Source organism: Suricata suricatta, chromosome 10 (assembly GCF_006229205.1).
Source record: "Suricata suricatta isolate VVHF042 chromosome 10, meerkat_22Aug2017_6uvM2_HiC, whole genome shotgun sequence".
NCBI lineage: Eukaryota > Metazoa > Chordata > Mammalia > Carnivora > Herpestidae > Suricata > Suricata suricatta.
The window spans coordinates 94,660,750-94,765,409 of record NC_043709.1 but is presented as its reverse complement, the minus strand read 5'-3'; the positions used below and the strand labels follow the sequence as shown (position 1 = coordinate 94,765,409).

At 35.5% G+C, this 104,660-nt stretch overlaps 2 protein-coding genes across 2 annotated transcripts; one reads left to right on the top strand and one right to left on the bottom strand.

Moving 5' to 3' along the window:
• Positions 1-6,145: 6,145 nt before the first annotated feature.
• Positions 6,146-27,861, bottom strand: LOC115304598 (NKG2-F type II integral membrane protein-like). Its single transcript, XM_029954827.1, has 6 exons — positions 27,663-27,861; positions 27,175-27,252; positions 26,641-26,694; positions 25,971-26,119; positions 6,529-6,632; positions 6,146-6,291 (listed from the first exon to the last, which is right to left on the bottom strand). The coding sequence occupies exons 1-6, from the start codon at positions 27,847-27,849 to the stop codon at positions 6,162-6,164; spliced, it is 702 nt and encodes a 233-aa protein (XP_029810687.1). The 5' UTR covers positions 27,850-27,861; the 3' UTR covers positions 6,146-6,161.
• A 90-nt stretch (positions 27,862-27,951) lies between these two features.
• On the top strand, positions 27,952-99,507 carry LOC115305308 (C-type lectin domain family 1 member B-like). The gene is made up of 11 exons (XM_029955548.1): positions 27,952-28,002; positions 84,337-84,382; positions 84,944-85,087; positions 85,304-85,379; positions 86,727-86,814; positions 87,373-87,468; positions 88,620-88,706; positions 95,100-95,213; positions 95,836-95,987; positions 98,896-99,002; positions 99,375-99,507. Exons 5-11 carry the CDS (start codon positions 86,745-86,747, stop codon positions 99,505-99,507), a joined length of 759 nt encoding a protein of 252 aa, XP_029811408.1. The 5' UTR covers positions 27,952-28,002; positions 84,337-84,382; positions 84,944-85,087; positions 85,304-85,379; positions 86,727-86,744.
• Positions 99,508-104,660: the final 5,153 nt, after the last annotated feature.

Genomic DNA, 104,660 nt, shown 5'->3' with positions numbered 1-104,660 from the left:
TTTGCTCAAGATGCTGTGGGCTGCTGGAAATGAGCCGGGAGCTCCCACCATCTAAGCGCGCGCCCAGGCCTCCACCTGCCACCGACTCTTTGTTGAGGGTCCCGTCGGTGTGCGCCTTATTTTTTCCCTGTGGGGACCCGGGATTCGTGCAGTCCGTGCAGGGGGCGAGGTGTGCCATGGAAATGCGGTCTGTGGTCCCGTTCCCAAAACCAAGTTCGAATTGCTCGCACCTGGTGCAGTAGCCGCTCAGGCCGCTTCCCCAGCGCAGCCGCTTCTCACAGCCACAGAAGCCTCTGATTCCCCGCGGAGATGGCTTAGGGCTGGAGGCTATTCCTTCTCTTGCGCCCCGCTGCCCAGCAGTTATCTATGGAGTGGGTTTCTGTCTCCAAGCGCAGCCAAGCGTTCTATACCTCTTCCCCAGAGACAGTTCTATGAGCGTGTTCCGACTCTGTCTCTTCCCTTTGTCTCTCGGGCGCTGCACGCTTGCGCCACGTTGGGCTGGGGATCTTACCTCCCCTGCCCGTCCCAGGCTGGCCTGTCCTCGGATCTCCCCCATTCGCCCCTACTCACTCAGATATCCTTGAGGTTCTATTCCTTCTGGAGTTCGTATTTTCTCCTTCTGCTCTCGCAGATGAATGTAATATCCTTCTCAGTTCGAAAAACGGTGCGGAGGGAGTTTACAGAGCTCCTTTTCTCTCTGCCATCTTGGCTCCACCCCCCCTTTAATGTTTATTTATATTTGAGACAGAGAAAGAAAGAGAGAGAGAGAGAGAGAGAGAGGGAGGGAGCGAGCACAGGGGGAGTAAAGGCAGCGAGAGAGGGAGACACAGAATCCAAAGCAGGCTCCAGGCTCTGAGCTGTCAGTACAGAGCCTGACTCAGAGCTTGAACTCACAAACTGTGAAATCATGACCTGAGCCGAAGTCAGACACTTAACCAACTGGTCCATATATATATATATATATATATATATATATATATATATATATATATATATTACAGTACACATTTTTAACTTTTCGTCTTGTTAGAATTAATTTGGTACAATTTAAGCAATCTTATACCAAACAGGTATATTGATCACTTCCCCTACCCATTAGGGTAAAATTGTTATAATATTACATATTACAGTCATTGTAAACACTGGAAGACCATTGCAAACTATGCTTTGAACAGTCATGCATACTGCAAAGAAATTAACAGAAGATTGTTTTTCATATTTACCCAGATATTTATAATGTTCCATGCCTTTCTTACTTTTCCAAATACCCAGCTTTCATCTGCTACTATTATCCTTAAGCTTGAAGAATTCTCTTCCTTTAGCATTTCATGCAATGCAGACCTGATAGTGATGGAGGTTCCAAAATGGATGTTTGAAATGTCTTAATCTACCTACATTTTGGAAGACTATTAATGATAGCGAGCTCCTGACTGGCAGATTTTTATTCTTAAGGTGGATATTCTATTATCATGTTAATTTCATTATTTCTAATGAATTTCAGGGCATATTAAATGGACATATTATTCTCTTATGCTCTCACGATTTTCATCTTATCTCTTTCAGAAGTATGACTACTATGCGCCCACTAGTGATTAAGCTCTTAATTATCTTATTTGGGGTTTTCTGGGCTTCCCGAGTTTAACTTGCTGTTTTTCGACAAATTTGAAATAGGTTCGGCCTTTATTTCTTCAAATCTGTTCTGCCAAATGTTTCCTTCTCCCGTAAGATCTTAAATACATGAGTCATAAGTTTTGATGTTATCATATTGTTTTCTCTTTAAAAATTATTTTTTGTTCCCCTCTCAGATTGGATTATTATTCTTACCCAACCAGAGTATTGAAGGGCACACAAGCTAGATTATTACATGTTGCCTTGGGAGGAACAACAAAAAATACTGGTTGTAATTAAGGAAAGAACGTCATAGAAATGTAAGGCAGGGCAATACTTTTTTAGTGCTAATGTCTGATTTTATCCCCAACTTGACGCTCATTAATTACGAGGAAACAAAATTTTCAGGTTAGTAAATTTGATCTGTGGGCTCATGCAGCAGACACAGCCCAATCCTCCTGTATTCTCCTTAGAACTGGCTGCCTGCAAAGAATAGACTTTCTGTTCTGTTCCAACAATGGTAAATTTTAAAAGGGTACCATCTTCCTCTGAATTTAGTGCTGAAATGAGTACTGTTTAACCCTGGGAGCCAGAATAAAAAGCCCATTATATTCAACACCTAATGTATATTCTCAGAAAGTGAAACACAGGGAAAACTACCACCTCGGTCTTTATAGCCCTGACTTTTCCATAACTCTTCCTCCTAATATTGGGTGATAAATAAGTAGATAAAGAGATAGGTCACCAGTGGTTTTGGTGGATCCCGTAACCCAAGCTCACTTTACCAAGTATTTCTCATGTCTTATGATGGGTACATAAAAAATTTTAGGCATCTTATTATGCATGTGTTTAGATATGTATTTTGGGAGAAAGTTGGGAGGTATTCCATATCAGAATGTATTAAGCAGCTTCTCTGTTACTTTTCTCCACTCTCCATGGTAAAAGATGCATATGTGTGGATGGGACACTAACATTGGGAGGAAAAAGGCATTTCAGTTTCTTCTTTCCCTGGGACCCTGTAGGTTCCCCAAATCTAGGATCTGAACAGGTTTGCTTTCCAAGCCTTGACTGTGCTTTTCAAAATGTCTTCAATTCCAAAAGAGACAGTTTGAGGTGTTTTTATTGGGTGAGGAGACTGGGGCTCTTGACCAATGAGACAGAACAGTAATGGCAAACTGACTTCAGAAATGGAAATACATATCTGGAAAAAAAATTACTCCTTCTTAGTGTCTATATATGATATGTATTGAATTTCTCAAAACCCATTTTGTTAATGTTTTATTATTTATTTTTGAGAGAAAGAGAGACAGAGCACAAGCAAGGAAGAGGCAGAGAAAAGGAGAGACACAGAATCGAAACAGGCTCCAGGCTCTCAGCTATTGGCACAGAGCCTGTGTGGGGCTCGAACTCATGAACCACGAAGTCATGACCTGCGCCAAAGTCAGACACCCAGCTAGCTGAGCTACTCAGGTGCGCCTCTCAAAAACCATTTTTTAAGAGGGAGTATCTTTGATATATATGTTCAAATTCCTAAGTCAGATTACATTTCTGATACCCACCTAAACAAATATATTGTAACAACAGAACTTTGTTTGGATGAGTGGAAGGAAGAAGACAGTTTTAGAGCTTGAGTTTTCTTGGAAATTAGCCTTTATGAAATATTTGGAAAAGCAAAATATAAAGAGATCACATATAGGAAGAACTTAATGTGACAAGGCTATATTTTAAGGATATTTAGGCATTATATAACTTATTCCTCAGGTCAGTCCTTTGAGGTGGTTCCATATACAGTTACCATGTCAGGTGACGGAACAGAAGCATCAAGTTTTTAAGTAAAAATGACTGAGATTTAGTGAATAGTTATGTGTCAAAAGATGCTCTTCAAATAATCTTCAAGCAACTCTATAAATAAGTTACTACTTGCATCTTATTTTATGGGAGAGGAAAGTGAGACAGATCAGTTACACAGCCGAGTTACAGAGCCAAAAGTATGCATTCACAATTCCATTGAACTGACCTGGTTTCATTGTTGAAGTTTTTAAACTTTATGCCTTACTGCTTGTTCCACATTTGTAAGGTGATCAAGGCCCCTGGTGAAAACATCTGCATGGGGATGTTTACCACTGTGCAAAACCACCTTGCAAGAATTTTTGGTAGATAGGAAAGAAAAACCCAGATGGAAGTTACATAAGTCCTAAATTGTTTTTGTATTTCTCATGTTTATTTTTTACAAACAAAGATATCTATCTCATGAAACACAATGAGAAAAACATTCGTATGGTTGTTATGGTAAATTGGGTTATTTTTCAGTGAACCTACATTTCCTCTACATGACCACTGTGAAAACAGTGTATTTTGCAAACAATTAATGACAAGTTTGGCCATACGACTGGTTTTCACAATATATTGTGAGTGGGAAAGTGACAGTATCTGAGGTCAGAGTCGGGCATTAAGATTAAGAAGCACATTTCTGCCAGCCCCTCTAATAGCTGCTAATCTCTGCTTGAAAAGGTCATATACCAAATAGCCCACTGTTCTAAGAATAAAAAATACAAAAAGCATATGAGTTAAATCTGTGGTTTACAGTCAAGACCATGCAACCCAAACCTCATCAACTGAAACACAGCCAGGCCACAAACAAGTGAAGAATATTTATATGCCAGTGCAATTTGCATTGTTCATAACACGGCTCTAGCAATTAGTACATCTGCCATTTACATATTATATGAAATCAATTTAGAATATTCTTCAGTTTCCTCTATATGAAGATAAGAAATAAATATAAAGAACATAAAGAACATGTTTCTATTCAAAGAGATAAATGTATATGAAATATGAATTTATTTTGCAAATAATAATTGAGTTTAAACTCTTTTACTAGAATTAGGATAGAAAAATCTCTGAATCATTTTCAGATTACTAAAGCTTGTCCTGAATTCTGACAATAACTAGCTGCTTTACCCTCACAAATATCTGCACATCTTAAAACCTTGTTTTCTTCATTATTTACCATTTTATTTTTCACATCAAGTATTTTTCTAAACTTGGTAATAAATAGCGACAGAAGTGAGGCCATAGAGAGTTTAATACAGTAAGAGTTCTTCCAGTCTATCTGAAATCCAGGTGAGGAAAACAAAGGACCAGAAAAAGTACCAAAGGACACTGGTTATTACTCAGTGAAAAACCAGTCTATCAAAAAGGGAACCTAATCTTTGATACTGTTGCACTAAAGCAGATTCGGAAGCTACAGTTTGGTTCTATTCTCTGAGGAAGTGGGCAGACCTGAACGGCTCCTACATAGCAACCCTGTGGTTGTTGCCTGATAACCCTCAGTGCCTGTTAGAGCTTAGTGCTCCCAGCTCCAAATTTATCCCTGGGTGCTCTGTTCTCAGATAATGGATCTGGATCTTAACAACTTGTCTCCCTTGTCAGCGCATTGTCAGTAAAAGACAGTGGAGAGACAGTGCAGCAGAAAGGGCTCTTCTTCCTGGTTTCATGGTGTTTTCGCTCCTTTGGCCAATACGGCTCAGTTGCCAGTTGCACGCTTGCAGGAAGTCCTGTGTAGTCAGCCTCCACAAGTGTCTGTGGTCAGTGCCAGTGAAAGTTTTCTCTCCTCCAGCCTCCACCTGCTAACACTCTGGCAGGGGGTCCTTCCTGCCTGCCAGTCTCTGCTTGAGATTCATCCTCGCCACGTTCAGTCTCTGCACCCTGGAGCTGCTCTGCCGCAGGCCGATCCAGTGCGCATGTGTGTCAGCAAGCTGTGTGTCCCCACATTGTCTTCAAAGACATCTAAATCCCATGGTCGGAGAGTGGACCTGGCTTCCCAGTGACCCCTCCTTTGGGTACTCTCCTTTAACCCTAAAGTATTCTTATAATTTTGTTTCATCCCCTCATGCTAGGCTTTCCCATATAGTTAATAATCCTTTATATCTAACTTCTCCTAGATTCTGTCTCCTAACTCAACACTGACTGATAATCTTGCCACCCTGGGTTATTCAATCTTCATATGCAGCCCCTTTTAGGGCTAGAACAAATCAATTAATTTGGAAATAAGAGTGGGTTTGTTCACTTTACTAAAGGCTTTATAATAACAGTGCTTGATATTATCACTTATAATTCATATATAGTTTATTTTAATCAATAGCCACAGTTTAAAAAAATGGATGATATGTTCCTGAGTATATATTTTTTACATTAATATAAATAAAGATTTTAAAAAGCTTATTAATATAAATAGAGACTTTAAAAAGTTTAGCCCTACTAAGGGTAAAACTTAGGTACCCTTTAGACTTTGGGTGATTACAATGTATCGATGCAGATTAATCCTTGGTAACAAATTCTAGGGAGTGAGGTTGATGGTGAAAGTGGCCATGCACAGGTGCATGCCAGAGGGTTATGGGAAATCTCTGTACCATTCTCCTAATTTTGTTGTGAATCCAAAACTGTTATAAAAATAAAATCTTAAAAAAAAAGAATTCTAAGAAAATAATCATATGGTTTGAAGAAATGAGAAATATGTTCTTTATAGACGGTGAAGCGGCATTATACCAAATTTAGGTATGTTGAAGTGCCTGGTGCTTACAAACATATGTTTTAATTTCTAAGCAAGATTCAAGATAAATTTTTTTGGCATGAGCATAAAAAAATGGACAATTGTTGTCCTTCTCTGTAGACACTGACAACCTGAAATATAGAACATAATATCTAGTTAATATTGGTAATATGTAATTTAAAATCTTAGTGAACAAGCAATTCATTTGGACTCATAGTTACATTTCTAAATCTGAACATTTTCCATATTAATTTTCTATGGAAACACTTCATCGATTGTGTTTATAAAGTTGTTCCATTAAAGCTGTTTTTCTTTTTATATGACAAATTCTCTGAGGCATAAAATAAAGGAGTTGTCAAGACACTTACTGTTTGGAAAAGAATGTTAATCCTTTGGGCAACGCCCATGAATTATCATTGCTTCTTGGGGAAACTCGACACCATGAAGAATAAATGAAGAAGTTCAACATATACTACAAGAAAACAAATTTTATTAGAAGACACATAAAAGCTCTTATACTCATTTGAATTTTGTAGTAACCGATACAATCAATTCTTTGTTACTTTGTAGATTCTTTCAAATTGTAATACAATGCTACACACTGAATACATTATATCTTAGTAGGATTAAGTGAAGAAGAAAAACTGATATGGGCAAGAATTTTGGGTTCTAATAATTGACCTTAGGTAAATAATAACTCGTAAAATATTTATTATTTTAAAAACTCCTAGAGATTCAAGTAAGAAGAACGTTTGTAATCTTGCCTAGGTCTGTTCCCATGCCTCTCCACCTACCAACCCTAGCGCAGTGATCCAAAAAAATTATAGTTTTACCTCTCTCTCTGCCCCTCCCCCAATTTTCTGTGCTCTCTCTCTCTCTCTCCCTCTCTCTTCCTCTCACACACACACAAAATAAATAAATAAACTTTTTGAAAAACTGGACTAAACGAAGGGCACATGGGTGGTTAGGTCAGTTAAGCCTCTGACCTTAGCTCAGGTCATGATCTCACAGTTTGTGAGTTCGAGCCCCGCCTCAGGCTCTGTGCTGACAGCTTGGGGCCTGGAGCCGCTTCAGATTCTGTGTCTCCTCTCTCTGCCTCTCCTCTGCTGATGCTCTGTCTCTCTCTCTCTCTCAAAAATAAATAAATATTAAAATTTTTAATAAAAATTTTAAATAAAATTTTCTAATAAATTTAAAAAAATGGATTAAACACATAAACATAAAATATAAAACTATCAAATTCTTTGGAGAAAACATGGGGGATAAGTAAATAAAATTTTATTTGGCAATGACTTCTTGGATATAATACCAAAAGCACACACTACAAAGGAAAAGACCATTGTAGAAAAATGGGCTACATCAAATTAAAACATATCTGTGCATCAAAGGACATTATCCACAGAATGAAAGACAGAGTGGAAAAATGCTTGCTAATCATCTATCAAAACAAAGGTTTATATCCAAAATATATAAGGAATACTATATCACTAATAAAAACAAAAACCCAAATAAGAAATGGGCAAAGGAATTGAATGGACATTTGAAAGCATATAAATGGTCAAAAAGCATATGAAAAGATGTTCAATATAACTAATAGCAGAGAAATTCAAAGCAAAACCACAATGAGATATCACCTCATACTTATTAGAATGGATACTATTTGGGACAAAACAAGAGTGTCAGTGAAGAGATGGAAAAACTAGGACCCTGGCACATTGTCAGTGGGAAAGTAAATTGGTCAGTCATTATGAAAAAGAGTATGGAGCTCCCTCAAAAATTTAAAAATAGAATTGTCATATGAATCAGCAATCCCACGAGTAGGAAATTTTCTAAAAGAATTGAAACCAAGATCTCAAAGAGACATCTGCACACTCATATTACAGCAGCATTATTCACAAAAGCCAACTGGTAGAAGCAGCCCAAATGTCCACCGATGGATGAATGGAGAAAGAAAGCACAGTATACACATAACAGTGTAATATTATTCAGGCTTAAAAAGGAAGGAAATCCTATCACCTGCTACAACATGGATGAAACTCCAGGATATTATGCTAAGTGAAATAAGCCAGTCACACACACAGACGAATATGATTCCACTTACGTGAAGTATCTAAAGCAGTCGAACGGATAGAAACAGCAAGTAGAATAGTAATTGCTCAGAGTTCGGGGGAAAGTGGAGAAGGCCATTCTGTTCATTGAGTATGGAGTTTCAGTTTTTCAAGGTGAAAGTTCTAGAGATCTGTTGGACAATGCTGTGAATATAGTTAGCACTCGAGAACTGTATGCCTAGTGTTGGTTAAGATGCATGAAATTGTTAAAATGTAGTGGATAAGATGTGAGATGTTGTGTGATTCCAACTACATGATATCCTGGAGAAAATAAAACTATGGAAACAGTAAAAAGATGAGGGGCTGCCAGGGTTTAGCAAGAAGGGCAGGATTAATGGGTGGGAAACAGAGGATTTTTAGGTCAGTGAAACTATATTATATAAATATACAATGATGACATATGTCTTTATGCATTTCTCCAAACTCATAAAATGTACATAATCAAGAGTATACACCTAAATTAAATTATGATCTTTCAGTGATAAAGATGTCTCATGTTCTTGCATCAGCTGTAGCAAATGTACCTCTCTGATAAGAGATATTAATAATAGGAGAGTCTATGCATGTGTAGACAGTAGGGGAATATGGGAAACCTGTGTGCCTTATCTCAGTTTTGATATGAACCTAAAAGTGCTCTCAGAAATAGTTTATTTTTAAATAAATGGGTAATATGAGAAATTTTCTACTATTTTTTCTCACAATTAAAAAATAAAAAGCAAACAAACAAAAAGAGGGCATCTTAAAAGCAACAAGAGAAAAACTACTCATTACATTCAATTACAACTAATAATATGATTAATAGAGAAGTTCTCACCAGAAACTATGAAGAATAAAAACACAGAAGGTGAAAACCAAAGAGCTGAAAGAACTGAAGAAAACAAAAAACAAAACACAAACCAAAACCCCTCAAAAAAAAAAAAAAAAGACCCACAACAAAGTAAAACATAACAAAGAAATCTTGTCACACACAAGTTCCCAATTCAGCAAAACAGTCTTTCAAAAAAGGAGGTGCATGAGGAGCTAACACTTTCTTCTTAGCAGATCTGTTCTCCAAAAATGTTTTTCAAGCTAAGAGGAAATGACAAGAGATGGTGTCCACAAGAAGGAATAAAGATCAATAGAAATGATAAATATGTGTGTAAATTTAAGAGTCTCTGTGTGTGTTTGCTTCTCTTAATTTTTTAAAAGATAAGATTATTTAAAGCCAGCATTATAACACTGCTTGGTTGGGTCTATACCAACCTAGTGCTGGTAACTGAGCAAGCACATCAAAGAGGAAAGAAAACCTTATTTGTTGATTTTTGTGGTGAAAAGTCACTGTGAATGGTTCAAGTCACCAATGTGAAATCATGAACATAGTGTTGAAAAGGATATGCATAATTAGTGTTCAGAAACCAATATTGCCTGGCTTCAGCACAGTTTTAGAAATACACACAGGTTTCCCCTCCAGTCTGAAAGTAGAGCACTTTAATGAAATCATTTGCAAACTGAAATGGCATAGATTGAATAAATTATTATCATTAATGTTTATGCAAAATTTTTAAGCATTCTCAGACTGCCACCTAGGGCACCATCCCTAGACCACTACACCCTGCCTCCAGGCCCAAGCATCACTGGACCTTGTAATCCCAGAATCTGTCACTGGTGCACTTGTTTCACCAGCCAGAGTCACGGTGATTATGCACTGAGATTATCACAGTATCCATGTGATATCGGCACGTCTCCACCCTAGACATCAGTCCCATAGTGACAGCAAGTGAAACTGTGCCCAGGACCCTACACTGTGAAAGTTCCATTTGCACTTGATCCGAGCACTATAGCCCCAATACTGCTTTGAGGGGTTTGAGTGCCAGCGTACCAAGAAGGGTGACCTCAGCTAAACCTCCTCCCATGCACAAGCCAGGAGAGAGTAGAATGGTTTTTTTTTCTTTTTTCTTTTTTTTTAACTGCAGTATAGTCAACATACTATAGCGTTTTATTAGTTTCAGGTACATAATAAAGTGATTCAACATCTCTAAACGTTACTCATTGCTCATCACAGTAAGATTAGTCTTAGTCCCCTTTACTTATTTCACCCATCCCCCTGTCCACTTCCCTTCTAGTAACCATCAGTTTGTTCTCCATAGTTAAGAGTCTGTTTTTTGTTTGTGTCTTTTTTCTTGATTCATTTGTTTTTTTCTTAAATTCCACACATATATGAGATCATGTGGTCTTTGTCTTTCTCTGCCTGTCTGATTTTACTTAGCATTATACTCTTTATATCCATCAAAGTTATTTCAAATAACAAAATTCATTACTTTTTATGCCTGAGAAATATTCCATTTCAATGAACATATTGCCATGGTGTCTATATCTTTTCAAATTAGTGTTTTTACATTCTTTGGATAAATATTCAGTAGTGGAATTTTGGATCATAATTTTTAAATTTTTTAAGGAATATCAACACTGTTTCCACAGTAGGCTGCATCAGTCTACATTCACATTTGTGCACAAGAGTTTCTTTTTCTCCACATCTTTGCCAACAATTGCTGTTTCTTGTGTTTTTTATTTTAGCCATTTTGATAGATATGAGGTGATATCTCATTGTAGCTGTGATTTACATTTCCCTGATGATCAATAATGTCGAACATCTTTTCATGTGTCTGTTGGTCTTCCTTATTTCTTCTTTGGAGAAATGTCTGTTCATTTCTTCTGCCCATATTTTGATTGGAGTATTTGGGTTTTTGTTTTTTTGTTTTTTGTTTTTGTTTTTGTTTTTGTTTTTGTTTTTTTTAATGCTGAGTTGTATATGTTCTTTATATATTTTGAATACTAACCAACCCTTTATTGGAATGTCATTTGCAAATATCTTCTCCCACTACAGTATGCTGTGTTTTAATTTGGTTGTTTCCTTTGTAATGCAGAAGTTTTTAAATTTATTTTGATGTAATCCAAATAGTTTACTGTGCTTCAAGTGACATATCTACAAAAATGATGCTGTGGGCAATATCAGTGAAATTACTGCCTCTGCTCTTTTATGGTTTCAGGTCTCACATGTAGGTCCTCAATCCAATTTGAGTTTATTTTTCTGTATGGTGCAAAAAAGTGGTCCAGCTTCATTGTTTTGCATGTAGCTGTCCAGTTTTCCCAGCACTATTTGTTTAAAAGATTCTTTTTCCCATTGCATATTCTTGACTCTTTTGTCAAAGATTAATGGACCATATATTTCTGAATTTATTTCTGGGCTCTCTACTCTGTTCCATTGATCTCTGTGTCTATCTTTGTGCCAGTAGCATACTGTTTTGATTTTGACAGCTTTGTAGTGTATCTTGAAATTGGGATTGTGATACTTCCAGTGATGCTCTTCTTTTTCAAGACTGCTTTGACTATTGGGCATCTTTTATGGTTCCATATAAATTTTAGGATTATTTGTTCTGGTTCTGTGAAAACTGCTCTTGGTATTTTGATAATATGCACAATTTAACAATATTTGTTCTTCCATAGAATGACTTTTCATTTGTTTGTGTCATCTTCCCTTTCTTTCATCAATGATTTATAGTTTCAGAGTTCCTAACTAGTTGGAAGCCTTTTTTTCTTTGTGTTGCCTGATTTCTATGGCTGGATTTCCAGTACTACATTGAATAAGATTGTGAGTGGACATCCTTTTCTTATTCCTGACCTTAGGGGAAAAGCTTTCAGTTTTTCACCATTGAGGATGATACCAGCTGTGGATTTTCATATATGGCCTTTATTATGTTGAGAGATGTTCCCCCTAAATAGCCTTGGTTGAGAATTTTTAACAAAAATGAATGTTGTATTTTGTCAAATTATTTTTCTCCAACTATTAAAATGACAAAATGGGTTTTATTTTTTTCTCTTGTTAATGTAACGTATCACATTGATTGATTTACAAATATTGACTATTTGCAGCCCCGGAATAAATTCCACTTGATTAATGTGAATAATTTTTTAGTATATTGTTGAATCTAGTTTGCTAATGATTTATTGAGGATTTTTGCATCTATGTCTATCAGAGATAGTAGCCTATGGTTCTATTTTTTTTCTAGTGTCATTATCTGGTTTTGGTATCAGGGTAATGCTAGTCTTATAGAATGAATGTAGAAGCTCTCCTTCCACTTCTATTTTTTGAAATAGAGAAGAATAAGAACTCTTTAAGTGTTTGGCAAATTCACCTGTGAAATCATCTGGTCCTGGAAGTTTTTTGTTACTGTTTCATTGCAGGTAATCAGTCTGTTCAACTTTTCTATTTCTTTCTGTTCAGTTTTGGGATGTTATATGTTTCTAGGAATTTCTTTTAGGTTGTCCAGTTTGTTGTAATACAATTTTTCATGATCTTCTTTACAATCCTTTGTATTTCTGTATCAAATAAATAAAATTTGATTTCTCTCTCTCTCTGTCTCTCAATGAATCTGGTTAGAAGATTATCAATTTTCTTGGTCTTTTCAAAAGACTGGGTCTGGGTTTCATTGATCTGGTCTATTGTTTGTTTGTTTACCTTCCATATCATTTATTTCTGCTCTAATCTTTATTATTTACACTCTTCTGCTGGCTTTTCCTTTGTGTTTCTTTACTTACTCCTTTCTTTACTTACTCCTTTAGGTATAATGTTTGATTGTTTATTTAGGATTGTTCTTCTTCTTCATGTAGACCTGTATTGTTATAAACGTTCCTGTTAAACAGTTTTTGCTGCATCTCAAAGAATTTGCACCGTTGCATTTTCAGTTTCATTTGCCTCCATTATTTTTTATTTCCTCTTAGATTTCTTCATTGTGCCATTTACTGTTTAGTAGCATGAAATTTAACATTCATGTATTTGTGTTCATTCCAGATTTTTCCTTGTGGTTGGTTTCTAATTTCATAGTATTGTGGTCAGAAAAGATGCCTGGTATGATTTCAATGTTTTCCAATTTGCTGAGACTTACTTTGTGGCCTACGCTGGAGAATGGGAAAAACTGAGAGCTTTCCACCTAAAGTCAGAAACACAAGAGGGATGTCCACTATCACCACCAGTGTTCAACATAGTGTTGGAAGTTCTAGCCTCAGTAATCAGACAGCAAAAAGAAATAAAAGCCATCCAAATCAGCAAGGAAGAAGTCAAACCTTCACTCTTCATAGACAACAAGATACTCTATGTTGAAAATCCCAAGACTCCACCAAAAACCTGCTAGAACAGATTCAGGAATTCAGCAATGTCTCAGGATATAAAACCAATGTACAGAAATTGGTTGCACTTCTATACACTAATAATGAAGTAGTAGAAAGAGAAATCAAGGAATCGACCCCATTTACAATTGCACCACAAACCATAAAATATCTAGGAATAGCTGTAACCAAAGAGGTGAAAGATCTTTATGCTGAAAACTATAGAAAGCTTATAAAATAAATTGAAGAAGACACAAATAAATGGAAAAATAGTCCATGCTCATGGTTTAGAAGAACAAATATTGTTAAAATGTCAATAATACCCAAAGAAATCTACAAATTTAGTGGAATTCCTAACAAAATAACACCAACATTCTTTACAGAACTAGAACAAACGGTTCTAAAACTTGTATGGAACCACAAAAGACCCTGAGTAGCCAAAGTGATCTTGTAAAAGAAAATGAAAGCTGGAGGCGTCACAATTCCACACTTCAGGCTGTATTACAAAGCTGTAATCATCAAGACGGTATGGCACTGGCACAAAAACAGACATATATATCAATGGAACAGAATAGAAAACCCAGAAATGGACCCACAAATGTTTGGCCAACTAATCTTTGACAAAACAGGAAAGAGTATCCAATGGAAAAAAGACAGTCTCTTCAGCAAATAGTGTTGGGAGAACCGGACATTGACATGCAGAAGAATAAACCTGGACCATTTTCTTACACCATACATAAAAATAAGCACAAAATGGATGAAAGAACTAAATATAAGGCAAGAAAACATCAAAACCTTGCAGGAGAAAACAGACAGCAACTTCTTTGACTTCACCCACAGCAACTTTCTACTATACATGTCTCCAGAGGTAAGGGAAACAAAAGCAAAAATGAACTATTGGGACCTACTCAAAATAAAACCTACTGCACAGCAAAGGAAACCACCAACAAAATTAAAAGGCAACAGATAGAATAGGAGAATATATTTGCAAATGACATATCAGATAAAGGGCTAGTATCCAAAATCTATAAAGAACTTACCAAATTCACCACCCCCGAAAAACAAGTAATCTAGTGAAGAAATGGACAAAAGACAAGAACAGACACTTCTCCAAAGAAAACATCCAGATGGACAACAGATACATGGAAAGATGCTCAACATCACTCATCATCAGGGGAATACAAATCAAAACCACAATACGATATCACCTCACACTTGTCAGAATGGCTAGAATTAACAACTCAGCAAACGACAGATGTCGAGTATGCAAAGAAAGAACACTTTGGCACTGCTGTTGGGAATGCAAACTGGCCAGACACTCAGGAAAACAGTATAGAATTTCTCAGAAAAACAAAAAATAGAGATACCCTATGACCCAGCAATTTCACTCGTAGGTATTTATCCAAAGGATATAAAAATGAGGATTCAAAGGGGAACATGCACCCCAATGTTTATAGCAACACTGTCAACAGTAGTCAAATTATGGAAAGAGCCCAAATGTCCCTCAACTGACAATGGATAAAAAAGATGTGATATACAGATATATATATATATATTACTCAGTGATCAAAAAGAATAAAATCTTGCCATTTGCAACAATGTTCATAGAGCTAGAGTGTATTATGTTGAGCAAAATAAGTGAAAGAAAGATATATGATTTCACTCATCTGTAGAATTTAAGAAACACAACAAATGAACATACGAGAAGGGAAGGAAAAATAAGATAAAAACAGAAGGGGAAGCAAACCTTAAGAGACTCTTAAATACAGAGAACACACTGACGGTTGCTGGAGGGGTGCTGGGCAGGGTGATGGACATTAAGGAGGGCACTTGTTGAGATGAGCACTGAGTGTTATATGGAAGTAGTGAATTCTACTCTTGAAACCATTATTACACTAAAAGTTAACTAACTTGTATTGAAATAAAATTTAAAAAACAATAAATAAATTTCCAAGTGTTAAGCCAGGTTGATTATAAGAACTGGTTTTTGAAGCCAAATGTTATAGGGATTTATCTTCACTGAATATGTTCCCCATGCCTGGGGTGCTTTGTGGGAGGGTCTTTTTATTTCCTCTCTCCACACCCATGGCATCCCTTCCTCTCATGCATGGTCCTGAGGATCTTCTTACCTCATGACTGATTCTTTGGACTTCCTACCCTCTGGATGTGGCCTCTTTTCTACATTCAGCTGTCCAGAGTCTGCTCTATATGTCTTTGGGTCATTTTCTAGGTTATTTACATTGATGTGGGTGTTATCTAGTTTTGTCCATGAGATGAGATTAGCTTAAGGTCTTCCTACTCTGCCTCTTCCCCAGAATTTAAGATACTATTTTCAAAGTGATCAAAGGCAAAAAGTAACTGTCAACCAAGAATATCTTATTCAGCAAAGCTTTCATTCAAAAATAAAGGAGAGATCAAGAATTTACCACCATCCCAGGGGATAGTGGATTGGATTAATTTCTACTCTGGCCATAGGTGACAGTCACAGGATTATAACAACATGTCTAGAATATGTCACCAAAAGCACAGGCACCAAAAATTAAATAAAAAGTGAGACTACATTGAAATAAAGAGCTTTTGCACAGCAAAGGGAACAATCAATAAGTCGAAAAGACAACATATTGAATGGAAGAATATAATTGCAAACCATACATCTGACTATTTTCCAAAATATATAAATAACTCTTTCAACAGTATAGCTAAAAAGAAACTAATCCAATTTTAAAAATGGCATACAGATCTGAGTAGACACTTTTCTGAAGACGTAGAAATGGCCAGTAGGTACATGAAAAGGTGCTCAACATATGATTCATCAGGGAACTACAAATTGATGAGCATAAAGCAATGGGATAATCACTTCACATCTGTTCAGATGGCTTTTATCAAAAAGAGAAAAGATAACTAATACTGGTAGAATGTGAAGAACAGGAAAACTTTTGGTGAGAATGTAAATTGGTGTAGCCAAAGACTCTTGGGACAAAAGAGCTGCTGGGTACCATTTCCCTCCCCCTGACCCTCAGCAGAGGCACAAAGACACCTGCTGAGGGCAGCTAACCCAGACCCTGGTTGTTTAGCCTTATTTGTTCCAAATCCTATGCCTCTCTGCTCTAGTAAAACTGCCCTTTTGGATCAAACCTGCATCAGTCCTAGCGCAGCAAGAATATCCTCCAGAAGACCAGCACAGATCCTTGCCATATCAGGTCACTATCATTTGAAGTTTTAAAAGTCATAAGGTTTGGGGACACCTGGGTGGCTCAGTTGGTTAAGTGCCAACTTCAGCTCAGGTCACAATCTCACAGTTTGTGGGTTTGAGCCCTGCATCAGGCTCTGTTCTGACAGCTGAGAGCCTAGAGCCTGCTTCAGATGCTGTGTCTTCCTCTCTCTCTGCCCCTCCCCCACTCACACTCTGTTTCTCCCTGTATCTCAAAAATAAATAAACATTAAAAAACTTTTTAAGTCATAAGGATTGGCTGTGACCGAGCACGAAGTGTATTACACTGATCCAGGCAGGCAAGCAACCTGGAGACAGACAATGTGAAAATAGTGATCTGAAATACACATGGGATGCATGATGAATATTCACTTTTCTGGGAGGCCTTCCTTGAGAGCAGCAAACAGACCCCCCCCTTGGGGGACAAAGGAGATGACTGGTGCCATTTCCCTCCCTGCTCCCAGCATAAACTAAATTCAGTAAACAGCACAGTGCCAACACTGGCTGCCTAACCTACTTACACCAAGTCCCACCCATTGCACTCTGCTGATACTGCTTTTATTGGGCAAGTGTGCCTACAGACCAGTGCAGTGGACTCTTTCCCCAAAAGACCAGCAACCCCTGCACCACACACACACACACACACCACATCTACATAGAGTTTGCATAGAGTTTTTCAAATATTCAGTACTAGTGGGAATAACATCAGGACTCATTTAACAAGCAAAGAAAAAGCACACCAAGTTAATACTCACAACATGCTGGCCAAATTCCAAACAGTGCCCACTGTAGGCAAGGAGAAACTCTGCAAATAACTGACCTGAGGGATAGAACAGCCAAAACACAGCAGCAGAAAGCAAGAAGCTTACACCAGAAACAATTCCTGAAGTGTCAGGCCCTGGACATTATATAACCTCTTATTCATAATACCATTACTTTCAGGAACAGTTAACATAACGGGATTTTTTAACACAGAAAAGAGGAAAGAGACCTAGAAAAAATGTCAAACTGGAGGAAATCACCCAAAAGAAAGAAGAAGAAAAGGTCATGGCCAGAGACATATTTGAAATAGATATAAGGAATATGCCTAATGCAAAATTTAAAGGAATAATCATGAGGATACTTGCTGACCTTGGAAAGCATGAAGGACATCAGGGAGACACCACAGTGATAAGAGAGCTAAAAAACCATCAGGCAGACATTTAAAATGCAATAACTGAGATATGAAAGATGATTGATTGTAATGACTAAAAGGATGGAAGAAACAGAGGAATGAATAAGTGGTATAGAAGATAAAATTGTGAAAACAATGTAGCTGAACAAAAGAGGAAAAGAATGATGAATCATGAGACTAGGCTTGGGGGAAAATGATTTTATCAAATGAAGTAAATTTGTATCATCGGAGTCCCAGAAGGAGAAGAGGGACAAAATGTGACAAAAGTTTTATTTAAGGAAATTATAGCTGAAAGCTTCCCTAATCTGTGGAAGGAAACAGACAGGCACGGAGAACTCTCATCAATCAACAAAAGCAGGCCACACCAAGACATAGTTTAATTAAATTTGTAAAATATAGTTATAAACAAAATATCCTAAAGGTAAAAGACAAAAGAAGTCCCTAGCTTACAAGGTAAGACAAATATGGTTAGCAGCAGCTCTCTCCACAGAAACTTGGTAGCCAAGAAGTGAGTGGCATGATATATTTAATGTGCTAAATGAAAAAAAAATATGCAGTCAAAAATATTCTATCGAGCAAGGCTATCATTCAGAATAGAAGAATAGATAAAGAGTTTCTCAGACAGAAAACAAACAAACAAAAAACTAAAGGAGTTCATGATCACTAAACCAGACTTGTAAAAAATATTACAGGTGATTTTTTGAGTGAGGGGAAAAAAGAGACCAAAAGCAACAAAAACTAGAAAGAAACAGAGAAATCTCCAGAAACAACAACAAAATTAGTGATAAAATGAAACTAAATACATATCTATCAATAATTAATTTGAATGTAAATGAACTAAATGCTCCAATCAAAAGACATAGAGTGTCAGAAAGAAAAAAAAGACCCATCTGTATGCTGTCTACAAGAGACTCATTTTAGACCTAATGACACCTACAAATTGAATGCAGAGATATTTATCATGCAAATAGAAGTCATACTTATATCAACAAAATGATATTTTAAACCAAAGATTGTAACAACCTCTGAAGAAGGGCACTATATCGTAATGAAGGGGATTATCCAACAAGAAGTTCTAACGACTATAAATATTGATGTCCCCAACATGAAAGCATCCAAATACATAAGGCAATTAATGATAAACATAAAAGAATTCACTGAAAATAATACAATAATAGCATATGACTTTGTACTCCCCCTCCTTACAGCAATGGACAGATCATCAAAGCAGAAAATCAACAAGGAAACAGTGTCCTTGAATGGCACTCTGGACTGGATGGACTTCACAGATACATTAAGAACATTTCATCCTAAAGCAGCAGTATATACATTCTCTTCATTGAACATGGTATATTCTCTAGAATAGACTACATACTATGTCATAAATGAGGTCTCAACAAGTACAGGAAGATTGAGATGATACCATATATATAATCTGAACAACACTATGAAAGTTGAAGTCAAACGCAAGAAAAAAAAACTTGGAAAGGCCACAAATACTTGGAAGTTAAATGACACGCTACTAAAGAATGAATGCATTAGTCAGGAAGTGAAGGATAAATTAAAAAAAAACAATACATGAAAATGAATGAAAAGGAAAACACAATGATCCAAAACCTTTGCAATGAAGCAAAAGTGGTCCTAGGAGGGAAGTATAGAGCAATACAGGTCTACATCAAGAAACGAGAATAATCTCAATTAAAAAACCTCACCTTACACCTAAGAAGCTAGAAAAAAAAAGTAAAAACTAGCAGAAGAATAGAAATAATAAAGATTAAAGCAGAAATGAATGATATAGAAACAAACAAATCCCCAAACAAACTAAAGTTCAGGGCTAGATGGCTTCACTGGGGAATTCTATCAAACATTTAAAGAGTTGATACCTATTTTTCCTAAATTATCCAAAAAACAGAAATGGAAGGAACACTTCCAAACTCATTCTATGGGGCCAGCATTACCCTGATTCTAAAGATAAAGACCCTACCAATAGAGAGAACTATGGACCAATATCCTAGATGAACATGAACGCAAAATTTCTCAACAAACTACTAGTCTATTGAACCCAACAGTACATTAAAAGAATCATTCACCATGATCAGGTAAGATGTATTCCTTAACTACAATGGTGGTACATTATTTTTAAATCAATAAGTGTGACACAGAACATTAATAAAAGAAAGGATAGGAAACTTATGATCCTCTCAATAGATGCAGAAAAAACATTTGACAAAGTACAACATCCAGCCATGATGACTCAACATGATAACCCTCAACAAAGGAGGGATAGAGGGAACATGCCTCAACATAATAAAGGCCATATAGGAAAAACCCACAGCTAACATAATCGTCAATGGGGAAAAACTGAGAGCTCTTCCTCTACAGGTAGGAATAAGACAGGGATGTCCACTCTCACCATTGTTATTTAACATAGGACTGGAAGTCCTAGTCTCAGCAATCAGATAACAAAAAGAAATAAAAAGCACCCAGATCAGCAAGAAATAAGTCAGATTTTCACTATGTCTAGGTGAGATTATACCCTTTACAGAAAACCCAAAAGATTCCAACAAAAAATTGCTTGAACTAGTATACAAATTCAGCAAGTTGCAGAATACAAAATCAATGAACAGAATTCTGTTGCGCTTCAATACACCAAAACTAAAGCATCAGAAAAAGACATTAAAGAATCAATTCCATTAAAAATTGCACCCCAAACCATAAAATACTTAGGAATAAATCTAACCAACCAGGTGAAAGATCTGTACTTAAATAACTATGAAACACTAATGAAAGAAATTAGAAGGTGACACAAATAAATGAAAAAAAACATTCCATGATCGTGGATTGGAAGAAAAGATATCTTTAAAATGTCTAAACTGTCTAAAGCAATCTATAGATTTAATGTAATCCCTATAAAAATACCAATGCTGTTTTTCAAAGATGTAAAACAAACAATCTTAAAATTTGTATTCAACCACAAAACCCCTGCCTGAATAGCCAAATCAATCTTGAAAAAGAAAAACAAAGCTGGAGGCATCACAATTTTGGTCTTTAAGATGTATTACAAAGTTGTAGTGATCAAGACAGTATGGTATTGGCACAAAAATAGATCAATAGAAAAAAATAGAAAATTCAGAAATGACCCACAACTATATGGTCAACTAATCTTTGATAAAGCAGGAAAATCTATCCAATGGAAAGAAGATGGTGTTGGGAAAAACGGACAGAAACATGCAAAGAAATGAAACAGGATTGGTTTCTTACACCATACAAAAAATAAATTCGAAATGGATAGAAGGTCTGAATGTGAGACAGGAAACTGTCAAAATCCTAGAGAAGAACACAGTCAATAACCTCTTTCATGTCGGTCATAGCAACTTCACATTAGATATATCTCCTGAGGTATAGGAAACAAAATAAAAAATGAACTATTTTATCTTCATCAAGATAAAAAGCTTCTGGATAGAGAAAGAAGCAATCAACAATACTAAAAGTCAATCTTCGATCTGAGAGAAGATATTTGCAAATGATATCTGATAAAGGCTGAATATCCAAAATCTATAGAGAACGTATAAAACTAAACACCCCCAAAAAATAATCAAGTGAAAAAGTGGGCAGAAGACATGAATAGGCATTTTTCCATAAAAGACATGCAGATGGCTAGCTAATAGATATGTGAAAAAAATGTTCAACATCATTGATAATCAGGAAATATTACAACGAGGTATCAGCTCACACCAGGCAGAATGGCTAAAATGAACCACACAGGAAACAACAGGTGTTAGCATGGATATGGAGAAAGGGCAACCCTGTGGTACTGTTGGTGGGAATGCAAACTGGTGCAGCCACTCGGGAAAACAATATGGAGGTTCCTGAAAAAGTTAAAAATAAAACTACCCTATGATCCAGCAATTGCATCTCTAAGTATTTACCCAAAGGTTAAAAAATACGGATATGAAAGTATACATGTACCCCCCCAATGTTTATAGCAGCACTATCAGCAATAGCCCAGCTATGGAAAGAGCCCAAATGTCTATTGACTGATGAATGGATAAACAAGAGGTGTTACATGTATACAATGGAATACTACTCCAAAAAAAAAAAAGATATTTTGCCATTTGTAATGTGGATGGAGCTACAGAGTACTATGCTAAGATAAATAAGTCATACAGAGAAAGACAATTACCATATAATGTATGCTTTTACTCATATGTGGAATTTAAGAAACAAAACAGATGAATCTAGGGGAGAAAAAAGAGAGACAAACTAGAAAATAGACTGAAATTTAGAGAACAAACTGATAATTACTGGATGGGGGTTGGGTGGGCAGGTAGATTAAATGAGCGATGGGTACTAAGGAGGGTACTTGTAATGGCGCTGCGTATTATATGTAAATGATGAATCACTAAATTCTACATCTGAATCTAATATTACACTATATGTTAACTTACTGTAATTTAATAAATTGGAAAAACAAATGATATGACTTCTCTGTTGCAGAAGGCATTCAATAAAACTAATATTGTTATTTTGAAAATAAAACTCTTAAAAAAAATAAATGGAAATAACCATGGAAAGATCTAGGATAGTCAAGACAACTAAGCAGAATTAATATATATGTATTTTTTTAAAAAGGATAGTTTTTAAACAGGAAATTGGAATAAAAATACATAACTAGGTTAATGAAACAGATTAGAATGTGAAAATTTATACCCACACATATAGGGAATGCAGATTTCAACAAAGATGCATAATCATTCACTGGAGAAAGTATAGGTTTTTCAACAAATGCTGTGGAAATATCTGACTATCAAATAATAATTATATACCCTAAACTCCATACAAAAATCCTCCAAATTGATTGTTAACCTAAGTGTAAACCATATAATTCTTTAAGTTTTAGATAGACTTTTTAGATAGAACTCCAGAAACATGATCCAAAGAAGAATAAATTGATGAAATGTACTTCATCAAAATAAATTTCTGCTTTTTGAAGATAAAGCCAAATCACAAACTTGAAGGAAATAACTTCCAATCATATATCCAATAAAAGACTTGCAGACTGGATACATAAAGAATTCTCAAAATGCAATAAGAAAAGTTAAATATGGGGCACCTGGGTGGCTCAGTCGGTTAAGTGTCCAACTTCAGCTCAGGTCATGATCTAGCGGTTCGTGGGTTCGAGCCCCGTGTCAGTCTCTGTGCTGACAGCTAGCTCAGAGCCTGGAGCCTGTCTTCAGATTCTGTGTCTCCCTCTCTCTATGACCCTCCCCTGCTCATGCTGTCTCCCTCTCTCTCTCTCTCAAAAATAAATAAAACATTAAAAAATTAATCTAAAAAAGAAAAGGAAAAGTTAAATATAATCAAATATGTCACTAACTACATCACCAAGAAACATATATGGATAGCAAATGAATATAGAAAAAGATGCTCAAAATTGTTTGTCTTGGGAATATTCAAATTAAAACGACCACAGACCAGACCTCCTGTTTTGGAAAAATTTAGAGGATAGACTTTTCCTCATTCATCCCACTAAATTAATAGCTCTATAATAAGACAACATAAGAAGATTCAGAAAGGTAATGAGAAAGCTGACAGATCTCAGCATGCAAGAGTTGAGGAAGGGACATGGTGGTGAGCTCCCTGGAATTTCTCTTTACCTCACCCATCTCAGACTGGCTCTCGAGAGGCTAGCAAACTGCAGACACCAACAGGTACAAGCAAAAGTCCCCAGAATGTTTTTTCTTTCCAGCCAAAATATTGGGGAAAAGGCGTACTGAAAAGACAAAAAATTTTTTGATACCAACTGCATTATTCCAATCCAAAACCACTGACGATCCAATAAAAATATAACTCAGAAGTGCAGGGGAAATCAAGAGATCCTTCAATAAAGAAAAACTAAGAAAATGTATTACCACCAGACCCACTCCGAAAGAACTGCTAAAGGGAATTATCTAAACAGAAGTTAAATGATTAAAGGAGTCCTGGATCATCAGGAAGTAAGAGGGAACCAAAGAAAGATTAAAACTATCATTAGTCTTAATGGACTTTCCTTCATCTCTTGTGTTTTCTAAATTGTTTGATATTTGAAGCAAAATTATAACATCCATTGATTCTCAATGTAAATAGAGAAATATTTAAGACAATTCTATTGTAAATAGTACACAGTAAAGGGACATAAAGAAAAGTAAGGCTCTACATTTTACTTAAGATGCTGTGGGTTGTGATAGACTGTAGTTGTGAGACATATATACATATATAATTATATAAAGATATATAATAGATTACTATCTTATAAAGAATGCTAGTGCTTATATACTTACATATATTACTTTATATATCAAAATTAAATGCAAAGAAAATATCTACTTTGCTATAAATTTTATTCAGTTTGGTAATGATGCAGAAAAGTATAACCTTCACTTTTATCTCATAGCATCACAAATACAGCATTGCAAAAACTAAATTCCCAAATGGATAATAAATCCTAATTAACAGTTAATTAATTAATTAATTAATTAAATTCTAGAAAGTAATATAAGAGATTATATTCATAAACTAACTTATGAAGTGGGTCCAAAACAAGTGTGGTAGGGTACCTTCCTAAAGAAAGAAAGGAAAGAAAATAGAACAACTCAAGGCAACCTTGCTATTTGATATGTGACAATATCCCTCACAACCTGTAACATGAGACGACTTTAATCAGACTGCATGTTTGTGTGTTACCATATATGGGAGACAAAGAAGTAAAAAATATATTAAAAACACCATGCCACATGGTGTTCGGGGCTCAGTTCTTTGGGCGCAAACCCAACTGAGTGGTGCTGGCTGGAAGAAAGTTTCTTCCTGGAAAGAAAAGCCTCCATGTCACTACTCTCTGTGTGAGAATCCTGCTACATGAGCACCAATGCCCAAAATGATAAATTGAGTTATAGTAACATTAATAAATTTTGGTCATTAAAAGACTCCACTACGAAAGTAAACATGCAAGTCACAAGAGTCACAAAGCCATTTGCATCTTAAAAACTAAAATAAAGAGCTCATATTTAAAATATGACAAGGACTTCTCATCAGAGAAAAGAAGACACCCTGTAGGAGAAATGGGCAAGAAACACACACGAGCACTTCTCATTAACAAAAAAGAGACAATTCTAATGAGTTACAGCCCAGAAAACAGCACTGTTATAAAACAACCAGAGCTTATATTAATTTTGTCAGACTACTGTGTTTTGGATCAAGAACCTATTTGGTACAATGTGTATTTACACAATAAACTAGAAAAAGGTTAGAATAATGTAATAAATTGAAATACACACATACCTATGAGAGTGCAATTTCATTCTAATGTTTGGAGGAAAATGTGTTATGATTATACATAAATACAATGATAGTGTTATATTTCTACATTATTATTTTATTAAGATAAATATAATATTTACATGCCTAACTATAATATGTTATATACTATGTAGTTATGCTTCATATATATCATTACAAATATAATATGTAAAAAAGATATAGTAAAGGCTTTTCTTTTTTTAAAGTTTTATTTTATGTAATCCATATACACAATGTAAGGACTTAACAACCCCCAAATCAAGATTTGCATGAGTCAACCTGACCTGACTGAGTCAACCAGGTGCCCCAAAAAAGGCTTTTCATAAAATAATTCTTTATAATGTCCACACCCCATATTAAAAGTAAACTAAAGTTGTATCTGAGAATAGGTTTTAAAATGTCATGTTCATATAAGACAGCAGTGAAAATTCACAAACTATAGACAATTGCAATCGTATAGATGGATTACAAATATATAAGTGAAGGAAAACACACATAAAAATGCATACTGCATGATTCCTTTGATATAAAGTCCAAAAATATTTCATAATATTGAAATTGGCAGGGCTGACAAAGGCTTGATGTGTGTGGTAAAATTAAATAGTAAAGTTTATTTCAGGCAAAGGAGCATTTATAGAAGCACAATTTTCCATGAAAAGCAAGAGGAAATTATCAAGTATACATAAAAATATAAAAATATAAAAATATCATAGTCAAACTAGGTAATATTAACAGACTTTAAAATAAACTATAAATATATACAAAACTATGAATGAACTCTACAAATATTATATTAACTGACAAGCTATTAATAAAGTCAGGAAACATTTAAAATCTTACCATTTCTTCTTCATCATCTATGTAGAGCAGATTAGAGTTTTTAGAAGCACAGGACGTCAAACTCTCATTCCATGGTTTTCTTTCAGTGCTAATGTAATAGCAATTGTTGGAATAGGTGAACCACTCTTTTGGACAACCACAGTGATTTGCTGGAGAAAGATTATGGGATATTATCCAGAAGCACTTTGTATATTAACAAATTCCCATTAATTTACATAGTCATATGCAGATACACATGTGTACATATTAATGCACACTCACAGGATGGTATAATAAAAGAATATGCTCACACACACGCAGAGAATGGTCAGCCTCTCCTTCCTTAATTTATGTGTCCATAGAAAGCAAACACACAAAAATATCCATCTCAGCATGTCCTGAGATAACTGAACCAAGCCACTGTTTTAGAATAACAAAGTGATATATCTCTTATCATGTTATACCAGATAGAAATTTGAGGAACTCGGTAACACTGGACATGCTAATTTTAAATGAGTACCTCTTCATATTGTTGCCTGAGAAGTGATACGCTCCTATAATCATTATTTCTAAACTATTATTCCCAGTTTTGTGATTAATTTTCCTCCAAAAACTCCAGTATCATTGTTGCCCAGCCAAAAGTAGAGATAAAATAGAAACTATGTTAATATTAGAATTTATCACTTTGTACCTTTCTGGATCTTCGTTGTGAGGGACAAATTTTTCTGCTCCGGTATTTCAATAGCTGAAAAAATGAAAGGAATCCTCATTAAATTTAATATTGAACTAAATACGTTGTAATGACTTGAGTTTCTTAATTTAAAACTTTCTGTATTGTTTAGAATTAGAAAGCTCTGTAATGAAATTTATTTTACGAAGCAATATTAATAAAGTAATGAAGATTTGGGAGAAAATATTTCAAAAGCCTACACAACCAAACCTCACCATTTCTTCAGTACTTCATTTAATTAATCTCAAGAATTAATTTGTATTTCTCAATGATATTTCTCCTAGATCACCTCTTTGAGTAAAGAAATCTAAATATATGTGTAATGCTCTCTACAATTATTCTTAATTTATATTTTTGACAAATTCAGATAACTATTGCACATTTAGAGCACATATGCATCAAAATGAAAATTCTATTTCATAATAGTAGGAGATATTTTGAGGCTCTGACAATCATTAAAATGAAAAATTCCCAAATAGTCATTCAAACACTTACAGGTAACAACTACTATTGTTACTACAGTGGATATCAAGACAAGGCAGATGATTCCCAGGATCCTAGCAATGAGCTTCCCTGGAAATAATAGTAAATATTAAGAAGAGAAATGAAAACACTGAGAAAGGATGGAGGGGAAATAATCATTTAGGAAAGTTACATATAAAAGAACCACAGATGCATAGGGAGTCACAAATAAACTTGGACCCAAAGCTCCCTATCTACCATCATAATCTTCTCTCAGAATATACTAATGCATTTTCAGTAAAGGTAAATCTCCATGAGTGATTGGTCAAAGACTACAAATTACAATAGCTGAGTAAAGTTAGTCCTCAGATTTCAATTAGAATGCCATTATTCAACTTCAAGCTCTGATCTTCACAAATGAAAATATGTGAGATCATTCCCTACTCATTCTCTAGACCCCTGCACCCTAACTGCACATCTTAGAACAGTTAGTTACACTGTGTGTATGTTAAATTTTTTACCTTTGCAGTGATAGTTTTTGTCATTCCCTTGAAGATCCTGAGAAGCATTTTGAAGATTTAATTCTGCATAGATTATTTCCTGCTCAGTTACTGAAATGGAACTTTTAGTGCCCTTAGTTTTCATTTGCTGTCCCTTTGAATCTTTCATCAGATTAAGTTCTGCATAAGTACCTGCTTGGTTATTCATGTCTGCAGCTGAGGAAGGTCAGGCACAGTGCTGTCTGAAACCGCACTGAAGGTCTTGATAAAGAGGGTGTGTAATGTATTGACAACATTATGAGTACAGTGACACTGGGTGGAGTGCGGAGCGAGTGATACCGCTCATTTGCAGTTGAACAAGGTAAAATCTGGTATTAATTTCCTTAGAGCTTTAAAGAAGTGTGTCATGATAAAGTAAATGGTTTTTACTAGGATATGCTATGTTTCAGATACAGTATTGGGTGGAAAAACGTAAAGCAATAGATTAGTGAAGGAGAAAGGAATGTTTTTATTTAATATAAGGCCAGATTCCACAGAAACATTTCAACTCTGTTAGAATAATTGGGTTAAAATTAAAATGCTGTATTAGAAAGAAATGTTGCACCAATTTTGGGGATGATTTTTAAATCCATTATTGGTTAAAAGTTGAGTGTTCTACTTAAGGAATACTAGTTTTAGCACATATAAGAATATTCTGTAATAAATTACTTTTATTTGGTGACATTTATTCAAAGGTTATGTGCCATTATCAAATGATCTTTTATTTTGAGTTATTGTGGAGAAATTATTAAATTTTAAAAGAAAAATTGTATATGTTCAAAAATGTTACATGACACACTAAACTTATCCAAAACTTGAACACTATTGAAAATAAAATGACAAAAGTAATTTTTGAGAATGGACTTAACACCAGAAATAGACATTAATTGTGATATATGAAACCATAAGATGCTAAAATTATGAAAGTATAAATCATTTATGGAAGAACTGTTGGTGCAAACTTTCAGAAAGATTTATGAATGTCAAAAGTTGTGAGAGTGGTTTTAGTTGTGTAAGCAATTGTAATAAATGGAAATAAATGTAAATTAATAATTCAGCCAATGAGCTCTGCTGTCAGTGAGATCTGAACTTCTGGCTCTCAAACTTACAAAGTATGACCTTTAAAAAGTTACTTTGTGTCTAGCTACATAGTTTATTAATCTAAAATTGGAGCAAGCATATGTAGAAATATTATGCATATGAAGCACTTACTATTCAATCTGGCTTTTATAAACTCTCAATATTAATTATTTTAATTATTTTAACACCATAGTCACATTATAACTACTGATTCCTATTTGTTAGATCATGTAATGTAACTCATTACACAGTAATGTTTTTCAGTATGGATTCTTTTTTTTTTTTTTTGGCTGAGATTTGGTCAATTTTTAAAAGGTCTTTTGGTTGTTTATAGATAAGTTTAAATTAGCATTTTACAGAAGGTACCTCATCCTGCTTTTTATGAAACACCAAACTGCTTTCATTTATCTAAGTAAGTGTGCAATGTTTGACCCTCATGATTTGATGAATTCATTTGAAGAATCTATTTTTAAAGGCTGATGTAAATATCAACTCATACATGTAATTATATCTATACTGATGACAAAACCAAAATTAACTGCTTCTTGTCATGATGCTTATGGGATTTCACTTCACATTATATTGATTTACAAACCCAATTATATGTGCATGTGTATATACTTGATTACTTCTCCACAGGCAAGATTTTAAATATTTTAAGAAATTCTCCAGCATATTTCATATTCTTTCTTGTTCGTGACCCTGAATTCTTTGAATACAGATATCAATGTTCTCCCTGACTTCATTGTATATCAGCTTGCTCAGGTGTATCCCACCAGCATTTCTAATCTCCCACTCTCTGGGGTGACTAGTAAGGAGACAGGGCCATAGTAACACATACCTTCTGTTGCCAGAAAGTCATGCATCTTCCAGTGGGTCCAGGTTACTCTTGTAAACAGACAATATCTGTGATCTTCACAGACTGCCAGCCTTGTGAGACCTAAAAATTAGACAATAATGGAAAAAGTAGATTTCTTATCAATGTGTCATTTAAAATATGAACAGGAAATTCTTACCCTTGGGCTATTTTGAAGCCCATTTATATTATCACACACCTCCGGAACCTAGAGACTTGCAGCTTAAGTGCATCATTGAGTGTGTCCGTGGCTAAATGCTCCTGAGAAATTTTTTTGTTCCATAAGATATTGGGATCAGACACTTGACCACCGGGCTATTAACTTGCTATCATCTGAATCACAAATACTGAGAATTTAGGCCTTGCAAGAAATATCTTAGATGTTAAGGTTTTAGACAAAGTTGCTAAATATTACATACTTCTTTCTTTTATGCCTTTGCTATGTCATTTCTTTTATACTAATAATATTCTAAAATCATCATATCCATAACAAGTATTTAATGATGCTTGACACTAATTCTGAAGATTTATGATACATTCAGCTTTCCTGTGACTGTCACAAAGTCATTAATTTCCAAACTTATCTTCTCAATTTTTCTGCCTTAGTTTTTATTTAATTTTTTAAATGTTTTATTTATTTTTGATACAGAGAGAGACAGAGCATGAGAGGGGGAGGGTCAGAGAGAGAAGGAGACACAGAACCGAAAGCAGGCTCCAGGCTCTGAGCTAGCTGTCTGCACAGAGACTGACGCAGGGCTCGAACCCACGAATGTGAAATCTGACCTGAGCTGAAGTCAGAGGCTTAATCAACTGAGCCACCCAGGCGCCCCATGCCTTAGTTTTTAAGATACCTGCATTCAATTTTATCATTCATAAGTGAGTTATTTAGCTTTGCTGAAAATAAGAAATTTCTGGAAAGGAGAAAATATCAAACAATATTGAACAATAACACCATGGCAGAAATTAAAATATTAAACAATTATTCATACTATTCATTGATTCATCCTCCCTTGATAACTAGTTGTCTGTATTTTAAACAATATACTTGTTCTCAATGACAAAAGCCCAAGCCTAAGTACATAGAGGCAAAATGAAAGTAATTTTTAAAATTTTCACTTACCTCAAAATATTTGGGAGGGCAGAAAAAGTACTTTTAAAAAAATGTTTATTTTTGAGCGAGAGATAGAGAAAGCACGTGCAGGGTAGAGACGAAGGAGAAGGAGAAAGAGAACACCAAGCAGGTTCCGTGTTGTCAGCACCAAGCCAGACGTGGGGCTGGAACTCATGAAATGTGACATCGTGACCTGAGCTGAAATTGAGTTCGCCGCCTAACCAACTGAGCCACTCACATGCCCCAAAAAAGTACTTTTAAAATGTAATGTCAAGGATTTTTGCATGTATGCTTCTATTGGTCTGTAGTTTTTCTTCTTTGTGACATTGGGTGATAATTTTATTTTTAATGATGCAAAGTTGACATCCAATACTATATGAGTTTCAGTGTACAACATAGTGAGTTTACCTTTTTATACAGTATGAAATGTTCACCATTATAAATCTTGGTACCATTTGTCACCATACTGTTATAAAAATATTATTGACTATATTCCCTATGCTGTAATTAATATCTTTGTGACTTATTTTTTAAGGGTTTATTTAAATTCCAGTTAACATACTGTGTACTATTAGTTTTGGGTGTACAATATAGTGATTCAACACTTCCATGCAATACCCAGTGCTCATCCCAACAAGTGCTCTCCTTAATCCCCATATCTATTTAACTCATCCTCATACACACCTCCCCTCTGGTAACCATCAGTTTGTTCCCCACAGTTAAGAGTCTGTTTCTTGCTTCCCCATAATACACTCTTGCTCCATCTACACTGTTGTAAATAGTAAGATATCATTCTTTTTGGTTAAGTAATATTCCAGTGTGTGTGTGTGTGTGTGTATGTACTCAACCATCTGAACCACCAATGAGCTTATCATAAAGAAAAGATGAAAGGGGACACCTGTGTGGCTCAGTCAGTTAAGTCTCCGACTTTAGCTCAGGTCATGATCTCACATTCGTGGGTTCAAGCTCGCATTGGGCTCTGTGCTGACAGCTCAGAGCCTGGAGCCTGTCTTCAGATTCTGTGTCTCTCTGTCTCTGTCCCTCCCCCTCTCATGCTCTGTCTCTCTCTGTCTCAAAAATAAATAAAACATTAAAAAAGAAAAGAAAATATAAAGGACATAAATAAATAAAATCGCAAATGAGAAAGGAGAAATAAAGATCAACAGCACAGAAATACAATTGTAAGAGAATACTATGAAAAATTATACACCAACAAATCAGACAACCTGGAAGAAATGGATGAATTCCTAAAAACATAAAAACTACTAGAACTGAATCAGGAAGAAATAGGAAACTTGAACAGATGGATAACCAGCAACAAAAATCATCAGTAATGAAAAACTCCCAGCAAACAAAACTCCAGGGCCAGATGGATTTACAGGTGAACTCTATCAAATATTTAAAGAGGAGTTAATTCCTATTCTCAAACTAGAAGACCTTTCTTCCCTCCTTCCTTCCTTCCTCTTTCGTTTCTTTCTTTCTTTCTTTCTTTCTTTCTTTCTTTCTTTCTTTCTTTCTTTCTTTCTTTCTTTCTTTCTTTCTTTCTTTCTCTTTCTTTCTTTCTTTCTTTCTTTCTCTTTCTTTCTTTCTCTTTCTTTCTCTTTCTTTTCTTCCCTTCTTTCTTTCTTTCTTTCTTTCTTTCTTTCTTTCTTTCTTTCTTTCTTTCTTTTTCTTTCTTTCTTTTTCTTTCTTTCTTCTTTTTGTTCCTTTCTTTCTGTCTGTCAGTCTGTCAGTCTGACTGTCTTTCTCTGTTTCTTTCAACACAAACCCCACCGGAATTGAGACCCTGAAGAACTCTCAGGTCGGAAGATATGGTGTGGGCAGGGATTTGGGCTGGTCTTAGGGGAGGGGCCCACCACTCTGGGACTGGCATAAGCTTGACTGAAAAGCCCAGTCCTGCTAGGATGCAGGGGTGATTGGTTTGGTGTAAACAAGTTAGGCATCCAGTGTTTTCACTGCAATGCTTCCTGCAGGTGGGTCTGTGTTTATGCTAGATACAGGGGACAGAAATGGCATAAGCTATCTCCTTTTTTCCAAGAGAGGCATTTCAGTGAACATGTCTCAGGGATGTGCTCCCATAAGAGTGAATAATCGTCCCCCTTGTGTGTCCCAGGTATCCTTCAGATTGGTATTTCCATGCGATCTGCCCCCATGTTGTTTGCTTGTCTTCTCTCCAGGAGCAGGGCAGTGTCTTCAGCACTCGATCCTAATCAAGCTCACTGACCCTTAAAACTCCAAACATTAAGTCCTGTAGTTGGAAAAATTAATGAAATTCAGTCCCTCTTGTTTTCCAAGCCACTGGCTTTGAGGAAAGGTTCTCTTTGCGCTCCGGTGTGGTGCTCACTCTCACCCTTATCCATGGCCATGACTCCCTTCCCTCCATAGCACTCATAATCTATTTCTCCCCTAAACCACATCTCTGCGCTTCCTTCTTTCTTTGATGTGTCTTCTCCCTTTAGTTGTTGAGGTTGTTCTATCTGGTTTCAGGTCAGTTGCTGGGATATGTGGGATGATTTGATAGTTATCTAGTTGTGTTTTGGGAACAAGAAGCCTAAGGGCCTCTTAGTCTGCCACCAACTTCCTCCTTCCTCCTGTGACTTATTTATTTTTAACTGAGTGTTTGTACCACTTAATTCCTTTCACTTATATCACCCATCATTCCTACCCCCTTTCCTGTGGCAGCTACCACTTTGGTCTCTATATGTATGAATTGGTTTCTGGTTTCTGTTTTTGTTTTGTTTTGTTTGTTTTGTTTTGTTTTGCTTTTTCTGTTCCACATGTAAGTGAAATGAAATCAAACAGTGTTTGTCTTTCTTGGTCTGACATATTTTACTAAGCATAAAACATACTAGGCCTATTCATGTTGTCAAAAATGACAAAAATTTATTCTTCTTTTATGGCTGAGTAATAATCCAGTGTGCGTGTGCACGTGCGTGTGTGTGTGTGTGTGTACATTCTTTATCCACTCATCTGTCAGTAGACACTTGGGTTGCATCCATATCCTAGGTATTGTAAATAATGCTGCAATAAAAATAGGGTACCTACAACTCTTCAACTCTTTTCTTCAGATAAATAGGCAGCAGATGTGGAATTTTTACTTTTTTTTTTTTTTTTTTTTTGCCATACAACAACAAACCTTTATTTTTCTCTCAAGTCTGTGGAACATCTGGGTAGTTGACTTGGGTGATTTTGTCCGTGTGGGCTCATGCATCTGCAGTGAGCTGGCAGTTCAGTTCTGCTTCATGTGTTTCTCATCCTCCAGTAGGTTATTCTAGGCTTGTTCTCATGGTGGAAGCAGGAGTCCAAGAGATAATGGAAGTATGCAAGGCCTCTTGGGGCCTAGGCTTGCAACCAACACAATATTATTTCTGGTATATTCTATTGGCTACAGCAAATCACAAAGCAAATTCATATTCAAAGGGTAGGGAGTTGAGAGGAATTGGTGAAAAGCATATTGGAAAGAACATGGATCAGGGAGGGGTAGAGAATTGATGCCTGTTTTAGCAACCAGTATGCCCAAGGATTTTACATTTTGAAAAATAGAAGGTTGCCACTTGATAACACTGATGAATTCTGGTTTTCAAGAGAGTGGCCACCTGGAAATAGGATTTAAAAATTTTTTTATTTTATTTATTTTTTTATGTTTTTTATTTATTTTTGAGAGATAGAGAGAGACAGCTCTAGCAAGGGAGGCTCAGAGAGAGAGGGAGATACAGAATCAGAATCAGGCTCCAAGCTCTGAGCTAGCTGTCAGCACAGAACCCGACATGGGGCTCAAACCCATGAACTGTGAGATCATGACCTGAGCCAAAGTCGGACGCTTACCGACTGATCCACCCAGGCACCCCTGGAAATAGGATTTTAACTAATAAAATATTTCTTGGAATTTTTACTTTTAATTTTTTGAGTAACCTCCACATTCTTTTCTATTCTGGCTACACCAGTTTTCATTCCTACCAGCAGCACATCAGGTGTCTTTGTCTACCACCTCATCAACACTTGTTACTTATTGTCATTGTGATTCTTGCTATTTTGACAAGTGTGAGGGGGTATCTCATTGTGGCTTTGAATTGCATTTCCCTGATGATTAGAGATGTGGAGTATCTTTTCATGTATCCGTTGACCACTATACGTCTACTTTGAAAGACTGTCTACTCAGTTTCTCTGCCCATTTTTTGATTGAAGTGTTTTTTTTGCTGGGGGGGGGGAGGGATTGAGTTGTAAGAAATCTTTATATATTTTGGATATTAATCCGTTGTCAATATATCGTTTGCAAGTATCATGTGCAATTCAGTAAGTTGAACTTTGTTGTTTATTTTCTTTTTGCCATGTGAAAGATTTTTTTGTTACCCTTGCCTAAGAATACATATCCAAAAAATAGTTTAAGGCTTATGTTCAAAAATTTACTTTCTGTATTTTCCTTTCTTGTGTTTTATGGCTTCAAGTCTTTCATTAGGTTTTGAATTTATTTTTATATATAGTGGGAAAAAGTTGTCCAGATTCTTTTTGTTTATTTGCATGTAGTTGCCCAATTTTTTCAACACCATTTATTGAAGATTGTCTTTACCCCTTGTTTATTTTTGCAACCGTTGTGGTTTTAATTTACCATATAAGTGCCTCTTTAGTTTTGGATGTTCCATTGATTTAAATGCCTATTGTTTTGCCAGTACCATATTATTTTGATTAGTTAACTTTTTAGTATAGTTTGAGATGTAAGGGGATGATATTTCCAGTTTTGTTTTTCTTTCTAAAGATGGCTTTGGGCATTCAGAGTCTTGGTAGTTCTAGACAATTTTAGGATAATTTATTCTAGTTCTTTGAAAACTCCTATTGGCATTTTAATAAAGATCGCATTGTATCTGTAGGTTGTTTTGGGTAGCATGGATGTAGTCACAATATTAATTCATCCTGCCGTAAACACAGTTCATCTTCCCACTTATGTCATCTTCTAATTGCTTTTATCAATGTCTTATTTCAGATACAGGACTTTCATATCCTTCATTAAATTTATTCCTAGGTATTTTATTCTTGTATATGTAATTGTACATGGCAATTTTTTCTTAATTTTGTTTTTAGATAATTTGTTATTAGTATATAGAAGTGCAACAGATTTCTACATTTAAATTTTGTATCCGGCAACTTAGTTGATTTCATTTATTTTTATTGAATATCATTGAAATAATATTTATTATTTCACTTATTATTTATAGCTTTTTAGTAGAGTCTTTAGATTTTTTCTATCTACAGTATCATGCCATCTGCAGATGGTGACAGTTTTACTTTTTCCTTATCAATTTGGATGTCTTTTACTTCTTTGTCTTTTCAGATTATTGTGGCTAGAACCTACAGTACTGTGTTGAATAAAAAATGGTAAAAAGAGACATTTTGTCTTTATCTTGGTCTTAAAGCAAAAGCTTCTGGCTTTTCACTGTTGAGAATGATGTTAGTTGTGGGTTTGTAATATGTGTCCTTTATTACGTGGATGTACATTCCCTCTCTACACACTTTCTCGGGAGATTTTATCATAAACAGATGTTGAATTTTGTCAAGTGCTTTTTTTAGATCATATGATTATATGACTTTAATCTTTCATGTAGTTAATGTGGCGTATCAAGTTGATTGATTTGCAATTATTGGACCATCCTTGAATATATGTAATAAATCCCACTCGATCATGGTGTGTGATCCTTTCAATGCATTGTTTAATTATATTTGCTAATATGCTGATGAGGATTTTTGCATGTTCACTGGGAATATGAGCACATTATATTTTTGAATTTGGTGTCCTTATCTGGTTTTGATATCAGGAAGCTGTTGGCCACATAGAATGAAATTGGAAGCTTTCCTTTGTTTTCAATTTTAGAACAGATTTGAGAAGAATAGGTATTAATTCTTCTTTAAAAGTTTGGTAGAATTCACCTGTTCAACCATCTGGTCCTAGATATGTGTTTCCTGGGAGTCGTTTAATTACTGATTCCATTTCTTTACTATTAATTTATGTCTACTTCTGCTAGGTTATCTAGTTTGTTGGTGTATAATTGTTCACACTAAGTCCCTCATGATATTCTGTATTCCTCACGTGTCTGTTGTAATTTATCTCTTTCATTTCTGAATGTATTTATTTGGGCCCTCACTCTTTTTTTCTTGATGTTCATTTCCTGATAATTCTAGCTAAAGATTTTCCTATTTTCTATATTTTTCCAAAAAAGTAGCTCTTAATTTCCTCGATCATCTCTATGGTGTTTATAGTCTATATTTCAATTATTTCCACACTCATCTTTTTCATGTATTTCTTTTTCATAAATTTCTAATATGTTTAGTAGGTATGTGTGTATATACACATATATAGATTCCTTTTTCTAATTCCATTGATATAAAGACAGTTTATTTTAGATTTTTTTCTTATTTATTGAGATAGGCCTTTACCAATGTTAACTTTACTCTTTAAGTTGATTTAGATGTGTCCCAGAGATTTTGAAACGTTATGATTTAATTTTCATTTTTCACTAGGAATTTTTTATTTTCTCAGTGATTTCTTCATTGATCTATTCTTTTATCTAAATAAAAGCATATAGCATGTTGTTTAGTCTCCAGATGTTTGAGTTTTATCAAATTTTTGCTTGTAATTGATTTCTAGAATCACACTCTTGTGCTCAGAAAAGATGCATGATATGATTTCAGTCTTCTTTAGTTTAATGAGACTTTTTCTGTGACCTAATATGAAATCTATTCTGCAAAGTGTTCCATGTGCACTTAGAATGTGTACTCTACTGATATGGGATGTAATATTCTGTACATATGTCTTAAGTTCATCTAGTCTAATGTGCCTTCATTTCCTTATTGATTTACTGTTTTGATTATCCACCTATTGATTCAAGTGAAGTGTTAAAGTCTCCTACTATAACTTCATTACTGTCAATTTCTCTCCTTTGTCTCTTAATGTTTGCTTTATTTGTTTAGATGCTCCTATGTTGTCTGCATGTATATTTACAATTGCTCTATCCTCCTGTTGGATTTTGCCTTTTATCATTATGTAATGCCCTTCTTCATTTCTTATTACAGTTTTGTCTTAAAATCTATTTTGTATATATAAACACTGCTACCCTGCTTTTCTTTTTATTTCCATGTGCAATGGGGTATCTTTTTCCATGTTTTCTCTGTCAGTCAGTATGTGCCTTTAGGTCTGAAGTGAGTTTCTTGTAGAGGGCATATAGATGTTTTGTTTCGTATCCAGTCACCATTCAGTCCTTTGATTGAAGTATTTAGTCCATTTACATTTAAAGTAATTATTGATAGGTATGAACTTACTGCCACTTTCTTAATTGTTTTCTGGTTGTTTTTGTACTTTTTTCTATGTTCCTTTCTGGGCTTTTTGCTTGTTTTTTTCCCTTGTTTGTTTTTTGGCTTGAGGTTGTTTTGTGTTTTCCTTTCTTCTCTTGTGTATTGATGACTTTCTTTAGTGTTATGTTCCAACTCCTTTCTGTATTTTGTGTGTGACTATAGTAAGTTTTTGGTTTGTGCTTCTCATAAGGTTCATAGATATAATACGCTATGTATATAATAGTCTATTTTAAGTTAATAGTTGCTTAGGTTCCAACACACTCTGTAAGCATTACATTTTACTACCCCCTCACCATATTTTGTGCTTTTGACACACTATATTACTTCTTTTTTACACATTGTATCATTCAACCAATTATGTATAGTTGATATTTTCACTTTGGTCTTTTGATCTTTATATTAGCTTTATAAGGGGTCAATCCATGACCTTTAAGATATGTTTGCTTTTTGCCAGTGAGATTTCTTCTTTTATAACTTTCACACTTCTATTTATGACTTTTTCTTTTCTTAAAAAAAAGTTTCTTTAACATTCTTGTAAGTCCAGTTTAGATGTCATGAGCTCCTTTAACTTTTGTTTGTCTGTGAAACCTTTTATCTCTCAAATCTGAAGAACCTTGCCTGTTGGAATATTCTTGGCTTAGGCTTTTCCTTTTCAACACTTTAAATATGTAATGCCACTTCTTTCTGGCCTATAAAGTTTCTGCTGATAATCCAGCTGACAGTTTTATGGTGCTTCTACTGTATATAAATAGTTAACTTCGTCTTTGAGCTTTTAAGATTTTCTGTGTTTAATTTTTGCCATTTTAGTTAGTAGGGGTCTTGTTGTGGACCACTTTGCATTCATCTTGTTTGGAGTTGTCTGTGCTTCCTAGGCCCAGATGTCTATTTGCCTCCCCAAGTCAGTATAGTTTTCTGCTATTATTTATTAAAATAAATGTTTTCCTTTTTCTATTTTCTTCTTCTGAGGTTCTTTCAATGCAAATATTAGTAAGCTTGATATTTTCCAGAGTTCTCTTAATTACTCTCATTTTTAAAAATTCTTCTGCTTCTAGGATTTCCACTACCTTATCTTCCAGATCACTGATCCCTTCTTCTACATCACCTAATTTTCTGCTGATTCCTTCTCATGTATTTTTAAGTTTCAGTTATCATACTCTTCAGGTGTGATTGATTTTTTTATGTTCCATTTCTTTGTTGAAATTCCACAGTGCTCATCTTTTCTTTTCCTGAGCTTGGTGAGCATCTCTTTCGTTATTACTTTGAACTTTTTATCAGGCAGATTGTTTATCTCCCTTTCATTTTTATCTTTTTCTGAGATTTTGTCTTGTTCTTTCATTTGAAACATATTCCTCAGTCTCCTGACTGTTTTACCTGAATCTATGTATTTCTTTCTTTCTTTTCTTTTTAGTTTTTTTTAATGCTTATTTATTTTTGAAGAAGAGAGAGAGGAACAGAGAATGAGTGGGGGAAGTGTAGAGAGAGACACACACACACAGAATCCGAAGCAGGCTCCAGGCTCTGAGCTGTCAGCACAGAGCCAGACGCAGGGCTGGAACTCATTGACTGTGAGATCATGACCTGAGCCAAAATCAGAGGGTTAAGCCTCTGAGCCACCTAGGTGCCCCTCTCTGTATTTCTTTCTATGTATAAGTAAATTAGCTAGTCTCCTCGTGTTGAAGGAGTGGTCTTATTAAAAGACCACTGTGGGGCACATAAAGTGCAATTCCTACTGGTCATGAAAATCAAGTGCTCCTGAGGTGTCTCCTGTATGGTCTGCACTTTTCTGTTGTACCTTGGCCACAATTACTGTGAACACACTGTGGGGGGCTGGTCTCCACTCTGGATGTGAAGCCCTGCTCCAAATGCTGTGGGCACACTAGTGGGAAGACCTTTCTCCTTTATGGCTGGCTGAGAGGACTGGGTAAGGATGCTGAGAAACTACTATTGGATGGAACAAGCCCCAGTATGGTTGGCTGTGTGGCTTGGCCACAGATGTTACAGGCACACTGGTGGGCAGGAGATAGTCCCCAAAAGTTTCTTTTGAGGGGCTCCAGTCCTGGAGAGGTCACCCACTGGTTGTGGCAGGATGGGAGCCAGTTTGGTTGGGATACTGCTCACATCTGAGGCCATCCACTGGGTTTGGTGGGCAGAAGCCATTTGCAGGGGGACCAGACTTAGCCAAAGCTGCCTACTGGGTGTGAAAGGATGAGAACCACTTTTTTAGAGCCACTTGTTGTAAAATGTAGGGCACTGTAAAAGAATTTTAAGGCATATTAAATTAACAAGTTCTTATAAAGGAAAGTTAAAGAAATATTTATTATGACATAAAAAAGTAAAAAGTAGAATTCAAAGAAATGATAGTGTTATCCCAAGTGATAAATATAGTATACTTAACACTTAATTGTATCTCTGTGTTTACACATAGAGATAAAACATATAAATAAAATTTATATATTAACTAAAATATGTTAATATAAATTGAATAATTTTCATTTTAATTTTAATAATATTTATGTAATGGCTGTTTTAATGAGATACTTCTTCAACAAAAGCAAAAAGAATGATAAAAATATACACATAAGTAAAGCCACAAGAAAAATATTCTAGCTAATGTACTGTCATAATATGTCAAGAACGATTATTGAAAATGATGAAGCACATTTTATAATAACAGATTGAGTATTCCAACATTTAGCAATGTTTTGTAAAATCTATATGCTGCAAGAAACAAGAACACAAAAGCAGAGTGCCCAGGTGGTTCAGCTGATTGAGCATCTGACTCTTGATATGCCTCAGGTCATGATCCCGGGGTCAGAGGATTGAGCCCCACATCACACTCCATTCTGAGCATGGAGTCTGCTTAAGATTCTCTCTCCCTTTCTCTCTCTGTCTCCCCCTGCCCTCTCTCCTCTTGTGCTCTCTCTCTAAAATGAAAATAAGTTTAAATATTAAAAAAATAAGATTAAAAAGTCATAAAAAAACACAAAAGCAAAAATTAGGTGAAATTAAATCCAAAGGAAGTAGAAGAAGGAAAACAATACATAGTACAAAGTCGTGACAAAGAACAAAACTGCAGTAGAGAGGATCAAAAAGGGCGAAGGTATTCTCATTGAAAAGACTTAATAACATTGACAACTGCTGAAGACAAACATTTTATATCTAGATAAAATTTGAGAATTCCATTATGATTCTTACATATTAAACAGATAATAGATATTAAACAGATAATAAAGCCATAGTATGAATGCATTTTAAGGCCTGTGTGAAATAGAAAATTCCTAGAAAATGCAAATTACCAAAATGTAGTACAAAAAAAGAAACCTGGGCAAACCTAATATGCACCATATGTTTATTGTGGCATCATTTACAATAGCCTAGATATGGGAGCAGCACAGAAGTCTACAATAGCTGAATAGATAAATAAGATGCCATATATATATAATCTTGCAATTTACAGCAACATGAATAGACCTAGAGCGTATTATGCTAAGTGAAATAGGTCAGAGTAAGACAAACACCATACATTTTACTTATATATGGAATCTAAAATAAAACAATTGTAAAAACAAAAAATCAGAAATGAACAGAACAGAGGCACCTGGGTGACTCAGTCAGTTAAGTATCTGACTCCAGCTCAGGTCATGATCTCACAGTTAGTGAGTTCAAGCCCTGCATCAGGCTCTGTGTTGACAGCTTGGAGCCTGGTGCCAGCTTCTGCTTCTGTGTCTCCCTCTTTCTGTCTCTCCCTCCACCATTTCTCTCTTTCTCTCTCTGTCTCTCCCCCTCTCTCTCTCCCCCTCTCTCTCTTTCTCAAAGGTAAATAAACGTTAAAATTAAAAAAAGCAAAAATAAGACAAGCTGGTAGTGGCTTGGGAGGGTGTGTGGAGAGGACAAAATAGGTAAAAAAGATTAAGAGGTATGAAAATCCCAGTTACAAAATAAGTCACAGGGATGAAAAGCACAACATAGAGAATCTAGTCAATAATATTGCAATAACTTTTGTTGTGCGTGCGCGGGCACACAGAAGCAAGGACGTGAGGATAAGGAAATGAGGAAAAGAAGAGAGATAGTCAAAGGATGGGGACAGGAGGAGCAACAGGAGCGGTGCCCATATTGCCACTTTATTCCTCACAAGCAAGTAGTTTTATACAGACAGCCACAGCTGTAAACAATCCCCGAAGACTGCCAAAGCTTGAAGCACAATCAACATTTCAACTCAAGAAGCATGAAGGTCATTTGTACAATTAACATCTTAACTCAGGTAATCTATACTCTGGTTTCTCTTCAGATCGCATAAATCTTTCACCCTTTTAACTCAAGTAATCTAATCCTAGAGAAACTGGGGGCAGCTGCAAGAGTTGTAAGGGCACAAGAAATTTTGCTCAACCGCTCTCTCCCTACTGGCTCCTTGCTGCTGCTTCCCACAAAATTTGTATGGTGACAGAGAATAACTACACTTATCATGGTGAGCATTGAGTAATATACAGAATTGTCAAATCATTCTATTATACATCTGAAACTAATATATGTCAACTATAATAATTATATGTATATATATGTGTATATAATATATGTATATATATATGTACATATATATAACAGTACTTTTACACAAAGAAAGTTCAAGATTTACCTATGGATATGAAGTCTTTCAGGCACCAGAGGAAAAGATTTACTTCCCAATATAGCCTTGATAACAAAACATGATTATCAATGAAAACTCAGTCTAATCTCTTTGTGAATAGGTGAGGAAAAAATTCTTATATACAGTATTATATTTCACAAGATAAATTTTTGTCATTGTGCTTTCCTTGTACTTCATGTAAAAATAGTGAATATTCATTGTGATGATTTCTTTAGCTCATGTGTTAATTAGATTTATATTACTAAATTTGAAACTATATAAGAATCTTCAAATTTTTGGTTACTGACTTCTATTTTAAGTAAACTTTAGTTAGAGAATTGTCTCTGAAACTGGTAGTGGTATTTTCTATTTAAATGTGGCTACTTTAAAATGATATATGCACTCATTTAATAAAACAATAGAGAATGATCCTTGTGGCTTTATTTTGGAAGTGTAAGATTAGTTTAACATTTGAAATAATAATTTAATTTAATTTATAAATACCATACAGAGAAAATATTTATCATTTCAATTGATGGAAAAATAATAAAAATGTAACTGATTATAAAATCTATTAGAAAAATAGGAATATTATGGAATTGCTTTAACATAAGAAAAGTATGATTTAAAAAAAAACCTTAAAACAAACTTCATACTTAATGCTTAAAGATACAATATTGAAATCTTTGCCCCTATGGATGGAGACGATTGTTTAGAAAGCTTACACACAAGAAAGCCCACATGCAAAGGACATCATATATATAAACTTGGACCCCAAACCCATATCTACCATTGTAATCTTCTCTTAAAATATGCCATTGCATAATACTCCATGAGATGTTCGTAAAGACTAGAAAGTACAAAAATACCTGGACAAAGTTAGTCTTCAGATTTCAATCAGAGTACTGTATTCCAACTTTAAGCTCTGATCCTCTCAAATGAAACATATGTGAACTTACGCTTTCCCCATAACTCTGCACCCCAACTGTACATCCTAGAATATTTACACTTGTGTCTATTTCATGGTTTACCTTTGCAGTGGTAGTTCTTATTCCCTTGAAGATCCTGAGAAGCATTTATTTCTGCATAGGTTACTTCCTGTTAGTTACTGAAATGGAACTTTTAGTACCCTTAGATTTTATTTGCTGCCTCTTTGAGTATTTAGCCACATTCCATTCTGCATAGGTTACTCTTTGATTATTCATCTCTACAGCTGACCAAATTAGGGACTGTTGTCTAAGATAAGAGTACTTAACAATAAATGGCACCTCTAATGCAGAGATACCTAGTTCTACAAAACTGAGTGCGGTGGCAGATGAGAATTAGTGTTCATTTTGCAACCAAAAAATCTAAAGATCTCGTTCTAAATTTCTTAAAGCTTTAAACAAGTGCCTCACGGTAGAATGAATTTTTAAAAATATATTCTACCTTTGTCCATAGATCATTGGTTGGAACAAGGAAAAGTGATAAATTAGAATAAAGAAATTCATAAGCAATAGAGTCCTCAGTAATTTAAAATGAGATTTCACAGAAATAATTTAACACCATCAGAATGTCTGTATTAATGCTCTAAAAAAAGGGGGAACAGAAAATTTGGTATACATATTAATTTCTTGCACTAAATAACATCTGTTTAGAGTCTTACATTTATTTAGTAAAGAAGTTACTAATTAAGTCACATTTATTTAGTGGTCTTCACTTATGTACCAAATGGTCTTTTATTTTGAATAGTTGAGGAGTTCCAAGAAATCATTAACTATTTAGTCTGGCGCCTTAGCCCACTCGGCCATCCTGACAACAATCATTAACTATTTAAAGAAATATTTTATGTGTTGGGAAATATTACATGATGTATTAAACTTATCCATAACCTAAAAAATACTGAAAATAAAACAACAAAAATATTTTAAACACTTATCTTACAAGTAATTAATAATTGATTTAATGGTGATGATATGAACTCTAAAAAGAAAAAGAAAAAGAAATATAGGTTACTTATGGAAGAACACTGTTGGTTCAAAATTCTAGAAAGATACTATGATTATCCAGGTTAGTAAAGGTTACTTTAGATGTACAGTTGATCCTTGAACAACATCGGTTTATGGTGCCAACCGGCCCCCATGCAATTAAGAATCCAGTCAAAAGGCGCACCTGGGTGGATCAGTCAGTTAAGTGTCCAACTCTTGATTTCAGCTCAGGTCATGATCTCATGGCTCATGGGTTGGAGCCCTGCACTGGGCTAGGCACTGACAGTGCAGGGCTTCCTTAGGATTCTCTCTCTCCCTCTCTCTCTGCCCCTCCCTTGTTTGTATGTGAACATGTTCTCTTTCTCTCTCTCTCTCTCAGAATAAATAAAAAATCTTTAAAAAAATTCCAGTCAACATTTGTATTTGGTATAATTTTGAACTCCTCAACAAATCAACTACTGTTGACCAAAAGGCTTACTGTTACCATGAACAGTCAATTAACACATATTTTGTGTATTAGATGTATTATATATTATATTCTTACAATTAAGTAGCTAGAGAAAGATATTATTAAGAAAATCACAAGGAAGAAAAAATACACTTACAATGCTGTATTGTAAAAAAAATTGTGTGTAAGTGGACATACCTAGTTCAAACCTATATTGTCTAACTAGAGTCAACTATACAAAGACTGTAATAATCCAGATAATATAATTTAAGAATTTAACCAATGGGCTCTCAGTCAAAGAGATCTGGAATTAATTCTGACCTTGAAACATATAATGTGTGACCTTTGAAAAGTTACTTAGTATCTAGCATCCTAGGTTGCTAATCGAAAATAGTAATAAGAATGTGTAAGATATAATGCTTGTAACACTGAACACTCATGCTGGCATTTATAAGCTCTCTATAAGTATTAGTTATTTTAATTATTAGTTACAATTTCCAGGTTCATATCATATCATATTAGTTCCTATAAAATAATTTTTTATAAAAGTTTAGTTTTATTAGAGGCTCAGAATTAGCACCCTGTCTTTTCTGTTGGTCATAAGTAGTTATTTTTTTAGTTTATTGTCAAATTGGTTTCCATATAACACCCAGTGCTCTTCCCCACAAGTGCCCTCCACCATCACCACCACCTCTTTCCTCCCCCCCTTCCCCTTCAACTCTCAGTTCATTTTCAGTATTCAATAGTCTCTCAGGTTTTGCAGCCCTCTCTCTCCCCAACTCTCTTTCCCTCTTCCCCTCCCCATGGTCCTCCATCAGGTTTCTCCTGTTCTCCTGTTAGACCTATGAGTGCAAACATATGGTTTCTGGTATATATATATATATATATACCACATCTTCTTGATCCACTCATCAGGGGATGGACATGGACATTTAGGCTCTTTCCATGTTTTGGCTATTATTGACAGTGCTGCTAAGAACATTGGGGTACATGTGCCCCTATGCATCAGCACTTCTATATCCCTTGGGTAAATCCCTAGCAGTGCTATTGATGGGTCAGAGGTGAGTTCTATTGATAGTTTTTTGAGGAACCTCCATACTGTTTTCCAGAGTGGCTGTTGGGAGCTATTTGAACTTACCAGCAGAGTGAAAATTCCTGGTGAGGGTACGGCAAGTTTGCATGGGTCTCTTGCCCCCAGATAGCTCCCAAAATCTACCCTCTTGAAACTTTTCATTTCTGCTTGGGCACCAAACCTCAGAGTGCTTTGATGATTAGTGTCAGGAGCGACCTGTCCCCCTGCCCTGCCCTGAGGCATGATTGCACCTGGTCAGGGAAAAGATGAGTAAACTAGATACACCCTAATGCAACGTATAATTTTCCCCTAAGCAATTAACTGATAATTGACTACCTTCTGGGCCTGAACGCCTTTATGAAAGTCACCACTGCAATAAAATGTATCAATCATCTTTGGGACTGTGAGAGCAGGTATTATCACTCCTGAGAACCTGTTTTTCTGGGAACTTTCTTTTAGGGTTATAATCAGCCTAATGACCCTTACTCATTAAAAAAACTGACCTTTACTAAACAATGCTGTTTGCCTCTTGGTTAAAGGTCACTTCCTAAAGGCTAGACCTGAGGTTTTGTAAAAATACCTATGACACCATGAGTGCCTGTAGCTAAGTTATTTATGACAATCAGAATTGTAACTTCTGCAGAACCCATGTCCTAGAAAATCGTAAAACTTATCTATGAGAAATCATTTAATGCTCTTTCTGGTTCTTGTACCTTTTGCCATAAATAAAGCTTGAGAACCAGACAGGGCAGAGATGCCTGCCAGAATGGTAGAGATACCTGCCAGGTGGGCAGGGGTACCTGTCTGGTGATCAGAATGAAACTCAAGGCTCTCTCACTCTCTCTGGCCTACACCATCATCCTTCAGGGGAATCCTGGACCTGCTGGAGCTGGACTCTGGCAAGTGGCTGCACCAGTTTATATTCCCATCAACAGTGTAGGAAGGAGCCTGTCTCTCCACACCCTCTCCAGCATCTATAGTCTCTTGATTTGTTCATTTTAGCCACTCTGACTGGTGTGAGGAGGTATCTGAGTGTGGTTTTGATTTGTACTTTCCTGATGATGAGTGATGTTGAGCATGATTTCATGTGCCTGTAGGCCATCTGGATGTCCTCTTTGAAGAAGTGTCTGTTTATGTCTTCTGTCCATTTCTTCACTGGGTTATTTGTTTTTTGGGTGTGGAGTTTGGTGAGTTGCTTGTAGATTTTGGATACTGGCCCTTTATCTGATATGTCATTTGCAACTATCTTTTCCCATTCTGTCAGTTGCCTATTCGTTTTCTTGATTGTATCCTTTGCAGTGCAGAAGCTTTTTAGCTTGATGAGGTCCCAAGAGTTCATTTTTGCTTTCATTTCCCTTGCCATCAAAATTGTACCAGCGTTCTTCTCAAAGCTAGAATAAGGTATCCTCAAATTGGTATGGAACCACAAAAGACCCCGAATAGCCAAAGTAATATGGAAGAAGAAAACCAAAACAGGAGGCATCATGATCCCAGACTTTAGCCTCTGCTACAAAGCTGTCATCATCAAGACAGTATGGTATTGGCACAAAAACAGACACATAGACCCATGGAGTAGAAAAGAGAACCCAGAACTGGGCCCACAAATGTACGTTCCAATTAATTTTTGACAAAGCAGAAAAGAGTATCTAATGGAAAAAAGACTGCCTCTTTAGCAGGTTGTGCTGGGAGAACTGGACAGCAACATGGAGAAGAATGAAACTAGACCACTTTCTTACACCATACACAAAAATGAACTCAAAATGGCTGAAGGACCTGACTGTAAGACAAGAAACCATCAAAACCCTTGAGGAGAAAGTAGGAAACAACCTCCTTGACCACAATCGCAGCAATTTCCTACTCGACACTTCCCCAAAGGCAAATGAAATGAAAGCAAAAATGAACTCTTGGGACCTCATCAAGATATAAAGGTTCTGCATTGCAAAGGATACAATCAAGAAAACTAATGGGCAACCGACAGAATGGGAAAAGATAGTTGCAAATGACATATCAGATGAAGGGTTAGTATCCAAAATCTACAAGGAACTCACCAAACTCCACACCCAAAAAACAAATAACCCAGTGAAGAAATGGGCAGAAAACATGAACAGACCCTTCTCCAAAAAGGACTTCCAGATGGCCTACAGGCACATGAAACGATGCTCAACATCATTCATCATCAGGGAAACACAAATCGCAACCACACTGAGATACCACCTCACACCAGTCAGAGTGGCTAAAATGAACAAATCAGGAGACTATAGATGCTGACAAGGGTGTGGAGAGACGAGCACCCTCCTACACTGTTGATGGGAATGTAAACTGGTACAGCCGCTCTGGAAAACAGTGTGGAGGTTCCTCAAAAAACTATCCATAGAACTCCCTTATGACCCAGCAATAGCATTGCTGGGGATTCACCCAAGGGATACAGAAGTGCTGATGCATAGAAGCACATGTACCCCAATGTTCATAGCAGCAATGCCAACAATAGCCAAAACATGGAAAGAGCCTAAATGTCCATCCCCTGATGAGTGGATCAAGAAGATGTGAGATGTGTATATATATATATATATACACACACACACATACATACATACATACACAATGGAGTATTACATGGCAATGAGAAAGAATGAAATCTGGCCATTTGTAGCAAAGTGGAGGGACCTCGAGGGTGTCATGCTAAGTGAAATAAGTCAGGCAGAGAAGGACAGAAACCATATGTTTGCACTTAGAGGTCTAACAGGAAAACAGGAGAAACCTAATGGAGGACCAGGGGGAGGGGAAGAGGGAAAGAGAGTTGTGGAGAGAGAGTGACGCAAAACTTGAGAGACTATTGAATACTGAAAACGAACTGAGGGTTGAAGGGGAAGGGGAGGAGAGGTGGTGGTGATGGAGGAGGGCACCTGTGGGGAAGAGGACCGGGTGTTATATGGAAACTAATTTGACAATAAACTACTTAAAAATAAATAAATAAATGACATCTGAGGAGGTGAAACAAAAACAAAAAAAAAAGCATAGTTAGAGAATCACAGCCATCTAAGAAAAACTAAAAAAAGTCTGTTTAGCTATCAAAGCAAAAGGAACAGAACACTTATTGGCTATAACTTTATTGAAAATTATTTCAGGAATCAAAAACTACAGTTAAGTCTTCAAACTTCAGAGCCACATTCTTAGTTCTTATTTTTATTCTTCTAAGTTGATATAATCTTCACCATCTAATTTGGATGTTTTCTATTTTATTGGTCCATTGTTTTTCTGAAGTCAATTTTTGTATAGCCTAAGATTGTCAAAGAAGTAGTACTTGAAACATTTTACAAAAGCCTCATTCAGTATGGATTACATGATAAAGTATCCAGATGTAAGGGATACATAAAGGGATATTTATGTAAGGGACATAAAAAGAAGAAACTAAGAAGAGTTTAATGATGGGAAGAACTCAAGTTGTGTCCTTTGATATGATAAGTATAAATAAAATCTAAGAAGTGAAAATTTATTGAGGTTAGAAGTTATTCAACATTGTATGTTTTCAGAGAAACTTTACATGAAGACAAAAAGTGAATTTAATAAATATTTAAGAACATTGATACTGAAAGAGAATAAAAAATGTTCTGAGGAAGAAGCTTGTAGCCATCAACTCTATTATTTAGATGATGAAATTTCTGTAATAATACATGAATAACGATGTGAAGAAGGGAGAATTGAGGCACTTTTTTCTATGTTTCCTCCTAAACTTGTAAATTTTTTATTCATTGTCTAATTTTTGCTTGTTAGGATATTTAAATCAGTTTAGAGTGTTGTATTACAGTTTTCTTATGTTTCATCTTTGTGTTTATGGGAGAATTTTCATCAGCTTAAGTGTTTGAATTCTTATTTTCTGTGTTCTTCCTGTAATATCTGAATATATGAGACATACTTTTTATAGAGTGAAGTGGTTGTTGGTTGATTTGTTGGGTTCCTAGGTCAAGAGTGGCCTCTTCTGTCAAGAGAATGCAGTGCAATACCTTCAATGAGTGGGTTTTGGAAAGAGTAAAGGATTTTTGTGTTTTGTTAATGTTTATTTTTGAAAGAGAGAGAGAGACAGAGCATAAGCAGGGGAAGGGCAGAGAGAGAGAGAGAGAGAGAGAGAGAGAGAGAGAGAGAGAACCTGAAGCAGGCTCTTGCTGACAGCTCAGAGTTTGACACAGCGATCAAACCAACGGACAGCAAGATCATGACCTGAGCCGAAGTCAGACACTTAACCAGCTGAGTCATCCAGGTGTTTCTAGTTTTCTTAAATGTCATTTTGTCTAACCTATCATAACACTTTCCCCACTTCACATGTATGTATCTGCTTCTTTTTTGATTAAGCTAATGAGGGTTACAAAATGCATTTTTATTACCAACAACCGTTGATGATTTTTCTCTACCCAAACAAGCATTCAGCTCACTGCTTTTATGTTCAACTTCAGTTAATTTTCTAGAATAGAATCTAGGAGGTGGTAAAGAATCCCTTTTACTTATAATAACATTTGATGGAATCCCATCTCATCTGAATTCAAATACAGTGATTGAAGCAGGTATTATTTCTCCATTGTTGCAAAATGTAAGAAAAAAACTCTAAAAATTTGGTCCCTGTCCAGCATTTATTTCAGTGACAGAATAACAAAAACACTTTCCAATATTACCAAGCAGAGGGTTTAAAGTTACACATTGATCTTGTTGTCTGTTATTACTTCTTCAGTCTTGACCAGAAAGTGTCATCCAAGCAATATGTATTTTATCCAATATCTAGTCCTCCATTATTTCTCTATATCCATTGTTATATAGTCTTTTTAAATGTTTAAAGAAAGATTAAAAACTGCACTATTGTAAGATTCGTATCAAGATTCTTATCATTGTTATAATAGCACCCTATGTCACTGTCTGTTCCTTCACAATATTTTCCCGGTGCCTCAGAAACTATATTTCTGAGCAGTCTTTTCCCTACCCCCTAACTGTGGTTTTGCTTTCTATGGTTTCAATTATCCATGGTCAAGTGCAGTCTGGAAGCCGATGACCCTCCATCTGACATTGTCAGAAGTAGCCTAACACAGTCACAGTGCCTACGTCTCTCACCTCACTTCATCACATAGGTATTTTCCCATCTCACGTCAATACAAGAAGAAGGACGGGGAGTGCCTGGGTGGCTCAGTTGCTTAAGTGTCCAACTCTCAGTTTCAGCCCAGGTCATGATTTCAGGGTCATGAGATCTAGCCCTTCATCAGATTTGACGTTGAGCTTGGAGCCTGCTTGGAATTCTCTCTCTACCTCTCTCTCTCTGCCTCTCCCATACTCATGCTTTCTCTCTCTCTCAAAATAAGCAAATACACACACACACACACACAATGAAAATGAAAAACGGATGAGTACACTACAAGATACTTTGAGAAAGACCACATTCACATAACTTTTATTATAGTATACCTTTATAGTTTTTCTATTTTATTATTATTGTAATTAATCTCTTAGTGTATCTAATTTATAAATTGAACTTAATTAGTGGTATTATATATATATATATATATATATAGAAAAAACAATATACATAATATTTTTTACTTATTCCCCGCAGATAAGGGGATGCACGATTTTGAAATCTTCATTATTTTTTATGGATGTACAAGACATATTTAGATGGTAAGAGTATTAACTCATAGCCATGATGGAACTTATAAATATATCTTTCAGTTTCTCTTTGTCTTCCTTTCTTAAAATTTAATTTTTGCCAGAGTTTAATTACAAACCAGTACAAATTTCCTGCAAATTTTTTGCTTTAAAAAGTCTTTCACATTTTTTTTTGCTTTAAAAAAGGCTTTTATTTTGCTTTAAAAAGTCCTTCACATTCTGATTCAGTTACTACATTTTCATTATCTTTCTCAGTTTATATTTCTCATTTTATCTTCGTTTTTGGTATATTTTGGAATATAGTGTGAAGAGAATATGTATCTATAATTTTCCAAAGTATCCAATTATTATGAAACAAACTGTCTTTTCTTAGATATTTTAAGTGTCACTTGAAAAAGAGAGGAAAACAAACCACAAAAGACTCTTAAATAGAGAACAAAGCGAGGGTTGATGGATGGAGATGGGTGGGAGATGGACTAGATGGGTGATGGGTACTAAGAAGGGCTCTTGTGATGATCACTGGGTGTTGTGATGAACCAACTGCATTCTACTCCTGAAACCAATATTGCACTATATGTTAACTAAAATTTAAATTAAAAAATAAATTTTAGGGGCATCTGGGTAGCTCAGTTGGTTGGGCATCTGACTTCAGCTCAGGTCATGATCTCGCAGTTCATGGGTTCAAGCCCCGCCTCGGGCTCTGTGCTGACAGCTAGCTCAGAGCCTGGAGCCTTCTTCAGATTCTGTGTCTCCCTCTCTCTCTGACCCTCCCCTGCTCTCGCTGTCTTTCCCTGTCTCTCAAAAATAAATTAAAAACATTAAAAATTTTTTTTGAAAATAAATAAATTAAAAAAACAGAAAAGAAAAGAAACAAAACAGAAATGACACTTGAATGAGAACAACTATATTCATACTTTTATAAATTTATGTGTTGTTTTAAACCATGACAGTAAAAGTCTTCACTCAATCAGTCAAATTATCACTTATTTTTAACAAAAAGTTTTCTTACTTATTTCACTTTCATCCAGATGGACTCAAAACCAAACTCCTAACTGGTTTCTATTAAATGAATATTTAAGGAATAAAAGTCTAGTGCTGGAATTTGTTGACATAAAGCCCTTATCTTCTTCACTTTTGGGCAGCATGATAAAAAGTGTTTAGTAAAGGTTCGCTAACTACATAATTAAGATGGGCTCACTAAATCAGCAAGAGACTACATGAAAAAGCAAAATAACACTTCTCAATGCATTTTTTCATGATTCCTCACATTCTGCTATGGCTATACATAAGCAATTATCAGAAGACTTCTTGAGTGATAAAAAATATTTCAATCACTTTGATGCAACACTAGTTAAGAGTAAGGTAAATATTCCCAGCCCTCATTAAACTAAAGTCTATGAAAACTACTTCATAGCCCCTACACGAGTCTTCATCCACCAATAACTACCCCTGTCTCTCTAGCTTTTGATTTTTCCTATTTATCTTCATTGAAAGCTCAAATAAGAATAAAAAATGTTTCTTACATATTAAACATTCACGTTCAATGAAATAATTTTAATTATTCAGTCTGTTTTCTCACCAGAACCATAAGTTTTAGGATTTTTTATCTGTTAGCACAGAACAGGAATGTTCTAGGGTTCAGAGAAAGAAAATAAAAATGATAAAAGAAAGATAAAGAGTTTAGCATCATTGAGACATCTTCAAATTGTTCAAAACAAAGAGGTAATTAAATATAGTGTTATGTTTACATTATAATAAGTATTAGATAGAAGGAATATAGTGGGGAAAGCATAATAATGTCAGACAATAAATTTAATTTTAACCACCTTGACTCAGCATTTAAAGCCAGACATGTTCCAAGCTCTTAGATGATGCTAATGGTGGATGCATGATAGATGATAGATAAGTGGATACAAAGATAATAGATAAATGATAGATGATAGATAGATAGATAGAATGGTATGGATTTTCCTTGGCAAATGATATGCCAAAATACGGAGAATTTTACTGTCCCACAGAACCCACTACTACCATTTTAATTGCAATTTCACATTGAGATTAGCCATTTTTGAAGAATCTTCTATGTCCATAAAAGTGTTTCTTAGTTTAAGCGTGTGTCCAGTTCTCACAGCACTAGGCTTTTTTCCATTCCCTTTTTCTTGACTGAGAGCCCTCAATCAATATTTTTGAGGAAGAAACTGAGAAGATCCCTGAAGTTTTGTTACTTCTTTAGTGATACTCAGCTAGTTCAGTATGATAGCCTCAGTTCCCAGACACCCTCCATATTTCCCTGTAAAACAAAGGTAAACAAAATGGAGTCTGAGAGGATCAACTCATTGACTTGGGTGGTTTTTTTGAAGTTATAATCTTCTAGTTTCCATGAGTTTACCTTCCATATATATTCTTAGGTCCTTAAAGCAGAGGCCAAATATACAACATGTCTTATAAAACTGTTTCTTGAGTTTATTTTAATATAACTGGGTTTATAAAATCCTTGGGCAATTTGACTATGTCCTAATTTCATGGCATTTGTGCATTAATTTTTTTTTTGCTATCTCTCTTTCAAATGCAATCAAGAACTGATTTTACTGTGTGAATTGCAACTATGATCTTTGCTGTAAGAGAAAAATGAAAAACAGAAAAGGAAGCTATATATTTGGCTTAATAATGTAGGAGTAAATAAGACAATTTTAATCATCTATAAGATACCATTATAGGCATTGAGTTAAACCAAGGTCTCACACATATTCATTTAATATTTCTTCAATTAAACAAAAGCAAGCACAACTCCAGAATTGGTGACTAATGTGACCATGCCATTACAACTATTCTTTCTGGAAAATTCCAAGGGGAGACAAACTACTAAATGTTGCAAATGTTTTTCAGTTAAAGTATTTAGTCAGCATGCAACTATAATTTCCACATAAAATAGCCATTTTTTGTTCACATACCTTACCATGTCGTCAATATTGTCTCTTACCAAAGCCTTAAAACTATTTAAGCCCTGAACTATCTCACAATAGAAAAACAAAGACACCACTGTGACCATATTGGTTTAGAAGTCTGCTGACTAGAGAGGATGTTGGGTGACCAATAAGTCAATCTGCCCCAAACCCGTCATCTTCTCAAGGTATTGCCCAATGAATCTCTCCTTACAGGTAAACATCTTGAAAAAAAACTTATCTAAACTTCCTTTCTCCATCTCATAAGCCACTGCAACCTAACTTTTGTTCTTTTTAAAAACATTTTTTGAGTATAGTTGATATAACGCTACATTAGTGCCAGGTATATGACAGAGTGATCCCACGAGTCTACATAGTATGCTGTGCTCACCATAAGCGCAGCCACCATCTGTCACCATGTGGTGGTGTTACAATACCATCTTCCTTATGCCGTGCCTTTCATCCCTGTAACTTGTTCATTCCCTACTCGGAAGCTTGTATCTCCCACTCTCCTTACCTCATATTGCTCATCCTCCCTCTGTCCGCCATCAGACATTTTGTTTATTTATTCTGTTATGTTTTGTTTTGTTTTGTTTTTTGTTTTTTCTAGATTCTACATATCAGTGAAACCATACCTCTCACTCAGTCTGACTTACTTCCCCTAGAAGCCATTAAAAAATGAAATCATGCCACTTGCAACAACATGGATAGAACTTTTGTTCTTCTACCATTTCATTAAAACTACTAAAGCCAAGATCACAAATCATACCCCTGTGGCCAAATCTAATGGATATTCTTTAGTATTCAGCATATTTATCATTCCATCACTCTTGAAATACTGTATTCCAAAAGTTCCTAAGATATCAATTTTTCTCATTCTTTTCTTTTACAAAACTATATAACAGTACATTCTTCTGTGGCTCCATTTATCCATATGCCTCATTTCAATATTGCTGGTGCTTGGAAATGGTGCTAGATCTTCTTTTCTAGAAGGACCCTCCTTTACTAATCCTTACTAGTAAAAGGAGATTGTCAGCTATATTTTGCTGACTTTGTATTTTTGTATTGTATATAAATTGCATTGTACCTCCACACTTCATCAGCAAAATAGCTATCGGTTGCACAAGCAGATAGCCAAGTGTGATCTCAACATCTTGTCACGGAGAAATGAAAGTGATATATTGTAGTAGAGTGGCTTTCATTCTGGTTTCCAACTGATTAACACATGATTGCTTTTCACTCCATTCCAAATGTGCAAACTATGTAAATATAGACAAAATGATGTTTTGATGCTCACAAAATTTTCACACCCACTCTTCCACTCTTTGCTGTGTTCTGTTTTCAATAAAACTGCTGTTGAATGGTTTTTTAATGGCAATAAGAAAAGTAGATTATAATTTATTTACCAAAAAGTTTAATATAATTCTGGCTGGGACTAGAGACATGAAATGCTGAAGAGAAAATGTCTTTTGATTTACTGTTACGTCAGGGTAAGTCCCTCAAAATCTCCCAAGGTCCCTTCTTCGATCTTTTCCACAGAGAGTTTTGGAACAACAAAGCACTGTGGTAGGGCCAGGGAAGAACTACACCATCATATGCTCTCTTACTTCCGTGCTATTCACTGTGTGTGTGTGTGTGTGTGTGTGTGTGTGTGTGTGTGTGTGTGCGTTTACTTTCTCTCTGATCCATTCACAGGCTGAGAGGCATTAACAGCAACAAGATTCTGAATTTGTAGAAGAGGACTTTTCAGTAGTGGTTTTTTTCCCCTCATTTGCTTCTATTTCACTTGGGAGTATATTTTAGAAGCTATTTTTATAGCTAAACGTAAAGTTCAATTGCAGAACTAATTTTATGAGAATTTTTGTTTAAGCTATATTTGCTCTATTGTTGATTGTTCACATGAGTTAAAAAGAGAAGTTTATAAAACAGAAGGGTCTGAGTATTCTATTCTCACTAAACCAAGTGACTATGATTTTAGAGCATGTTATCAGCTGGATATTTCAGATATATCAGATTTATTATACCTAAAATTTGTCATTCTGGACTCCCAGAAACTTTTTCTTCCTCCTGTGTTCCCCACTGAGTGGAGCCATCAGCCAACCAGATGTCCAGTTATACCACTGGACTTAATCTATAACTCAAAACACCTGATTCAAATAGACAAAAAAGAGAGCCCCTCTTTATTCCATCTCCTTTCCGTCAAAAGTTGAGTGATTACTTACTGAGTATTCCTTTCTATGTGCTGTTTTCTTTATTGAAAGTTTCTTATGCATAACATTGACTTCTGGCCAATTCTAATTCAATCCTTCAGATTTGAGTTCTTTATTCTGTCATGAATGCTATGTTGTGCCCTGATCCGCCCTTCAGGAATGTTGATGCATCACAGCTCTGAGATTTCCACCCAGAAGCATTGCCCTCAGCTAAAGACATCTGCATCACCCAGGGTCACTACCCTTCCTACTGGACAGCTGCATCCCATGTCTGGGAGATACGAGAGAGATCAAGGCTTGGCATTCACCCCCACTGGGGATTATTCTGAAGGACCTTCTGAGCTTCAGAGATTCCCATGATGTTGGCTAAAGCTTGAAGTTGATTGTGAGTTCACTACAGCTCATTGGGTCCAATACTATCCTTTCCCACAAAGTGCTGGTCCCAAGAGCATTTTCGATACAATCACCTCTGTCTCAGACACCATTTCTCTTGGAAACTGACTTGCAACATATTCAAAAAGCAACTTGAGATGTCTTTCTAGAAACCCATTGGGATTGCTCTCCTGGTTCTCCCTTAAATCTAAGTTGTGTCCCTTACATATACATTTTTTAGTGTTTATTCACTTATTTTGAGAGAGAGAGAAAGAAAGTGAGCAGGGGAGGGGCAAAGAGAGATGGAGGCAGACTCCCAAGCAGGCTCTACACCACACCATCAGCACGGAGCCTGATGCAAGGCTCAAACCCAAGAACCGTGAGATCATGACCTGAGCCAAAATCAAGAGTCAGATGCTTCACCATTCCAAGGTGCCCCTGGGAAGTAATATATTTGTTTTAGTTTTTAAAATTCACATCCAACTTAGTTAACATTAGTGCAATAATTATTTCAGGAGCAGAATCCAGTGATTCATCCCCTACTTGTAACACCCAGGTCTCACCCCAACAAGTGTCTTCCTCAGTGTCCCTTGCCCATTTAGCCCCATTCCCCCACCACTACAACCCCTCCAGCAACCCTCAGCTTGTTCTCTATATTTGAGTCTCTTATGTTTTGTCCCTGTCCCTGTTTTGTATTAATTCTGTTTCCCTTATGTTCATGTGTTTTGCATCTTAAATTCCACATAAGAGTGAAGTCATATGATATTTGTCTTTCTTGGACTTATTTCACTGTCATCCCATCCACAGTGTTGCAATCGCAAGATTTCATTCTTTTAATTGCTGAGTAATACTCCATTGCATATATACACCACATATCCTTTATCCATTCATCTGTTGATGGACATTGGGTAATATATTTTAAATGGAAGTGATTGCATGTATGTGATGGGAGCATTAACAGCATAAAAACTTGAAACAGTTTGAGGAGTAGTCAGGAGTTGATCCAGAGTCTACTCACGAGTAATCTTTTTATTTGTTTATGTATTTATTTATGTGTTTATGTATTTATTTATTTATTTATTTTGAGATAGAGAGAGCAGCACGTACACAAGCAGGATTGGAAAGAACTGAGTTTTATTTAAGTATTAAGATATTCAGGATCATGTGGCGCTTTTCATCCTACCCAGATTTGTCTTGCAATGCTTATCTTTAAATTTTGTTATTATTATTTTTTTGAAGTTTAGAGAGAGAGAGTGAGTGAGCAAGGGAGGAGGCAGAGGAAGAAAAAAGAATTTTAAGCAGGCTCCACCCTCAGCACAGAGCCCAATGCAAGGCTCGATCCCACAACCCTTAGCCAAAATCAAGAGTAGGGTACTCAACTGACTGAGCCACCCAGGCACCCCCAAAAGTAATCTTTGACAGAAAATAGTCTTTTCACTAAGAGGAAAAGCAAGCATTGAAGATAAAAGTGAACTTGATATTAAAATCTACTAGGAAGACTTCTGAAAGAAATTTGGGAAATAGGTGATTTCAGAGATTTATTTTATTTTTTTAATTTTATGCCTTTTATTAATACTGATACACCTCTGTATCTTTACATCCTTTTTATGTTATGTGTTAAATCACTTAATACTTATATTTTCCACTGTATTTGTTCTAAAAGTTTATTTCCACAGGGTCACAACTATAAATGAATAAATAGACTTAAAATATAATAAGTAGTCATGACAAATAATATGCTTATTACTTCATTTATATAATTTTCATGAAATAAAACAGGTTCTGAATTTCTAACTTTTCGGTGCTACTCTGATATTTCTGCTAAAACTCTAGACTTTGTCTTCTTCTGTCATAGAGTCATTTAACAGTTTCTGCTATGAGAAAAAAAAAGAGTACAAATAACATGAAAAAATGGTAGAACAAAGACAAGCAGACCTTGAATGTGGAATATTCTTGAGATATGAGCCTCAAAGCTTGTGTCATAACTTTCCTCTTCTGACTTTTAGCAGACAGCCTTCTCACACAAGCATGAAGAAGACATGGTGCAGTTAGCAGTACCCAGAGTGTGTGCATTTACATACACACATTTTCCCTGGAAATCCAGACTTGGCTCTGGTAAACCCCTGAGAAATTTAGAAAACACGGGTCACTGGCCATACTCAGTATGTGTGAACTAAATATCATTACTGAAGAACTACTATATGAAATTCATCATATGTAGTGCTGTCAAGAACTCAAGGCAGTAAAGACACTCTCCCTCTTGAATGAAGAATGCATGCATTTACAGAATAGATAAGATAGGCACGATGTGATAATTATTTACAAGTAGGAAAATACACACAAGTTTAAAAAGAAAGAATGATCTGGCTGGAAAACTATGACAATAGCATGAAAGAACATATGACCTGGGATATAAAATTATGTTTTAAAACAGATCAGCATGATGGAAACCATTCAACTATGCATGTACAGCTGCAGTTGGAGGAAGGATATTTTGCTTGCAAATACATTATATTAGAAAGTCAGCCAATATTAATAATAAAATTTAGAATGTATATATGTACATTCACGTGTGTGTATAATATGTCAGGATGCTTCCCTCTGCTTTAATGTGTACTTCAATTTATAAAATCACCACTGACATAAATGCCAACCAGCAGATGCCATGTAATACTCTGGTTGAATTTAGTTTTTAACTAAAGCTCTAGGGCATTTTAGGTCATTGTCAATAAAACCACCTTTCTCAACTCTGCAGTAAAATTGATTGTCTAGTACTGTCTGGAAAAAAGTAAAGTCTATCTACTGAAATATTAGATGAATAATACATTCCTCTTCAAAATGCCAATGCAATTAGAAAAAATAAAGAATTCTGAACTCTTTGGGAAAAATAAATTGCCAAAATATTTTATACATCCTTCCAATCATTAATTAACATACATATTGAGTATTCTAGGTATCAACATTGTACAAGACTTGAAGTAGAGGAGAACATTCAAGTCACAAAATTCTAATAATTATAAAGATCAAACAAGCCATCCCATGTCAGCCTTAGTCTGGTTACTAAAATTATTAAAACATGTTTTTGTTGTAATCATGTTTACAAAATTCATTGTTCTCCAGAAGATTAATGAAATTTATTGTGATTGTGGGAACATGATTAACCTCTATAAAGAGATCATTATCACATAAGAAACCTGATATAATAATATCAAAGTCTTCATTAAAAAAACAACATACTTAGGCCAACTTTGAGACGGAGGTATTAAATCCGTTTATCTTTTATAATTTTTCACTTGAAAATGACATTGCTTATAAGGCAACCTTATTTGGGCACTTATAATAAAAATACATCAGAGATATATCTGGCCTTTCTGAATACTTCAAAATGAAAGAATGTTATTTCAAAGAAAATATGGTGTTTCATTTGGCAAAGGAAGAACAATAAAATTCATTTTTAAAATCAGAAAAAGTAATAAAAACTGAGGCACCTGGGTGGCTCAGTCAGTTAAGCATCTGACTCTTCACTTGGGCTCAGGGCATGCTCTCACGGTTCATGAGTTCAAGCCCTGCATCAGGCTCTGTGCTGACAGCTTAGGAACTGGAGCCTGCTTCCCATTCTGTGTCTGCCTCATTTTCCCTTCCTCCACCCACTCACATTCTGTCTCCCTCTCTCTTTTAAAATAAACATTAAAAAAATAAAAAGTAATAAATAAAATTATCAACCATGAAAATAAGCATAGCCTCATAATTTGGAGCAATAGTACAGGCAAGATGGAAAAATATTTGAGATTGTTTACACATTAAAATATTTACTATGAAATATTTAAATGACATATTAAATGAGTTAAAATTTTTAAATATTACATTTTAGTGTATGAAAAATATGACCTTAAATTCAGCGATGAAAAAATAATGAATCATTTAAACAGTACTCTGACAATTGGTTACCTTGCTGAAATATACATATTAGGAACAGATATAATTATAATTATATGTGGACACATATATACATTCTTCAGCTTTCTCCATTATATGTCAAAACAAATTTCAAATAGATAAAGATAATCTCTGTATGCCTAAATGTTAACATCTTGGACACATGTTAAAGGCAAATAAACTTAGATGGCAAATTACTAAAGGGAAGAACTGGTAAGATGTCTGAAAGAGAAGTTAGACACTTAATATATAAGAAACCATTCCAGAAACTAAAAAATAAATATGATACAATGGTCAAAAGTATTGTTATAGGTTATAGGAAAAATGGTCTCACTAAACATCAGAAGAATATAACTTATACTATACAATATAACATATAATATGTACATATTTTTTCATAGCTATCTAATGTAATGTTTCTGGATCTTGATTGACCATTATGTGCTTAAAACCATAAAAGGACTCAAATTATTTGGCCAAGGAGTGACAATTCTATACTTCTTCCCATAAGAGCAACATAGAGGTCCTAAAGTTTGCATATAATAGTATTCTTCTCCATATTACTTTTCTTATATAAAATTGTAGTTAATCAGATTCTATAATAAGAGAGACATATTTACATTATTTATAAAATACTTAAGTGAATTTATGATTTATAGAATTGCTGACAGTGTAATATGAAATAACAAAAGCAAGGGGAAAAAGGTCTCAATTCTGTCCCTGGTCATCTTTATTTCCTCAAGGTCTTTCGCCAAGAGCCATTGAGAAAGAAAAAGGGAACTGAGTTATATATTGGAAACTTACAGCCCAGGAGAAGGAGAGGAGCCATCCGCCCACAGCCATTCATTATCTTCTTCCCTGTAAGACAGGCCAAGCCAAGTAGGACCTACTGCAATTAATTCCATGATATTCTGCATGGAAGCAAAAAATATATAAAGTTATTAATACTAAAAGCTCATTAGAGATGTAAAATAGGAATTTGTGTCAAGTGAGAAGTAAAGAATCATAAAAAGAAAAATACTTCAGTCTATATATGTCCACGGATAAGGGAAACATCAAAAAAAGAAGTATTTCAGTTCTGCAGTGTCTGTGCTTTTCACAAACCAGGAATTACATACACACACACAAAAAAGAAAAGACTGCTAATAGAAAATTTTACATTCAAGAGGTCACCTCACAGCAAAAATGAATTACTTCTCTTAACTGAACAAAAATGAGGATTCCTACTTTGGGGGATTGGGTACAGATAGAAGTAAACATGTATACAAATGATATGTAAGAAGGTGACAACTGCCATAAAAGAAATTAGAGCAGGGGACCACAGTGAGATATCATCTCATACCTGTCAGAATAGCTAAAATCAAAAACACAAGAAACAAGTGTTGGGGAGGATGTGGAGGAAAAGGAGCCCTCCTGCACTGGTGGTGGGGATGCAACTGGTGCAGCCATTGTAGAGGATGGTGCGGAGGTTCCTCAAAACATTAAAAATAGAACTATCCTAAGACCCAGTAATTGTACTACTGGCTATTTACTCAAAGAATACAAAAACACTAATTTGAAAAGATATGTGTACCTCTATTTTTATTGCAGCATTATTTACAATAGCCAAGAATTGGAAGCAGTCTAAGTGTCCATCAATAAATGAATACATAAAGAAGATGTGGTATGTATGTATAAGGGAATGTTATTCAGCCACAAAAGAGTAAAATCTTGATATTTGCAACATGGATGGATCTAGAGGGCATAATTTTAAGTAAAATAAGGCTGTAAGAGAAAGGCAAACACCATATGATTTCCAATATATGTGGAATTTAATATGCAAAACAAATGAACAAAGAAAAAAAACCCAGACAAACCAAAAAACAAACTCAATTACAAAGAACAAACTGGTGGTTACTAGAGGAGAGGGATGGGGAGATGGGTGAAAGAGGTGATGCGGATTAAAGAGGCACACTTATCAGAAAATAAAGGATGATTTCCTTAATTCAGTCACTGGATTAAATAGAATAAGGTTAATTTGGGGAAAAAAGGTAATTTATCATGATGACCACTGATGAATATATAAAATTGTTGAATCACTATGTTGTACACTGAAACTACTATAACACTGTTTGTTAACTATACTGCAGTTAAAATAAGTAGTGGAAAGGAAAGGAAAGGAAAAAGGGAAGTAAGGGGAGGGAAGGGAAGGGCAAGGGAGGGGAGGAAGAGGAGGGAAGGGAAGGGAAGAGAAGGGAAGGGAAGGGAAAGGAAACTAAGAAAAATTAAAGCAGTGTCAGGACTAGGAGTACAGAGAAGGGCTTCTGTGGGAGATTGAGGGTAGACGCTGATGTATAAGTTGCAATTTTAAATGGTGTTGTGGCAGGTCATTGAGAAGGTGATAACTGAATGAATGCATACTTCAAGGAGGTGAAGTAGTCCATGGTTACATGAGAAAAGAACATTGCATGCAGAGAGAACAGCAAATGAAATGTTTCTCCAGGAAAGAAAGGTTTGCTGAAGTGGAGCACACCAGGAAAAGAGGAATGAAAAACAAAGCAAGAGAGTATTCCTTTCTCTGTTTTCAGAGACACAGGTCAACACTTCCTTTGACGGGTGCCTACTATATTCACATCCCAGAAGTAAAGAAGAAAATACAATCTCACCTTTAATCTATTCCCGTCTGTCTTTAAAAATGCAGCATTCAAAGAGACACAAAGATCAGAACAGTTTAACCAAGAAACCGTTTCCATGGTTTGATGGTAGCAGTGGTCATTGTATTGAACCCACTGTTTCAGAGGAGATCCACACCTGTCTCCTAAAAAAGAAAATGTTTTTTATTAAAAATTCAAGTTAGTTAACATACAGTGTAGTCTTTACTTCAGGAATAGAGCCCAGTGATTCATCTCTTACATATGACACTCAGTGCTCATCCCAACAAGTGCCCTCCTTAATGCCCATCACCCATTTAGCACATCCTCTCACCCACCTCCCCTCCAACAACTCTCAGTTTGTTCTCTGTATTTAAGAGTCTCTTATGGTTTGCCTCCCTCTCTGTTTTTATCTTATTTTTCCTTCCCTTCCCCTATGTTTATCAGGTCAGTTTCTCAAATTCCATGTGAGTGAAATCATATGATATCTGTCTCTCTTTCATGACTTATTTTGCTTAGCATAATACCCTCTAGTTTCATCCACATTGTTGCAAATAACAAGATTTCATTCTTTTTCATTGCCCTTTACAATGAAACATATATATATATATACACACACACACATCTACATACACATATACAAACACATATCTCACATCTCACATATATATAGCCATATATATGTGCCTATGTATATTTATGTACACGCATACATACACATATCTCACATCTTCTTTATTTATTCACCAGCCAATGGACATTTGGGGTCTTTCCATAACTTGGACTCCTTAGTAGCACTGCTACGAACGTTGAGCGCGTGTGCCCAGGAAAGAAAATACTGACACCTCAGAACCCACAGACTGCCAGAGCCTGCGTCTCACCTCTCCCTTTTAAAATACATAAGACTGTTATTAAGAATCATTATCAACTCGGAATTTTTTCACTCCCAAATTACCTTGTTTCTGATTTAGTTCATGTAAAGCCTCAATGAGAGACCCCCTCTGGCTTTGCAGCCACTCTAGGGTTTCTACATGGGGCAATAAGACTTAATAATATACGAGAATAGACATTACATCAGATATAGTCAAAATAATGAAATTATAATCATGAAAATCACCAAGTCATAATAATGAAATTATCAAGTGGCAAATCAGATCAATGATCTCGGTCAGCTCTCCTCTTCTCAGAATTACTTTATCTTCAGCTGAAATAATCAGTTGCTCAGAAACCAGTCTTTTAAAGTGCACAACTTAGTGATCACGATCAATAATACTACACATAAATTCAAAGCTCCTAAGGCACTAGATCTTAATTGTTCTCAATAAAAATTGAGATGATAATTATGTGACATGATATGCTACTTTAGCAATCATATTGCAATACATAAATGCATTGCGCCAACATGTCATATACCTCAAACATGCACAGTGTTATATGTTAAGCATATCTCTTTTTTTGTTTGTTTGTTTTTTGTTTGTTTTTTAAGAGATCAGCACTTAATGATAACTTTATTTTTTTTCTTTTTTTAATGAGAATTATGTCTACTTTATTTTTTTAACGTATGCAATTATTTTCCATCATGTACAATACAGTAGTTGCAATGACACTCCAAACAGAAAAGCAAAGTAAAAAATCAAAACCCCCACTTCTATTTCATGTAATTAGACTTATACAGAAATTAGAAGGTTAAGTACCAACTAGTTAATCACCTAATTTCACAGCTATCTGAAGGGGCAATCGTTATATAGCAGCTTATCTATGATACATTCAAGATACATGATACAATTTATTACTTGCCCATAAGCTACAACACAGCCTGCTTAATACCTTTCCTTAAATTCCACCTCTATACTACAATATGCTTGAGGTCCATGCCAAAAAGTAGCTACCTTTTATGTAGGAAATGGATGATTAAGTCTTTGGTGCTGTAAAAGCAACTTCATTTCACCACCCCCACCACCAAGCATATCTCAATAAAAAAAGAAAAAGAAAGAAACCAGTCTTTTAACACAACCTATCACTAATGGACTCCCAAATGGTTGATTTAATTATTCAATAGAGATTAGAAACTATGACAATTCCAGGACTTTCCAGATATTTAAATTCTTCCATGTCTATGCTCCCTGAACATCTTGCACATATCCCTATGCACACCTGGACACTTTGATTTATTTTTGGTTTGTACGCTTTCTCCTGAGCCTCCCAATGGTAGGGTTCATACTGATCACTAGCCTAGTGGCTGGCTTTTAGTGTGCATTGAATAAATGTGGGTGAATAAGTGAGTGAATGAGCTAATTCATTAATATCAGAAGCTGTGTCTCATAAATATATGACACACTCAGTTTCAGAAGATGATGTGAAGAACTCAGAGGAAAGAAGCCATCAAAACAGCCATGCTGTTGTGTTAGAGAGCTCCTCCTACATTATGCAACCAGCCATTTTAGGATTGCAACAAGAAGAACGATCTAGCATTCCGTAAAGAGAGTGTATTCTCGCTCTCATATTACCTTTATTTTGGCCAAGAATATTTTGGACATGAAGAAATTTCTCTGCTTTGCTTTGAAAAGACTCAATCAATTCATTAAGGCTCTTCATCTTGGTCTCTGATGTCGAAACAGTTTGAAAGTCTAAGAACAAGAATATATATAAACCACATTCTTAATTATGAAACAATGGTATATTCAATTATAAGATATAATTTTTATAGTTTTCTCCTTAATAAAGTTCTCCATAAATAATTTCCAAGACTTTAAAAAGAAATATGACTAAATACACTTTCATTTATCCACTAGTATTTCTAAAGTCCAAGCCTAAATCTAAAAAATCAACCCAATTTCCTTATAACTTTAAATACATGTTCCTATTAATAGAAAAATATACACTTCAAAACAGACAACAAAAACAATAAACATTTTTTAATAAATCTTTTGGGGTCATGACTGGTTGATTGAACATGTAGAATTTCACAGTCTGCTCCAAATTATAGAATTTTGAGTTTCAGGCTGATGTTATCAAAGAGAAACACTTTTAAATCACCAGTTGTAAATAATGTTAGTAGTAATAAAAAACATTCTGCTGATCTAATTTAGGCTGCTGGAGACTTTGACAATTTGAGCAAATTATAAAAGAAGTTATTTTCTGTTTTCAAAGTAAATGCAGTTGTAAATTCATTGAGCCTGTTTCTTAGCAAGTTGTACTTTTCAAATAATAATAATAATACTATAACCATTGCTATCAATATCTCTACAGTAATTGCAATAATATCACCTCCTTGAAAAATATGTGCAATTATGGAGAGCTCACAAAGTTAAATTATTTTATGTGGTAAAACGTTGTGCTAATTTCATCATTTTTGCCTGTTCTTTTTTTACTATGGCATTAAAACATTCACCAAAAACTATTATCTGAAAACAGTTTAAAAAATATGATTATCTGAGCAATCTTTTCCCCTAATTAATCAGACTTACACTGATAACCAAAGAATCCACATAACACCAAAAGCAGCAAGCTGAAGATTCCCAGGACCACAGGAATGATTCCATACAGATCAAAGGGAATAGAAGAAGCTAAGAAACAGAGTGAATGACAGTCAGAGGTATTCTGAGCCCCTCTTGTTTGAAAGGCTAATACCATTACTATCCATTTGCTATTGCTCTTACAGGGTCCCAAAGTTTCTGAGACATACTGTCCAGTGTATGAGTTACTGTGGATTTTTCAGCTGAATGAGAAGAGAACAAAAAGCTGTTTAAGAGGATACCCAGAAACCAGTTATCATAGCAAACCTGACGACCATCCTTTTAAAGGGTCTGTTTGTAACCCTTGGCTGGGTTCTGGGAACCTAGATTTCAAGAGGATTTCCACAACAGTTGTTGATATATTCCTGAACTCATGATGAACTCCTTCTTTCCTTCTGAAAGTCTGGAATTTTGTGAAATGCCAGCCAGAGGTCATCAATGTAATCAGCCCCAATAACGACCGTGAACACCCATTCTCTATTGAGTCTCCTGGGAGGGCAACATTTGGCTCACATTGTCACAACTTGCTGGGGAATTCATGTGACCCATGTGACTCTACTGAGAAAAGACCCTTGTAATCTTGGGCCTAGTGGCCCCCATTCTTCATTCCAGGTACATTTTCCCTTTGCTGTTTGTGCTTGGTATCCTTCCATTGTCATAAATCTTAGCTATAAGTATGAGTGTCTATGTGAGTTCTCCCAGCCAGTCATCAAACCTGAGCATGGTCTTGGCTTGGTCATGGCCAGATGAAAATTTTACATACAGGTATTAAATACTCTTAAATAACAGGTATAAAGTTTCAGTTCAGATGATCTTATCCTCATTAATATAATCAGATGGGAGAAATGCTTAATTATTTTAAATCTCTCTTATTATTAAAATAGAATTCTTTTTGTGATCTTTCTGACTAGTGGTATATTCTTCTCAGAAAGAATTACTTTATAATAAATCTAGGGAAATATTTCAACTGGATGATATTTGGTTTTAGACCACACAACATCTATAATCTCTTCAGTTTCACAACAATAATATGCTACATCGCCACATTTTAGAAACCAAACTTGCAGCCATCATGGTTTACAGTCTTTCCTTGACATATTTATTTCCTTCTGAACTAACACATAGATTCTAGCTTTTTTAAAAATGGTTTTTATACTTCTGAAGAATTGCACTTCTGAAATAAGGTGAAATGTTGCCATCAAAGAGAATGGTTATGTTAATAACTAACTTCCAAATCACTTCCCCTTTAACTTTCAGAATAATGTAATGTAATGGTGGTTATTGACCAGAGGCATTTGTAAATGTCTGGAGACACTCTTGGTGTCATAACTGAGGGGCAGGGGCTACTGAGGGGCCATGCTTCTGGTATCTAGTGAGTAGAAGCCAGAGATGTTAGTAAACACCCTACAATCACTGGACCATCCCCCACAACAAAAAGTCATTTAGCCCAATCTGTCAGTGGTGTTGAAGCTGAGAGAGCCTGCTCTATTAGTGTTTCATTATGATGCAATCATATAGCAGGTTCTACCTTTCTTGTCTTTTAAAAATTTCCTCAAGTTTGAATCATGATCACGTTTTAAATTTTGCATTTTGATCATGTTGAAATTTCTCTAATTCGTGCCAGGAAATGTCCAAATTTGGACAAATGGCTTCTTTTATCTTTGAATGTTCTCCTTAATGTATGAAATTTTCAAACTTCTTTGTGAGAAAACATGCTTTTAATTTGTTTCTCTATACATTTTGAAAACATTTGAATCTCCATATTTTCTCTAAATTGTAAAATTTTAAAATAGTAACATCTAGAGAAAAGTAAAATCAGGTGAAGTACCTTATGATAACAAAGAGAAAACATAAATCCATAAAATCTGGTGTATATACTGTACCATTCATGTTAGTAGACTCAGGATTTGGGTCCCATTCATCCTCTGGAGGAGGAGGAGGAGGAAGAGGAAGGTCCAAGTCCACAATTGTCTCTGTCTGCTCTGTGATTTCTTTTAACATAAAAAATACATAATTAATTATTTTCTAATTTATGTAAATTTTATTTAGTTAACTTACAATGCAATATTGGTTTCAGGAGTAGGATCAGTGGTTCATCACTTACAAACACCCAGTGCTCATCACAACAGTACCCTTCTTAATACCCATCACCCATCCAGCCTATCTCCCACCCACCAGTAATCTATGATCTTGTAAAGCAAATGAGATTAGGACCTAATTTAAGAGATTTGTTACTATTTTCAAAACATGTTAGAAAAATGATTATAGTAGTAGTGGAATCAGAGACATTCAAATCACATTTCCATCCAACAGCCCACTCAGCTAAAACTATTTACATGATTGATCACACTTAAGGCTGAACCAGGAAACACATTGTTATTTCTGTTAATTGCATTTAAAAGCATCCTTGCAGTATACCCGAAAAATATTAAAGAAAATATAAGGTCTGTATGCACCTATTATAATCATAACTGTCAGTAATGATAGACAAAGATAATTAAAATTTTATTTTCATTAAAATTTTGAATAAAAAAGAAAGATACCTGGAAGCGGCTGAGAGTCTGCAGCACTGGACATTATGAAGGCTTCTGGATGATTCCTTCAGCCCAGTGGTGAAAGGGAGCCCACAAAGATGGTGGCAGGTGAATGAAGAGATTGGCTCCGCTGCTATCCTCCTAGAGTTGATGAAAGGTACAGACCTACCTACCCTAAGCAGGGCAGCTACCTACAGTTGTATGATACTAACTAACTTTGGTAAAAACCACAGAGGAAATGTGAAAGCAACTGGATATATTTCTAATAGTTTTGCAAAAATAAAAATTGTTCCTATTAACAAGCCTTTTAATAGCATCTGGTTTGTGCAAGGAATACTCTGAAAATAAGTTAGGAAACGTCACTGCCATAAAAAAAATTGTAAATAAGTAGTCCCCAGTGAAAATTTTCATGAGAATTAAGTATTACTGAAGGAAGACATAGGTACATGGAGCTAAGGGTCTAGACAGCCAGAGGAATAAGAAGAAAATATTGGAAATAACAGATATCTGTTAAAGATAGATTAAATGACACCCTATAATAAATGGCTATTGAAGATTTAGGCCACATAATAAAAATCTATAGATCTAGATATTGACTATTTGGCTTCAGGTTTTTTGGTACCAACCCCCTCCACTAATTTTTTTCAAGTAAAACGTTCTATTCATAGAAATAAAATTGGGTAGCCAGTAACAAGCCACTGTGTGCTATTAATTGAACTCAGATGAAAAACACAAATATTTGTACTGAATAGAAATAGATATGGTACATAAATAAAAATAGGTATAAGACTCTTTCTCATCATTGGTGTTCTGACCTCATAAAAACGAGTGTATATTTAGGTCAGTCTGGTTGAAACCACATAAGATACTTTAGACACAGGAGGTTGTCATGTTTTCCATTCTTCTATGTCCAACTCAGAATGGTCTTACAAGTAATCTTAAAAATATATTGCATTTTATTTTTTAGCATATGAAATTCAAGGTTGGTTGGCTAATGAGAATATTATAACATTACTGTTTTCACTCAAAGGTCTCAGTAACTTTCGGGATGGAGAGAGTTGAGACTTAATCAAAAGATATCATACATTAACTTTTTGCCTGTATTGTAATCATTTTTATTTTGTTTACTTTCTGACTCTAAATATAAAAAATTGATTGTATTGCGTTGGATCAGGATTCAGATAAGTATAAGTGGAGAAAAGGAAAAACTATTAATCATTAATATTTGAATATCACTTATAATATGCAAATATGAAAAAATAACATATAGGCAGATATAATATTCCATTCATGGATCCATTCATTCTGTTAGAATGAAATAAATGTAACTATACTGTAGGCATTTGATATCATTAATCACCTCTCCACATGAGTAGTTATATAATCATGCATTTTAAAGAAAGTACTCTGGGGCACCTGGGTGGCTCAGTCGGTTAAGCATCCGGCTTCGGCTCAGGTGAGATCTCACGGTTCGTGAGTTCGAGCCCTGCATCGGGCTCTGTGCTGACAGCTAGCTCAGAGCCTGGAGCCTGTTTCAGATTCTGTATCTCCCTCTCTCTCTGACCCTCCCCTGCTCCAGCTGTCTCTCTCTGTCTCTCAAAAATAAAAAAAGCATAAAAAATGTATTAAAAAAATAAAATAAAGAAAGAAAGTACTCTTGGGGCTCCTGACCAATTAAGAGTCTGACTTTAGCTCAGGTCATGATCTCGAGAATCATGAGTTCAAGCCCCAGGTCAGGCTCTGTGCTGACAGCTTGGAGCTTGGAGCCTGTATGTGTGTCTCTCTCTGCTCCTCCCCTGCTTGTATTCTGTCTCTCTGTCTCTCAAAAATAAATAAACATTAAATTTTTTTAATAAAGAAAGAATTATTTAAAGAATAAACCAAAAGAAGGTTTAAAAACAAAAATCAAGTTGCAGACTAAGGGGCAGTTACATAGCATAGGAAAGGTAAAAGTGGAAGGAAAATGAGGAGCAACAAGAGGAAGAGAAGGCGAGGATGAAGAAAAAGAAGAAATAATATGAGTAAATATATTTATTTAATTCATATGAACATAAGTAATTACACTGGTGATCATAGGCAAGTGGGACTATAAGGGAGGGGAAAAACTTAGCTTCATTATTTAGCTTCACATTATAAACATGTAATACATTTATCATGTTTTTAAAGAAATTCTAATAGAGATAGGGAAGTAAAAGCAGAATCATTTAGTACAAAGAAAAAAATTCATGCTATGGGCAGACTTTATCTTAGAGGACACCCACAGCAGTATTATATCCAAAGACCAGAAATATCAAAAACAATGTGTGTGCATAAATGAGGGATTGGTTAATTCCCTATTAATATAATGAAATACAATCAATATAATCACTATATTGAAATCTACTTTATGTCACAGACAAATGTTCATGTAGAGAAATTAACTGAATAAAATGACGATGCCAAACTAAAAAGTGTCTCCACCACAGGGCAAAATACCAACAATGTGAAAAGACAAAGTATGAAAGAGGAGAAAATATTTTCAAATCACAGATCTGATAAGGAGTTAATATCCAAAATATATAAAGAACTCATACAATTCAATAACTAACCAATCCAATTAAAATATAGGCAGAGAAAACCAGATAGACATTTTTTCCAAAGAACACATACAAATGGCCAACAGGTACATGCAAGTGTTCTCATCATCATTAATCATTTGGAAAATGGAAATCATAACCATTATAATTCCTCAACCCTGACTATGGCTATTATCAAAGAGGGGAGAGACAACAAATGTTGGCCAGGGTGTTGAGAAAAGGAACTCTTTTGCACTGTTAGAATATAAATTGATGTAGCCATTATGGAAAACAGTATGGACGTTCTGTTACATTTAAGAGTGTCTACAAATAAGGGTGCCTGGGTGGCTCAGTTGGTTGAGCATTCAACTGTTGATTTTTGGCTCAGGTCACGATCCTAAGGTCATGAGATTAAGACCTGCATTGAGCTCCATGCTGAGCATGGAACCTGTTTCAGAATCTCTCTTGCTCGGTCTCTCTCTCTCTCTCTCTGTCTCACTCCCTTTGCCCCTCTTCCCCACTAACTCTCTGTGTGTGTGTGTATGTATGTATATATATATATATGTGTGTGTGTGTGTGTGTGTGTGTGTATACACACACAGTATACAATATATTATACATTGTAAATGATATATATATATATAAAAGTTGAAAATAAAAAATGTGAAGCAAAAGCATATAAGGATAGAAAAGAATGGAAGAATATACTTTAAGATGTTGCTAAGAGAAGCCACTAGGCAGTACATCATGCCTGTTGCTTATTTTCTCTGTAGTCTAATCATTTTTATTTTAATATTTTATAAGAAACATGCTTTACATTTGTAAGAACATACAACAAAAATATTTAAATTATTAAAGAAAATAGAAATCAGTATATCATTTCTTCATCGTCCTTCATTTTCATATCAGCACACGCACTATTTTCCAATTTTTTTTCTCTTAGTACATTTTTCTCTTTTCATTCTGAAATCATAGCTGCATACCAAATGTGTTTTTATTCTCTAATTACCTTTTGCCTAAGTTCAGTTAAGGGTGTCATCTGTAGGAGCCCATTGTTTTAGTTATGCACAGTCCTAAACATACAGAATTGCTTCACTTTCTGATTGGGAATCTAAGGGGTACCTGACTAAATTGAATTGAATTGAATTGAAAAAATATACAATATAATGGAAAAAAGTGAATAATTTTTGAAAACATGTACTGGAGTCAATATAGTTAAATCCTCATCCAAGTTTTGTAGCTTTGATATATCAGTATTTCAGTCAGTTGCCATTTGCCAAGCTTCCCCATCTAGAATATGATAAATTAAAATAAATTATCCTCTGATCCATAGTCAGACACATTATCCATTGCCCTACTGGCCTGAACCTAAATTAAAAAAACATAAAAAGAGAGGGAAGCAAACCATAAGAGACTCTTAAATATAGAGAACAAACTGAGGGTTGCTGGAAGGGAGGTGAGTGGGGGGATGGGCTAATTGAGGGATGGGCATTAAGGAGGACACTTGTTGGGATGAGCACTGGGGGTCATATGTAAGTGATGAATCATTAAATTCTACTCCTGAAAACAATACTACACTGTATGTTAACTAATCTGAATTTAAATAAAATGTTGGAAGAAAAAAATAGAATAAATGATCCAACACATGCTCTTAAAGGTAAGGATATGTGGTCCTTCTGAAGCCACTTAACTTTAAATTATTTTTTTACTCCAGCCAGACCTACAGTGAACTCTGAATTTGAATAATTATGAATTATTTCTCTCAAAACTTTCTAGGATGACTAGAAATCTTGCTTTTTGTTGTGATGAATTTCTTGACTAACTTTTGTAATCAGGGTAATTCTTTGAGCAAAACTTGTCTTGACCCTGGAATGACACCCTTTCATTATATTTTACAAAACAAAATATTAGTAACATAAAATTAAGGTCAGATTTCTTTTTTTTTTGCAATATTTACTAGATATTAAAGGAATTTTCTCTTTTTATAAGTTAATTTATTTTGAGAGAGGGTATGCACAAGTGACCAGGGGATGGGCAGTGAGAGAGGAAGAGCAAGAATCCCAAGCAGGCTCTGAGCTGTCAGCATAGAGCCTTAGGCAGGGCTCAATCTCAAGAACTATGATCGACCGTAAACAAGTCAGTTGCCTAAGCAACAGAGCCACCTAAGTGCCCTGAAATGAATTTTCTATATATAATATTTTCAAGTAAATATTCTGAATTATAAACCAGGAGAGGACAAAGATGATAATTCCCCACAGATCTTTATATAACACTTGTCATACGTGCTTATGTTGTAAATACACCTCTTAAGGGCAAAGCCTATAACATTTCCCCTAATCTCTATAGTGACTAGCATAGCATCAGTATAGGGTTTTCAAATTTAGCAAATAAAAATGCAGACTACTTAAATTTGAATTTTAGATAAATGAAAAAGTTGTCAGAGGAATATTTACATTATAAAAATTTTCATTATTTATCTGAAATAGCACTTTAATTGGGCTTCCTGTATTTTATCTGGCATTCCTACCCTAATCCTGATAGGATGCTTACAATGCACTATTTAATGCTGATAAAAATGGAACAAATGAATTGAAATTACTGCTTCTTTTTAATGAGTTGCACCTCCTTTTGATACAAGACTTATTTGCCAGGGCTCTGTAATTGCTTACGATATAAGGAATGTGAAATTATAGTACAGCTGAATAAAAATAGGAAGAATTTCAGCCTTATTTTCACCCTAAGATTAAAAAATGCTATCACATTTACTTAAAATCTCCACCAATGCGTTTCAATGTGTGACCATATCTTACACAGCCTCCAGTCCATCTGAAAAGCCTCTGTGGGATAAAAAGAATGCTTTCTATTTTGAGGAAAATACAAAAAAAATCCACTATATTATCTATTAGTGATGTCTAAAATTCTAGTAGATCAAAAAATGTATAATTATCTAACTTTCCTCTAATTTACATTTTCTTTCTCTTATGCTCAATAAAATACAGCAATACATAAAATAAAATACAGCAAATGCTTCATAGATAGTTTAGGAATGTATAAATGACTAAGAATAGATTAAAAACGCACAAAAAATGAAGAAATTAACAGGAGTTTTGAGATGCTTTCCTTGATAAAATCTATTGCTCCCAAACACATAAAATTATATGATATATGTTTTACAAAAGATGTCACTTGGGAATACATAGTAAGTTGTCTCTCTTGCCTACCTCCTCACCTCCACCCTGCACCTACCATTGAAACCAAGCCCCGCAGGGTTAATGAGGTTAAAAGTGTCTCCAGCAAGAAGCCCACTGACCCCCTTCTTCACTGGACTGTTAACCCTAACTTTTAGAGGCAAACACCACAATGCACTCCCGCTGGCCCAAACCAGTTTGAGCCTGACCACCCGCTCACACCTGCACAGAGCAGGTAGACCACAGAGTGTTCGCAGCTACTTGCACCTCATTATAATGTTAAAAGCTTTACCCAAAGAGAAACAAAAGCTTCATTAAAACAACATAGAATGTATGTATAAGCATGTTTTTACTTACCCGGGGCAATCTTATGCTTGCCTTTACGAGGGATGATGGCAGAATTCCCCCATTTTGAATATTCATTCTAACTCTAAATTTAAAAAAAAAATAACAAAACAAAAAACCCACTCACTCCCACATGGGGAGTCACAATCTGGGAAGGTAAGTCCCCATGATCTCCTTATTTGCTGCAAATAATGTTTCCTTTATAAAACACCTCCACCTGGAGAGACCTGTAGTCTCTCCTTGTGATTCAGTGAGGAGCAAACTCACTCAGTTCAGCTACACCATCAGTTATTTCTCTGTCTAAATCAGAAACCTAGGAAGATTTTGTACATATCAGTCTCAAAATTCAGTTAATAAAAATGCCAACTACAGGAACCTCCCGCTATTTCATGTGACAATCCAGTCCTTATGATAATAATCTATAAATGATGAAATATCGAAGGGAATTCAGACTAGATTACTTTAATCTTTTAAGTGAAAGTAGTATACTTATACGATATACGTATAAATATATAGATAGATAATGAAACTCGTTACATTGCATGCAATTATGTTTCTCATTGGTTTTTCCTACTAGATTTTCAGATTCTTGAGGAAACAGATTTTTCACCTTTGACAGTTAAGCATAAAATTTAGCAACATGGATAGACTTGCTGCCTGCCACAGATTTCCTATAGCACCTTCTGGAGCTCCCTTTCAGGAATGAAGACGTTATTCAGGATGCAGCAGGTACAGGTATCTGAGAGAAAGGTGCACACAGGTGTGATCCTATCAGGAAATGGGCTTCTCTGAGGGGAATCATCTCACCCAAGTTTAAGTTCTCTTCCTGGCGACAATTCCAATGCCAATGTTTTGTTACTGTTTTTCTACCTGACCATTATATTTAAATCATTTTTTCATGTTTTACCACAGAGAATGTGGTCTATGAAACAGACCTAAGGTTAGTTCTAAAAGAGAAAGTTTGCATTCTAAAAAATAAACAAAAAACAAAAACAACAACTAAACACAAAAAACACACAAAAAAACCACACACATTAAGAAACAAAAAAAAAACAAAAGAAAAACATGGGAAATAGGTAAAAGCATATTCAATGATTCACATCATACTTTATTAGATATTTTATATACTGACTTAAGAAAAGGACATTTGGCCTTTAGTTTTATTTAATGTCATTAATAAGAAATAAAGTATAATTTCCATTGTCCATGAAGGGACCAAGAGGCCAGCCCAATTCTCCTATAAATACATCAGAGAAGTTTTTTTTTTTAAGGTTTTAATAGTAAAGTTAATATCTAAGGATAATTTAACTGAAAATATTATAGAAATTACTAATCAATATCAGATAAATGTTACTTTTTCTTCTGGATATTTAGAACCATTTTTTGTTGTTGTTGTTCTTGTAATCTTTTATTACTACAATTATCCTAGATTTTTTCCCCAAGAACATTGCATTTATTTTTTTTAATAGCTTATTGTCAGATTGGTTTTCATACAACACCCAGTTCATTTTCAGTATTCAATAGTCTCTCAGGTTTTGCATCCCTCTCTCTCCCCAACTCTGTTTCCCTCTTCCCCTCCCCCTGGTTCTCCATTAGGTTTCTCCTGTTCTTCTGTTAGACCTATGAGTGCAAACATATGGTATCTGTCCTTCTCTGCCTGACTTATTTCACTTAGCATGACACCATCGAGGTCCATCCATTTTGCTACAAATGGCCATATTTCATTCTTTCTCATTGCCATGTAATACTCCATTGTATATATATACCACATCTTCCTACATTTTAAATAAATTGTTAAGATAATTTTACAGTTTATTGGAAAGCTAATATTACACAACCTTATAACCCTCATCATTTCACAAGGTAAACAACAGGGGAATAGCTTCAAGATTTCTTCGTCTTAGATGTTACTATAGTTAAGAGTGGTTCTACATTAACACACTCCTATAGGAGTGCCTGGGTGGCTCAGCAGGTTAAACGTCTGACTTAAGCTCAAGTCGTGATCTCACAGTTCGTGGGTTCGAGCCCTGCATCGGGTTCTGTGCTGACAGCTAGCTCAGAACTGGAGACTATCTTCAGATTCTGTATCTCCCTCTCTCTCTGACCCTCCCCTGCTAGCACTGTCTCTCTCTCTTTTCTCTCAAAAATAATTTTAAAACATTAAGATAATTAAAAAAAACACATTCCTATAATCAACAAATGTGTCTTAGATTGCCATCTACATCTTGGTAGTAGCATGTAAAATGGATTTTATTCTGTAAATTAGTTAATAGGCATGTAGATTTTGCAGAATTCCATAAAATAAAAGCAAAAAAAGGAGGGGGTTATAGACCAATTCATCGAATGTATCCTTGGAGAAGGAAACACAAGGGTTATGGAAATGGACATGGAGAAAGAAGAGATGAAACCACAATACTCAGATTCTCAGCCCAACCAATATAGAGATAATTCAGTTCTGCTCAAATAGTTACTAGCTCCCATGTAAGACAAGCTATGGGATATTTTAATTTATCAGTAAAAATAGCCATCTTTATACAGTATTAAGTCAATTCAACTTAATCTCCTTCAACCATTTAAAAATTTAAAAGTAGGATGCATTTCAAGATAATGCTTCACTTCAAATCTACCTTAATAAATTACAAATGCGCTCTTAATTTGCATGTTTATGCTCCCTATGTGTCATTTAAAAGCATTTAAAATATTTAATAATGGTAAGTAGACTAAACATGTTGAAATTAATATACTTAGACCACTGTCACTGATTTTTTTGTAGTATAACCAGGAAAAGGCAGTTCAAACCTTCAATTTTGAATGAGTGATACAAAAATGTGTCAAGGCTATGTTTGAAATTAGTCCATATTGTACTATAAAAATATCTAAAATGTTTTAACATATACCTAGTGCCAATTTTTTTCTTTACTTTATCAGCAGAATATTTAAACATCCAATTAGGTATTTTGACTATCATATTTTTGGTTTGCTTCTACTGAGGTAAAGTATGAGACAGATGATTCAGCTTTCCAAAATTAAAAGAGATTTTAACAGACCATGTTGCTATTTTCTCCAGTGAAACCATAAGAAGACAGTATCTCTAATAAAGTAGTACACCAGTGTTGAAGAAGAAAGTAGTGGAGCATCAAATCACTTTAGTAAAGACACATACATGAACTTTCAACTTCAAAATGATATTTCTGAGAAAAACAAATTTATAACAATTTAGGGATACCTATTTTTGAAGAGAAGAAACTAAATTAATTTGGTAAATCATTTTCTGAAATGCCCTGCAAGGTTTTAATTCATAAAATGTATACAAAATAGGGTACTAACTAGGTATGTATGTATTAAATATAATAATTCCGATTTTGCTATCTCTACAAAGCACTGTACATACACAAGATCAATAAAATACAAATGACACGGTCTCTGAGGACACTTCACCTATTATTGGCATTTTAACCGTAAATTTAATCTCAAAATTATGTCGATATAACTTATGTCCTTTTTGTGTGTTTCACTCATTCTTAAAAAGTATGATTTGTTAAACAAGGACTCCAAACAAATCTGTATCATTTAGGTTACATGTAACACACTAGAGTTGCTATAATATGAATTCCTCCTACACACATACATATACATACATATCAAAACAGCCTTGTACAAATTTTTGAGTTTACTATTTCTCAAGTTTCAGTGCTTAGAAAATAACAACAAAGTAGTGGACTACATTGCCTAGCTATTTTCCTCTCATATTATAGCTCAGAGCCTGGAACCTGCTTCAGATTCTGTGTCTCTCTCTCTGTCCCTCCCCTGCTCGCATTCTGTCTCTCTCTGTCTCAACAATAAATAAATGTCAAAAAAATTCTAAAGACCCAATATAGTAAATGTCAATTTCCCCCAATTTAATCTATAACTCAACACAATCCCAGTAAAAATGGCAGCAATGTGTTTTTGTAGGCATGGACAATCTGATTCTAAAGATCATATGGAAATGCAAAGGAACTAGAAGAACCAAATCAATTTTGAAACAAGAACAATGTTGGAAAGTATACATTACCTAATGTCAGACTTATTATAAAGCTATATTCAAAAGAGTGTGGTATTGACAACAGATTATGTTTAAAATGTATATAAACGGTGGCTGTTGGGAGACAAGTTCTACCCTGTCAGAGACAAGTTACAGATTAGCAACAAGGGAAGGTGACAGTGAATCCTAGCCACTAGATCAGAATCAGGGACATAAGTATGTACTCATGTTTAGCTTAGTATATACACAGATGGATGGTACATAAATGTGTGTGTGTGTGTGTGTGTGTGTGTATACATTGTTTAGTATATCATGTAGCTCTGTCAGCTTAAAGACAGGAAGAAGTGAAACCCCACCAGCAGCACACAGGTCCAGCGCCAGATACTGGATTCTAAAGTTTATTCATCTGTGAAAGGAACTAGAGCTCCTTGGAGAAATGATTAATTCTAAGAATGGGGCAGAAAAAATACAAGGTAAGCTCCGAACGTTTTGTAATGCCAGAAAGTAATAAAGTGCTTAAATACACACACACACACACACACACACACACACACACACACCCTGGGAGGCTCATTCGGTTAAGGATGTGACTCTTGATTTCAGCTCAGGTCATGATCTCGAAGCCTTGAGATCAAGCCCCATATTGGGCTCTGTGCTGGGTGTGGAGCCTGTTTGATATTTTCTCTCTCTTTTTCTCTCTCTCTCTTTCTCACTTGCTCTCTCTCTCCCTCTGCTCTTCTCCTCAACTCATGCAGTCTTTTCTCTCTTTTCCTCTCTCTCTCTCAAAGAAAAAGAGGGGGAGCACCTGGGTGGCTCAGTCGGTTACACGTCTGACTTGGGCTCAGGTCATGATCTCACAGTTTGTGAGTTCAAGCCACGCATCGGGCTCTCTGCTGTCAGCACAGAGCCCGCCTTGGATCCTTTGTCCCCCCCACTCTCTCTCTCTCTCTCTCTCTCTGCCCCTCCACTGCACGTTCTCTCTCTACTTCTCTCTCAAAATAAATAGATGAAAACTTGAAAAAAAAACTTTTTTTAAAAAAAAGAAAAGATTGGGACATATTAAAGGCACACACAAAGGCGGCAACCAAAAAACACTCCGATGTCCAAAACTTGAACAATTAAACCAACAAAATAAATAAAGCAGCATTCAATCATAACTGAAGTCAAAAATTAATATCCATGAGCCCATGCTATTATAAATGATTTAATAGAGAAAAGAGGAATAAATGGGAGAAAGATAAATCTTCATGGAAACATTTCAAATACTCCTTTTCAAGAGGTTTAACCTCTCCCAGAGTAGACAGGACTTGATAACCTTTTACAAAGGAAAAGTGGAAAATGGTAACTTCACAAGGGAAACACCTGGCAAACCCTAAATTACTCAAGCAGTAAGGGTAATATCCTCAGTGATGTCATGTGGATAACATGTATCAGTGATGAGATTTGATTTCTCCTTTGAAACAGCCATTCTAGAAACCCATAACTCCAGGTTACACAAGAAAAAAACATCAGAAAAACTACAACTGAGAGATATTTATATACAACCTAACCACAAGAAAAGATGGCAAGTGTCACAGATCAAAGTAGACATAGTGACTAAATGTCATGATGTATCTTCAACTGAATATTTTTTTTAAGTTTTTAGAGTTTATTTATTTTTAGAGAGAGAGACAGAGTGTGAACAGGGGAGGAGCAGAGAGAGGGGGTGACACAGAATCCAAAGGAGGCTCCACCAGGCTCCAAATTGTCAGCACTAAGCCCGATGCGGGGCTTGAACCTACAAACCACAAGATCATGATCTGAGCCGAAGTCAGAGCCCAACTGACTGAACCATCCAGACACCCCCTCAATTGAATCTTTAAAACCCAAAAGGATATTAATGGAAGAAGTGATGAAATTCTAATACAATCTGGAGATTCCTTATTAGCAATGTATCAATGTTGAGTATTTGGGGTTTTGACTGAGGTGACATAAGATGACACTATGGAATTAGGTGAGAACTGTAAGGAAACTGTACTATATCTGCACCTTTTCTGTAAATCTAATTAACATAAAAGAAGCAACTGATTTATTATTTTTTTAATAGTTTATTGTCAAATTGGTTTCCATAAAACACCCAGTGCTCTTCCCCACAAGTGCCCTCCTCCATTACCACCACCTCCCTTCCCCTTCTTCCCCTCCCCCTTCAGCCCTCAGTTCGGTTTCAGATTCAGTAATCTCTCATGATTTGCGTCCCTCTCTCTCCCCAGCTCTCTTTCCCCCTTCCTCTCCCTATGGTCCTCTGTTAGGTTTCTCCTGTTAGACCTATGAGTGCAAACATACGGTATCTGACCTTCTCTGCCTGACTAGCTTAGCATGACACCCTTGAGGTCCATTCATTTTGCATGAAGAAACAACTGATTTAAAAAAATACACTTAAGGAATACTCTACTGCAACAACATGTAACATTTAGCCCTGCTAATCATTTGAAGAAAACAGAAGATATAAAATCTATCAATAATTTTGCAAAAGGTCATAACAAAGATCTTACTGTTTGCCTAATATTTAAGTGTTTTATTGAGTGGTTATTGTCTTGTTAAAAGTTTGTTTTCACTCTACTTACAGAGTGAAAAACACTTCTTTCTTCAAAAAGCAAATATTTACAATGAATGGCAACAACTAATTAGCTCATGTTATTCAAATACTAAATAAAACAAAAGTAAAATAAGCTTGCAGTGTAGTTAGGGTATAAAGGGAAGTCAAAAAATATAAAACTGATTCTTAATTTTTATAATCAGAGAAATAAAGCATAAAGATATTTTGAAAATTGTAGTATCACTGATTAATTTTAAGAATAAGTATGCTGCATAGAGGACAAATATTTTGTTCCCAATATTTACACTCTTAACAGGCTCCTCTTTTCCATATTTTAAATGTTGATTTCTTTGAGCCTGTTTTTTTGGTTCTTGATGCTATTCAACAGCTATCCAGGGCTTACCTGAAATAATAGGTTTTTGAATAGATGTAAGTTTAGGATTGTTTTGTGTTTATCTACAGGTATACTATTTTTGAAATGCAGACAGAAAGGAATACCAACAAAAAGTTAACGATGCCTGTTCGTTTTATTATTACCTAATAATAAAAAGTGTGATTTGGTTTTTAGAAACTTCATATTATTTCAAGATTAAGTGTGATAACATCTGCAAAGTGTTTAGCGTAGTGCTGACTTCTTATAAAGTGTTCAAATTTGTAAGGTGGAACATAATCATTGTGAAGACTAAGAGAGCAATGTTGAATATGAAAGATTAAAGAATTAGTGGGGGCTTAGTCGCTTAAGCATCTGACTCTTGTTTTAGGCACCGGGCATGATCTCATGTTTTGTGAGTTTGAGGCTCAGCATGGAAGCTGCTTAGGACTCTCTGTCCCTCCCCTGCTCATGCTTTCTCTCTGTCTCTCTGTCTCTCTCTCTTTCTCAAAATAAATCAATAAAACTAAAAAAAAAAAAAAAAGAATCTGTGAAATTTTTAGAAATAATGGGGCACATGTGCTGGGTGATGAAAATAATTATTACCATTATCATTGGTTAAAAAAGATAAAATGCTATAAAAAGGTATAGTAATGAAAAGAAAAAATCAAGAAATGGGGCAGAGAATTGATTTTTTATCAAGAGGAAAAGTAGCAAAGAAGAATGGAAAAATTTGATGGGCTTACAAATATGAGCAACTAACGCCTAAGCAAATAACTTCAGGGTCTAATATTCCAGTCACAACGGTGTTGAGTGCTGAGCTTGCCAGAAGGCTGTTGTGGTGACGTCTTTAGCAATCAGTGAGAGCAGGAGAAACATGAGAAAAGGCTGTTTGAAAGCCAAAAGGAACATATAGGCCAACTAGAAATAGGATTACTCTTTCCCAGGCTGCCCCATTTATCCTCTGATTGGGCCCATTCTGTTTGAACACTTCTGTAAACCCTTGTTTTTAATATCAATACAGGTTCCCCATTACACCATTTCTCCCGATAGGAACTCAAAAGAAGACATTCGCAGACGTCCCACTCCCAAATGTTTTTCTGTTTGGATGAAACCCACCAGTGAAATAGATCCCTTTACTGTGTTTTTCTATGATTACTGAACACAAAAACAGATAAAACTTTTTCAATCTTCTTCTAGTGAGTTGGAATCCATAGATTTCACCTGCATTGTCACCCTTTACTTATTGTGCCATAGGAAATGTTGACTCAGACTACAAAGGATGGAGCTAACGTATTTCTGTTCTTTATAATAACAGACTCGAGGGGAAGGGCACCAGAAATCAGTAAGACATGAAAATTAGTGTAAGTATACTCTATGTTTATGCTCGAATGAACTTAAAAGCAGACTGCAAAGATACCATGATATGGGGGGGGGGGTAAGGCATGAAAAGATAGAACAATTGAATTTAGATATATTTTAAAGGAATTAGGGATAGAGTGGCTCTCAATTTACCTTAAGACTTGAGAATTTATTATTCAAAATCTCTTTCAAATAAATGTGAGGACTGATGGGTTACTAGTGTTCATGGAACTTCACTTAATTGATACTATACTAGTTTGGAAAGTAGAGTTCAGTGTCTCATTAAGTACAGTTTCTATTTAGAACCCCAAAGATTTGTGCCTGTTATGGAGGTATATTTAGAAACTAAGTATTTGTTGGTGATGGTCTAGTGGTGATGGTGGTCTTTTTTTTTTTTTTTTTAACATGCCGTGTTTGGATTCTGTGCAAAATGGGCATGGCCCTTTAAATTATTTTGCCCTTTCATCTTTGTTGAAAAAAACCCTCCTATTTCCATAATTAAAGATGCAGATGAGAAGCCAGAAGTTCAAATATGAACTCTGTTCTCACATTTTCACATGTAGCTGACAACACTGAAGCCTATTGGGTAACAAGAGCAGAGAACATATAGAGCCCAGAAGAAGCTCTTCCATCTGCGCCCCCCGGAGATCGCCTCTTCGGTTTGGATCAGATTCCAGTGCCAGCAGCAGCTCACCGCACCAACGCAGGTATCACCAACTCTATCCATTGCTCTCAGCACGTCTCACTGCCACTAGTGCCACTTGATTGTGTATACAGATCATGAGGAATAAAAATTTCTAAAAAGCAGCCCAGCAAATCTAGCTTTGCAGACAGACAAGCCAACCAGCTCAGATTTTATAATTATTTTGCAAGGTGACTATCTCCTGTAATTTTTCATGGTTTACCATTGAATACAACTATAGTTTTCTAGGCAAATATTTCAGGATATCTCTTGGATTAACCACGTGAGTTGAAGAGCAAAAGATCACATCAGTGAAGGTAAGATATGAATAATTAATTATTCAATTAATGTTTCTCTATTTCATATCCACGTCTAGTCTTTGCTTATTTATGTGATATGGCTTCTGCATTCTGATATACTCCAGACTTGGTAAATATATTTAGAGACATTTTAAATGCTTTTCTCTATGAGCATAATTTCTTGGGAAAAGTTATCAGGTTGGAAATGATTAAATATCATCACGTGAATACTATAAACATACAGAGACCTGTATCTTTCCAATTATATTATAAAAGATAACAATAGAGCATAATTCTCTGAAAAATTAAAATATAGAAAAGTGTTTGATGGTACACTGGCAAACCAGTTAGCATAAGAAATTTTATTAAAGTTTTCATGGACTCAAAATTTTAGTTCATATACATTTCTTTGTTTGATTTTAAAATACTTGAAATAGGGTTGCCTCGGTGGCTCAGTCGGTTAAACATCCGACTTCAGCTCAGGTCATGATCTTGTGGTTCATGGGTTCGAGCCCTATGTCGGGCTCTGTGCTGGCAGCACAGAGCTTGGAGTGTGCTTAGATTCTGTCTCCCTCTCTCTCTGTCCCTCCCTCACTCATGCTCTGACTCTCTCAAAAATAAATAACCATAAAAAATAAAATAAAATACTTGAAACAAATTAATTCCTCAAAAATTTGCAAGGAGAATTGGCTGCTTTTAGCTTATGCCTCCCAGTATTATGGAAATAAGTCAACACTGGATTATAGCTAAACCAAATTGTCCTAATTGTAGGGTATTCATTTTTAACATCATGTTGGAAGAGATGACAGTAATCCTTTAGGAGACTGTGGGAAGCTAGTTGCCTTTGAGTCATAAAACAGAAAGAGTAAAGATAAATCAGAAAGCGATAGATCAGGAAAGATCATGAAGAAGAACTTTTAGAATACCCTATTATATAATGTTATCTTTACAATACAAATGACTCATACAAATTTTCTGTGTATTATTCTGGGTAGGGACAATTTTTAAGTGTAGTGTAAATATTTCAAGGATCATAACATTGTTGATCTTTTAAAATTAATTTAATACCACATTTGGAAAACCACAGGTGGGAAACAAAATAACAATTGCTAAGCATCTAAAGATAGATGCAAGTAAATGAATAAATGAATAAATAAATATGAACAAAGAGAGATGCTGATAACCGATAAAAGAAAATAATCTGAAGCAAAAAGCTTTCTTGGGACAAAATTACAAAGGTAAAATCACACATTAGCACTGAAATGGCACCAAATAATAATTTCAGTGGTCTAGAGGAAACTCAGGAAGGGCAGAACCTCAAAACTTACTTTAAAAACAACTGTCAGTTTTTTTTGCGTCTTTTAGAATTGTATCTTCTCAGAGATGAATGAAACACATGTAACATATTCGGATATCAAACATCCTCCTTCTAAAAAGCTGAAGCCAAAAAAAGGTGAGTATTTTCCCCCAATCCTTAATGAATTCTTTTTTTATGAATCCTTTTGGCATTTTTTAATTATAAAAAAATAAAATAAGTTTATTTATTTTTATTTTGACAGAGACAGGGTGAGTAAGGTAGGAGTAGAGAGACAGGGTAGGAGAGAATCCCAAGCAGGATCCACACTGTCAGTGTAGAGCCCAATGCAGGGCTCGAACTCACCAAACTGTGAGATCGTGACCTGAGCCAAAACCGAGAGTTGGATGTTTCATCGACTGAGCCCCCCAGGCGCCCCTTACTGAATTTTGATATTATTTTTTGTTCCTTGTTAAACATTTTTTTCTAAAGAAGTTTATTATGATTTAGCACATCACACATTATGTCTAAATTATCTATCATTTAAAAGATTTACCTAATGGATGTTACCTAGTAGGTGGAAAACAATTCCATAGATCTCCTTTATTTGGGAAACATCTTATCCAGTCAACTGTCCTCACGCATAATTAACTTGCATGCTTTCTTAGAAATAATATAAATATGAAATGGTAACCACATCTCTGTTTTAATTTTCAGAGATAAAAGAGAAGGCAGTTTACTCAAAAGTGACAACTTGTACTTCAAACTCCAATCAGACAAAGATACTAAAAACAGAACCTTCTACAGAAAAAGGTAAAGTTTACATTGAGGACCTAGCTTCCCTGTTCTCCCATTGTTTAGCTGATGCATAGGTGATTCAAGTAACATGAAACAAAAGCTACTGTTCCAAGTAAGAGTTCGCTTATCCAGGTTCACAAGATTGCTTAAACTGTATCTTATAATCTAAAGAAAAAGTTGTATTGGAAAAGAAATATCTATGGTTAGTATAGTTCAGAGAACTAAAGTCATCAGGGTCCTTTAGTCATACATTTATAACTGAGGCAAGTATGGAAATTATTTCTTTTCAGTTTGTTTGGAAACAACTAAATCTCCTGGTATCACTACTGACTCATTCTATGATGTTTTAAGATCACTTCTCGGCCTTTTGGCTAAGATCAAGTGTATGATGCTTTAAGAAATAACACTTGATTAGCATTATTTGATTCATGTATGATGACAATTTCTTCTTTTTAAAGTATTTACTTATTTTTGAGAGAGAGAGAGTGCAAGCTGGGGAGGGGCAGAGAGAGGGAGACACAGAATCCGAAGCAGGCTTCAGGCTCGTCAGCACAGAGCTGCACACAGGGCTCAAACTCACAGACCATGAAATCATGACCTGAGTTGAAGTCAGAGGCTTAACCAACTGAACCACCCAGGTGCCCCTTTAATTTCTTCTATGTAATGGCTATGGCTTTTCCTAATGATGAGAACAGTAATGAGACTCCAATGAGGAATTTGCGGATGTTTATATATGTATGAAAACATATGATACTACAAACTAAGAAATAAATTCTGATTGTGGAACAGTAAAAGTGATTTCTACTTTTATTTTAAAAAGTGATATATCTTAGAAGCATTTTTTCATTTTTAAAATGAGTCTATATATTTAATATTCCACCTTGAATTCCTAAACCATTGAGATGAATCAGGAATTTTTTTGTAAAGTTAGTAAGTGACTTACTAAGAAATACAAGGTAACAGAGTAGGGAGGAGAATACAGATGTGTAACTGTTGGTTCTCTATTGTTTCCAACTGATGAATGTTCCTCTCAATTTATAATTCCCAGTTTGAGGACATTCAAGAGTTAGGGTCTTGAAACTACAGGAAAGCCTCCCTCAAATTCCTGCTCTTTAATTCAGTCTTTTTTTTATGCTTACCTTTTTGGTGTCTCACTTTCTCTCCAGGGTCATTTTTCTGGCATCCCACAGTAGTGATTCTTGGAATCCTCTGTTTCTTTCTCCTTCTAACAACTGTAGTCTTGGGATTCATTGGTAAGTTAATCAATATCTGTGTCCTAAACCAAATATCTCCTGCTTTAGGAATTACTATTTATTTTACAAAAAAAAATTTTTTTTTGGTATTTATTTTGAGAGAGAGAGAGGGAGAGAGAAAGCACGCAAGCAGAGGAAGAGGAGAGGGAGTAGGAAAGAGAGACCCCCAAGCAGGCTCTGTGCTCTGGAGCACAGATGTTGAAGTGGGGCTCAATCCCACAAACTGTGAGATCATGACCTGAGCCAATATCAAGATTCAGACACTAAACCGACTGAGCCACTCAGGTACCTCAGGAATTACTATTTTTACTGCTTGTCTTCTGACAGTTCCACAGCTATATCTAGTTCTATACAGGAAACCATTCCACCTTCACCACTATTATAATTACTGACCATTTACAAAGTCCTCAGAAGCTTCTGATGTATCTTTTACTCATTTTACTTTTTTTCTGTCATCATTGTTGTTGTTGTCGCTGTTGTTTTAATTTTATTCAAATCCAAGTTAGTTAACATACAGTGTAATAAGTTTTCAGGAGTAGAATTTAGTGATTCATCTCTTACACCCAGTGCTTACCCAACAAGTGCCCTCCTTAATGCCCATCGCCCATTTAGCTGTTCCCCCCACTCAACACCCAGCCAGCAACCCTCAGTTTGTTCTTTGTGTTTACAAGTCTCTTATAGTTTGTCCTCCTCTGTTTTTATTTTATTTTTCTTTCCCGTCCCTATGTTCATCTGTTTTGTTTCTTAAATTCCACATATGAGTGAAGTCATATAATTTTTATCTTTCTCTGCCTGACTTATTTAATTAGAATAATACATTCATCCACATTGTTGCAAATGGCAAGATTTCATTCTTTTTGATGGCTAATATTTTATTTTGTGTGTGTGTGTATGTGTGTGTGTGTGTGTGTGTGTGTGTGTGTATACACATATATACAACCTTTCCTTTACCCATTTGTCAGTCAATGGATACTTGGGGTCGTTCCACAATTTGGGTATTGTTGATAGTGTTGCTATAAACATTGGACTACATGTACCCCTTTGAATCAGCATTTTTATATCCTTTGGATAAATACCTAGTAATACAATTGCTAGGTCATAGGGTAGTTCTATTTTTAATTTTTCGAGGAACCTCCATACTGTTCTCTAGGGTAGCTGCCCCAGATTGCATTCCCACCAGCAATGCAAAAGGGTTCCCCTTTTTCCACACCCTTGTCAACATCTGTTGTTTCCTGAGTTGTTCATTTTAGCCATTCTGAAAGGTGTGATGTGGTATCTTAGTGTGGTTTTGATTTGTATTTCCCTGATGATGAGTGATGTTGAGCATCTTTTCGTGTGTCAGTTGGCCATCTGGATGTCTTCTTTGAAAAAAATGTCTGTTCATGTCTTTTGTCCATTTCTTCACTGGATTGTTTGTTTTTGAGTGCTGAGTTTGATAAGTTCTTTATACATTTTGTATACTAACCCTTTATCTGATATGTCATTTGCAAATATCTTCTTCCATTCTGTCAGTTGCCTTTTAGTTTTTTTGACTGTTTCCTTCACTGTGCAGAAGCTTTCTATTTTGATGAGGTCCCAATAGTTGATTTTTGCTTTTGTTCCCCTTGCATCTGGAATAATGTCTAGTAAGAGATTCCTGTGGCTGAAGTCAAACAGGTTGCTGCCTGTTTTCTCCTCTAGGATTTTGATGGATTCCTATCTTACAGTTAAGTCATCTATCCATTTTGAGTTTAGTTTTATGTATGATGTAAGAAAGTGGTCCAGGCTCATTCTTCTGCATGTCGCTGTCCAGTTTTCCCAGCACCATTTGCTAAAGAGACTACTTTTTTTTCTTGTATATTCTTTCCTGCTTTGTTGAAGATTAGTTGGTCATATGTTTGTGGGTCCATTTCTGGGTTCTCCATTCTGTTCCATTGATCTGAGTGTCTGTTTTTGTGCCAGTACCATACTGTCTTGATGATTACAGTTTTGTACTACAGCATCAAATCATTTTGAACACCTAGGAAATTGATTTAAGTATTAATGCAACAATCTGAATAATTGGAGCCAGAGAACTTGGCAGGTATGTGGTGCAGAGAGGTGAACTGGGGGAGTGGAAAGCCATGGAGCCAAGGAGGCTAAGGAGCAATTTACAAGGAGAGGGCACAGAGAGAGAAAGGAAAGGGAGAGAATGCAGTGCATTGGGATCATGCAAGAAAAGCAGTCCCCCCAAAAGTAGTTGGAAAGAAAGAAAGAAAGAAAGAAAGAAAGAAAGAAAGAAAGAAAGAAAGAAAGAAAGAAGAAAGAAAGAAAGAACACTTGTAGGGGACTGGACAAAAATCTGTTCCCCCAAATCACTGATAGGGACAAAGGAGAGGGTTTAATACTGCCAGGATTCTGTGGAGTACAAGTCTGAAGTTTTGGAGCTCAGCGCCTGGCAGTGCTCTGATGAGCAAGTAGGACAAGTCCCTAGGAGCAGGCAGCACCATGGGGAGAAGCGGTTCCCCTGATTGGAGTGAATGTGGTAGAGCCCATGTCGTTTCCCTGAAGACAAAAGTCCAGGCAGACCCTGTCCGAGAGTGGCCACATTTACTGACATTGGAACAAAGACACTGGAGGGCGGCAAAACCTGGTGTGGTCCTCATCTCACAGTTCATGGGATTGAGCCCCACATCAGGCTCTGCACGCTGACAGCATGGAGGCTGCCCAGGATTCTCTCTCTCCCTCTCTCTATAGACCTCCCTCACTCACATGCACATGAACTCTCTCTCTCTAAAAATAAATAAGTAAACATTTTTAAAAAATAAAATATATAAAATATATCCTTAACTTGAGATTTGGAGATCAACGGCTATAATTAATTTTTAGTAGTTACAGGTTACTTTAAATTCATTGTAGCAAAAAAATATAGAACTCCACTTATGGTGATGGTATTGATTTTTCCTTTAAAATAAACTTACTTAAGTTGAGAAATAACACAAAATACTGCTTATATAATTATATGGATTGAGTAAAAATATAGCAAAAATTGTCACATAGCATATAAATGACTGGGGTTTGCAAAAATACAAAACACTAATTCAAATGAATGCAGGTACCTCTATATTTATGTTTATTTTTTGAGAGAGACAGTATGAGTGGGGAAGGGACTAAGAGAGAGGGAGGCACAAAATTCAAAGAAGGCCCCAGGCTCTGAGCTGTCAGTACAGAGCCTGACACAGGACCTGAACTCACGAACCATGAGATCATGACCTAAGCAGAGGTCATCGGACGCTTAACCTACTGAGTAACCCAGGTGCCCCTCCCCCTATATTTATAATGGCAGCATTATTAACAATAGCCAATAAATGAAAGCAGCTCAGATGTCCATCATCTGAAGAATGGATAAAGGAAAGGTGGTATATATATACAAGAAAGTATTATTTAGCCACAAAAATAATGAACCCTTGCCATTTGCAATGACATAGAAGGACCTAGAGAGTATAATGTTCAGAGAAAGGCAAGTACCATATGATTTCACTCATACGTGAAACTTAAGAAACAAAACAAATGAACAAACAAATGAAAAAAGAGATAAACAAAAAGACTCTTAAACAGAAAAGAACCAACTGGTCGTTGCCAGAGAGGAGGTGGGTCAGGATTTGGGTGAAAGAGGTAAAAAGAGACTGAGGGTATGTGTATCTTGATGAGTACTGGCTAATGTATAGAATTGTTGAATCATTACTTTTGTGCATCTGAAACTGAAGTAACACTCTGTGTCAATCACACGGCAATTAAAAAAGTGGAAATAAATGAATGATTGGGTTTAAAAAGCAGTGATTAATAAGAGTTTAGGTCTTAAAAGGAGTATTTTTATCTTAAAAATAATTTATATACTTTTTGAAATATATTTATTTCTTCTTAAAAGTAAGTAAAGTATGATGTGTAAGCATTCATTTGTTCTCTTTAAAAGACACATTCTAGGGGCATCTGGGTGGCTCAGTCGGTTGAGCATCTGACTTAGGCTCAGGTCATGATCTCATAGTTTGTGGGTTCCAGCCCCACATTGGGCTTTGTGCTGACAATGCAGAGACTGATTCGGATACTCCGTCTTCCTCTCTCTCTGCCTCTCCCCCACTTGAATGCACACACATGCTCTGTCTCTCAAAAATAAAAATAAATATTAAAAAATAATATATAAATAAAAATAAAAGACACATTCTGATATATATTAATTTAAATATATATTCCATTTAACATATACACACCATATCCACTCATCTATCAATGGGCACTGAGGTTGATTCCATTTATTAGCTACTGTAAATGATACTGCTATAAGCATAAAGGTGAATATACCTTTTTGAATTAGTGTTTTCATTTTCCTTGGGTAAATAAACAGTATTTGAGTTATTGGATTGTATGGTATTTCTATTGTTCACTTCTTGAGGAGCCTTCATACTGTTTTCCACAATAATTTACCAATTTCCATTGCCTGCAACAGTACATAAGAATTCCCTTGAATGTTAGTCAGCCATAAAAGAGAAAAAGGTCTTGCCTTTTGTGACAGTACAGTTGGACCTAGAGGGTATTATGATATGTGGAATAAGCCAGTAAGAGAAAAATAAATACCAAATGACTTCACTCATATATGGAATTTTTAAAAGAAGTACCCACAACAAAAAGCAGAAACAGACCCAGAGGGAAAGATGGTAAATGGATGAGCAAAATGGGTGAAGAGGAGTGGAAGGGACAGGATTCTAGTCATGGAATGAGGATGTCATGGGGATGAAAGATGCAGTGTAAGGAATGTAGTCAGGGTATCATAATAGCATTGCAAAGAGCCAAAGGGTAGTTACACTTGTGTGAACATAGCATAATGAATAGAATCGTCAACATCTGAAAGTAATATGAAATTATGTGTCAACTGTATTTCAACAATTTTAAAAATTGAAAAAATAAAAATATAACCATTCATCATCAATATTTTTTAAAGTTTTAGTAGAAAATTACCTCTTTATACTGCAGTGGGAGATGTAGGGCTTACTGCAACAAAAATATTATTGAACAAAATTAATGAATTAAGATACTTTTATCATGTATCCAGGACCAACATTCTATGTTGTTACAAATACTAAAGAATTCATATAATAAAGCATTACAAACAGCTTGTGTCACACTGCAAACAATTAAATATTGCTTTTTTTCCTTTTATAATAAACCAAAACACAAAAATAATAAAAACTAAACCACGTAACCATTCAGGGAAGTTTTTATCATGTACTTTTCACAGAAGCATAGAAAGGACATTCCTTAGATACATTCAGAAATCAACTGTTCAGAAAATGTTTCTGTATAAGAAACATTGAGCTGTATAAGAACTTCTGAGTTTGAAGTCAACAGCCAAGTCTATAGCTCGTAATGTTATAGTTGTAGGACTGCAGCACAGAAAAGATTCAAGAAAGAAATTGTGCCTCTGAATTATTCTTCCTGATTCATGTATCTTTGCACTTGTATTCATCCTTTACTTAGTAATCAAGTAATGTTTTGAAATCTGATCATTTGGCTTTACTGTTAAGTGGCTCTCAAAAGCTAAACAGACACCGTATCAATGATACTGAAGGAGTAACAAGTTCTGGGGTAGGGAAGCAGTCTTTAAAATGATTAAGGCCATTGGCATAACTAGTAGAATATGAACATTACTGATATTTCACAAGTGTAATGTGGAACTTAAAAACATTTAGACTGCAATTCTTATGTTAATAACTTAGCATCCCTATAAGGGTTTTTTATGATGTGCTTTTTGTCTTCCTTTACAGCCTTATACCCTTAAAATCCGTTATACACAGCATATCTTCTGGATGTACTGACTAATTGAACCAAGTTAATACATCATGTTGTTCCCATTTCTCTACTTTAAAAAATGAGTGCACAAATGTAGAATTTTATTATCTACCCTTTTCATTTTCCTATCTCTTTGTGATCAATAGACAAAAAACAACTTTAAGATTAACACTAATATGTGAGGTCTGGCTGACCTGTCACACTATTCTGGAACTTACCTTTAGTCAGCCAATCCTCTTCTATGTTCTCAGAGTAGCTCTTCATTACCTTTGCTCTTCTATAAATCACCATATAGTCCTCTAATTTTGTACAATCTCCATTACAGTGAGTGAGTTCCTTAAAGACAGAAACTTTTAATTTCTCACTATTGCATTATCAATGTATGGTAAGATGTCCTGTCCTTAATTAATGTATTTTCACTAAATAAAGTGTAAGTCTGTAAATCATATGCAGAGAAGAGTTGCCAAAAATAATTTGCACAGGAATAAAAAGGGTCCTTATTCCTGAACATTAACTAACATATTAAAATTATAATGTTGCCTTTTATTCAGTCCCGTGTTGTTTCTCTCAAGCTAATGATATAAAATAAAGTTTTCCAGGGTCATAAGACAAACCAAACACAGATGCTTCTGCCGGACAACAGGACCCAGCAAGACAAGTCCACAGTTGAAAACCTGACTACCACAGAGTTTCCACTTGACACAGGTATGTAGACATGGATTAAAGAATGAGACCAACAGGTTTCTTCTCTGTTTCCCTCAATCTCCTTCTCTTCTGCTCATTTGTGTTTGCTTATAAATGAAACTAACTAGAGTCCCATTTTTAAAACTTATTTAATTGAAAAAACTTAATATTTCCCAGAGCTTAGATTTTTCAGTATACATTATATTATTCTACATCACCATCTCTCAAAATAATATTTTTTCTACTAAAAAAAACTTGTAGATCTCCCTTATCACATTCTCTGACCATTATTACACTGTTTAATACTGGTCCACAGTCAGGTATTATGTTAAGACGAGCTTTGTACCTACAGATCTTTCTTGTCTGGAAAATACAGAGGAGTCACTCTCCACTGTGAGGTCCTTTCAGCAGGGGCTGTGAGGGAAAATACCAATCTTGTTAGAAGTTTTTCCTAGAGATTTTTGGATGTGTGTGATATGTGACCCTCTTCCCAAGTCATGGCTCTTTTCACAAAGCAGAAATGAAGCCCATCAGTCTCATAAAATAAATGTTCTTAGATTGACTAGGACTCAATTTCTCAGCCCAGGGGTGCCTATGAGGATACTCACCAAGTGGTCTCTGCGTGACATCTTTTGTTTTCAAGGACACAAGAAGGACGTATGTAAAACTCGATGGTCCTGTTGTGGAGATAAATGTTATCATTTTTCACGTGATTTCAAGACATTTCAAGAGAGTAAGACTATCTGCAAGAGTATGAGAGCTTCACTTGTTAAAATAGAAGATGAAAACGAACTGGTGATGTGTATTTTCTGTTTTCTACCTCACACTGTATTTGTATAGCCCTTAGTTGTAGGTTAAGTCTTATTCTCAATAATATTTGAGTCATTTGAAGAGTTTTCAGTAGTAAGCTAACATAGATCCAGACAGTGGTTTGTTAAAGTGAGACATACCAACTGAAATGAGGTTAAAATTTCATTGAACTCATCTAATTCATCCACAATTAGAATTTCTACAGTATAGCAAATGTGAAATCGAACATGAAGCAATTAGAAAATATTTATCTTTGGGGTGCTTGGGTGGTTAAGTGTCCAACTCTTGATTTTCCTCAGGTCACAACCTCAAAGTTTGTGAGGTGGAGCGCTGTGCGTTGGGATTCTCTGCCTCCTTCTTTCTCTGCCCCTCCCCCACTCACACTGTGTGTGTGTGTGTGTGTGTGTGTGTGTGTGTGTGTGTGTCTAAAAATGAATACATAAACTTTTTCAAAAAAAGAAAATATTTACCCTTAAAACATATTGACTTATCACAGATAACTGTATACCTTATATTGAGAATTTCATAGAAATATATTTTCAGCCTCTCTGAGAAAATTCATTATACCTCTAATAAAATCAAGAAAGATAGCATTATCGCTGAGCTTGATGTAAAAGAAAAACTCTATATCAATCTACAATTGAAGATCAGTTCATTACAACTCATATTACATTAACTCATACTAGCTTCTAATCAACCTCATGCCTGCTTTGGTTTCCACAAAAAAGTTAATATATATTAACATTTAGGTTAAGGGTAATTTTTAAATGTCCCCTTAAATACAGATTAACTGACAGTAAGTATCACTCGGTTTTTGGTACAAGTCCAACTGTCCATATACTTGGCTTTCAACAGCTCTGAAATAGCTATAAAAATATAAGAACTTTAAAATCATCAATAAAACCAACCAAATGTGGAATCCAGAAAGAAGGCACTTGTAGAGTCTGAATTAATCTCCTTTTTACTCCAATATAAAATTGTATGAATGGTAAGGATGTTAACTAGATTTATTGTGATCATTTCTTAATACATGCAAATAGTGAATCATTATGTTGTACACTTGAAATTAATATAATCTTATATGTTCATTATATCTCAGATTTTAAAAAAGAAAATTGCAATTGTAATACTAATAGGATAAATTTTTATTTTTATTTTTATTTTTTAATGTTTACTTTTGAGAGAGAGATAGCATGATCAGGGGGGACAAGCAGAAAGAGATAGAAACACAGAATCCAAAGCAGGCTCTAGGCTCTGAGCTATCAACACAGAGCCTGAAGCAGGACTCGAGCCTGCAAACAATGAGATCATGACCTGAGCAGAAGTCAGACACTTAACCAATTGAGCACTCAGGTGCCCCAATAGGATAAATTTTTAAATCCAAATTTGTTTACAGAGCAGGTAAAGAATTTATATAAAAATATAATATAATGAAAAGATATTAGAGTGATAAAGGAGTGAATGTGAAATCTGTTTGTTCAGCATAAATTAATAAGCACATAAATGACAAAATACAATGTAATTTTCTTAGATGAGAACTATATAATATATATGGATAGTGGCCACATTTTCACAAATATTATATAACTATACTCATATTAACCAGAATTATTATAGAAGCACTGGAAACAGCTGAGAAGTGTTAGCCTGTGTAACTCTGGCTGTAATCATGAGTGTCTGTACCTTAACTGAGTTTATCTTCAGCCTTTCTATAGGCTTACAGAAATTTCAGAACATTGTAAAGATGTATTCATTAATCCTCTATTGACTTCCTCACAGGTGATGCATCTATTGACATATGAAATCTCAACTTGGGGTTCACAGTTATACAGAGTCCACATACGAGTTTTAAGATCTAGAAACCATATCTTCCTACAGGTTATCTTCACTGAGAAATAATGCCATATCTGCAAACCCTGAAATTGATTGCCAAAGCTTTTTATTTAAACGCACACATCACTGGTTAGAGTGGCTAAGCTTTCATCGTCTTCTCAAAGGGGTAGAAGACAAACAGAAAAATAAAAACCAAGGATGAAAATTAAGGCAGAATGAAGAGAAATAGAAAGTACAGTCAGAAACCCTCAATTTAACCCCCTTTCACATGTTCTTGTGTGACTAACTCAATGAAAGCATCAGTCTCCCCACTTGGAAAAGGTGAAGAGCAGTTAATGAAACTGGCTGTTATGGTAACTACACCTGTGGTGAGTAGAACATAAAGTATAGAGAAGTTGAGCCACTGTACTCACTGTACACCTGAAATCAATAATTGTGTGTCAACTATTTCCAAATAAATAAAGAAGTAAATGAACTATTATAACCCCCCTCCAAAAGACTCTATTTTCTTTATAATACAATTAGGAAGATCAAGTAAGATGATACATGTGCAAATGCTTTGTAAAAATTAAAGTACAAGGTGAGTATTGGTTATGTTATACTTACTAAGTAATGTCCAGCCAGCTGTGTGACCACCTCACCCGATGGGATAAGGACTAAGGACTCTTTCCTCAAGATGCCTGTTTTGCAAGAAATAAGCACAGTGCTTGTGCAACAAAAATATAAAGCAACATTAGTAAAAAATTTAATATCTATTACACTTGCACCCCTACATACAAATCAGACTTTGCTGAGAACTCATCTTTAAGCTACAGGAGTAAGTTATGAAAGGAAACTCAAATAAACAGTGAAACTAAGAGTCTTCTTTAATGTCTCATTCATGCCTCTGTATTTAATAAAATACCAATAAATTAGATTCCATTATTTTATAATTTAAATAGAATCAGGATGAATTTTATGTGTTTTGTTATACACAATAACAAAATAATAACAGGATTATTGCACAATTTCAGAAACATAAAAAGATTTTTGCTCATAGAATATGTTCCTTTTATGACAGAACTTCATTCGAACTCAGATGTCCTATTTCACTTGGATTGGACTGTCGCGTAAAGGAGCCAGCAGTTCGTGGAAATGGGAAGATAACTCAACATCCTCTCTGCAAATGTAATCACAAATGTGCATTTACATACCTGAAAGTAGATAGGGAAAACATGCACACATACATATATAGGCATATGTACATACACACATATAGGTGTACACACACATGCACATCACACACACACACACACACACACACACACACACACACACTTTCAAAGGACTTAAGTCCAGGAAATGAGTATGTGGAAAGAGAGAGGCTTTCAAACTTCATGCCTTTCTTCTTTATCAGTTACCCTGGGATTGCCTCGGGTACAAAGGGACAGTTTCTAGAATGAAAGAAAAGATACATCACCTCAATTTTGGACCAATATTTTCTATTCTGTCTACATTCATGAATGTGTATTTCACATCATTTATATGCTCCTATTTCAGGATACGTAACTGGAGAGAGCCAAAGGATGGAAACTGTGCAAGCATAACAAAAACCAGAATAAGTGCTTCTCACTGTTCCAATTCCCGGCCTTTCATTTGTGAAAAGAGATTTTCCTGTGTGACCACCTCATAATAAGGTACAAGGACAAAAGACAAAGACAATATTCTTTCTTATAAAGACCCCAACTTCTCAAAGTCCTAGAGTCTTCCTCTCTCATTTCAGAATGTCTTTGCTTTTTTATGGGCTGTACCAATATGCCAGCCCCTGGCAGAGATGATGCTGGAATATTGGGTGCACCAGAACGAGCTACATCAGACCCCTCACCTCTGCCCTTTCATGTGGAGACGGCCACGTTAAGAGCACAGGACTGTGGAGTAAGAGAGTATCAGTTTCCCGACAAGGATGAAGAGGAACCTTCTCTATGCCCTACTTCTGCAACTTGCACAGATTTAGGAAGGCCTCCTGCAAACTTCAGTCACTCTCATGCATGTTTTGTCTGGAAACCAATGCCACCTGTCATTAAAATGATTGTTCTCTGTGAATGTGTATGTATTTCCAGTTGACCCCTTCCTTTTTAAGAGGAAGACTGTCCTGTACCCTAGAAAGCATAGAGGATCTTGAATCAGATCTGAATCTCAGTTAGCTATGTGCTCTCTGGCAAATTGAAACTTCTGGGTCATAATTTCCTTATCAATGGGAAACTACAAACTTCATTTGCAAAGTGACCATACCGACGTGCATTCCTATCAGCAGTGTATAATATCCCATTTGTTTGAGTCCCTCCAACAGTGAATACTGTCAGCTTTTAAAACCATTTTCATAAGGGTGTAGCATAATTAAGTCTGGTTTCAATTTGTATTTTTCTAAACAATAAATACTTCTAACCATATTTTCATGTGTTTCTTTTTTTTTGTTAATCACGTATCTTTGTTGTAAAGTATTGATTAAAATTTTTGCCCACTTTTATTATATCATTTTCTTGTTATTGAGTAATGAAAATTCTCTATATGTTGGATACTGATATTTCAGACATGTGTTTATAAATATTGTCTTCAGTCTTTCATTCTTATCTTTGATTCTCTTGACATTGTCCTTAGAAGTTTTCAGAAGATTAGAAGGGCACATGAAACGATGCTCAGCATCACTCAGTATCAGGGAAATATAAATCAAAACCACATTGAGATACCACCTCTCGCTGGACAGAATGGGAAAAGATAGTTGCAAATGACATATCAGGTAAAGGGCTAGTATCCAAAATCTACAAGGAACTCACCACACTCCACACCCCCAAAACAAATACCCCAGTGAAGAAATGGGCAGAAGACATGAACAGACACTTCTCCAAAGAGGACATCCAGATGGCCTACAGGCACATGAAATGATGCTCAACATCACTCATCATCAGGGAAACAAATCAAAGCCACACTGAGATACCACCTCAGGCCAGTGAGTGGCTAAAATGAACAAATCAAGAGACTATAGATGCTGGTGAGGTTGTGGAGAGATGGGCACCCTCCTACACTGTTGGTAGGAATGTAAACTGATACAGCTGCTCTGGAAAACAGTGTGGAGGTTCCTCAAAAAACTATCCATAGAATTCCCTTATGACCCAGCAATAGCACTGCTAGGGATCTACCCAAGAAATACAGAAGTGCTGATGCATAAAAGCACATGTCCCCCAATGTGCATAGCAGCACTGTCAACAATAGCCAAATCATGGAAAGAGCCTAAATGTCCATCACCTGATGAGTGGATCAAGAAGATGTGGTATATATACACAATGGAGTACCACATCAATGAGAAAGAATGAAATCTGGCCATTTGTAGGAAACTGGATGGACCTCGAGGGTGTCATGCAAAGCGAAATAAGTCAGGCGGAGAAGGACAGATATCATATGTTTGCACTCATAGGTCTAACAGGAGAAAACTAACAGAGGACCATAGGGAGGGGAAGGGGGAAAGAGAGTTGGGGAGAGAGAGGGACGCAAATCATGAGAGACTATTGAATGCTGAAAACGAACCTAGGGCTGAAGGGGGCGGGGGGAAGGGGATGATGGTCATGGAGGAGGGTACTTGTGGGGAGGAGCACTGGGTGTTATATGGAAACCAATTTGACAATAAACTATTATTTTAAAAAAAAGAAGAGCAGAAGTTTTTTTTTCTTATAAAGACACTTATTTTTTTTCCATAATATTTTATTGTCAAATTGTTTTCCATACAACACCCAGTGCTCGAAGAGCAGAAGTTTTAAATTGGATAAAGTGTAATCATTTTTTGAACTTCATGACTGAGGAGTTTTTGGTCCTAAGAAAATTTCAATTTCCCTGAGGTTGAATTTTTTTCTCCCATGCGGTCTTCTAGAAGCTGTAAGTTTATATTGAATTCTAGACTCCACTTCAAGCTAATTTTTATATATGGTATAAATTCCTTTCTTTAAGCTTTTGCATATAAATGTCTAATTATTCTAGTATCAGTTATTGAAAGCAACATTCTCCTATTGAAATATCATTGATGGTTTTGTGAAAAGTTAACTGACCATTTATTTATGAATCTGTGGTGAGCAGCAGCAAGGAGCCCGTGAGGAGAGTGTGATGGAGCAGAGCTCTCGTGCCCTTACAGCCCTTGCGGCTGATCCAGGTCCTTAGAGGTTAATTCACTTGAGTTAAAATGTTATTGCACCATGTCCTTCAAGCTTCTTGAGTTGAGATGTTATTGTACAAATGTCCTTCACAGTTTGGCACGCTTATAATAACAATAAGAAGAGATGTACAGTTCCCAGGAAAATGTTGTAACAATAACTGTGGGAACAGAAAAAGTTTTGTCTAGAAAAAACCCTTCTCTTAGTTGTGGCTGTTTCTATAAAACTGCTTGCATGTGAGAAATAAAATGGCAATCTGGGCACCGCTCCTGTTGTCCCTCCCGTTCCCATCCTTTGCCTCTCTCTTCTTTTCCTCATTCCCTTACCCTTGCGTCCTTGCTTCTGTGCGCCCCGTGTGCGCACTACATGAATCTATTTTTAAACTCTCTATTCTGTTCCATTTATCTGAGTATCTATCTTCTTTCATCAATATCTTTCTTTTAAGTAAGGTCCACGCTCAGCATGGAGCCCAATGTGGGGCTTGAACTCATGACCCTGAGATAAGATCTGAATTAAGATCAAGAGTCGGACACTTAACCCACTGAGTCACCCAGGTGCCCTACCAATATCTTGATTATTATGTCTTTGTATAAGTCTTCAAGTACAGTAATATAAGTTCTCCTAGTTTGTCCTTTCTCAAATTTGTTTTGACAATTTTAAAAAAAGGGAAAAAAAGTTTAGTGTCATATTTTTATTATCATTCCAATACCCAGTAAAATAAATCTGGGCTCCTCGGAGAAATGGTTGATTTTAAGTCAGAGGTACATGACTTATAAGGCCCTACACAGGGCATCTGGGTGGCTTAGTCGGTTAGGTGTCTGACTTTGGCTCAAGTCATGATCTCATAGTTTGTGAGTTTGAGCCCCATATCGGGCTCTGTGCTGATAGCTCAGAGCCTGGAGCCTGCTTCCAATTCTGTCTCTCTCCCTCTCTGTGCCCTCCCCATGCTCATGCTCTCTCTCTCTGTCTCTCAATAATAAATAAACATTAAAAATGAATGCTGAACAGATTTCACATTCTCTCCTTTATCACTCAATGTCTTTTCAATGTATTATTTTTTATATAAATTCTCTACCTGCTCTGTAAACAAACTTGGATTTAAAAATTTATCCTATTGGGGCACATGGGTGGCTTAACCGGTTAAGTGTCCAACTTCTGTTCAGGTCATGATCTCACTTTTTGGGGCTCCTGGGTGGCTCAGTTGGTTAAATGTCCACCTTTGGCTATGGTCATGCTCTGGTGGCTCATGGGTTCAAGACACACATCCGGCTCTGTGCTGACAGCTTGCACCCTGGAGCCTCCTTCAGACTCTGTGTCTTCCTCTCTCTCTGCCCCTCCCCTGCTGGTGCTCTGTCTCTCTCTGTCTCTCGAAAATAAATAAATGTTAAAAAAATAAAATTGAATAAAAATAATAAATAAAAATATTTTTCTGTTATTGGTTTCTGGAGTAAATCCACTGAGACCATATTGTGCGTGATTTAATTTTTTAAAATTTGTTGAAATTACCTTTATGGATTAAATTTGGTTTAAAAATATTTTAATGCTTGATGTGCAATTGGCATAATGTGCATTCTGCTATTGTTGACTGGGGAATTCCATGAATGCCATTTAGGTCATTTGGTAGATAGTATTGCCCAGGTCTTTACTATTCCTACTGATTTTATGAATGTATCTCTTGATTATTAAAAAAGCAGTTTTAAGTTTCCAGCTACAACTGTGGGTTTCTTTATTTTTCCTTTTAGTTCTATCAAGGTTCTATCTTGTTCCTTAGAACTACTTCTAACACAGAGAATGCACACAGAGCAATATAACAAACACAGGTACCAACTTTAAACATGGAACAGATACTATTTTTCTGTGTGCGGTAGATCCAGATCGAGTGGGAAGAACCTTGAACTCCTTTCTCTGCACTCTATAGGGAAAACTGATCTTGAAATTTACCCATATCCGTGTGCATGATTTTGTATTTGCTAATTATTGACAACTTTTATATTTTACAGGACTGCATATACTACTATACATTGATTTACATATGACAATATTATGTAAGAACAGTTTACATACTGTAAGTCCACCTAAATGGAGCTAGTGTAGTGCATGATCTGCAATGCCATTTCATTTAGCATGATGTCCCTCACCTTTTACCAGTGACAGTACAAGTAGACTTGGAACACCATTTTAAGCTCAATCCAGAATGTCATTATTTGAAATAAATTACACTTCACTCATCTGTGTTTTTTATTCTCCATTATCTCAAGTAGTTCTCATTTTCTGCTTACCAATAATACTATGTCGAACATCACAATGTCCCTAAATGAAACTGCCTACTCATACAATCAGTCTTGTGTGGACATTTAGGTTAGATTTTCTAGTTTTAATCAAGTTTTTAAAAATTCTTCATTGCTTCTACAAGGAACTCCCAAAACTCCACACCCACAAAACAAATACCCCAGTGAAGAAATGGGCAGAAGACATGAACAGACACTTCTCCAAAGAGGACATCCAGATGGCCTACAGGCACATGAAATGATGCTCAACATCACTCATCATCAGGGAAACACAAATCAAAACCACACTGAGATACCACCTCACGCCAGTCAGAGTGGCTAAAATGAACAAATCAAGAGACTATAGATGCTGGCGAGGG

Bases quoted from the DNA above. Each gene is read 5' to 3' on its own strand.
- LOC115304598 (XM_029954827.1), bottom strand. From the start codon at position 27,849: ATGAATAACCAAGCAGGTACTTATGCAGAACTTAATCTGATGAAAGAT. The intron at 6,633-25,970 runs GTAAGATTTTAA...GTTTTCTTGTAG, and splicing joins TAGATGATGAAGAAGAAATG to TATATGTTGAACTTCTTCAT. The intron at 6,292-6,528 runs GTAAGTGTCTTG...TCTATATTTCAG, and splicing joins TTAACATTCTTTTCCAAACA to GTTGTCAGTGTCTACAGAGA.
- LOC115305308 (XM_029955548.1), top strand. From the start codon at position 86,745: ATGAATGAAACACATGTAACATATTCGGATATCAAACATCCTCCTTCT. The intron at 86,815-87,372 runs GTGAGTATTTTC...TTTAATTTTCAG, and splicing joins AAAGCTGAAGCCAAAAAAAG to AGATAAAAGAGAAGGCAGTT. The intron at 88,707-95,099 runs GTAAGTTAATCA...TATAAAATAAAG, and splicing joins TGTAGTCTTGGGATTCATTG to TTTTCCAGGGTCATAAGACA.